This window comes from Cornus florida, unplaced genomic scaffold (assembly GCF_030987335.1).
Source record: "Cornus florida cultivar Cherokee Brave unplaced genomic scaffold, ASM3098733v1 CherokeeBrave_3.0.0_Hap2_Chr04, whole genome shotgun sequence".
NCBI lineage: Eukaryota > Viridiplantae > Streptophyta > Magnoliopsida > Cornales > Cornaceae > Cornus > Cornus florida.
In genome coordinates, this window is record NW_026775574.1 from 70,876,724 (window position 1) to 71,020,902 (window position 144,179).

Consider the following 144,179-nt stretch of genomic DNA (forward strand, 5'->3'; position numbering starts at 1 on the left):
AATACATTAATAAATCCAGAAGTCAGCATAATAAAATCAGATAAATAACTGAACATATTATACTGCCAATACATGATTTAAATCATATAACATCCATTTACATTGCTAGAATAATGTTAAACAATTAAATCCTTCATCATCAATATGTAAATTCAATTAAAATTTCATGCTAATTTAAATCCTCAGCATAATAAAATCAGAAATAATATATGATTATATTATACTGCCAATATAACACTAACACCATGCATCCAATATCCATTTATATTGCTAAATTAATATTAAGCAAATAAATCATCCATTAACAATATGTAAAATAATGTAGAAGTCCATATTATTCAACCCTTTACATAATTAATGTAGATTATGTTTTTCGAGTATTTTGCTAAAATAATATTCAGCAAATAAATCATCTATTAACAATATGTAAAATAATGTAGAAGTCCATATTGTTCAACCCTTTACATAATTAATGTAGATTACGTTTTCCGAGTATTTAACATGATCCCCATAGTCATTTAAAACTCTCAAATCAACCAACCCAGTCCTGAAACACGCCAAACACCAAAACAATAGCCAAAAACCCATTCCCGCAAGGTTCCCAGCCATAGAGTATGCTCCCTTTTCAATGGAGCCGCCTCTACTCCGACTGGAGCCGCCTCTACTCCTGCTACCCTCTATCTTCTTCATCTCCGGCGAGTTTCAGACACTCTGTGCTCCTCTGGTAAGGTTCCTAAACATCTGTTCTAGGTCCCAAATGATCCCAATAATTTTATAAAGTCCAGATGCATTATAAACACGAATTAAAAAAAAAGTTCCATGCAATTAATTTCAAGATTTATCAAGAGCACCTATAAACACACATGTACTGATTTAATTCAAGTTAAGCATGCATATTAAGTCGATTTAATATCTAATTAACCCTGGAATTTACCTAGGCATGTATAGAACACGAAATCTAAGGGAGAGAGTTAGAAGAAAAACATGCCTCTAGTTTTAGATTGAAACTTTCCATTCTTCTTCCTTGATTTTCCGGTGACCTTAGCTACCGTCAAGGACTCCTCTGCTGCTCTTGGTTCTCCCACAAGCCAGCCTCTTTCTCCCTCCTAGGGTTAGGCCTTAACCTTGGTGAGTCCTCTCTTTCTCTCCTCACAATTTTCTCTCTCTAACGCTAAAGCTTTCTCTACCTCAATGTAAACGTGAATAGGGTTTCAAGTTTTCAACCCTTGACAGACATATAATGTAACGACTCTGAATTTTTTTCAACCCAGTGTCCTGTGATGACCCGAACTGGATCCAAGATGCGGAAGCTAGAAATAATATAATGGTCTCCCTAGGCATAATACACCTCTAAGACCCTAAGATGACCTTCCATGAGGTCACGGAACCCAAAGAGATAAGTGCAGAAGCAAGAGATCGAAAAAGTAATAATTAAGCCCCCAGGGGCAAAATAGTCATTTTTAAGAATATAGATTTGGGTGCTATCGAGCACACCGGTGGAAAGACAACGAAAAACTAATTAAGTTGGACTCAAGAATAACATGATTCGGAGTCCGGACGAAGGAAAAACGACAAGACGAAGAAAAACGAGCACTTAAGGCTAAAAGGGTAAAATGTTAATTCCAAACTGAAATGAGTACCCCCGTGTACACCATTGGATATATAATGAAAAATTAACAAATATGGACTCAAGAATCGCATGATTCGGAGTCTGGATGGTAAAGATATGAAATCCTGAAGTCGAAGGAAGGAAAACCCTATCCTAGTTCGAACCAAATTCTGACACTACCTTACTAAAACCTAAATAACTTGAGCCACAAATGAAATCTGAAGCTCTAATTGGTACCATTGGAAATCTTATTTCGACGCGGTCAGTTTAAACTCAAGAACGGACCAATTCAGAGTTAAAACGAGTGAGATATGGCCTATTGAAGAAAGATGTCTGGAACGGGAACTATTCCCATGGGGGCCTGCCAAATGCGGCAGACTCTCGCGGGCGCCAGCCAAATGAGGCAGTGGGGTGGTCTGGAACCTCAAAATATGCAGAAATAGTGTTTTAGCAGAAAAATGAGTTTGCAACGCGGTTTTCGTGGTCAAGATGACATTTTTCAGAAAAACACGAAGAAGAAACTCCCCCTAAAGTCACATTTTTTATGTGACAAAGTTGAGAATGGAGTTTATTTCCCAAAGGAAATCCCCAAATTGCCCTTAAGTAAGATTCTTCAACAAAAAGGTGAAATGAGTCCGTAGGGGGCTCAAAACGCAAACGAATGGGTTTTTCATAAAATCGATCATGCACACAAACGTAAATAGTGATTTCGAGCGTGCGGGAATAGTCCGTAGCTCCCGAAAATGGCTGAGTCAAAATCCGAGCCCCCAACGGCCAAAAAGGCAAAAATGAACTTAAAATGGGAAAAATGAAAACCAAAATTAAGAAATGGTTTCAAATGACCGTTTGGCCAACCATACATGTTAGAATTATTGCAGATAAGTTTTTACAGATAATAGATAATCAAAGTTACCATATAAAAATCATGCATGGTTCAGTTAATGTCCAATTAATCTCCTAGAGACTATCTAGGTGCACAGAACACAAGCCAACGGGAAAGATGAAGAAAAGAACTTGCTTGTGATTTCAGTTATGTAATCTCAGCGTCGTGTCCAAGTTTTCGGCAACACTGAAATACCGTTTAGCTTCCTATTACTTCTGCTCGTCCCTTCTCCTAGGTCCGACCTTGAAGCCGCAGTCGAAACCCTCACCAAACGTGCTCTGTTTTCTCAAAACCTCTCTCTGTAACCTTGGAACGTGAACAGAGGTTGTGTATTCTAAAACCCTAAGTCGACATACTATTCTATATATATAGAGACTTAAATAAAACCCTATTCCCTGTATAATTAGAAACAAAGCCCTAATGTCGATCTTAGTCGGCCCATAGAGCAACCTAAGTTAATCTATGTCGGCTAAATATACTCACTTCCTAGAGAACCCTAGTTAATTAACGTAATATAAAAACTCCTTTAACTTATTTTACCTTAGAATTAATAATTACTAAATTAATACAATTAAAGAAAATACAAAAGACAATTAAATAAAACCATTCAATTACTAAAAACAAGTAATCGATTAATGCAATTTAAGCACATAAATAAACAATTAAACCAAATAAATACAATTTAAACACATAACAAAACAATTAAATCAAATAACTAATTAAAACAATTAAATAATTAACAAATAAGCCAAATAGTCACACAAAATATAACGAAACAATAATTTAAAATACCGAGACTATCCTTTAAAATTAAGGGTATTACAGGCTGACTCAACGAAGCTGCTGCATAGTACTTGTCCCTATGTCTGATTGAATCTGTGAGTGCGGGGGATTGGTTTCTGCTATCTTATTGTAGTAAGTGATTGCGGCCATATTGTGGTGGCGAGGATAAGGGTTGCGTTGCATATCCTTTGGCGCAGTCACCTCGAGGTCATCACTTTCAAGTCGCTGCTGAAAAATTCACCTCAAAGTTCCATGCACTTGTTGGATGCGTGGTGGCTTGATAGAAGATGCAGAAATTGGGACTGGCACGATCTTGCGCTATTGGCCCTTTATGAGGGATGGGTAATGCGACCACACCAAGTTTAACCCATTGCTCGAGGGTGCTGGTAACTTTCTCCATACAATTGGGAATGGGGGAGGATCGTTGGCTCACTTTGCGCGAGGTGTCTTAGCCTTAGTGTCTGCTTCACGATGCTTCTTGGCCTTGTCATTGTGAGCAGTAACTGGTGCCTCTTTACGGGTGGCCTGTCTAGCGACTTCTACTTTGAGGGGTGCAAGGTCCTTGCAAATGTTCCGTACAGTTATGGTGAGACCACTGAAGCTGCTGAGTCCCAAATTGACCAAGTGTACCCTATAAGTTTTGCTCATGCCTTGTATGCAGATGTCAACCAGATCTCTTTCGCTGCTACCCTCGAAGCATTGCCTCGCACGGGCTTGGAATCGGGAGATGAACTTGAGGGGCTCTTCATAGAGCTACTGTGTTTCTTTAGTGAAGGAGAGGGTGGTGACCCGTTCGATGGCTTGGCTAAACTTGGCGTGGAACTTGTGAGAGAGCTGCTGCCACGTGGTGATCAAATCTGGCTCAAGACTTCGGATCCACCTGTAGGCGAGTCCCATGAAGGACTTCGAAAATTCTCTGAGGCACAGGACCTCGTCATGGCTATGCTATCCTAGGGACTCTACGAATCGCTGCAAATGTTTGTCAGCATCTCCCTTTACGCCATTATACTTGGGAAACATTGGAATGATGTACCCCTATGGGTATGGAGTTTGAGCGAGACTTTTTGGGTACGGAGGATCGGTGCGTAGAACCAATGTGCGCGCAGCAGACAGGGCATATTTCATAAAGAAGTCTCGCAACATGGATTCAGTTATGTACTATGGAGAGGGGTTAACTAGATATATAACTTGTGTTGGGGCGGGCTTTAAGGCTGTCTGAGCTCTCCGACAGCGTGACATGGAGTGCACTAACGTTAGAAGCATGTGACGATGCCTGAGATTGGATGGGAGCGTTACCACCTCCCCCTACAGAGGGTTCTGAATGGTGAGGCTGCATATTCTGTGATTCCATCTGCTTGTACTGATATCCCTAGCGGAGTCGCCAAAATGTAAGAGTTCTTTTTTATCAAAACAATAAACAAGTAGATAATGGTGATATCAAAGGTATAACTATAAAGGAAACAGAGAAAATGCTTAGTAAAGAAGAAGAAGACTAATCATCAAGATTGAGATGGTGGTAGGGCAAGTATACATTTTTTTATGACAGGTCCCTTTTTTAGTTCTTTATTCCTTCATGGAACAGTGCTATTTACAGGCCCAGATTCCATTGGTTATTAACCAATGATCTCTTTCATACATGGTTTCTTGCATGCATGGCTCCCAGTTAGGATCACATGGGTAGTCCTGAGGGTCTAGGAGCCTGAGGAGTTCAATCCCCTCATCGAGCCTTGCACCATGTTACCAAGTTGCTTCTCCCCAAATTGGGGCATTAAATGTTGCTTGGCTGCCAGTTGGTTGAGCTTGACACAACATTAAATGTGATTTTAAGGTTTACTGTCATAATGTGTATAATCCCATCATCTTATTAATTGAGCCTTGCTAAGAGCGAAGGCACTTCTTGACTTCTCATCCACCAATCCAAGATCCTTATAAGTTTCCCAAGTTTAGATCCCTTACAGCTGCGAAAGCCCTACCTTCGTTTCGTACGATACATGGACCTGTGGTATTCTAATGGCGAGCTCTCTAGGGCTCTAATCTTTTGATGTGTTACAGGCCTGGTGTAGTACCAGGGCTTGGGGCGCTTAAGGGTTGGTCCCTCGAGGCTTGATAGGCCTGGTGTGATACCAGGGCTTAGAGTGCTCGAGGGTTAGGTCCTCAAGGCTTGGTGGGCCTGGTGTGACGCCAGGGCTTGGGGTGCTAGAGGGTTGGTTCCTCAAGGCTTAGTGGGCCTGGTGTGATACCAAGACTTGGGGTACTCAAGGGTTGGTTCCTCTAGGCTTGGTGGGTCTGGTGTGATACCAGGGTTTGGGGTGCTCGAGGGTTGGTCTCTTGAGGCTTGGTGGGCCTGGTGCGATACCAGGGCTTGGGGTGCTCGAGGGTTTATCTCTCGAGGCTTGGTGGGCCTGGTGCGATACCAGGGCTTGGGGTGCTCGGGGGTCTATCTCTCGAGGCTTGGTGGGCTTGGTGCGATACCAGGGCTTGGGGTGCTCGAGTGTCTATCTCTCGAGGCTTGGTGAGCTTTGTGTGATACCAGGGCTTGGGGTGCTCGAGGGTCGGTCTCTCGAGGTTTGGTGGGCCTGGTGCAATACCAGGGCTTGGGATGCTAGAGGGTTGGTCCCTCGAGGCTTGATGGGCCTAGTATGATACCAGGGCTTAAAGTGCTCGAGGGTTGGTCCCTCAAAGCTTGGTGGGCCTAGTGTGATACCAGGGCTTGGGGTGCTTGAGGTGTAATACTCCTAATTTTAAACGGATGGTCTCGGTATTTATTTTATGGTTTTAGTGCATTTTTAAATTTATTATTTGATTATTTGTATAATTGTTAATTGTTTAAGTGACTAATTGAATTATTTGTTTTAATTGCTTATTAATTTAAATTGCATGCTTTTTTTGAATAAATTGATTTATTGAATAATGTGATTAAATGTTATGTGCTATATGTTTATGTGTTAAGTGTTTAGTTGACATTAATTAAATTAAATGTTTATTTTATTTTTTAAACGGATTTGGGCTTGGATAGGACCAATGGATTACTTGGATAGATGATTAGATGGGTAAAATTTTTACCCATGGATGGATATACATGTATATATGGGTATATATGTATATAGGGTTAGTTTAATTATTAGTAATTATTAATAATTAAATTTAATATTTTTACTATTCATTATATAATGTATAATATACTATTATGGTTTTATATGTTTTATGGAATCACGGGTTAGCCGAATTAGTGATATGTTTATTTTATTTTTTCTTTTCCTTCTTTTAATATAATTAGAATTAGGTTTATATGCCTATATATATATATGTTGTATGTCTGCTTAGGGTTTAAAAACAAAAGACCTATTCACGAACAGAGAGAGATTTGAGAGCAAAACAGAGAGAATTAGTTAGGGTTTCGACCATAAGTAAAGGATGGACCAAGGAGAAAGGAAGGGATCTTGTGGGTTTGAACCAGAGCATTAAGAGGTTTGTCGATAGTCGGCAGTCATCGGAAAACTTAGAGACGACGGTACAAGGTTTCAAACTGAAACCTAAAGGCAAGTTTTATATCTAACTCTCTCCCTTTGACTCGTATTCTTTACATGCATATTCAATTCCAGGAGTAAATAAACTTTAAATTAATCTGTTATACATGTTGAATCAGATTAAAGCAGTAGGAATATTAACGAACTTTTAATTACTTGATTTTAAGCTTCGTTGCTTAAATTCTTGCTTTGATTAGTTTAAACAATGCATAATGGATTTAAATATATATTTGGAATAATCTGGGACTTAGTTCAGGCACCTAGGAACCTTAGCAATGGAGGACAGAGGAGCTGGAAGTCGTCGGAGAAGATGCAGTTGAAGAAAACAGGAGGAGAGCCGGCTCCTTTTTGAAGGGAGGCGTTTCCCCACAAGGGGGAGCCGGCTCTACCAAGCAAGGAGGCGGCTCCTCTAAGGGAGGAGCTAGGTCTACTCAAGGGAGAGGCGGTTCTTCCCCCTTTTGTTGGTTTTTGGTGATGTTTTGGCTACTAGGTTTGGTTTTTGATATTTCATGTTCAATTAGGAGCTGTAATGGGGAATTTAAATGATATCTAAGGTTGTATTAAAACTCCCGAGGGCATGATAATGCATAATAAATTACAGGGAATTAGTAAATGGAACAATATGAAATTCTTAACTAAATTTGCATATTGATTTTGGATGCGGATGATTCAATTTGCTTACCTCTAAATTAGCAATTGATTTATGTATGATATGGTTTAAATCATGTCTCAGTGGTATAAAGTAAGCACGTTAATGTTTATATTTCTATTATGCGTATTAGGGATTAATTGATGTTTACATATATTATCTGTATTATCAATTATTGAGTTTTGCAGAGTAGTATCTAATAAGCATGTTAATTTATATATTTGTTTAGTATGCTTATTATGGATCAATTGATGTTTACATTTATTGTCTGTATTATAAATTGTTGGATTTGTGGATTATATGCACCAGTATGGGACGGTGGCATATTATGGATGGATTAGCTAAAAACTCTAAGTCCTACCTACTCTAAAATAAGGGAACGGATTTATCAATAAAAGTTAGTTCTACTTATATTTATGTCAGGTCAACAAATTGTTGGATGACATTACTTTGGTTTAGATAGATTTTAAATATATAATTATGATACCTCGATATGAGCTTGAGTCTTAGGATCGATGGTTAGGGACCGTATATGCATTGGGATGCATAGCTGACGACGATGGTTAGAGGTGTACCCTGTTAGGTCTAGGTAATCATGCCCACTTCAGGTGCGTTTTGCATATTGCCTACTAGTCAGGTTGAGACCGGCCTGTAGTCCAGTGAAAGTCCTTTAGTGTGGATATATATATATATATATATATATATATATATATATATATATGTACGGACTATATAGTTATTGTTGAGTTGTTTAGGATGTACATGTGTATCGGGTCTTTGTTTGGATTGTAGTAGAGTAGAACTTGCTCGTGGGCCTGACCAACTCTTATTTTTCAGGTGTTCGTCAGTTCCAGGCTTAGAGCTTGTTTGTGCTGAGCAGAGACAGACACTTACTCTTCCAATTACGTAGGATTTCCTTTCATGGTTTAGCTTTGGATTTTATTTCAGTTATTTATTTTTCATTTGGGATTTGATTAGGGGTCCACTATGTGGATTCTTGAGTTGTATCAAGTATTAGAGGTTTTGGCAGTATTGGATTTTATAACTTTTAAGGATTTTTAATTTAGAATTCTTTCAGCTTTATTATTTATTCATTAAATTATTCTTGAAATCATGCTTGTTTAAATATTAATTATTTGGTATCCCTCGGATCTTTGCTCGGACTTGATCACCCGTGGCTCTAGAATCGAGGGGTATCACATGAGGGTTGGTCCCTAGAGGCTTGGTGGACCTGGTGTGATACCGGGCTTGGGGTGCTCGAGGGTTGGTCCCTCGAGGCTTTTGACTTTTCAACTCGCCAAGGGGCCTTGGTTAGGGTTGTATTGGCTTGTCAACGTACCACATCAATGTTTGATAAATGACACATACATTTTGTCCCCCTGCATGTGCGACGATTCGTAATGTATTGTTGGGTATGCAAGATTTAAACTGCTAGGTCATTCATTTGTTCAAGGAAACTGAAAGGACGTGAGACTGAATGGTCACCTCGGGTCAATAATACACTGCCTGATGCCATTTCAATTATGTGTGTTCCCGAGGTGGGAGAACATTTAAAAAGGTGCAAATGGTGGCATGGGAGTCTCTTTGTGAAAAGACCTATTAAGAGAGGGAAAACTTGACTTTACTGTGTTGTCTTTGTCTCCCTTGTCGCCGGCGAAGTGAATTTGCCAAGGTCTATTTTTTTGTGTTGAGTTAAATTGTAGCAGTGCTAATATGGTGAGTAAGAAGCAATAGTTGAGTAAGAAGGATCACTCACCATCGAAGGTTCCAGTGGAATCTGAATGGCGACGAGCGCCGTTCTTTGGGAAAAGTGATATGTTTTGGCACTGGGTAGAGATGGTTGGAGTTTTCGGTGAACCCTTAGAAGTTATAGAGTTGATAGAGGAGAAGGTGGACATTCCCCTATCCTCGCACATCCCTGTAAACACTATTTTGAGATTTGGTGTTGAGTAAGGGAAGTACCCATAGTCTTATGTGAATTTTGTTAATCACATTAGCCCTGAGCATGGTTACGAGACTTGGACTGATGCAATTCTTGCTAACCCAGCGTATAAGGCGACCTTGACCTCGGCAAGTCTTTTGCCTTGTATAAATTTGTTTCACCGCCTAAGCATCCCTCGCGATGTTGCTGGATTGTGGGAGTTGACCTCGAGTTCGCACAACTTTGTCACAGCATGGAGGGAGTTTATGCCCATGATTGAAGATATGAGTCAATTGTTGGGTTTGCCCTTCCAACGTATAGAGAACCCTGGTTCATGGGTGTTTAACGCAAACAAGGAAGCTTTAAGTCAAGACCTCGAAACGGCCCTGGACAAGATAAAAAACTTTAGTATATTATGGGGCAAAAAGGGGGTTCGTAACACAATTCGAGGCAAAGGCTCACGCAAAGCCACTTTCGGGGCTTTGGTGCGCTACTATTTTAAATATTTTCCTCTTTCAAAGAAGGGCCTCTCTACTGAGGGTAGAGAAGGGATTCCTGGTCCTTGAGCTGATCATCCCTCTAGTCTCACTGTCTATCTGTTGTGTTGGTTGTCGACATATGTGTTAGAAGGCACCCTAGAAGATGCATCTTTAACACGCGTCGTGGATCTCGTTGTGAAATTGGCGCGCGGGGTTAAAGTGGCACTCGCGCCCCTATTTATGGGAACATTGTACCATCATCTTAATATGGTAGGGGCAGACATGGCGCGCTCTATGGGGCGTTATGTGCATGGATCCTATGTTTGTACACTATTTTTACAAATGTTTCTGCATGAGAGATTTCAGTCCTATGCCCCAGTACCTGCGAACTTAGTTGTAGACAAGGAGGTTGTGCGAGGAATGAGGTGACATGGGCGTGCCCTTCGAGGACATTTCGAGTATGCACTGGACCAGAGCTTTCAATTTGTTGCTCGCCCTTATGCTGCTACCTTGCCCGGGGCGTTAACCCTACCCATGTACTTTGATAATGATGAACATATTCCTGTAGAGGCTCATCGACTTAATGCAAGCGAGGTGCTGGTTTTTTTTCTATGCACCAACCCTAGTTATCTACCCGCTATTTGGGAAGGTGGTCAGCTATTAAAGACATATAACCCTAGCTGGGTGCCCTTGCAATTTGGCTATGACAGAGGGGTGCCCTCGCAGTATGTCTTTGCTGGGGGCGAGGATTCGTATGATGGGAGTATTGTGAGATTCGTGGAAACACACATAGGTTTACTAAGAGAAGGGGTTGGTGCATTATTTTTGCCAGGGAATGATAGGGTCCCTATGTGTACAGAGGCAACGCGCTCGCTCTGGGTCATTGAGCTTGCGAGTTGGAAGTGTTTTTGTGCAGGTCCTACTGAGCGAGTGAAAGCTTAGGTGATATATGTGGGGGACTACTTGTTAAGACCTCCTATCGACTTTAATAGGGGTGAGCGTTGTGGTTTCCCACCTGCGCTTGCACAGGAAGCGATGCTACAAAGAGAGTCCTCACGAACTGCAGAGGCACGGGTTGATAAGGCCCAGGCCCAAACCTGAAGGAAAATCAAACAATTAATATTTAAAATGAACACAGATTACAAAATGAATTAAGAAGAAATAAATAATAACGTTGAACGAATATTAAATAATAAAATCCTCAATCGTTAATCATTAAACCAAACTTTCCAGAACCTCCAATCCATACAACTTGGGAATCCATCCAGTGGACCCCTTAATAAAATCCCAAACTAAAACTAAAACAACTGAAGTAGAATTTAAAACTAAACATAGAAAACAATTTTACGTAATCAGAGGAATGAGTGTCTGTATTTGCTCTGCACGTCCAAGCTCTACCCTGGAACGGACGAACACCTAAAAAATAAGAGAGTGGGTCAGGCCCACATGCAAGTCCTATCCTACTACGATCCATACAGAAATCCGATACGCAGATACATTCTAGATAGCTCAACAATATCTAGAGTAGTCCATATATGTATATATTACACACTATAGGACGCTCGCTAGTCCAATGGGTCTATCTTAACCTGAATAGAAGGTGACATGCGAAAACGCACCCAAAGGTGGGCATGAGTACCTAGACCTACCAGGGAACAACACCTATGTCCAGTTATCCATCCTAGGCAATATACGTACCCTAACCATGGTTCTAAGACTCAAGCTCATACCAAGGCACCATATTATAAATATATAAAGTCCGTATACTCCTAATACAAAATATCATCCATCTAGTATGGTGGTCTGATATATGTATAACAATCCATCCAGAAACCAAAGTAGGTTATACAATTATTTTATTGACATGACACAAGTAAGAGATGGATTTAACCTTTATGGTTAATCCATATCTCAATCCAGATTAGGTAGGATTTAACTTATTCGGTTAATCCGTCCCTAGAATGCCACCGTCCCATACCGGTGCATTAATCCATCCAGTCCAACAAATGATGCAATAAAATAATAATACATCAATCAAACCAGAAATATTATGATACAAAATTAAACCATCCAGTCCAATAAATGATGCAATATAAAAATAATACATCAATTTAATCCACAGATAATATGATACACATCATATAGATAAGTATTGCATTTATTTAAGCAATACCGCAGTTTAAATAGCATGCAGCTAACTTACCCCCCATGTCACTAACATACATCTCAGATAAACAAATATAACGTTTCATGAACATTATTTATTTCGTTTAAACATTAATTTCAATTGTTAGAGTAATTAAATTTACCCGTCCATCCGATCTAAATAACATATAAGTTATTTAATTTCCAAACCATCCACCTTCTTAGCACATATAGATATAAAATGCATTCCGGGATCTTCCTAAGTCCATTAAACCTATTTAGATAAATTAAAATAGGTTTAGAAATAATTCTGGGCAATTAAAACCAAAATCCAGGTCGCGGTCCAACTCAGCAGGCTGAGTTGCCAACTTAGCAGGCTGAGTTCCCAACTTAGTCGGATGAGTTGGTGCTGAAGTCGTCTTCTTCATCTGTTCAGCCTCTATAAACCCTAAAACTCCATAGTTAAAGTCTTTAAGCTTCAACATAAGTCCCATACGTCCATACTAAATTATTTTAGATGTTTTAACATTCAAAGATTAAACTTAAACATCAATTGTGCATCAAGAATTTTCAGAATCATTCAAAACAAGAATATGAAAACAAAATCATACACCCTCTATTTTAGTCCAACTAAGCATGCATTGTGACACCCCTAATATTTTCCACGCATAAGTTGATCAGGCTTATACACGAAAAACGAGGGATATCAAAAACAATTGGCAATATACAAGCATGGAATACAAAATGATGATAATAAAAGAATTTAGACAGGAAAGGAACACTAAATAATACAACATCCATCCATCCTTTATTTAAATACAGTACTCCATTACAACTTGGAAATCCTATGTCAAGGATCCCTAAATATAAACCTGAGAGTTCAACGTCAAAAGTAAATAAAAACTGAAACTGAAGTAATACGTAAAACTTCTACCCTGAACTGGATCGTAAGAGTAGATGAGTTCGGATGGTGGTCCCACACTGCTAACCTCAACCTTGGAACGGGTACTGACCGTATCCTGAAATAACAACAATGGTGGGTCAACCCCACGAGCAAGTCCTCTCTACTATGACCCAAGTCAGAAAATCAAATAAATTAATCATTTATATCCGGATGAGTACTATATCTGTATACATCCTAAGGGAACTATCCAATGTATAACATGACCTCAACCAGAATAGACGGTGATCACTTAGACTCACACTAGGTGGTTAAGTGTCGCCTTTCCCTACCCGGGAAATCAGCTATTATACATGGTGCACGGTACTGACAACACAGACTATAACGAACTACACAGTGATAACACCTCTCAAAGTACTGATGAATATACTGAGCATATAAATTAGGCAATACATGCCAATAATATTACTAAATATACTGAGCATGTCAATTAGGCAATACATGCCAATAATATTAAACCACATACCCCGACAGCCACACCTCTGTCTATCGCAACGAATGCATAAGGTATAAATGAGTCTAAACTTATTAGCCAGCTCACATGGTTCTATATGGCAACACATCCATATAATATAAATGCGACATAATTAAACAGTCCATTTATTTCCTGAAATGCACACAGCATAATAATCATGGTTTATATATCATTTAACAGTATAAACATCCCATATGATATCATGGATAATTTATATGACTCAAACCATGGCATTATTTAATTTAACAGTAATTTTTGATACCATTTAATAAGATAATAACACTATTTATATTTAACAATGTCATTAAATAAATCACATTAATATCCGTACTGTAAACGAGCCAATAAATGCTTAGAAAAGATTAATCGGCCATAAGAATAATTACCGGGTATTAAAATAATAATTTCGTGGCCCGTTAAACCCGTAAATACCAACACAGTACCTAGAAATCCACGTTTAAGGTTCTGGAATTTACAAAACAGGCCCTAGGGGTATTCTGGTAATTTCCAGCAGCTGACAGGGCCCTTCACGCAGCCCTATGTTTTCCACTCTCTCACGCGCAGCCCTATGTTTTCCCACACGCGCAGCCCTATGTTTTCCACTCTCTCACGCGCGCACACGCGCCTCCACGCGCGTCTGGCATCAGTCACGCGCGCGCACGCGCTTCCATGCGCGCGTTGAAGGCTCCTGCAGACGTGGCATCCTCCGGTTGGTTGGCTGCATCATCTTTCCTACATGCGCGCCACACCGGATCAATCCACCTATCTTCCCTCCATCCAACGCTCACAGATCCGGGTGTACTGCGGTAACATGGACCGCGGTGCACCGGATCAATCGCTCCTGTTAATGGCCCAGATGCGCGCGCATACCCTCCTAGGGTGCGCCGCATCACACCGGATCACTCCGGTCATCTCCCCCATTGCTGGCGACCGGAAAACTCGCCGGAGGGTCGCCGGAAAATACAGAAAAATTCCAAAAATTGCCCAAAAATTCTAGAAAAAATTCTAAAGCCTTAAATAACAATTTCTTAAGTTTCAATTAATTACCTAGGCCAATAATAAATTATTTAACCCTTAAATAATTAATATCACATTATTTTAATAAATTAAATAATTAATTTCTCATTGTCCTAGCATGGTTTCTAACCTAAAAAAAATAGCCGAATAAATGTAATGAATAATTTATGGACTCAAAGGGGAAAAGTAGATAATAACTTGCCTTTTTTGGATTTAAAATAAATCCGCCGGTTGCGCGTAATCGGGTAAATTTCTCCTACACCGGTCCAAGCTCCTTTCTTTCTCTCTCACATTTCTTCTCTTTCTTTCCTCTAACACTAACTCTCTACTATTTTAAATTGGTTTCTAACTTACTTTCTCATTAAACTAACTAATATTTATACAAATTAAAATAATATAAATATTACAAATATCTACTTTTACATTCAACTCACCACATTCCCAACCATATGGCTTCAAGTCTTACCCATAAACATTAATGAAATCCTATCCTAATCTCTAATTTCATCATGACATATGATTTAATACTATTATTATTATTATAAATAGTATTATTATTATTATTATTAATAAACTATTATAATTATTACTATTATAAATATTATTATTATATTATTATATTATTATTAAATACAAATTAAATACTTTAATTAAATAATATTAATTAATCTAAAACATAACCAATAAAAATTTCTAAACTAATCATTATAATATATAGAACATAAAATCAATATTACATGCACAAATAAATAAAATTAATTAAATAATTTAACATATATAATTAAAAGGTGAATAAATCTACACGTTAAAGAATTAATCACAAAATTAATTTAAATAAACTCTTTAAAATTACGGGATATTACATGCATGATTACTCAATTTTAGCATTCATTAAACCCCTGGAGTCTAGCTAGGCATGCACAGAACACAGATTTAAGGGAAATAGTAGAACAGAGACTTGCCTTTAGTTTCAGATTTTGAAACTCTAAACCACCGTCTCTAAGTTTTTCTTCAATGTCCTAGACTGCCGTTCCACCCCTTCAGTGCTCTTGGTTCAACCCAGAAGCAAACACGTTCCTTTCTCCTTGAACCTCTTTGTAAATCTCTCAAGGTTCACTCTCTGTTTCTCTCTAATTTACTCTCTGTTTCTCTCCGCCTCAATACGTGAATAGGGTTTGTTTGTAACCCTTATACAGACTTATACTAACGTATTTATAAGCTTTACTTGAAAACCTAAATCAAAACCTAAACCAACTATAAGTCGGCTAAATCCCACAACGTGATAAAACATAAAAACCTAATAATTATTTTATACAGTTAAAACCATTAATAAAACTAATTTAACCAAATAATGCATATAAACAAAATAAATAATACAATTACACCATTAAACAATTTAAAATAATCAATTTAATTAAAGAAAATAAAACACAATTAAATAAAATAAATTAACAAGTAATTCAAATAAAAAGATAAACAAGCACATAATCAATTAAGTCCAATAATACAAGCAATTAAACAACTAATTTATTAAAAATGCACATAAATAATTAAATTAAATTCCAGGACTGTCCTTTTAAAATTAGGGGTATTACATTTTTTCCCCCCTAACAAAAGGAATTCCGTCCTCGGAATTCGCTCTTACCTTCTTCCCATAATTCAGGAAATTGCGAGCGAATGACATCCTCCCGTTTCCAAGTGGACTCAGCCTCATTGTGATGACTCTACTAAACACGCACTAAAGGAATAACCTTATTACAAAGGATTTGATCCTTCCAGTCGACAACACGACACGATGGCTCCAAATATGTTGCATCCAGCTACAACTCAATCTCCCCAACATCGATATGCTGATACTAATCCTCATCGCACAGAAATTTCTGCAACATGAAATCATGAAACACATCATGCACACGATCCAAATTATCAGGAAGTGCCAACTGATAAGTTACAGTGCCCACTCGATCTGTAATCATGAATGGACCGACAAACCGCGGTGCCAACTTCCCTTTCTTCCCAAAGCGCATAACACCTTTCATAGGTGACACTTTGAGTAGAACCTGATCTCCAACCCTGAACTCCAAAGCACGAGTACGACGATCGGTATAACTATTTTGCCTACTCTGAGCAATACGCATACGATCATAAGTGAGAATGATCGTCTCAGAAGTATCCTTAATGAACTCAGGACCCAAGAATCTACTCTCGCCAACCTCCATCCAATAAACAGGCGATTGACATAGTCGGCCGTACAATGCATCAAATGGTGCCATACCAATAGTCTTCTAGAAACTATTGTTATATGCAAACTCCACAAGTGGCAAATAATCCTCCCAGGCCCTTGAAATCAAGAACACATGACCGAAGCATATCCTCTATAATCTGATTTACCCTCTCAGTTTGTCCATCAGTCTGAGGGTGACAAGCAGTGCTAAGATCTAACTCTGTACCCAAAGCCTGTTGAAAACTCTTCCAAAAGCCCGACACAAAGCTCGAATTCCTGTCCAATATAATAGACAACGAAATGACATACAACTTCACAATCTCTGTAATGTAAAGTCTCGCTAACTGCTTAGAAGTGAAGTCAGTGCGAATAGGCAAGAAATGAGCTGATTTAGTTAACCTATCCATGATGACCCAAATGGAATTTTGATCTTTAAAGGAATTAGGCAATCGCTCCACGAAATCCATGGAAATGTTTTCCCATTTCCACTCCGGTATTGGTAGTGGCTATAGAGCTCCTGGCAGCCTCTGATGATCAATCTTGACCATCTGACAAGTACTACATCATAAGACAAATAGAGCAATGTCATTCTTCATACCTGCCCACCAAAATTGCCGCTTTATATCCTGATACATCTTATCGCCTCCCAGATGAGCAGAAAACTCAGAATTGTGAATCTCAGTCATCACATCCTTCCTCAAATTGTCAGTAGAAGGTACCACTAATCGTCTCTTGTACCTCAAACCTCCATCAGCCCCAACATAGTAAAATGGGATCTCTCCGGAAGCTATCTCTGTAACTTTATCACTGCACTGCTGATCCGTGAGTTGTGCCTAGAAAACCTTGTGAATGATAGAAGGTTTAACTACCATGCAAGCCACGAAAGCATCCGACAATTCATCCACTGTCCTAAAAGTATTCCACTCAGTAGTGAAGACAGTAGAAAGACTACCAACAGATCAGCGACTGAGTGCATCTGCCACCACATTCACTTTCCCTGGATGATACTGTATAGAAAAGTGATAGTTTTTTATAAACTCCAACCACCTACGCTGTCTCATATTCAGCTCCCGCTGATTGAACAAATACTGCAGACTCTTGTGATCGCTAAATAATCTGAAGGACTCACTCAACAGATAATGCCTCCAAATACGCAAGGCAAAGATCACAGCTGCCAACTCCAAATCATGTGTTGGATAATTAAGCTCATGCGGCTTAAGCTTCCGAGATCCATACGAAATCGGTCGCTCCTCCTACATTAAAACACATCCAAGACCCTACAAAGAAGCATTTGTGTAAACAAGATACTCAATCCCGCTCTGTAGGGTAGACATAACTGGTGCAGAAGTCAACTTAGTCTTCAACTCATTAAAAGCTTTCTAACAGTGTTCATCCTACACGAAACGTACACCCTTCTTAGTCAAATGAGTGAGTGGCCCCGCTATCTTGGAAAACCCCTAGATAAACCTCCTGTAATACCCTGCCAAACCAAGGAAACTCCGTATCTTAGTAGGTGAAGTAGGCTATCCCCACTCAACCACCATTGAAACCTTGGCCGGATCCTCCCCTACTCCCCTTTCTGACACCACGTGACCTAGAAATTTCACCTCCCGCTGCCAAAATTCACATTTCTCGAACTTAGCATACAATTGGTGCTCACGAAGCATCTGCAAGACTATCCGAAGATGTCTAGCATGATCGTCCTCTGACCTCGAGTAAATCAAAATGTCATCTATGAAGACAATGACAAACTGATCCAAGTAAGTCCTGAAGACCTTGTTCATCAAATCCATGAAGACCGCTGGTGCATTAGTCAACCCAAATGGCATCACACGAAACTCATAAGATCCATATCTAGTGAGAAACACTGTCCTCAGAACATCTTGCTCCCTAACCCGAAGTTGATGATATCCAGACCGCAAATCAATCTTAGAGAAGTACGTAACTTCCTTCAACTGATCAAAAATATCATCAATCCTGGGTAACGGATACTTGTTACGAATAGTAACCTTGTTCAACTCCTTGTAATCTATACACAGCCGAAGTGAACCATCCTTTTTCTTCACAAATAAAACTGGTGCTCCCTAGGGTGAAATACTCCTGCGAATAAAACCATGGCTGAGTAACTGCTGAATCTGATCCCTCAGCTCTCGCATCTCTACCGGTGCCATCCTATATGGTGCCCTAGCAATAGGTGTAGTGCCTGGAGCTAAGTCAATCACAAAGTCAAACTCTTGACTGGGTGGCAACCCTGGAATCTCCTGAAATACATCCGGGAAATCCTGTACTATTGGTATGTTATCCAATGATACAATAGTCCCCTCCTCCGTTTCCTCCTCCATATGAAACAAATAGTTGCTAGTGACCCCGCTAGAACGCGGCATAGCGACGACGCACATGTCCTGACCAGGTATGGTGAACACAACTAACCTATCATAACAATCAACTTGGGCATGATAATGCGATAACCATTCCATCCCAAGTATCACATCATAAGTGTGCATGTCCAAGACCAAAAGATTGGCTAGAAATCTGAGTCTACCAATATCTAGTGTCACAGGCCCATCACTCTCATGAAGAATGGATGTATTTCCTAATAGTGTAAAAATACCATGGGGTCTACTGCATACCCGAGTCGTCATCCCAGATAAAACAACAAAAGATTTAGCTATAAATGAGTATGTAGCACCCGTATCAAATAAAACACGCCCATGTAAACCATGAATAGGAAACTTACCCTCAACAGCCTGAGGTACCTGCATATCCTGTGGCATGGGGTTATACACCCTGCCATAATGTAGCTGCTGCTGTGCCTGTCCCTAAAGCTACGGCGGTGCTGGTAAAGCCGGATATGTCTGTCCTTGAATCCGTGGAACCTGTGGAACTGGTAAAGGCACTGGCGCCCTTTGCCCCTGCTGCACATGTTGTCCCTGTCCCTGTCCTTATCCCTGTCTTGCTCTAGGACACTGCCTAGAAGTATGACCATACTCTCCACAAGTATGGCAACCACCTATAAGGTACTAAACTATCTCATCTATAATCCATCTTACCAAATTAATTCCCACAAGTTACTTTTACAACTCGTTGGTAATTGTCCCATCTCAACACAACTAACATATAAGCAAAGCTTTGTTTGCTTACTCAAATACAAATCACTCCACTGTGACATTCCTTCATTATCGCAACACACATATTCCAATATAGTTTAATAAAACCATTCATGTATATATCACAACAATAAGATCATAAACATAAAAGAGATAGCCAAAACCACTAGTTTATTTTATTACGAACTCCTTTAAATCGATACCTCCAAAAGAATAATTGTCATTTATTCATTACATACTACTAGTGTATGTAATTTAAAACAGTACTATTCTTTAAATAATACTTCCACTCCAATTAGTAATGAAAATCATAATACTATTAAAAGAGCATTTATCCTTGAACGTCGGTACTTTTCATCTTGGATGCTTCGGTATCTCCTCCATCTGGATCTTCTTCGGAGTTTTCCTCTCCACTTGGCTTAGCTTCGAGCACCACCGAAGTTGTGTTAGGTCCACAGTATGGTGGCTAATCTCGCACACCCGAAACCTTCCTTGCTTTACACTCCGAAGCAACTCCTATTGGAACCAATTTCTTGGTCTCCAATTCTGCCTTCTTGGTGGGCCTTCACAGGGGAATCGTCGGAGTAACCTTTTTCTTCCTTGGGTCCTTCTTTGCTTTCATCGTGGACCACATCCTTTTCCTAGTGCCAAACATTCTGAAATTACAGAATAAAATTGACATCAGTACCTTCTAATTGAACCGTAAAAGAATACAATAAATCCTAAACTTAAGCTCTAAACAATAGAGAATGCTACGCGTAAGTCTTATAGGATAGAATCCTAGAGACACTTGAACCTGGAGTGCTCTGATACCAACTGTGATACCCCTCGGATCCGAGACATGGGTTGATCAGGCCCAGGCCCAAACTCGAGGGAATATCAAATAATTAATATTTAAAATGAACACAGATTACAAAATGAATTAACAAGAAATAAATAATAACGCTGAATGAATACTAAATAATAAAATCCTCAATCGTTAATCATTAAAACCAAACTTTCCAGAACCTCCAATCTATATAACTCGGGAATCCATCCAGTGGACCTCTTAATAAAATCCCAAACTAAAACTAAAACAACTGAAGTAGAATTTAAAACTAAACATAGAAAGCAATCCTACGTAATCGGAGGAATGAGTGTCTGTATCTGCTCTGCACGTCCAAGCTCTACCCTGGAACTGACAAATACCTGAAAAATAAGAGAGTGGGTCAGGCCTACATGCAAGTCCTATCCTACTACGATCCATACAGAAATCCGATACGCAGATACATCCTAGATAACTTAACAATATCTAGAGTAGTCCATATATGTATATATTACACACTATAGGACGCTCGTTAGTCCAATGAGTCTATCTCAACCTGAATAGAAAGCGACATGCGAAAATGCACCCAAAGGTGGGTATGAGTACCTAGACCTACCAAGGAACAACACCTATGTCCAGTTATCCATCATAGGCGATATACGCACCATAACCATGGTTCTGAGACTCAAGCTTATACTATGGCACCATATCATAAATATATAAAGTCCGTATACTCCTAATACAAAATATCATCCATCTAGTATAGTGGTCTGATATATATATAACAATCCATCCAGAAACCAAAGTAGGTCATATAATTATTTTATTGACATGACACAAGTAGGAGATGGATTTAACCTTTATGGTTAATCCATATCTCAATCCAGATTAGGTAGGATTTAACTTCTTTGGTTAATCCGTCCCTAAAATGCCACCGTCCTATACCGGTGCATTAATCCATCCAGTCCAACAAATGATGCAACAAAATAATAACACATCAATCAAACCAGAAATATTATGATACAAAATTAAACCATCCAGTCCAATAAATGTTGCAATATAAAAATGATACATCAATTTAATCCACAGATAATATGATACACATTATACAGATAAGTATTGCATTTATTTAAGCAATATTGCAATTTAAATAGCATGCAGCTAACTTACCCTCCAAGTCACTAACATACATCTCAGATAAACAAATACAACGTTTCATGAACATTGTTTAATCCGTTAAAACATTAATTTCAATTGTCAGAGCAATTAAATTTACCCGTCCATCCAATCTAAACAACATATAAGTTATTTAATTTCCAAACCATCCACCTTCTTAGCATATATAGATATAAAATGCATTCTGGGATCTTCTTAAGTCCATTAAACCCATTTAGATGAATTAAAATAGGTTTAGAAATAATTTTGGGCAATTAAAACCAAAATCCAGGTCGCGGTCCAACTCAGTAGGCTAAGTTGCCAACTTAGCAAGCTAAGTTCCCAACTTAGTCGGCTGAGTTGGTGCTGAAGTCGTCTTCTTCGTCTGTTCAGCCTCTGTAAACCCTAAAACTCCATAGTTAAAGCCTTTAAGCTTCAACCTAAGTCCCATATATCCATACTAAATTATTTTAGATGTTTTAACATGCAAAGATTAAACTTAAACATCAATTGTGCATCAAGAATTTCCAGAATCATTCAAAACAGGAATATGAAAACAAAATTATACACCCTCTGTTTTAGTCCAATTAAGCATGCATAATTACTCAATTTTAGTATTCGTTAAACCCCTGGAGTCTAGTTAGGCATGCACAGAACACAGATTTAAGGGAAAGAGTAGAACAGAGACTTGCCTTTAGTTTCAGATTTTGAAACTCTAAACCACCGTCTCTGAGTTTTCCATCAACGTTCTAGACTGTCGTTCTACCCCTCCGGTACTCTTGGTTAAACCCAGAAGCAAACATGTTCCTTTCTCCTTGAACCTCTTTGTAAATCTCTCAAGGTTCACTCTCTGTTTCTCTCTAATTTACTCTCTGTTTCTCTCTGCCTCAATACGTGAATATGGTTTGTTTGTAACCCTTATACAGACGTATACTAACGTATTTATAGGCTTTACTTGAAAACCTAATCAAAACCTAAACCAACTATAAGTCGGCTAAAACTCACAACGTGATAAAACATAAAAACCTAATAATTATTTTATACAGTTAAAACCGTTAATAAAACTAATTTAATCAAATAATGCATATAAACAAAATAAATAATACAATTACACCATTAAACAATTTAAAACAATTAATTTAATTAAAGAAAATAAAAACATAATTAAATAAAATAAAATAAATCAACAAGTAATTTAAATAAAAAGACAAACAAGCACATAATCAATTAAGTCCAATAATACAAGTAATTAAACAACTAATTTATTAAAAATACACACAAATAATTAAATTAAATTCCATAACTGTCCTTTTAAAATTAGGGGTATTACAAGAATGGTGGGTCTAAGTCCCCAGCTCTCGAGGTGTTAGATCATTTGGGTGAGGACTTTACCGAGGCACTTAGGGGAGAGAATGTGGAAGTGTCCTCTCGAGAGGTGCCAGGGCATGATGAAAATGCAGAGGTAACCCAGGCTTCTCTTTCGGGAGTGCAAGAGCCCCTACGTCCTCGAGAAACACATGCAATGGAGGAACAAGTAATGGAATGGGACTCGTTTGTGAAGAAAGAGACATCGAATGGGGGAGAAAGGCAACCTTCGCCCTCGGGAGAGCTGCAAGCCTCGCTGAACCCTCCTGAGTCGCAAATAGAGACATGTTGTCAATTCAATCATTTTTTTTGATTTTTGATTTTTATGTTTGTTACTTTTAAGTTAGAACATTAAGGTTACGTTTGGTGTACAAGAATGGAATGGAATGCAGCTTGGAATAGATTAAAAATGAGAATGAAATGGAATGCTAATATTTTTCCATTATTTAGTGTAATACGGTGAATCGTTATGGAATAAAATGATTATTACCATTCTATTGTTTGGTTGACCATCATTAAATCTGGAATGGAATGATTTTTCTCCAAAATACCATTTTCAATGGTTTACATTACTTTTTAATAAAATTAATCAAATTAATATTATGACGATGAATTATGGAACGTTATAAGATGCCCAATACTGCCATTGAAAAAAATAAAGAAAAACCTTAAAATAAAATAAAATATTATTTTTTACTCCAAATGATTGTTAATTTTTATTTTATATTATCATTGCTCCATATATAAATGTTCGAAGAGAGAAAAATGGAGAATCAAACAAATGTTTCAACACAAAGATACAAAAAAAAAAAAAAAAAAAGTGATATACTCAGAAGATAAAGAGATTAATACCTACAATTTGGTTGAAGATGCTGCAACTTTTTATCAATGGCACCCCTGGGTATATTCAGAAGAGAGGGAATGTGAAAGACCTTTACCACGTCTAATAAAGAAGTTGAAAAATAGAATGTGAAATATTTTTTTGTCTATACGACAGATTTTTGCTTTATTAGAATGTGATGAAGGGCTTATTGGGAATATTACAAAAATATTTAATCTTACTATAGAATGAAATGACCATTTCATAAGTTTAGTAATAGAATGAATTTTCATTCCAATATAATGGTCATTCAATTCTATTCAATTCCTGCCCACCAAACAAATGAATGGTTGGAATGAGCATTCCATTCTATTTAATTCTTCCACACCAAACGTAGCATAAAGTCGTGGTAAATTATATTATTTTTCTTTTATTTATTTATATATATTTTTTTATGAGGTGGGTGTATTTTATCCAATTTTTATTATTATTTTAAATTGTTTTAAAAAAATAATTAAAAAAAAAACTATTGTGGGCTTCCAATCGAATGATCCAATCGAAAGGCTCCCTGCAGCTTCATTCTCTCATCGCGCGGACCACAGAGTTCACTGTGAGACTGAGTCCAGACTCCAGAGAGAGAAGCTCTAGAGAGAGAGAGAGAGAGATAGAGAAAACCTAGAGAGAGAAAGATGAAGCTTTCGCTGAAAGTTCAAGATCAGCACAAGAATGCCCAACCTCACCTCCTTCACAACCACCACCAAAACCCTCTCCTCATCCGAGCCAAAATCCCCATTTCAGTCTTCGGCTTCCCGTTCCTCTCCGCTGTCACCGCCACCGATCCCTCCGACGTCTCCTTCTCTCTCTCCACCAATTTCCCCACCGGACCCTCCGTCAAACTCTCCTACGCCCCTACCTCCACCACCAAAACCGCCGTGGCCTCCGCCACTCCACCTTTAATTCTCACCCTCAAGTCCGGCGTCAGCTTCTTTGGCTCCCCAAACAACTCTCCTCTTGTCATCTCCGCCCACTGCACTTTTTCACCTCAAAACCCTAACCCTAACCCTATCTTCTCTCTCCAATTCAAGCCGCAGTTTGGCAATTTCTCGCTATGCAAAACTACCTATTCTGCCACAAACCCTAACCCTAAAGCCAATGGTGAGGCCAATTCGTTTGGGTTTGTGCCATTAGAGAGGTCAACGGTTTGGAAGGACTTGAGTCACTTGACAATGGAGTCTTGTAGTGGGAAAGATTCAATTTTGTCGGGAATTGCTGTCAGGGCAAGGACGGAACTGCCGGTGACAAAGCGGGTGGCTGTGAATTTCCGGTGGGGAGTCAATTTTCCAGCTGATTTTGGGAAACAACTGCCTTTCTTGAGTGTGAATAAGGTTGGGATTGAAAGGGTAGATGAGGTAAAGGAAGTGAAAGAGATTAGTGTGAAGAGAAATGAGAGCAATGTAGATGATATGAAGGTGTTGAAGGGGATGTGTTTTTGGATGAGAAGTGAATTGGATGCTTTGCAGAAAGAAAACAGAGAGATGAAACATAGGTTGGAGGAAATGAAATTGGGGCAATCTGTGAGGAATTATAGCCACGGTAGTGATGGTGTTGGAAAGAGTGCGCCACCAGTGGTCGAGAATTCAGGTGGATTTGAGCAGTGGAGGAACAAGAATGGTGGGAAAGACAATGGGCGAAAAGAGTCGAAGAAGACTGTGAACCGAGCAGCCGATGTGGAGAGTGAATTGGAGAGAGCTATTAAGGCTGCTTCCTCTTTATGAGGTTCGAATTTATTTGCGTTTGGATTTACTCTGTCTGCAAATGAATGTACATAAGAATTGAGTTTTATATATCTTTTTAGTGCAATTGGCCTAGCTATCTCATGCTAGTATAGAACTAGCATGCCTTGTATTGCAGCATTTTTAGGTTATTGGGAGAAACCTTGTGATTTGGTCTGCAAATCTTCAGAAATCTACTTTTTTGTAACTAAATACGTATTTTGAGGGTCACTGCTAAAGGTTCTGTTTCTCTTTCCTATAACTGCAATGTTCTATGGATAATAAAATTTGTACTGGGAAGCTTTGCTTGTTTGTCTACCTTCTCTAACTTAGTTTGCATTCTCTTTCTTTGATTACATATTTTGTATGTTTTAATGTGATGTTATTTTATAGATTGAGACTATCATTAACAAATATTGCCAACGTAGCTCAAATATTGCAGAATATCCTTAACGAGTTGCTGATGTTTTGGGGGATTCTAGTGTACAAATTTGGTTTCTCCTACAATTTATTGACTTAAAGAAGCAAGTCAACTTCTTCTATGCTTTTTTTTCCTTACTGCCTAGATGGATACTTAGCTCTATCTGGCATGCCCTCATGTTTTTAACTCAATGTTTGACGTTTCAATTTTCTAAAGGTAAGATGTTAGGATATCTAGAAACGTGAGATGTAATTTTTGAAGCCAAAGCTCTATGCTTCTCCCCTGTTTAGGCAAAGCTTTAGTTAAAATTTGATAATTTTCATTTTTGGGGAAACAAATTAAATTAGTGACACCACATGTACATGTTATTGACTTAAAAAATGATTACAAAGCCTGCGGCATCTGCCTCTTCTGCTTCAGTAAATTTACCACATTTTAATTTAAACTATCTTTACGAGTTCTATATTTAGAAGGGGTTTTCTGATGAGAAGATTGTTTAAATACGTCCGTACTTGGTGAGAAAACTAGGTGATTGAAGTGTTTTTATGTGGACAGTTTAGACTTGGTTTGTGAAATACTCTTACTCCATCATGAAATAAAAGCAGTATAACGATAAATATTATTTGTTTCCCTCTGCATCAATGTTGAAATTTTATGTAATTTATGTGAGTTTCGAATACTTCATCTGCATATAAATGGACATAAAAGTGATATTATTATTATTATTATTATTATTTTAAGTGCAATTTTTTTGGTTATATCGTGCAATGCAGAATTAGCATGCCTAGTGCTCCAGTCTTCCAGTACAGTTTAGACCTCTTAAAATTATTCATTTATTGAGACAGAACTTGTAGTTTGGTTTGTATGTCAGTGGAAATTTCAGATTTTGGTCATTCTTAAACACCCATTGTGTGGGTCTCTGCAAGAGGTTCAGTTTCTCTTACCCACAAGGGTACAACTGCAATGTTGTTTGTTAAGTTAATTTATGCTGTGAAGTTTGTTTTTTAGTCTAACTTTTCAAGCTTAAGTTACAGCATTTTCTTTTATGGCAGATTTTGTTTATTTTAATATGTTTTTATTTTTGTAATTCCCACTAATATTATTAACAAATATTAGTATTAAAAAAAGCCAATTATTGGAAAGTATCCTTAATAGCTTTCCAATGGTTGGGATTGTAAAAAATTTATAAGACTCCTACTTCCCAAAGGGAGGTCAGGGGTTCCAACTTCAGTGGAGGCAGTGTGTGTGAGTCCCAACTAGGTAAAAAAAAAAATTGTAAAAAATTTGGTTTCCCCTAACATTGTTGACCTAAAGAAGCTACACCATTTTATAATTTTGTTTTCCTTGTTATAAATGGATAATTAGTTAACCGTTTTGGCATGCCCTTAGTTTCTTCATGCAATGCCAATATGACTAGTCCATTATTTAAAAGGCTAGGTCTTGGGATTTCTTGATGCATGTGATGTGAGTTTTGAAGCTGAAGTTATGCTCCTTTCCTGTTCAGGCAAAAGTTTAGTTCAAAATTCGATAATCGTCGTGGGTTCATTGGCTTAGAAAACGGTTCAGCTATCGTATGCTATAAATTTTGGCAGACTTGCAATTTAATACTTTAAATCTTTATTGATTTTGATGCACACAGAGTAAAATCAAATGACATTCATAAAGACTGTTGCAATTAAATGTGTTAGACCTTAATTGATTTTGATGCACATGAGTGAAAAAGCTTATGTTGTCAAGATTGTTTGAGTTACTTCAAAAAATTTTAGAGCATATTGTATAACCCTTCATTGTGAAATAGAACCTGATAGATGCCTTAAATTTCTAACTATACTAGCAATGTGCTTGAAAAAGAAGCACAAAAGAGGAAGGTTGTATTAGATAGCTGATGGCCAGCTTAAGACCTTTGTCAGACCACTGCAATTATTGTCATAAGAAGTTATTGCCTATTGAGACCTGTTTGGGAGGAGGAAGCATTTAAAAGAGAATCAAAGAAGCTCGAGTGGACAATCAATGTGATCACTGAATTGCAGAGAGCTGGCATAACAGCTTCCTTGTTTCTGCTTACTTACTTATATAGGATATTTTAAGAAGTGAACATCTTTCTTTTTAGTGGTGTCTGGGAAAGAATAGGAAATGTGATTTCACTATATTTCTGACTAGGAACAGGGCCTACCGCAAAGAATAATTTTTTTATTGGGGCGATAGTTCTGAAAAGATAGATTGCCTATATTTTCTTTCTTCTCGGGAGAAAGACGATTGGGGGGAGCTAATACGAATCTCAGGTAAAATTAGAACAATTCCCACATTCAAATCCCCCCTTTTACCATTAGTGAGAACACTCCAACATTTGCCTTCAGGAGACTTGTTTAAGTAAAACCACCCAACCTGCTTAATGCGGTTTATAATTGTGGTTGCCTGATGAAAGGATCGTTCAATCTTGATTTTCTGTGAGAAAACTTGGCAATTGGTGTGTTTTTTGCATGGATGGTTTAATCTTTTGGCATTTGGTGAATTATTACTTCCACTCTCTGAAAATCACAGCAGTATAACTACATATCTTTTTTCTGCAGTTCATGTTGAATTTTGTTGATTATGGTCTTTTGTGTAGCTCTTCTGACTTTGTCCCATCCCTTTGATGGTGGCTTTGTAAGAGCAGGTTGGCCGGGTTTACATTCCACCGAGAACGTTACCGCAACAACCTGAAGTTGGCTTGAGAAACTACCATTGAGGGAAGGATCCAGCTTTAGCTCCAAAGGTAGCAATCATATATATAGAGTATAGTTTTGTTGAGTGTTCTTTCAAAGTCCTCCTAGATATCAATTGTAGTAACTCTCTGGCATTAAGCTTTTAAACCATGAACTTAATTAATATTGAGAGGCAAATTTAATGAATTGGTCAAATTATTGCTAGTTTCTTTTATTTTTTACACGACACACAAATTTATTGAAATTCAAGCAAAAGACAGACCACAGTTGCAACCCAGTGGTACCTCTTCTACCGCCCAGGATGGAAGGTTGAGAGCAGTATCTCTTCTAGCGCCCAAGATTGAAGGTTGTGGATTCGACTCTCAACATCCAAATGTGTGGGTGTGGGTGCGTGCATTATTTGTCTGGACAAAGCAAATTACAAATTAGAAAAAATACACACACAAATTACAAATTAGAAAAAAAACACACACACACACACACACACACATGCATACATGCATGCATGCAAATAATTGCTATATCACTTGATCATCTCAAGGCCTTTGTTATTAGAATCAAGCATAGCATATTCTAACAATGAAGTCTATAATATCAGGGCCCCTCTTCAACCTAAAAGCATATCTTAATGAAGTATCAACTAATCTATTACACCCTCTCTGAACAAAATGCAGATAACAAAAGCATATCTTATTTGCATATATTTTTATGGTTTTTAAATGTTGAATTTTCTTTGTGTGTATTCTATGTCAATTGTAGTGATTTACCATTTAATAAATGACTGAAAACAAACACCAATTTTCTTTAATCCAACAATGAAATTTGAATTCATGCTCCTCTTTAGAGATTTAAATTCAAACAATGGCCAAGTGAAATGATCACATTTTTTCTTGAAAGACTCTAGAGATATTTCAACTCAATTCTCTCTTTCAATTTTTTGACATTATAAAAAAACTAAATCCATCAAAATTTTACTTATACACGCTGATTGGAAATTATTGTTAAATTGAAACACCTAGTTCACAAATTCTTTGGCGGGCTTGAAAAATAACTTTGCCCAAAAGGGAGAAAAACTTAAAAATTAATTTTCCAAGTTTAATTTCTCTATCTCCATTTTTTTTTTTAAATAATTATTTTCCTTGAGTAATTTGTCCGGCAAAAAAAAAAAAAAAAAAAAGAGAGTAACAATTGTTTTCTTTTTCCTTTTCCTATTACCTTAGATTATAAATATGAAAACAAAAGTCCAAATAAAATTGGAGGCACTTGAAACAAATGAATAATAAATAAATGGATGTGTAAATCTCTTGTGAATGAAAATAAATATTTATTTATTTATTTATTTATTTTCATTCATAAGAATATTTTTTTTAGAAAATATTTTTCTTTTTATGCTAAAATATTTTTTTATTTTTATTTTGTCGATATTTGGTAAAGGAAGTTGACGGCAGAACATATAAAATAACTTGTCAAAAATTAATAAATGAGTTATTTTTGTTAAATTTTTATTTTTATTTTCCTCGTAAATATTTTACAAGCCTAAATCTGTGCGTTTGTGACTTGTTTTTATAATAAATTAGTAATAAATAAGAATAAATCTGAAAACAAGTTAGGTCTCTTTGCGCCGTCAACGTTATCAGATGGCTCAAATTAGGGTTTGTCACTCGTGCGTTTCTATAAATACTCCACGCACACAGTCCTGCTTTACTCTCTCTCTCTCTCTCTCTCTCTCACACACACTCACACACACACACCCCGACGCATTTAAGTCATGCATTTCTCAGAAGTTCTGAGCACAAATTAGGGTTTCTTATCTTGACTATTGGATAGACAAGTCTAAAGTTCAGTCTTTAAGTAGTTTTGAGCATAAATTTCACCTACTATTATTCTAATATACCTCTAAAGTTCAAGTCTCTTATTTTATTTTTGCTAGCAATATTAGGGTTTTCCTGTAAAAAAAAAATTAGGGTTTTCTTCTGAATACAAGCCCTTCTGAAATTAGGGAGGAAAGAGACGAGGTGACGAAGAAATTCATTGGTCTGTCAATCCACTGACATACTACTGTATGATGTTAGTCGTGAATCCCGACAGGTTCTGATCGTCTCTATTCTCTTCGATCCAACACACACACAATTCTCCACGCCAATTCAAATCTTTGTATGTGTATATCTATATATAGGTATCTATAGATAACTGAGTTTATGTTGTTTTCGTTTTCATGGGCTTATAAGATTCAATCAAACAATTCGTCAAACACAAACTCAAATCTTTGTATGTGTGTATCTATATATGTATCTATGTGTGAGTATGGGCATATGAAGAATCTCGTAACAAATGGGTAATTTGCATCTGAATGTTTCTGTTTGCAAAATCATTTTAATTTTTATTATTGCCTCTTTGTTAGATAGTTTTAAAAAATAACTCTTAGGAATTTTTTTCAATCCATTCCAGGTTTAGGTCTACGTAGAATTGCCCTTTGTTAAAACCTAAGGCAGAGGAGATGTTTTTTATGCTCCTCTCGTGTTTTAGAGAAAACTAAAATATCATCAATATAAACAACAACAAAATCTTTAAGGTCATTAAAGATCGAATCCATCCAGCTCTGGTAAATCTGAGGCGCTGTATTAAGACCAAAAGGCATAACGGTCCATTGATAATGGCCGTGAGGAGTGCTAAATGCCGTGAGAGGTTTGGACTTCTTTCGCAGCTTTATCTGCCAGAAGCCAGCTTTACAATCAAATTTACTAAAGATTGTTGATCCTCTCGTTTGATTGATGAGAACATCTTTGCGAGGAATAAAATATCCATCAAAAATGAGATGTTCATTAAGCCGTTTATAGTTGATGACCATACGAGCTTTTCCACGTTTAACTTCACTATGGTTTCTAACCATGAAAGCAGGACTGCTGTGTGGGCTGCGTGTGCGTTCAATGAGTTTTTTCTCAAGGAGATCTTGAAGTTGGGCATCAAATTCATCGATGTCGCGGCGTAGATAGATCATGGGTTTAACACGAATAACGACATTGGGATTTTTAAGTTGTAGACGACAAAAACGAGGGCTTCGTTTCCACAAGGTAAGTGGATTTTCAGAGAAGTTTTGACGAAGCGAATTATAGAGCCAATGGATATCTTGTAGTACCAAGGCATCAGATTCTCGTTTGGGTGGAGAGAACTTTTCGTTACAAACGGAGGCTAAATTTTCCTGTATAGGAATTTCAACAACTGTTTGATCTTTTAGTGTTAACGAAATGGTTTTTTCGTTTAATTGTAAAGGAAGGTAACTATAGATAAAGTTACATCCTAAAATGAAATCGCCATGCATGTATGGGAAACACAGGATTTTGGGTATAATGAATTTTTTATCATTAAGCCAGATTGCTACATCCTTGGCCTTAAACTGGATGACGTTTAAAGGTGCTTCAGCGTCAATTCCTTGAACACCAATAGGATGTTTCATTTGTTGCCATTTTTCGGATGGCAGAGCATTGTATCTACAACAACTGGTAGTTGCGCCGGTGTCTATTAAAACACAAAGGCCATATGGTTTATAACCTTTGAAATTGAGAATGCCGTTAACATAAGTATATTTTCGTTTTTTGCCTTGCGAAGGAGCAATCAGAATTTCATCTTTTCCGGTGCGGAAATGGAAGAATTTTGCAGAATTCATCTTGTGTGTGGATCCAGGCAAAAAGGGGGCATCTTGAGGATCGATAGGAGTTTTTCCTTTTTCTGTCCATGTAAAACGACGTCTAGGAGGTATTTCGACGGATTTTCTTGGGGGAAGGAATCTGTCCCACCCAGGATTTCTTTCAGATACAGATCGTTGTAGCTGAGGTGGTTTTGCTTTATTGGTAACATAAAGATTTGAACCAGAAGCATGTATTGTAGTCACAGTGGGTTCTGTGATACGTAACTTGGGAACAGAATTGATGTTATCAAATAGCCAGGTTTTTGGTATTTCAAGATCGGTCCAATTGAGTAGTTTGGGCTCAATTATGGTATCGAATGGTCTTGGCTCGAATAGAGTAACTAGTTTAGAGTCAAGTGTAGGAACTGTGGCAGTTTCGGGTTCTCTAGTGAGTTCATAGAGGACTTTCCACTGGATTCCAAGGCTAGGGGAATCGTAATCCATTTGTAGTTTTGACAACTGGAGTTTAACTTGAAGGACCTTTTCGATGTTTGGGTCCGAAAGGGAAATGAAGTAATTTGGTTTGATTTTAAACCAAATAAGATTGTTAACTAAATTGGATTGAACACCGCCAATTAGTGCATCAACGGGTTTATGAAAACGATTATCCATAAGGAGGGCTATAACAGGTTGATCTGTTCCGCGGCGAAACAGCGAGGTGATCTTGATCTGTACTAGTCCAATATGGATATAACGAGCTAGAGGATTTTGTTGTTTCCATCGATCGATTTTATCCTTGCTGAGGATATTAAAACCACATTGACCATTTGCTGTATAGTCAATTGTTGTATTGCCACTGAATTGTTCTAAAATTCGTTTAGAGAAAATGGCAAATCGGGAAGTTTTGTAGACTTCTTCTTTTTTGATTCGTTGGAGCTTATCGAACTGAATCAATTGTTCGTTAGTGAACTGGACTTCTTCGCCTATGATGTCACTTAGTTTGATGTTAGTGTTTTCTTCAGGAAGGGAAGGAGTAACGTTTATCATGCAGATATGTTCAATATCCGAGGAGTCGTCATCAGTAGTGTTGTGAGAAGAACTAGACGAATTGCTAGAATCAGTATGACTGGAGAGTTCATATAAAATGGCAGAGGGATCGGTGACATCGCTACCATAGACGACACAAAGGTTATCGGTCTGTAGACGTTTAATCATTTTTGAAGCCTTCTTGCCTTTTTGGGGGCAATTAGTGGCATAGTGGCCAGCTTCATTGCAAATATAACATTTGCAGTCCTTTTTGGTTTCCAGGGCTTTGGAGGATTTTTTGGATCCTTTCTTTTTTCCTTTCACAGGTTTTTGAGAAGGAGCTTTGGTAACATATTTCTTGGAAGCTTTCGGACGGCGTCCTTTCCATTGTTTCCAACGAAAATTTTTTCGCTTGGGCCTTTTTGAGGGGGCAGCCCGATAAGGAGTGCAACCAATTTTCCAGGTTTCCTGGAGAATCTTGTCACAACAGCGTTGGCCTTCTGCAGTGCCATTGATCTGGTTTTTAACCTGTTTTTTGGCTTTGGTCTCAAGACATTTTTCGTTAATGAGACGATAGACAAAATTTGTTCGGAAACCGATGTTATCAGCTTTTTGGATACGAACAAGGAAATCGGGATAGCCTTTTGCGGCGAGTTCATCCCAAGGATTTGGAAGTTTGTGAAAGAACTGGGGTAACCAATGTTCTATCGCATTGGGGGGAAGTCGTCGAAAATATTTGGTAAATAGTTTGACGTATTCGGGAAATTGGCAAATATTGCATAATTCGATTTTCGAAAGAGCACATGTTGCATCATCCGTGAGGAGTTGCTCACCGGTATGCCCGACCAATTCTTCTTTAAGGATTTTTACAAAACCGCGTAAAACACCATCGATTTTATCGAAGTTATTTAACAGGGCATCCTTTTGCTGTTTACCTTGAGGAGTTTGATCCCATTGTCGCAGCCAGTCAAGAGCATCGCCTTGGAGGGTTGCTGAGAGGTAATCAAGGAAGCGGGGGCGTTCCCAGGTTCCTTTGTAGTTATTGACTAGAATGGCTAAGGACTGAGCCCATTCGTCGATTGTTTTTAAATGGTCCTTATAAGGAACATGCGTAAGATCAAGATAAGTTCCATTTTGTGAAATGGGAAACTTATTGAGGTCATCCTTTCGTGTCCAGGTGGGGACTGTAGAGGGGACGGTAGAAAAATCATATTTGTATGAAGACGTATAGATTTTTGGTTCAGCAGCTGGTTTAGATTTTTCTTCATCTGTTTTTTGACCGGAACCTGAGACTTCTTCGGCTGGAAGAAAATCTTCGGTAGGGAAATCGCCATAGAAGGATTCGTCAAGAACTGAGTCAGAACGACGTTTTTTGGCTTTTCCTTTAGAAGGTTTCGCAACTTCTTCAATAGGTGTTTCTGAAGAAGAGGAAGACGGAAGAGGGTCGGCTTCTATAGTTTCATCTAATTCTTCTGAGGAATCAGATTTGTCGGAAAAAGCATATATTTGCTCATCTTCTGACGTGTTTTCTTCGTCAGAGGAACTTGATGACTCATTTGGAGTATAACCAAAGTGAGTGAGAAGATTCTCATTTTGTATAGAGATCTGTCGTATACGAGTGATTATATGAGCGCTTTCGTCAAACGTGAGTTTTGGATCGACGTATAAAGCTTGTAAACAACTAAGCTGATCTATGATGCTATCATAATCATCTCGGCGATAGGAAGATGAAGAGGGTGTTGAGAAAACTTTAATATTTTCAACAGTGTCTTCATGACCGTAGAATAAAGGTTTGACTTTATAACGGGTTGGTTTCTTCACAGAGGGTTTGTCTGTTTCTTCAGACGGGGTATCTTTGGAAGGAAGATCTGAAGCTTGAGATGGAGGATCTGGTGGATCTGGAGGATAAAGATCCGACAGTTTGGCTTTCTGGAGCTTGGCTAAATCAAGAGTCATTTGATTTAGTTGGTCTTGCAAGGTTTTGTCAGGAGGAGTGGAAAGAGTGAAAATCTGGGTAAGAGTTTCAAGTTTGTCATTCAGGGAGAGTAATCCCTGTTGAACATCATCAAAAGAGGAAGCCATATGAGTGTTGGTTGCCTCTAAATTATGTTGGAAGTCGATCTTCCAGTCTGTAACCATATCGACAAGAAAGTTGAGTCCTGCACCAACGTGAGGGAATGACACGGGTTCGGTGGTATTAAAGTGAGCGATATGACGATAGTTTTCGTTTTCGATATTTTGACCTGCAAGGTTTCGTATACAGTTTACAGAAGTAGTGTGTGCCATAGTGATTTATTCTGAGATGTTGTAGAAACTGTCCTGGTGCCTAAAACCAAAGGTTCCTGTAGCTTAACAAAGTCACAAGGGTCATGCAGACATTTGACAGATAAGCAAAAACAGGATAATCTGGGCTTTTAACAGTAACTTACATCAAAGAGATATATCATAAGCACAACTTAAAACTGAAAACTTTATTACAGAAAACTTACAGTGGTCCAGAATCGAAGTAGGCTCTGATACCAATTACAATGCGGAAATATGCGGAAATAAAACAGAAACTTTACATGAAGAACCTCAAATGAGGAAAGGAGAAAAGAGAATGAAAAAACAGATGTCCAAAACCATGCTGAGGCTTTGGTTTAAATAGCGTTACAAAAGGTAAACAGTTTCAGAGAAGATAAGACGGAATCTTTTCTTTTACTGTTTGAGAAAGGTGTGTCGGCAGCTTTCACTGTTGATGAATAGTGTGTCGACAACTTTCGGCTACTTTTGCTTTTAGAAAAGTAGACAAGACATTCTTCTGTCGTGTGCTGGATCAGGGTTGCAGTCGAACAGCGAAGAGTGTCGGTTATCCTTCCATGGCATTGATGATATTATGAAGTTCATATTCATCAAGTGAGGGAGGACTGTCAGGTGACTGAGCATCAGCAATGTCCCATTCGAGGTTAAGACGTTCGGCGCCATCTTTTACTCGAAAAGGGATGTCAAGGGGACTGAGGCCAATGATATCTTTTAAGAAATCTTTAGCAGTCTACTGGATCCATTTTCCAGCTATGATCAGGTAAGTTAATAAACTTACCTTTTCCTCTCATGACTCCTACCAGAATTTTCCAGCTATGATCAGGTCTATGATTTATAAAATCAGTCAAAACTGGCACTACAGTCGTCACCTGACTTTCTGGATTTCTAGTTCTATTGGAAGTTACGAAAAAACTCGCTTCTTCCAACCTTATCAGATATGGTTTCTCCGATACACTGGAGATGACGAATATTCGCGCACCAACTTGTTAAATTCCAAGGAGCTTGCCGACAGCTTAGATCCATATAGATCCATATTATTTTGAGATCCACAGTTTCTTACACCTACAAGATACTGCCAGACGAGTTCTTGATGGATCATATTACCACCAGGAGCCTATTTTTTATTGTTGTGATGGACGCAGACTCTTCATCACCACCATCCGTTGCTATTATGCCGATACTACTGAAGGTGAACACAATGTCCAGACTGCTAAAGATTTCTTAAAAGATATCATTGGCCTCAGTCCCCTTGACATCCCTTTTCGAGTAAAAGATGGCGCCGAACGTCTTAACCTCGAATGGGACATTGCTGATGCTCAGTCACCTGACAGTCCTCCCTCACTTGATGAATATGAACTTCATAATATCATCAATGCCATGGAAGGATAACCGACACTCTTCGCTGTTCGACTGCAACCCTGATCCAGCACACGACAGAAGAATGTCTTGTCTACTTTTCTAAAAGCAAAAGTAGCCGAAAGTTGTCGACACACTATTCATCAACAGTGAAAGCTGCCGACACACCTTTCTCAAACAGTAAAAGAAAAGATTCCGTCTTATCTTCTCTGAAACTGTTTACCTTTTGTAACGCTATTTAAACCAAAGCCTCAGCATGGTTTTGGACATCTGTTTTTTCATTCTCTTTTCTCCTTTCCTCATTTGAGGTTCTTCATGTAAAGTTTCTGTTTTATTTCCGCATATTTCCGCATTGTAATTGGTATCAGAGCCTACTTCGATTCTGGACCACTGTAAGTTTTCTGTAATAAAGTTTTCAGTTTTAAGTTGTGCTTATGATATATCTCTTTGATGTAAGTTACTGTTAAAAGCCCAGATTATCCTGTTTTTGCTTATCTGTCAAATGTCTGCATGACCCTTGTGACTTTGTTAAGCTACAGGAACCTTTGGTTTTAGGCACCAGGACAGTTTCTACAACATCTCAGAATAAATCACTATGGCACACACTACTTCTGTAAACTGTATACGAAACCTTGCAGGTCAAAATATCGAAAACGAAAACTATCGTCATATCGCTCACTTTAATACCACCGAACCCGTGTCATTCCCTCACGTTGGTGCAGGACTCAACTTTCTTGTCGATATGGTTAAAGACTGGAAGATCGACTTCCAACATAATTTAGAGGCAACCAACACTCATATGGCTTCCTCTTTTGATGATGTTCAACAGGGATTACTCTCCCTGAATGACAAACTTGAAACTCTTACCCAGATTTTCACTCGTTCCACTCCTCCTGACAAAACCTTGCAAGACCAACTAAATCAAATGACTCTTGATTTAGCCAAGCTCCAGAAAGCCAAACTGTCGGATCTTTATCCTCCAGATCCACCAGATCCTCCATCTCAAGCTTCAGATCTTCCTTCCAAAGATACCCCGTCTGAAGAAACAGACAAACCCTCTGTGAAGAAACCAACCCGTTATAAAGTCAAACCTTTATTCTACGGTCATGAAGACACTGTTGAAAATATTAAAGTTTTCTCAACACCCTCTTCATCTTCCTATCGCCGAGATGATTATGATAGCATCATAGATCAGCTCAGTTGTTTACAAGCTTTATACGTCGATCCAAAACTCACGTTTGACGAAAGCGCTCATATAATCACTCGTATACGACAGATCTCTATACAAAATGAGAATCTTCTCACTCACTTTGGTTATACTCCAAATGAGTCATCAAGTTCCTCTGACGAAGAAAACACGTCAGAAGATGAGCAAATATATGCTTTTTCCGACAAATCTGATTCCTCAGAAGAATTAGATGAAACTATAGAAGCCGACCCTCTTCCGTCTTCCTCTTCTTCAGAAACACCTATCGAAGAAGTTGCGAAACCTTCTAAAAGAAAAGCCAAAAAAACGTCGTTCTGACTCAGTTCTTGACGAATCCTTCTATGGCGATTTCCCTACCGAAGATTTTCTTCCAGCCGAAGAAGTCTCAGGTTCCGGTCAAAAAACAGATGAAGAAAAATCTAAACCAGCTGCTGAACCAAAAATCTATACGTCTTCATACAAATATGATTTTTCTACCGTCCCCTCTACAGTCCCCACCTGGACACGAAAGGATGACCTCAATAAGTTTCCCATTTCACAAAATGGAACTTATCTTGATCTTACGCATGTTCCTTATAAGGACCATTTAAAAACAATCGACGAATGGGCTCAGTCCTTAGCCATTCTAGTCAATAACTACAAAGGAACCTGGGAACGCCCCCGCTTCCTTGATTACCTCTCAGCAACCCTCCAAGGCGATGCTCTTGACTGGCTGCGACAATGGGATCAAACTCCTCAAGGTAAACAGCAAAAGGATGCCCTGTTAAATAACTTCGATAAAATCGATGGTGTTTTACGCGGTTTTGTAAAAATCCTTAAAGAAGAATTGGTCGGGCATACCGGTGAGCAACTCCTCACGGATGATGCAACATGTGCTCTTTCGAAAATCGAATTATGCAATATTTGCCAATTTCCCGAATACGTCAAACTATTTACCAAATATTTTCGACGACTTCCCCCCAATGCGATAGAACATTGGTTACCCCAGTTCTTTCACAAACTTCCAAATCCTTGGGATGAACTCGCCGCAAAAGGCTATCCCGATTTCCTTGTTCGTATCCAAAAAGCTGATAACATCGGTTTCCGAACAAATTTTGTCTATCGTCTCATTAACGAAAAATGTCTTGAGACCAAAGCCAAAAAACAGGTTAAAAACCAGATCAATGGCACTGCAGAAGGCCAACGCTGTTGTGACAAGATTCTCCAGGAAACCTGGAAAATTGGTTGCGCTCCTTATCGGGCTGCCCCCTCAAAAAGGCCCAAGCGAAAAAATTTTCGTTGGAAACAATGGAAAGGACGCCGTCCGAAAGCTTCCAAGAAATATGTTACCAAAGCTCCTTCTCAAAAACCTGTGAAAGGAAAAAAGAAAGGATCCAAAAAATCCTCCAAAGCCCTGGAAACCAAAAAGGACTGCAAATGTTATATTTGCAATGAAGCTGGCCACTATGCCACTAATTGCCCCCAAAAAGGCAAGAAGGCTTCAAAAATGATTAAACGTCTACAGACCGATAACCTTTGTGTCGTCTATGGTAGCGATGTCACCGATCCCTCTGCCATTTTATATGAACTCTCCAGTCATACTGATTCTAGCAATTCGTCTAGTTCTTCTCACAACACTACTGATGACGACTCCTCGGATATTGAACATATCTGCATGATAAACGTTACTCCTTCCCTTCCTGAAGAAAACACTAACATCAAACTAAGTGACATCATAGGCGAAGAAGTCCAGTTCACTAACGAACAATTGATTCAGTTCGATAAGCTCCAACGAATCAAAAAAGAAGAAGTCTACAAAACTTCCCGATTTGCCATTTTCTCTAAACGAATTTTAGAACAATTCAGTGGCAATACAACAATTGACTATACAGCAAATGGTCAATGTGGTTTTAATATCCTCAGCAAGGATAAAATCGATCGATGGAAACAACAAAATCCTCTAGCTCGTTATATCCATATTGGACTAGTACAGATCAAGATCACCTCGCTGTTTCGCCGCGGAACAGATCAACCTGTTATAGCCCTCCTTATGGATAATCGTTTTCATAAACCCGTTGATGCACTAATTGGCGGTGTTCAATCCAATTTAGTTAACAATCTTATTTGGTTTAAAATCAAACCAAATTACTTCATTTCCCTTTCGGACCCAAACATCGAAAAGGTCCTTCAAGTTAAACTCCAGTTGTCAAAACTACAAATGGATTACGATTCCCCTAGCCTTGGAATCCAGTGGAAAGTCCTCTATGAACTCACTAGAGAACCCGAAACTGCCACAGTTCCTACACTTGACTCTAAACTAGTTACTCTATTCGAGCCAAGACCATTCGATACCATAATTGAGCCCAAACTACTCAATTGGACCGATCTTGAAATACCAAAAACCTGGCTATTTGATAACATCAATTCTGTTCCCAAGTTACGTATCACAGAACCCACTGTGACTACAATACATGCTTCTGGTTCAAATCTTTATGTTACCAATAAAGCAAAACCACCTCAGCTACAACGATCTGTATCTGAAAGAAATCCTGGGTGGGACAGATTCCTTCCCCCAAGAAAATCCGTCGAAATACCTCCTAGACGTCGTTTTACATGGACAGAAAAAGGAAAAACTCCTATCGATCCTCAAGATGCCCCCTTTTTGCCTGGATCCACACACAAGATGAATTCTGCAAAATTCTTCCATTTCCGCACCGGAAAAGATGAAATTCTGATTGCTCCTTCGCAAGGCAAAAAACGAAAATATACTTATGTTAACGGCATTCTCAATTTCAAAGGTTATAAACCATATGGCCTTTGTGTTTTAATAGACACCGGCGCAACTACCAGTTGTTGTAGATACAATGCTCTGCCATCCGAAAAATGGCAACAAATGAAACATCCTATTGGTGTTCAAGGAATTGACGCTGAAGCACCTTTAAACGTCATCCAGTTTAAGGCCAAGGATGTAGCAATCTGGCTTAATGATAAAAAATTCATTATACCCAAAATCCTGTGTTTCCCATACATGCATGGCGATTTCATTTTAGGATGTAACTTTATCTATAGTTACCTTCCTTTACAATTAAACGAAAAAACCATTTCGTTAACACTAAAAGATCAAACAGTTGTTGAAATTCCTATACAGGAAAATTTAGCCTCCGTTTGTAACGAAAAGTTCTCTCCACCCAAACGAGAATCTGATGCCTTGGTACTACAAGATATCCATTGGCTCTATAATTCGCTTCGTCAAAACTTCTCTGAAAATCCACTTACCTTGTGGAAACGAAGCCCTCGTTTTTGTCGTCTACAACTTAAAAATCCCAATGTCGTTATTCGTGTTAAACCCATGATCTATCTACGCCGCGACATCGATGAATTTGATGCCCAACTTCAAGATCTCCTTGAGAAAAAACTCATTGAACGCACACGCAGCCCACACAGCAGTCCTGCTTTCATGGTTAGAAACCATAGTGAAGTTAAACGTGGAAAAGCTCGTATGGTCATCAACTATAAACGGCTTAATGAACATCTCATTTTTGATGGATATTTTATTCCTCGCAAAGATGTTCTCATCAATCAAACGAGAGGATCAACAATCTTTAGTAAATTTGATTGTAAAGCTGGCTTCTGGCAGATAAAGCTGCGAAAGAAGTCCAAACCTCTCACGGCATTTAGCACTCCTCACGGCCATTATCAATGGACCGTTATGCCTTTTGGTCTTAATACAGCGCCTCAGATTTACCAGCGCTGGATGGATTCGATCTTTAATGACCTTAAAGATTTTGTTGTTGTTTATATTGATGATATTTTAGTTTTCTCTAAAACACGAGAGGAGCATAAAAAACATCTCCTCTGCCTTTCAGAAAAACTGAAAAAGTATGGCATCATTTTATCTCCAACCAAAATCGATGTTGAACAAGAATCCATTGATTTTCTCGGATTAGTTTTAACCCACAAAGGAATAAAACTACAGGATCACATCATTATCAAGATCCGTGATTTCCCCGATATCCTTCAAGATAAAAAGCAGCTTCAAAGCTTTTTAGGAATCTTGAATTATGGCCGCTCCTTTATTAAAGGCTTAGCCCAAAAAGAATATTGAGCAATAACATTATACCATTTTAAACGGCGACCATCTAAGCAATTTCTTTTATTGATTAGAAAATCTTTAACAGCTTGGTTGTCTGTTCTAATAATAAAATCTTCTGGAGCAAGATAAATATGGAACCGTTTTATTGCTAATTTTATTGCCAGAAGCTCTTTTTCATAGATAATATAATTCTGTTCATTTGGTTTAAATTTTTCAGAATTATATCCACAAATGAGCTCTTCTTTTTGAAGACGCTTGGAGATGGGACTCTTGCGAGCCCGGATCATGGGAGATGATGGGGTGTCATCAGTCCGTTTAAAATGGTATAATGTTATTGCTCAATATTCTTTTGCTATTGAACATGTCAAAGGAACTAACAATTTTCTTGCAGATTTCTTAAGCAGACCTACGGAAGTATCTAACAAGGATATTTCTTCTCTCCTTCTAACAGATGGATGAGTATCCTAAGCCTACACCTGATAAAGGAGGATGGATCACTATTGCTAAAAAGGCAACCTCCAAACCATCTCCATCACAGCCACAAAAATGGTTCGTGGTTTTTGCAGGTCATCAGCCTGGGATCTATGAGAACTGGATCGACTGTCACAAACAGCTCCGTTCCTTCAATGGTTCTTGCTTTAAAGCTTATGACACACTTATAGAAGCCCAAACAGTTTTCTATAATGTGGGCCAAGCCTCAAACAAAATGTTTTCAAAAAACCCAGACATTTTAGAAATTAACAATTTCTATGATCCTGGTCTTCCAAACAATTTGTACAACGAACTTAACACTGTTTGGAAAGCACATAAACTCGGTGCTAATAAAAAATTCAGACAACATCTGAGTTCTCTTGCTGCTCTCATGGCTGAACAAACAGCTATGACGACTGAGCTTAAACAGCTCTGTATAAAAAGCTGTCTTTCTATTGACTGGGAAAAAGATTTTTCTCTTTCACAAATTAATTGTTTTCTTAAACTTGCCCAGTTAATAGGAGAACAAGAGTTTCCTACGAATACGTTTGCCAAAATCAACCGTATTTGTCTCCTGGAAAAAGCCAGAGAAATCTTACCTCCAGATATTTTTCGGTTTATCTACCGACAAATTGAAAATCATTATGCTATAATAAAAACATATTATACCACTTATCATGAAGATATCAATACCCTTGATACTCTTTATAATGGCAAAAAGGTTCTTAAACTGGACTTTTTTATCATTCCAGGCCTTGAATGGTCCATGGATCCAGTAGACTGGGGATTAGTTAATAAACTTACCTTTTCCTCTCATGACTCCTACCAGAATTTTCCAGCTATGATCAGGTCTATGATTTATAAAATCAGTCAAAACTGGCACTACAGTCGTCACCTGACTTTCTGGATTTCTAGTTCTATTGGAAGTTACGAAAAAACTCGCCTTGGGGTTTGCCCAAATTCCTATATCAGGTTTGGTACTGTTCAATAACACTTCAGCCCACACCAAATGATATGGGCCCAAAATACTGAAAATCAAATACAGCTCCAAACCGGCCCTAAAAGTGACTGACCAATATTATAATTTTAATGGCCATAATGCCCTTATGAGCATGAAAAGACACAAATGCCCCTCATTTGACCATGACACAAAAAAAACCTCCAAACCCACTCTTATGTCACTATTTATTGTCAACGCACATACTTATGTATATATGTTGTTATACATTTTCATTATCAAAATAATAATAAAAAATAAAAAAAGAGACATAAAACACAATGTCCATTATCTCACACACGCACATATATATATATACATAATTATAAATCATTATTTATCGTCTTTTTCACAGAAAATCATGTTCACCGCATACAAAGAAATTGCACAATCATGAAAACAACAAAGGAATTCTACTAAAAATTGTAGCGTCTTGCCAACGAAAAAGGCCTAAAATCCCCAAACCTTTAGTTGGAATCGCGTAGGATATAAATCAACAACAAACTAGCGTCTTTGTCGATAGCTTCGATGGCATTTGTTATTAAAATGAACCATTTGGGTGTCCTCTGTTTCTTCCTGGCAAATGCGAAATTGTCACGTAGTAATATGCAGCAATTGAAGCATTGCCTCTGCCCATTCGAACCATAAGCTTTCAAATCGCCTTATCTCGCTCTATGTAAGGCATTGTAGATCGATTCACAAATTGAAGCACTATATGTGATCCACAAACCCTTTATAAGTGAAATTTCTTTGATTTATAGTGAGAGAAACAAAGGTTTTGTTGAGCTTTGTGTGTCGCATCGCTCTCCCTGTGTAAGAGTAACAATCGGCCCTTTTTTTTTTTGGCTTTAAAGGTGTCCAGTTGTCATTGGCTCATTGGCGATTGAGATTGCATCTTCCACGTCATAAAGATAAGTATACAAGTGCCAAGACGACGTAGTTTTAGTAAGGGTACACTTGTAATTTACTTTTTCCGATTAACCTAGCTGCCGAATTGTCCTTAATTGCAACAAATTGATAGTTCAGATGAGTTTTTTTGTAATTCAAGGGGGTTTATTGCAATAGACCAATTTAAGGGTTTTTTTTTTTTTTTTGCACTTAACCCTTATTTATATATAAAAATACATTGTTTTACATGGTTTGAAAATTTATAACTTTACTAAATAGAAAGTAAAATTTTATTATTTATTAATTTTATTCTAAAATTCATATAATTTTTTTTTAAAAAAATTGGATGATCAGTCCACCCAATATTGTAGGTATTGTAATATGGATTGTTGCTGGGGAGAGGGAATGTGATAGTGACTTGCTCTTGAGAGTCATTCGGGGTTTGTTGTAACATGATAAGGATTGGAGCAAATCATGCAAATTTCACTTTGAGTGGAAGAAGGTGAAAGCATTTGAGGTGCCGGAGGATGTCCTAATAAGAATTGATCAAACTTTTGATTAAGGATTTTAACTTGAGCGGCAACCTCTAAAATTTTTTCAATGTTATAGAGATTTTCAACTTTTTTTCCTCCTAACATTGGCACCTGACCCGATTGAGTGGAAGAAGCACAGTGCATGGAATTTTCACTCAAATTTTCAAAGAGAGTCCAAATTTCATCTTTATATTTTAGTATAAATGTACTTCCACATAATGCATCTACCATTTGTTTATGTGTGTTGGACAAGCTTTCATAGAAACATTCACCAAGTTGTCATTTTGGAAAGTCATGATGAGGACATTTCCAAAACAAATCATTCAATCTTTCCCAAGCCTCGTAGAATTTCTCGCCATCATTTTGAGAAAAACCTATTATACTCTCCGAATTTGATAGGTCTTACTCGTAAGAAAATACTTCTTAAAGACTCTTGTTGCATGTGAGCCTAAAAGGTGATAGTATTTGCTCCGAGAGTATTGAACCAATATTTGACCTTTTCTTTTTGGGAAAAAGGAAAGAGTTTCATCCTTAAGGCTTCTTCCAGAAAATCAGTGATTTTTACGGTAGAACATACCTCTAGGAATTCATCTAAATGCTGATAAGGATCTTCATGTGTGAGGCCACAAAAAGAAAGCAACATTTGGATGATTCCAGGCATAATCTCATAATGATTGGATCGAACATTCGGCATTTGGTAGCATGTGGGAGCATTATATGCATTTAGAGCGTAATGGTCCTAAGAACCCTAGGTAGAGGATTAGGCAAATGATGTGCCTCATGATGAGGTCTGGGTTGAGGAATGTCATTATTCACCAAGAGATCAAGTAAGTGAATGCTAGAGATAGGTGGCTTCTTGTCACGCCTTCTAACTTCCCTAAGAGTGGACTTGATTTCAATGTCGATGGGAATAAGAGGATTATAAAGAGACCGTCTACCTAGTACTTCTTGTAGTTTTCTCAATTTAGAAATGTGGTAAAGAGTGGAAGCTAACAATTTTAAATTAAGTCATGATACTCAGGCTGAAAGATTAGACCAATTTGTTAGGCATAATGTACGTGACACAAAAAGACAAATTAATATGGCAATCAAATGATTCCATTAACATGTCCATTAAAATAACATGAATTTTCAAAGACAAAATTATCCTTATATTCCTTTCTTGTATTCTTCTCCCCCCCCCCCCCCCCCTAATTTTGCTTTTAAAATTTTATCAAAACACTCTTCCTCTCCTTTATATATATATATATATGTATATGTATAAGAAAATGTAAAATTTTGCAAAACATAAAAATAATAAAATAAATAACAAGTTTTTAAAATTTTCATCCTAACTCCAAAAAAAAAAAAAAAAAAAAAAAAAAAAAAAAAAAAAAAAAAAAAGAAAAGAAAAGAAAAGAAAAGAAAAGAAAATGAAAATGAAAAGTGGTGTGTGTCTGTATGCAGAGCTGTTGGGTATGATTAATGCTCTTCTACAAGAAACCAACAACAAACTGAATGGGCTTGTCGACCAAGTGACGGATCTAGAGAGCCGAGTTCATCAGCTTGAAGAGAAAAGAGAGAGAGAAAATGCCACCATGGAAGAGGAATGAATGGTCTCTTAGGGCAACTTAATGGCGATGGCAACGGTGGTGATGCAGGAGATAACGGGAAGAAAGGTACTGTAAAGTGATATATTTGTGTATCCTGATCGGGAATCAATGATGGTAACGGAGAGAAAAAAAATAAAGAATGATTTAACTCTGGGATAGAGATGGATGAAGAGATATTATGTAATATCCCTAATTTTAAAAGGATAGTCTCGGTATTTTATTATTTGTTTTAATTGCATTTTATTTGGTTAATTGATTTTTTGGCTATTTGTTATATGTTTAATTAAATTAATTGTTTAATTGGATTTGTGTGCTTAAATAGTTTATTTATTTTAGTTATTGTATGGAATTATTTGTTTATATCTATGTGATGATGTTTTTGTTTAATTAAAATTATTGGTTAGTTTTAAATGTGTATTTTATTTTATTTTTACTTTTAAGGATATGGATATGGATAGTAGCAATGGACCAACCAATTGGGTCGCATTGACTACTTGTGTGATACCCCTCGATTCTAGAGCCACGGGTGATCAAGTCTGAGTACAGATTCGAGGGATATCAAATAATCAATATGTAAACAAGCAAAAGTACAAAAGAATTAAAAGTAAATAATACGCTGAAAAGAATTCTAAATATAAAAATCCTCCACTATAATAAATTAATATAATTTAATCTTCTCAATCCGTACAACTCAGGAATCCATCCAGTGGACACTTAATAATTTCAAATGAAAATAAATTATAGAACCAACATCCAAACTATAATATAAAAGGAAATCCTATGTAGTTGGAAGAGTGAGTGACTGTATCTGCTTCATCACGATTAAGCTCCAAGCCTGGTACTGACGAACACCTGAAAAATAAGAGTGGGTCAGGTCTATATGCAAGTTTCATCCTACTGCAATCCATATATAAACCCGATACACAGATACATCTTAGACAGCTCGGCAATAACTAAAATAGTCCATACAGATATAGATACACACTATAGGATGCTCACTAGCCTATAGTGTAGTTTAGCCTGAATAGAAGGAAACATGTAAATCATACTTTCCAGTGGCCATGTACATCTCCTGTCAGGGAACATCAACAATATCCAATTACGCATCATTTGCCATATACACACTCTAACCATGATCCTGAGACTCAAGCTCATATCACAGTACCATAAGTATATATATAAATCCTTCCTAATACAGAAAAATAAAACAAATATCTGTTATGTCGTTCAACTATTTTAGTTAACAGGACATGCATCCATGTAGGATTTAACTATTTTAGTTAACTCATTCCGTATGTATGAACAGGTAGGATTTAGCGTTTTGATTTAATCCGTCCCTGATATGCCACCGTCCCATACCGGTACATATAATGCATACGATCCATAAATAATACACACTCAAATGAACATCAAGTACATCCAAAAACCAACATAATAGAAATCAGATATAGATAAGATCCTATTATGCATCCAGTATATGATTATAATCATAGTACCTCCGTTTAAATTGCTAAAATAAGATTAAATAATTCAAACTAACCATATTCACATAATTGACAGAACAGAAATTAAAACAGTTCATCAATTAACATCCATAGCATGGTATAATGATAATCAGCAGTATCAACTGAGCATATTAAACCAAAATCCCAAAGATGCTTTTGTACCAATCCATTTAAATTACTAAAACAAAGACTAGTAATTAAATCCTCCCCAATCCTTGACGGCATGCAAATTAATATTTAAATCCCATAACGTCCCTTTAATCCTCAATTTATAAATCCTGCACACGATATAATGACACTCAGAAGCTAGACAGAGTACATTATATGAATTCCCAATAGTATTTTCATACTGGTCCATTTAGTTCGCTAACACAAAACTAGCAACTAAAACTTTTACAACTCCTGACAGCATGCAACTTATTAGTTAAAATTCCATGACGTCCATAACCACAGCATAACCAACACTCCTGGAACTCAAATATTTTATACATATCATTAATATAAAATCCTAACAATAACATTCATATTAGTCCATTTAAGTTGCTACAACAAAATAGCAAATTAAATCCTCCCCCCCTTTCTGGACAGTATGCATACTAATCTTTAAAAATCATGATGTCCCTTAATATCAACTCACTAGCATATACTGACTATTTTAAGGTTTCAACAGGTTAATTTTAAACATTTAAAAGCTCCCATCAATCTCCAGAAATTTCCTTTAAGCCCCTGAAATAAAAAAAAAAATCAGAAAACACCCTAAAGGGGTATTTTGGCAAGGGAGCTGGCTCCCCCATCATGGGAGCCGGCTCTTAGACTTCCAGAGCCGGCTTTCCCCTCTCCGTCTCCTCAGTTTGTCTTCTTTGCTTCCGGTGAAGTTCAACCCTATGCTTCAATTTTTTTTTAAAGTTCTTAGGGTTCAATTAAGTCCCAACAGTCCTAAAAAATCCTCAAATTTCAACAAGCATTGTTGTACAAAAATTTAAAATCGAAACAAAACAGTTTATGCAAGAAACATAGTTTTAGTTACAAGAACGTAAAAAAGATTATAGCCTAATCTAACATGCATAAACATCCATTTTAAAATTTAATTAGATTCCTGGAGACTATTTAGAATGCACAGAATACAAGTTTACAGGAAAGAGATATAATGAAACTTGCGTTTAGGTTTCGGTTTGAAACCTTTCAACGTCGTCTCTAAATTCTCCGACGACTGCCGACCACCAGTAAACCTCTTACCGCTCTGTTTCAATCCCACAAGCCATCCATTCCTCCCTCCTTGATACGACCTTCAGTCCACAGCTGAACTCCTAACTAGTGGTTCTCACAGTCCCTCTCAAGCTTCCTCTGTTTTTCTCTCAAAAACCATTCCGTGTGCCTCTGTTTTCCCTCTCAAGAACTATTACGTGAATAAGGTTTTCTAACCCTAACAGACGTATAACTTATGTATATATAGGCTTCCATAAAACCTAACCCTAATTCCAACCTAACTATAAGTCAACGACCATAATTACATAAACATAAAACCTTATAACATATGACACATACAAATTACCAACGAATTTAATCCACCTAAGCATACATAGAATTTAACAAATAAATTATATAAACTACTAAATATTACACATCAATTAAATCACCAATAATCAAGTAATTAAACCAAATAACAATCCGACAATTAATTTAAAATAAATATACCAAATAACAATTAAACAATTAATTTAAAATAAATAAACAATTACAATTAAACACATAGCCATATAATCACATTTAAATGCACATAAAATAGATAATCAATTACTCAATTAAAATGCACCTAAAACAATTAATTAAATTCTAATTGACCATGAATAGTTGAATATATATATATATATATATATATCTAGACATATATGTATTTAATTAAGGATAGTTTATTCTTATTACTATTACTATTATTTGTAATTAATTAATAGTATTAATATTGAATAAGTCATAATATATATATATATAGATACATATAATTATATATTATATGTATATGTATATGTTTGTATATTACATATTTTCCTTTATTTTCCTTTTTATTTGTTTTTCTTTTTAGTTAGTAGACTAGTATTGCAATTAGGAGTAGGGTATATTAGTTAGTATTATATATACATAGAGATAGTCTGTGAAAGGCTTTTAAAACCCTATTCACGCCACTTTGTAGAGGCAGAGAGTTTGAGAGAAAATAGAGAGGGAAAACTAGGGGTTAGCCAAAAACCAAGGGCTGATCCAAGGAGGAAGAAGAGAGGGTTGTTCATGTGTGAGAACCAGAGCAGCAAGAGGATTGACGGCAGCCAAGGAGTGGCCAGAAAGTAGAAGAAGAAGAGAAGGTTTCAAACTGAAACCTTAAGGCAAATTCTTCTCACACTCTCTCCCTTAGACTTCGTGTTCTGTATAGGCTTAGGTTAATTTCAGGAGTAATTAATCAGACTTTAAATTGATCTTTTATGCATGCTAATTTTGTTTTAAAACAATGTTGGATGAATTTATTTGTAATTGATTGATCTTGAAATTTATGGCATGAATATTTGTTTTAATTGTTGTTAATGATGCATAATTGATTTATATTAATTACTGGGATGATTCAGGATATAGTTCAGACCATTAGGAACCTTAACGATGGAGAATGGAGGGATCGGAGGTCGCCTGAGATGGAGAAGATGGGTTGCCGCAAGGCGAGAGCCAGCTCCCAAGGGGTGAGAGTCAGTTCCCTCTGTGAAATTTTTTATGGCTTTTAGAGAGAAAGCCGGCTCCATGGTGAAGGGAGTCGGCTCCCTTGAGAACAGAGCCTGCTCCCTTGAAAAGGGAGCATGCTTGCAACGACCCAAACTTGTGGGTTCGAACTGCTAACCGGGTCCTTACCCGAACCCGATGTCACCTAAGTCAATCCCATCATGTCTAGTGTCAAAACATCATTCTTACGTCTTATTTAAGCTTCATGAAGGCTCTACGCAACTTTCCAAGAGTCAGGGTGAAATGTACCAAAAAAAGAAACAAAGTGCACAAGGTAGCTGCACTTCGATTGACCAAAATAGGGCTTCAGTCGGCCAAAATGACTCCCTGAACCAGTCAACCGAAATGGCCATTTCGGTCAACAGGTTGCGAACAAGAACTTGGTAAAGCTACTGGAAGGATTGGTCGACCGAAATAGCTATTTCGGTCAGCCGAAATGACCCTGCAAGCTAAGAAAATGCAGTTGGACTGCTATGAACCTAAAACTGAACAAATGCCTTGGTAGGGGCTTTGAAACCAATCTAAACCTGTCCCAACACAATGCAAGCAAAATAATGTTCTACTTGTCATGGTTACAAACATCAACATTATGATACAATGCGACATCATTAATCCCATTCAAATAAAAACTAATGCATAGTCTGTAGAATTATCTCAAATTTACATCAAAATAGAGTAAAAGGCTCATAGTTACATTACATAGCCAAGCTACACAAACTTAATACATTTTCAAGATGATGTTTTACAAAAGAATAGCCTCAAAAATACAAAAGGTTACAAAATGAACTTATATATATCCCCCTTCAAGCTTGTGGTGGGTTGTCGTTCGCCACTTTCTTTTCTGTGTCCTGAAAATTGTAAAGGGATGAGCAGAAGGCCCAGTAGAGATTGCCTAAAGGGCATCTCCTAAAATTAAGTGACAAAACACATGTTTAGACACGTCAATGAATAAAGTAGGAGAATAGGGATCATGCCAAGATCGCACATCATCAAATATTTACAGGTAATCCATTATCAACCTTTTTAGATAATGCAATGCATGAAATGGCTTATGTAATGCATTCCACACACACACTCTCACACACACAATCCACACATCGAAAATGTACTAACTAGCCGAACTTTGGTACCCTCACCGTCCCTAGGGAGAATTTGATAGTCATCCCTAGAAAAGGGTGACTCCCAACTACCATTGGGGGCCCGAGGTAGCCAAATTACTCACGGGTACCTCTTGTGTCTCTATTAGTTAGCTAGCACCGCCGATATGGGGTACCTCCCCAAAACCGGGTTTTAGAAAAACTTTTCTTCAAAAAATTTCTTCAAACTTTTCCAATTCACTTCATCAAAATTTCCTTCATAACACTCCCAATGCTCAAAGCCAATGCAACAATGTTAATGCCATGCTCAAAATTATCTACAACTTCAATAATCATCATTGCCCACTTATAGCCGTAATTTTACTTTCACATGAATTGTTACACAATCATCAAATTATGAACATAAAAGGCTTTGACAATGATATAATTATTCTACAAGTCAACATATGATCACTAAAACCACAATAATGTGAACTCTACAATTAAACATTCACATTGGCAATTTTACAAATACATAGCATACTTGGCATTTCAAGAACACTAAAAATGTCAATTTAATATCAAGTAGCATGCTTGCTCATAATTAGGCACATTGTCCATTCAACAATTGAAATTTCTCATCACATAATCATCATTTAACACATAACAACAAACAAATTGGCATATATCATCAATTTAATAAAGCCCTAGCATGCTACTACCAAATTAACATCAAATTGGCATATAAAAATTGGGGGAAAATATGGATTCAACTACAAAATTTAAGGACTATGCAAGTTAGACAACTCTATCTTGTTTTAAAGCAAAAGCCCCAAAAATTGCCCAATTTCAAAATTCTTAGGGTTGACCAAATGGTGAATTGCTTCTATCAAAGTGTAGATCTCAACGAGCTCTCTGATTTGCCACAAACGGCACGAACAAACTTCCAACGGTTGGAGAGTAATCAAGGTTTGAAGATTGTAAAAGAAAAAAGAAAAGAAAAGAGAAAAGAGGGAGAGAGAACTGGGAGATAGAGAGAGAATGTGAGGCCAAAATAATGGCCTCTTGGCCACAAAACAATAATGGTGAGTCCCCCCACCCTAAAAGAAATATCTTTTAACTTTAATTTAACACCACAAAATAAATGTATATGCTCTAATATAATACAACCACACAATTAAATTTACAACAATAAAATTATGCACAAATAATTATACATAATATGCAATGGTCCCGAAACGCAATCCCGTACACAACAATTCCAACTGCGGGTCCCACCCGAGATCGTCTGGCTCGAAAAACAGAAAAATGTCGAAATAGTAACCATTGCATTTTTAAGAGTCTTGAATTCAATAGAATGCCCCAACCAACTCTTAGACACACCCGACACACCCCACGATATCCGGCACATAAAATGAAAAAAGACAAAATTACCCTCTAAAAAATCAGAAAATTCCAGAAAATGAAAAAATGGTAAAAATTGGAAACATTACAATGCTCTCTTGTTGGGACTTCAACGTGAGGTGTATTTTTAGCACTTTTTTTGGATTTTGGGGTTCTAAGGTTGATTTGGATGATTATAGGGAGTTTTAAATGACTAATATGAGCATATTAAATACCTATAATGCATAGTCCATAATTATATGCTCTGGATATCACCAATATGAAATTTTAATCAAATTTGCCTATTGGTAATGGATAATACTTGCATCTAACCCAGGTTGGATGAAGTTCGTCCAACCAGGGTACGTGGCTCAATAAGGGCATGACAAGTGTCCTTCAGCCCTATTTAACCCAGGTTAAATGGATTTGACCCAGCAGAACACTTTTTTTTTTCCTTTGCTTCTAGAAGATCGTTCCCTTTGCTCTCTCTCCAGTAGCCCTAGTTTTCTCATTTTGCCCTCTTTCTCTCAAGACAAAGATGATGCATAGCTTTCTCATTTTGTCCTATTTCTCTCAAGAGATGATGATGCCCTAGTATTTGTATTACTGTATTTGACATCAGATCGAAGCCTTTGGTCTAACTCTCATTCGGTTCAATTTTTGTATTTGAAATCAGATCGAAGCCTCTGGTCTCACTCCCATTCCATTCAATTTTTGTATTCAACATCAGATTGAAGCCCCAGGTCTTTCTTTCTCTCTATATCTTGCTTGTTATACACACACACACACACATACACAGTTTGATATATATATATATATATATATATATATATATATATATATACACACACACACACACAATTTGTAGTTCTTAGTTTATATATACTATTTCACTACTCGTAATTTGGAGGAGTGTATATGATCCTACTTACCATACAAATAAGAGTGGGACATTCCTGCTTACAAATTGTTTATAATTTGCCTGAAATGGATTTTATTGTTCGAATTGCTTGCAGTCAGTAGAGATATATTCAAAAGGAAATAAAGTCCCCTCGAACATTTTTTATGCTCAAATGAAATTACAAACTAAAAATTTTCTAAAACTGGTCGAGACATTTTATAAATTGCTTGAAATGGATTTTCTTGTTTGAATTGCTTGCTGTCTTTTTATTCTTCTTTTTCCTCTTTAAATCCATGAATTTTTAGCTTACGTAAGTACATTGTACAATTGTAAAGGAAGAGGCTACTATAAGTTTTTATTAAGTTTGTATTTTGGTTTGCATATTTAATTTTTCTGGTTTTAATAGTCACAAGTTATTTGTATGTAGACTAATGTAGACTAATGGAGGAGATGGAGTATGTAAACTAAAGTAGCGATCAATCAAATATTTGTGAAATTGATAATGATTGTTCTTCTCCTACTAAAGATTTTTCCTCAAAAAAAGAAAATCAAGATAAAAGAGATGAACCCGAACTTGAGATGGAATTTAGTCTAGATGAGGAAACATATAAGTTTTACCGTAACTATGGTGGCAAACTTGGCTTGAATGTAAGGAGAAATTCTCGGAAAAAAAAATACAAAGGGGCTCATCGTAAGTGTTACATTTTGTTGTTCAAAAGAAGGTAAAAGTAGAGAGAATAAGAGCAAAACTTCTTTGTAAAATCAACTTATTACAAGAATTGGTTGTATGGCTCATATGAAATGTACTCTTCAAAACAATAGGAAATTTAAAGTTGTGTCATTCAATAAAAGTCATAATAATGCCTTAATTAGAACTCCAATGAAACATATGTTAAGAATTAATTGAAGTATTTCTAAGGCTCAAAAAGCACATGCTGAAGATGCAGAGAAGTCGGGACTACTAATAAAAGCAACTATGGAGTTAATGAGCAGAGAAGTTGGGGGGAGAGAGCATCTTGGTTTTCTAAATAATGATTATCGAAATTACATACATAGAAAGCGAAAGATGGCAATGGAAAAATGAGATGCCGGAGCTATATTTGAATATTTTCATAATATGTAGCTAAATGATTCATCTTATTTTTCTTCAGTACAATTGGATAAGGATCATATGATCACTAATATTTTTGGGTTGATTCACACTCAATTAGTGACTATGACCTATTCGGAGATGTTGTGTTCTTCGATAGTACTTATCGAACAAATGAATATGGTTGACCTTTTGCACCCTTTATTGGGGTGAATCATCATAAACAAACAATTGTTTTTGGTGCAGTTTTACTTTATGATGAAACCATTGAATCATTTAGGTGGTTGTTTGAGACTTTCCTTGCTGCAATGTTTGGAAAGCAGCTTAAGACAATTCTGACATATCAATATGTTGCAATGGCAAAAGCAATATCATTTGTTTTTCCTGAATCTCAGCATCGACTATGTGTTTGGCATATTTATCAAAATGCAACCAAAAATTTGAGTCATATCTTTCATAAACCGAACCATTTGCTCATGACCTTAGCAATTGTGTATACGATTATGAAAATAAAGATGAATGGTTTTCAGCATGGAATGGTATGTTGGAAAAATATAGTCTCAAATAGAATAAATGGTTGAAGGACTTATTTGAAGTAAGAGAAAAATGGGCAATGGTTTATGGATGACACACCTTCACCGCGGACATGAAATCTACCCAACGTAGTGAATGCATGAACAATGTGTTAAAGAAATACTTGAAGCCGAAACATGATTTTTTGCGTTTCTTTGAGTATTATGAGAGGGTTTTGAATGATCGACGGTAAGAAGAACTACATGCAGATTTCAATATGATGTGGAATATCCCTGTGCTTCTAGCTAATGTGGAGATATTACGTCATGGTGTAGATCTCTATGCCCCAGAAGTTTTTGAATTGTTCCAGAAATAGTACACGAGGTTGGGAGATTACAATGTATATAAAGTGGCTAAGGATGTGACAAAAGTTGAATACAAAGTATCTTTTGTTGGAAAATCTAGAGAGCATGTGGTTAATTTTGAAGCCTCAACAATGACAGTCACTTGTACTTGTATAAAGTTTACTTTTATTGGGATTTTATGTGTTCATGCTTTAAAAGTGTTGGATAAGAAGAATATAAAAAAGATTCTGCCCTAATATATTATGAAACGATGGACAAGAGATGCAAAGGCAAGGACTACCACCAATTATCATGGTATTGAAGCCAATGAAAATCCTAAGGCGTCTATGGGAAAGCGTTATACTCCCTCTGTCCCGAATTAAGTGTCGCCTTTGGTATTTGTGACTCACGGAAAGCGTTATACTCCCTCTGTCCCGAATTAAGTGTCGCCTTTGGTATTTGTGACTCACAACAATGTGAGTCACAAATACCAAAGGCGACATTTATTTCTGGATAGAGGGAGTAGTAATTTGTGTTGAAATTTTCGTGAGTTTTCATCTTTAACCTCGGAACATGAGAAGTTATATGCATATGCAAATGAACGTGCTCTAGTGTTGCTTAATGACTTGGAGGAGATGAAGAAAAAACTTTGCATAGATAATGAGGAAGTTGAAAGGATGGCTCCACCAAAGAATTATGAGCCAATAGAAGCTTGTTGGGTTAAAAGAAAAGCCACAATTGGGCGTCCGCGTGGTCGAATAACTGGTGCACTCAAAGAACGAAGAAAAAAATCATATGCCAAAAATTCAAAAAATGATACCAAGGTATGCTTTGAAACTTATAAATAAATAAAATGCTACAATTTTTTTTTTTTTTTTTTTTTTGTACTTACTTTTTATTTTCATTAAATATTATAGGAGCCAATTTCTAGTACTTGTAACTCACAAGAGCAACAAGTTAGACATGAAATTCAAGCTTTTGATCTTTTGACTCAGGTTATTCATTATTTGTCGTGTTATGTTTCTATACATGGCCTCTGCTGTGGGGAAGTCAGATTCTGGTTATTTCTTTACCCAACACATTTTTGCTTATTTTATAGGAATCTCAAATTGGCAATGGAACAGAAATGCCTTCTACAGTTCATTCAATGATGACTTACGGAACAGAATTGCCTTCTACAGTTTATTCAATGATGAATTATGAATTAGAAATGCCTTCTACATCTCATTCAATGATGAACACAAATTGGCTACTCAATATGTTTTACACTCGATTACTTTAGGTAATTATTTTATAATAAGAAAATGGTTGATAATGTTAAAAATTAATGACATAGATTTAATTATTTCTATCTTCTTATCATTTTTATTTTTTAATATTTATAGGAGTCTCATCATGGTAGCCTCCAACAAAGTGCACAAAAAGGCAACAAATTTGAATATTTTCCTCACTGTTAGAGGAGTATTCGGAAAGCTATTGAAAGCTTGCATATGGTACGTTTTGTTTTTCCGGTTAATTATCAAAGTTTTTATATCATGTGGCAACACAGTAGACTTGGTCCAATGACTCATCTTTTGTGCGAATTATTCGGGTAATTTATACTCGATTATTTCAGGTAATATTTTATAATAAGAAAATGGTTGATAATGGTAAAGATTAATGACATAGATTTAATTATTTCTATCTTCTTATCATTTTTGTTTTCCAATATTTGTAAGAGTCTCATCATGGTAGCCTCCCACAAAGTGCACAAGAAGGCAACGAGTTTGAATATTTTCCTCACTATTAGAGGAATATTCAGAAAGCTATTGAAAGCTTGCATGTGGTATTTATTGTTCTTCCAGTTAATTATCAAAGTTTTTGTATCATGGGGCAACACAGTAGACTTGGTCCAATGACTCATCTTTTGTGCGAATTATTTGGGTAATTTACACTCAATTGCTTCAGTTAATTATTTTATAATAAGAAAATGATTGATAATGTTAAAAATTAATGACATGGATTTAATTATTTATATCTTCTTATCATTTTTGTTTATCAATATTTATAGGAGTCTCATCATGGTAGCCTCCCACAAAGTGCACAAGAAGGCAACGAGTTTGAATATTTTCCTCACTGTTAGAGAAGTATTCGGAAAACTATTTGAAAGCTTGCATATGGTACTTTTTGTTCTTCCAGTTAATTATCAAAGTTTTTGTATCATGTGGCAACAAAGTAGACTTGGTCCAATGACTCATCTTTTGTGCGAATTATTTGGCTAATTTACACTCGATTACTTCAGGTAATTATTTTATAATAAGAAAATGATTGATAATGTTAAAGATTAATAACATATATTTAATTATTTTTATCTTCTTATCATTTTTGTTTTTTAATATTTGTAGGAGTCTCATCATGGTAGCCTCCAACAAAGTGCACAAGAAGGCAATGCGTTTGAATATTTTTCTCACTATTAGAGGAGTATTTGGAAAGCTATTGAAAGCTTCCATATGGTACTTTTTGTTCTTCCGGTTAATTATCAAAGTTTTTGTATCATGTGGCAACACAGTAGACTTAGTCCAATGACTCATCTTTTGTGCGAATTATTCGGGTAATTTACACTCGATTACTTCAGGTAATTATTTTATAATAAGAAAATGGTTGATAATGTTAAAGATTAATGACATAGATTTAATTATTTCTATCTTCTTATTATTTTTGTTTTTCAATATTTATAGGATTCTCATCATGATAGCCTCCCACAAAGTGCACAAGAAGGCAACGAGTTTGAATATTTTCCTCACTATTAAAGGAGTATTCGGAAAGCTATTGAAAGCTTGCATGTGGTATTTTTTGTTCTTCCAGTTAATTATCAAAGTTTTTGTATCATGGGGCAACACAGTAGACTTGGTCCAATGACTCATCTTTTGTGCGAATTATTTGGGTAATTTACACTCAATTGTTTCAGTTAATTATTTTATAATAAGAAAATGATTGATAATGTTAAAAATTAATGACATGGATTTAATTATTTATATCTTCTTATCATTTTTGTTTATCAATATTTATAGGAGTCTCATCATGGTAGCCTCCCACAAAGTGCACAAGAAGGCAACGAGTTTGAATATTTTCCTCACTGTTAGAGAAGTATTCGGAAAACTATTTGAAAGCTTGCATATGGTACTTTTTGTTCTTCCAGTTAATTATCAAAGTTTTTGTATCATGTGGCAACAAAGTAGACTTGGTCCAATGACTCATCTTTTGTGCGAATTATTTGGATAATTTACACTCGATTACTTTAGGTAATTATTTTATAATAAGAAAATGATTGATAATGTTAAAGATTAATAACATATATTTAATTATTTTTATCTTCTTATCATTTTTATTTTTTAATATTTGTAGGAGTCTCATCATGGTAGCCTCCAACAAAGTGCACAAGAAGGCAATGCGTTTGAATATTTTTCTCACTATTAGAGGAGTATTTGGAAAGCTATTGAAAGCTTCCATATGGTACTTTTTGTTCTTCCGGTTAATTATCAAAGTTTTTGTATCATGTGGCAACACAGTAGACTTGGTCCAATGACTCATCTTTTGTGCGAATTATTCGGGTAATTTACACTCGATTACTTCAGGTAATTATTTTATAATAAGAAAATGGTTGATAATGTTAAAGATTAATGACATAGATTTAACTATTTCTATCTTCTTATTATTTTTGTTTTTCAATATTTATAGGAGTCTCATCATGGTAGCCTCCCACAAAGTGCACAAGAAGGCAACGAGTTTGAATATTTTCCTCACTATTAGAGGAGTATTGGAAAGCTATTGAAAGCTTGCATGTGGCATTTTTTGTTCTTCCAATTAATTATTAAAGTTTTTGTATCATGTGACAACACAGTTGACTTGGTCAATGACTCATCTTTTGTGCGAATTATTTGGGTAATTTATACTCGATTATTTCAGGTAGTTATTTTATAATAAGAAAATGGTTGATAATGTTAAAGATTAATAACATAAATTTAATTATTTATATATTCTTATCATTTTTGTTTATCAATATTTGTAGGAGTCTCATCATGGTAGCCTCCCACAAAGTGCACAAGAAGGCAACGAGTTTGAATATTTTCCTCACTGTTAGAGAAGTATTCAGAAAGCTATTTAAAAGCTTGCATATGGTACTTTTTATTTTTCCAGTTAATTATCAAAGTTTTTGTATCATGTAGCAACACAGTAGACTTGGTCCAATGACTCATCTTTTGTGCGAATTATTTGGGTAATTTACACTCGATTACTTCAGGTAATTATTTTATAATTAGAAAATAGTTGATAATGTTAAAGATTAATGACATAGATTTAATTATTTATATTTTCTTATCATTTTTGTTTTTCAATATTTGTAGGAATCTCATCGTGCTAGCCTCCTACAAAGTGCACAAGAAGGCAACGAGTTTGAATATTTTCCTAACTGTTAGAGGAATATTCAGAAAGCTATTTGAAAGCTTGCATATGTTACTTTTTGTTCTTCCAGTTAATTATCAAAGTTTTTGTATCATGTGGCAACACAGTAAACTTGGTCCAATGAATCATCTTTTTGTGCGAATTATTTGGCTAATACAAATTAATGGGGAAATAAATTCTATCATTTATGCTTAGATAATGATTACATTGTTATTTAGCTTCAATATAACATCACAAAATTTTTAACTTGTTATTCCATCATTTTTCTGAATTTATTGCAGTTTTTATACCTGTTAAAGTAATTTATACAATTAGATCATCCCGAAATGTGATGTACAATAAAAGGCAAGAGCACAAAAAGGGTTGGAGAGAGATCAAAGAGAATGATCTTCTGGAAGCAAAGTAAAAAAAAAAAAAAAATGTGTTCTTTCAAAACATTTTCATCTTCAATATAACATAACGGATTGTATTTTTATTCAATTTTTTACAATTTTTATACCTGTTAAAGTAATTTATTACAATTGGATTTATCCAAATATGATGTATTATAAAAGGCAAGTGCACAATAAATGGCTGGAAAGAGAGCAAAGGGAGTGATCTTCCGGAAGCAAAGCAAAAAATAAAAAACAAAAAAACAAGTGTTCTGCCTGGTCAAACCCATTTTAGTTGGGTAATACCCAACTTAAGTTGAATAGGGCTGAAGGACATGTAATGACCCGGTCATTTTTCTTCCTTTCTTTTTCTCAGATTTTCACGGATATTTTTTTTCCGTTGTTCCTTCCCTTTCTGAGTTCAGTTTTCATCACTTAGTATCATCTCGAGTGCTCTGGAATGATTTCCGAAACTCTTTTCTTTGAATTGACAACTTCCTTTAAGGACCGAGTCATTTCCACATTTTTTTTGTTTCTCGACACTATTCACTTTTCGTCTTTTTCTCGGTTATCACTTTGTTGGAATAACCTCACTTTTCGTGTTCGGATTTGATTTCGGTTTTGCATGCATCCATGATATTTAAATTCCATACTATGTGTATTTTCACTTTTGTAAAAAAGCATGCTAAGTGCTTACTTTTCTTGTAAAGGGTATAGACACATAACCTTTTTGTAATTTTCCTAACTTTTAGAATTTTTGTGTAATTACTGTAAAGTAATTATTTTTTGTCTTAGGGACCATTTTGGAATTTAATTTTGAAGATATTTTCAAAAAGGACCTTTTTGTAATTTTCGAAAAGTGTGACAAATGTCACACTCTTATTGGTCCACTTGTTGACATTTGTGTGGAGACACTTTAATGCCTTGGATGATGACATGTGGAGGGTGGAGATTCACCCACTTGTTGGCCTAGGATTGGTGCACTTGTTGGCTTGGATGGTTGACAAGTGTAGGCTTAGGATTAAGCCTAAGAAGGAGCCATGGATTGGTGACAAGTGTAAACACCAAATTAAGTCTTGCAATTGTTTTTAGGCCACTTTAGGATTATGGTTTTAAGGAGAGGTTTTTTGTGCAATTGACCATAGATGTGTGTGTTGACCATGGTGTAGGATCACATAGTGAGTGGAGGATTTCTATTTCCTCCACTCACTCATTTTCACATTATGCCATTTTATTCCTTACAAGAAAACCCTAGCCTCCATGGATGGAGCTTGAAACCTTAGGTATTGACCTTGATTTTTGATGGCCTTCCACTCACCTTAGACCTTGAAACTTGGAACACTTTTTGTTCCCCTCATCCTCCTCTATATAACACTAGGAAGGTTTATCATTTTGAGCTTGTTTACCTTGGATTCTAGAGAGACACTTCTCTAGTGAGGTAGGGGATGTTTTAGGATTATTTGTGTATTGTATTATGTTTTTCCCATGATTATACAACCTATATGTATGCCTTGTATCAAATCTAGAAAGTTAGTAATATTTAATTTATTGTATAAGATTAAATTTTCATGATGATGTATAACTTGGATTTGAATAGTGGTATGCTAGAAATCTTAATTTTAATACATTTGTAAACATATATTTAATTGGGATTATTTGAATAAAAGATGCACTTTTTATTTAATATTTTTCTTTGTGAAAGATTAATTCCCATGGCCGTATCTTGCATGAAATTAAGTTATGACATGCTTTTAAATTAAGTCATGGCATGTTTGTTAACATACTTTAATTTGAGAGTATTTGGACAAGTATGAAAATCTAGAAATTTTAAATTAAATGACTAATTAAAATCTATTTAATGATTCCATTGGCCTAATTAAGTTTTTAACTTGATAATCATGATGACTAGGACTTGTATACTAGTATATATTGAATATGGACCATTTGAAATTGCTTTGAAATTTAAAAGTTTAATTATCATGATATAATTAAATTCTACCTTGTTGTACCATTGGCCTACTTGAGATTTTAGTGAATGTGTGTGGATACCATGCTATGTTGTTTAACATGTATAAATTGCAGGCCATTTGATTGAGATTTGAAACCTAAGGAAATTAATTAGTTATTTGATTAATTTTCGTTTCTATTGCATTATTGATTAAATCATGTATTTGACATTGATAATATGTTTAAAGCATGATTTTAGACTTATAATGGATTTATGAGTTATGTTTCAATATTGGATTATATTGTTATAGCGTGTAACGAATCGCACACTGAAGATTCGACATGTGATGTTATTATAGCGCGTAACAAATCGCGCTCTGAAGATTCGACATTGTCATCCTGTAGTAGTTATGGATTTAAAACATGTATTGTGTGGCTTCAACCTACTTGTGCATGAAGGTAGTTTCGTGTACTATTTAATGCGTATATAAGTTGATAACTTATTTATTTTTGGAGTCACTTGGGACATGGTTACTATGTTATGGCTAGAGTTTGGCTCTAGTGCGGGAGGTATGAGTTCTCCTCAATTAAGATATTGCGCACTTAGGGTGGTCTTCCCTGCGGGTTAATGCCCGAAATAACCGTTAAGGTCTCGGCAGAATTAATATTCCACTATTTGATTTCACACTTTTAGATTTCTAGTTGATAATCTAGAGAATCTATGTCTTGATGTGTGGTATTAGAGATTCTAATTATACTAAATTGCTATATTTAGTTGATTTTGCACTTTTAGATTTCAAGTTGATAACTTTGAGAATCTATGTCTTGATGCTTTGTATAACATGCATCTATGTTGGTTAAATTGCATAGATATGGTGAAGTGTGCTATGTTGTTCAAATGTAACTTAGGAATGATCATATAGATTCATTTGGAACATAGACGTTAGGTGGCATGACCCACTTTAGTTGTTTTGCATTTTAGATTTCAAGTTGATAACTTTGAGAATCTATATTTAGTTGCCTTGTATAGCATGCATCTATGTTGGTTAAATTGCATAGATATTGTGATTTGTGTTTTGTTGTTCAAATGTAGCTAGGAATGATCCTATGAATTCATTTGGAACGTAGACGTTAGGTGGCATGACCCACTTTAGTTGTTTTCGCATTTTAGATTTCAAATTGATGACTTTGAGAATCTATACCTTGTTGCTTGGTATAACATGCTTCTATGTGGTTTGAATTGCATGGATGATGTAATGTATGCTAGAAATGATCTAGGGTAGCTTAGGATGCTCCCTGAGTCTTATCTTGACATAGACGTTAGGTGGCATGAGCCCATTTGACATGTTTCACCTTAAGGTGATAAAATTGTAAAATACTAGGTCAATGCATGCTCATTTCCTACGAGTGGCTTTATGTTGCTCACCCCAAAGTTACTGAGGTATATTTCAGGTATAGGATTCAAGGTTAGAGGTTCTCATTATGCTTGGATGACTTCAGGGCTTGAAGGGTTCAATTCTTGTGAAGGTTGGCTTGAAAAGCCATTTGTAACTTTATATGTCAAATGTGTATATTTAGTTCTAAACTTGTAATGTGTGCCTAAGCACACTTTTTGATTCTCATCTTATGTATATGACATGAGACCAAGGGCCAAACTTCTTTTGAAATCACATATATGTCATGGATGTTAAATTTTCCCTTTAATGAGAATATATGGAAATTTTGCATTTTAGTATGTTGTTTTGCACCGGAGTGTGCATTGTGTCTGAGATTCATCCATTAGAATTTATTAATCATGTATGAAGTGTGGCCAAGGGCCAAACGGTAATTTTCAATTATTTGTTAATTTTGGTTTTCAAAATTTCCATTTCAAATTCATTTTGGCCTTTTTGGCCGTCGGGGGGTTGGATTTTGCATCAGTCGTTTTCGGGAGCCGCGGACCATTCCTGCGTGCTCAAAATCACTTATTATGAAGTGTGATGCATATTCGTTTCAGCCTAGAAGTGCATTTGGGGTCAAATGTATGTTTGGTGCAAACTTACATTTTTGCCGTTTTGAGCCTAAACTGAGCATAAGGGCATTTTGGGATTTTCACATGAAAAATAAAGTTATCTTTTGACATGATTGGCTAGAAAACATGATTTTGAGGGGGGTTTCTTTTTTGTGTTTTTTTCAAAAAAGGCCGAGAAAGTCCTCAAAATTGCATTTCAAGTTGGCATTTCAGGTGCAGCCTACAGCAAGACGAGCGCTCCAAGAGGGGTTCGAGCGCTCCAACTTTGGACAGAACTCTCGGGGCTAATTATGAGCACTCATAGCCCTTACTCAAGCGCTCAAGGTTCTGTTCACGGGTGTATGTGTGTGTGCGCCTTGGTTCAGCACTGCATCTCCGACTTCAAATTATCATATCTTCTTCGTTTTAACCCTGAATTGGTCCGTTCTTGAGTCTAAATTGACCGCGTCGAAATAAGCTTTCCAATGGTACCAAATAGAGCTTCAGATTCTTCTTGTAGCTTTAGATAGTCAAGTTTTAGTAAGGTAGTGTCTATTTTTGGTTCGAACCGGAATAGGGTTTCCCTTCCTTCGACTTCAGAACTTGATATCTTTGTCGTGCAGACTCCGAATCATGCGATTCTTGAGTCTATTCTTGTTAAATTTTCGTTGTCTTTCTAATGGTGTGCACGGTGGCACCTATTTTAGTGTGAAATGACCATTTTACCCTTGGTTCATTTCTTTTCGGGTTTGGCATTCTTGTTTCATTGCTTGGCTCATTTGAGTTCCATAGCTTCATATAAAGTCATTTTGGTGCCTTAGGGATGACATACATCTCTAGAGGTCACCTTCCCTCTTTTGTTTCCGCATTTTGGATCCGTTTCGGGTCATCACAGGACACACTGGGTTGAAAAATCCAGGGTCGTCACAGGACACTTGTCATTCCCTTATTAAGCCACGTACCCAGGTTGGACAAACTTCATCCAACCTGCGCTGGGTGCAAGTATTGTCCTTATTTTTCGTGTTTTAGTTTTGTATTTTGGGCCCATATCATGTTTGGTGTGGGCTGATGTGTTATTGAAAAATACGAAACATGTTATGAGAATTTGGGCAAAACCAATATTACCAAATAATTTGGTGATATTGGGTGTTTTATACACTGTAACGACCATATCAAAGGCCCAAACCAAAAATACACCCCAAACAAAAAAACTACTTACACTGTAGCGGGCATATTAAGTATAAAATGTATTTTTGGAAACCCTAACCTCATTTATGGCTCTCGTTTCTCTCTCTTCCTCTTTGCACATATGAAGTGAGAAGCGATTCCTTTTTAACCCCGTTTGGTGTTGTCGATTGTCTTCCAGATTGACAAATCAGTGATTTTATAACGCTTTTCTTTGCAATCTCCGTTGTATTTGCTTTCGTTCGTTTCTGTTCTGTGATCAATTTCTGTGTGAGTCAAACGAGAGGCAGAAATGAGGGTAAGGTTTCCATAAATACATTTTATATTTGATATGCCTGCTATAGTGTAAGTTGTTTTTGGTTTGGGCGTGTGTTTTTGGTTTAGGCCTTTGATATGGCCTCTACAGTGTTGAAAATACCCAATATGGGTTTTACCTAAATTCCTATATCAGGTTTGGTACTATTCAATAACACATCAGCCCGCACCAAACGTAATATGGGCCCAAAACACTGAAAACCAAACACAGCTCCAAACAAACCCTAAAAGTGACTGACCAATATTATAATTTTAATGGCCATAATGCCCTTCTGAGCATAAAAAGACACTAATGCCCCTCATTTGACCATTACATAAAAAAAACCTCCAAACCCACTCTTATGACACTATTTATTGTCAACGTGCGCACAAACATATGTATATATATAGTTATACATTTTCATTATCAAAATAATAATAAAAAATAAAAAATAGACACAAAACACAATGTCCATCATCTCATACGCACACATATATATACATAATTATAAATCACTGTTTATCATCTTCTTCACAATGCATTGCTTTCTGGAGAAAAAAAAATCGTGTTCACTGCATACGAAGAAATTGCACAATCATGAAACAACAAAGGAAATCTACTAAAAATTGCAGGGTCTTTCCGACGAAAAAGGCCTAAGATCCCCAAACCTTTAGTTGAAATCGCATAAGATATAAATCAACAACAAACCAGCGTCTTTGTCGGTAGCGTCGATGCCATTTGTTATTAATATGCACCATTTAGGTGTCCTCTGTTTCTTCCTAGCAAATGCGAAATAGTCACGTAGTAATTTGCAGCAATTGAAGCATTGCCTCTGCCCATTCGAACCATAAGCTTTCAAATCGCCTTATCTCGTATCTATGTAAGGCATTGTAGATTCACAAATTGAAGCACTATATGCTATCCACAAACCCTTTATAAGTGAAATTTCTTTGATTTATAGTGAGATAAACGAAGGTTTTGTTGAGCTTTGTGTGTCGCATCCCTCCCTGTGTACTCATCTTTGTACATATATATATATATATATATATATATGGGAGTTATTGATTGCAGAGAGGAACAATCGGCCTTTTTTTTTTTTTTTGTGTCCAGTTGTCATTGTCTCATTGGTGATTGAGATTGCATCTTTCACGTCATAAAGATAAGTATACAAGTGCCAAGACGACATAGTTTTAGTAAGGGTACACTTGTAATTTACTTTTCCCGATTAGCCTAGCTGCCGAATTGTCCCTAATTGCAACAAATTGATAATTCAGGTGGGTTTTTGTAGTTCGAGGGGGTTTGTTGCAATAGGCCAATAGTTCAAGGGGTTTTTTTTGCATTTAACCCTTACCTTTATTTATATATATAAATACATTGTTTTACATGGTTTTAAAATTTATACCTTTACTAAATAGAAAGGAAAATTTTATTATTTATTAATTTTATTCTAAAATTCATATAAATTTTTTTAAAAAAAATTTGGATGATCTCTCCACCCGACATTATAGGTATTGGAATATGGATTGTTGTTGGGGAGAGGGAATGTGACAGAGACTTGCTCTTGAGGGTCGTTCGGGGTTTGTTGTAACATGATAGGGATTGGAACAAATCATGCAAATTTCACTTTGAGTGGAAAAAGGTGAAAGCATTTGAGGTGCCAGAGGATGTCCTAACAAGAATTGATCAAACTTTTGAGTGAGGATTTTAACTTGAGCGGTGACCTCTACAAAATTTTCAATGTTATAGAGATTTTGAACTTTCTTTCCTCCTAACATTAGCACCCGGCCCGACCGAGTGGAAGAAACATGGTGTGATACCCCATAATTTCAGAATACGGGTTGATTAAATCCGCACACAAAAATAAGGAATATCAAAAAAATTAAAGTATTTCAAACAAGCACAGAGTACAAATAAAAAATGAAAAGAATAAATAACTCGCTGAAGGAAAATCTATTAAATAATAAACCCATTAATAATTCTCTAATGGTTACAACTCGGGAATCCCGTAACTCAAGAACCCCTTAACCAAAATCCATTATCCAAAAAAAATCATCAATACATACTGAAGTAATAATATCCTACTTTTAAATAAAATAGAAAGAATGGATAAAACCTCCAGCAGCGGATCCTCAACCTTGATACTTGGAACTTCTAATAACCTGAAAAATAAATCGCAGGTTAAACTCTACTCGCAAGCTCTCTCTACCAGGCCTTTGAAAATCAATAAACAAATCATCTCTCACCAAAACCAATCCTATTAAAGTTTTTATCTTTAACAAACAATGATACACATATATATAAATAATTATATATAATACACTAATCACATCCATTAATAGGTTCATTAAATTTAAAACTATTAAACAATGATTAAATTAATAATCATTCCTAGACCAATCCACAATTTCTTTTAAAAAGAAACTCCTTTAACCTTAAACCCATCCTATTCAGTTCTTTGATCATTTAAATAATAAAACATAATTAAAGTAATATTATATTTAATTCAGTCCATAATAATAATTGTAATTATTTAAATCACATATTCAAAATCCAAGCTTTGACAAATAATTCATATCTCCACCAATATTATTTTATTAATATATATATATATATATATATATATATATATATATAATAATAATAATAATATACTAACTTTTAAACACAAGATTATTCTAATATAAGAATATCTAACCCTAATCCAACTGGTATATACAATAACCCTAGATGAAATCTTAATCATCTAACACATAACAATTTAATTAAGCTTTGGCAAATTAACCATGCCATTATAAATATATTTATTTATATATTGGCAACTCAACCATGTCTCCTTAAATATATTTATTTAAATATTGGCAATTCAACCATGGCTCCACGAGTATATTTATTTATACATTGGCAATTCAACCATACCTCCATAAGTATATTTATTTATACTTTTAATTAGCAACTCATCCATACTTCCTGTGTATGTGTTTTATTCATATAAATATTTAGGCCATATATTTAAGCCTTTGGCAACTCATCCATGCCTACAATTTAACCATGTACCAATTTTAACCTTAATGATGAACTAAATCACACATAAATATCTCATGCATTTCATAAGCATAACATTACTTTAATAACCAGCCTATCCAGATATACTAAATAAAAATAATTAATATTAATCATCTTAAATGATATATATATACATACACATATATTATATAATATATAAATATATATAATACCATCCATAATAATCTTTGATTATTTAAATCATATATATACATATATATCAATATATATATATATATATATATATATATATATATATACACATCCCTCCATATTTATTCTAAACAATTAAACCATATATACACACACACATATATATACTTCCTTCCAAAACAATATATTAATTTAATTATATTTACGCAATTTAAATGCTACTAAATATCGTCAGAAATAGTTTCCCATAAATACTCCATCTCGGTAAATAATTTTTCGACACTGTCTCACTAAAACATAAATATTTCTTAGTATGATGGGAATCATAATGAAATTGGTACCATTAGAAAAATGACGAAAAATTCTTGAATTTGAGCTCAAGAATGACCCAATTTCGATTTAAGATGATTAAGTTATGACCGTTTCAATTTTAAGTGTCGAAACAGGCTAGGGATTTCCCACGCGCGCTCACGTGCTTACCATGCACTTGCACGCGCTGGATTCAAGCTCTGTGTGCGCTAGTGCGTTCTAATTGGCTGAAGTCTTTCAGCTCTTGTGAGCTCGCCCACGCCAGATTATAGCATTGAGCTCACATGAATGCACCCACACCTAATGATCTCACCTGAGCTCACATGTATGCACCCACACCTAATGATCTCACCTGAGCTCACACGTATATACTCATACCAGATCCTCTCACCTGAGCTCATATGAATACACCCAAACTAAATCAACTGCCCATTAATCAAGACACATAAGAGGCCCAAATTTCATGCGTACCATATTAGTATGCGCCGCATCACACCGAATCAGTCCAAATACAATTGAACACTCTAATGGACCATATTAGTATGCGTACCAAATTCCTATGCACTCGCTCACATTGGATTTCAACCTTATTATTGCGCAAATACTACTGACGCTTTCGGTGTGTATATGTATAAATAACATTTATATAATTTTGCCAAAATAATATAGAAAATAATAATAGAATAATTTTGAAAAAATATAAAATAAATTCAAAAAATTCAGAAAAATTCCAGAAAAATTCCAAAACTTCTATAAACCCTAATTAACCCATCTTGGGTCACAGATCAAGTATAACAATGATTTTAAATATATACAACCTATATAAATAATTAAAATCCAACAATTCCAAAAATAAAATAATAATAAAACATGCTTTTAATATTCCGATTTAATTCTAATTTAATCAAATAAAATTAACTTAATATTTTTTATTAATCCATTCTAACCAAGGTTTAAATTAATAATTTAATTAAAGTGTTGATACTTAAGGTGAAATCCTTATGGGTTCTAAAAGGATAGTTAGAGAAGAACTCGCCTGAAAATTTCGAAACCAAATCGATGCTTTAAGCTTTGATTGTCTCTTTCAATTCCGGCGTCCTCTGTCTCTAATCCGGCGTCCTCTTTGTGCCGTCTCATTTCTCTCTCTCTCTTATTTTTCTAACGTGTAAACGTTTAACCCTAAAGTCTTATGCGTATATTTATACACATTAAAATCCGAATCCTATTCCAATGAGGACTATTAAATAAAATAATAATCTTTAAATAATATATATATTTATATACATATATATTGTATTGTATATATAAATACCTCCTATAAATAATCATTAGTTAAATAAATTATATATTCCTATGGGTAAAGTACAGCTACACCCCCTGAAGTTCGGCAAAAGGACACTCAGATAAAACTTACCTGTTTTTTGAACAAAGACACCCCCTGACGGTTCAAAAATAAACAAAGGCATCCCTTTACATGAGAAATTGACCAAATTACCATTTGATCGTTTAGGAGATTTTTTTAACTTTACAATTTAATAAATTGGACCAATCTACCCTCATAAACAATTTATGCATAGCAAAAAAAAAAATAAAAAATAAAAAATGTCCCGCCTTCTTAAAAATGTAGACGTCTAAAATGATTTTTTGGCCCAATACATATATTTCAAATAAATTATATTTTGTTATTACTTCGTTTCTTTTTCTTTTTTATTTTTAAATTAAGATGTTTAATTCTTTCATCTAAAAAAATTAAACCTATCTCTTTTCCTTAAAAATAAAAAATATGGTACCAGTATAATTTTATGCATCTTAAATTATATATCAAATATTATGCATTTCCCAACATAAAAGGAAAAAATAATAATAATAAAACAAAGGGAAAAAAATAATAAAACAAAGGGGAAAAAAAAAAAAACAAAGGCATGCGTAAAGTTATACTGGTACCTATTTTCTTTTATATTGGGAAATGCATAATATTTTATATATAATTTAAGATGTATAAAGTTATACTGGTACCATATTTTTTAATTTTTTTAGATGAAAAAGTTAAGCATCTTAATTTAAAAATAAAAAAGAAAAAGAAGTAATAATAAAATATAATTTATTGAAATATATGTATTGAATCAAAAAATCATTTTAGACGTCTACATTTTTAAGAAGTTGGGACATTTATAAAGTAAATAGCAAAAAAAAAAAAAAGTGAACAATATAAAGTTTTTTTTTTTACTTTTATTTTTTATGCATAAATTATTCATGAGGGTAGATTGGTCCAATTTATTAAATTGTAAAGTTAAAAAAAATCTCCTAAATAGTTAAAGGGTAATTTGGTCAATTTTTCATGTAAAAGATTGTCTTTATCCATTTTTGAACCTTCAGGGGGTATCTTTGTCCAAAAAATAGGTAAGTTTTCTCTTGGTGTCCTTTTGCCAAACCTCAGGGGGTGTGGTTGTACTTTACCCTATACCTATATATATCAATATATATATTGACATATATACCCCTCCATAATGATTATTAATTATATATATATATATATATATATATATATATCTATACAATTATGCAAAGATAATTATTTAAATATATTCATAATCATAGGCCTTTAATATTAACCCAACAAGGCTTCCTTCAAGCCCAAAACCACATCCATTGGTCTCACTCCTCTTAAGCCCAATCCAATTAAAATAAAATAAATAAAATAATTAAATAAACACTTAAATCAAAATAACTAATTACATGAATCACATAAACAAACAAGAATTTACACCATATCAATAAAATCAACACGCCAACAATTAAATCAATAATTAAGCACACAAACAATCAATCATCATACATAATCATGGAATATAAATTAATACAAACAAGACAATTAAATCATAACACTCAATTAACTAAAACAAATCATTTTAAAATAAAAATAAAAGCGATTAATCCCAAATAAATTGAACAAATCATTTTAAATAAAAATAAAAATCATTAATCCCAATAAATAATACCTTTAAAATATAGGGGTATTACACACGGTGCATGGAATTTTCACTCAAATTTTCAAAGAGAGTCCAAATTTCATCTTTATATTTTAGTATAAATGTACCTCCACATGATGCATCTACCATTTGTTTATGTGTGTTGGACAAGCTTTCATAGAAATATTTACCAAGTTGTCATTTTGAAAAGTCATGATGAAGACATTTCTGAAGCAAATCATTCAATCTTTCCCAAGCCTTGTAGAATTTCTCACCATGATTTTGAGAAAAACCCATTATAGCTCTCCGAATTTGATTGGTCTTACTCACAAGAAAATACCTCTTAAGGACTCTTGTTGCATGTGAGCCTAAGAGGTGATAGTATTTGCTCCGAGAGTATTGAACCAATATTTGACCTTTTCTTTTAGGGAAAAAGGAAAGAGTTTCATCCTTAAGGCTTTTTCCAGAAAATCAGTGATTTTTACGATAGAACATACCTCTAGGAATTCATCTAAATGCCGATAAGGATCTTCATGTGTGTGGCCACAAAAAGAAAGCAACATTTGGATGATTCCTTGTGATGACCTTATGGGCGGGTGTGTCGTGGGCGGGTGCAAGAGGCACTGTCAGGCTACCACACTGGCGAGCTACGGGTGCACAGTCCCACATCGCCTGGGTAGAGGAAAGGTGAAGTGCTTATATGTAAGTGTGTCACCTCCAATTGGTATGAGGCCTTTTGGGGTGAAGCCCAAGAGCAAAACCGTGCGGGCTCAAGTCCAAAGCGGACAATATCATACCATGTTGTGGAGTGGGTCGTTACAAATGGTATCAGAGCCTGACCCAGCCGGAAGTGTGCCGACGAGGACGTCGGGCCTCCAAGGGGGGTGGATTGTGATGACCTTGTGGGCGGGTGCGAGAGGCACTGTCAGGCTACCACACTGGCGAGCTACGGGTGCACAGTCCCACATCGCCTGGGTAGAGGAAAGGTGAAGTGTTTATATGTAAGTGTGTCACCTCCAATTGGTATGAAGCCTTTTGGGGTGAAACTCAAGAGCAAAACCGTGCGGGCTCAGGCCCAAAGCGGACAATATCATACCATGTGGTGGAGTGGGTCGTTACATTCCTGGCATAATCTCATAATGACTGGATCGAACATTCGGCATTTGGTAGCGCGTGGGAGCATTATATGCATTTGGAGTGTAATGGTCTTAAGAACCCTAGGTGGAGGATTAGGCAAAGGATGCATGTGCCTCGTGATGAGGTCTAGGTTGAGGAATGTCATTATTCACCAAAAGATCAAGTAAGTGAATGCTAGATATAAGTGGCTTCTTGTCATGTCTTCTAACTTCCCTAAGAAGGGACTCGATTTCAATGTCGATGGGAATAAGAGGATTATAAAGAGACCGTCCACCTAGTACTTCTTGTTGTTTACTCAAGTTAGATATTTAGAAATGTGGTAAAGAGTGAAAGCTAGCAATTTTAAATTGAGTCATGATACTCTAGCTGAAAGATTAAACCGATTTGTTGGGCAGAATGTACGTGGCACAAAAAGACAAATTAATATGGCAATCAAATAGTTCCACTAGCATGTCCATTAAAATAACATGAATTTTTAAAGACAAAATTATCCTTATATTCCGTTCTTGTATTCATCCCCCCTTTGTTAGGGTTACTTAATTAAGATAATCATTTCAAAAACAACTATAATTAATAAAATCCCTTAAATTCCTTTTATAAATTTTATCAAAACACTATCTCTCTAGATAAATGTATAATAATATATAAATTTCTAAAAGGAAATCACCAGAATATATATATGTAAATTCTTAAGCATACTATAATTCAATCCCCTTAATTTTGTTTTTAAAATTTTATCGAAACACTTTTCCTCTCCTATATATATATATATATGTATGTATAAGAAAATGCAAAATTTCGCAAAACATAAAAATAAATAAAATAAATAAGTTTTTAAAATTTTCATCATAACTCCAAAAAAAAAGAAAAAGAAAAAAAAGAAAAAAGAAAAGAAAAAGTGGTGTCAGTCTGTATGCAGAGCTGTTAGGTATGATCAACACTCCTCTACAAGAAACTAACAACAGACTGAATGGGCTCATCGACCGAGTGACGGATCTAGAGAACTGAGTTCATCAAATTAAAAAGGAGAGAGAGAAAAAATGCCACCATGGAAGAGGGATGAGTGGTCTCTCAAGGCGACCTAATGGTGATGGCAACGGTGGTACTGTAAAGTGATATATTTGTGTATCTTGATCGGGAATCAATAATGGTAATGGAGAAAAGAAAATAAAGAATGGTTTGATTCTGGGATAGAGATGGATGAAGAGATATTATGTAATACCCCTAATTATAAAAGAATAGTTTCGGTATTTTATTATTTATTTTAATTGCATTTTATTTGGTTAATTGATTATTGGGTAAATTACACTGACCTCCCTTGAGGTTTCGTCATTATACACTGACCTCCCCTCTTGTTTGCTAAATAATACTAACCTCCCTAAAAGTTTATATACTGATAACACGGACCTTCCCTGCCGTTAAACAACTAACAGTTTATGCTTATATCCATCAGAAAAAATCAATACAAAGATAATTTTACCTTTCTAATACCTAAAATGACATTTTTAACCTCAATAATCACTGCAAATTTACAATACCATCCTTGACTTATGAACTCAAAAGGACAATGGTGCCCTCGTATAAACGAACCCAAACACCCAATGGGTCTAAACTATCTATATACAGTCCACACATATATATCTATAGACACGCACACATCAATCTCATCCATCCATATATATATATATATATATATAGACACACACACACACACACATATATATCTATCTATATATATACACAAAGCGGCTGCAATGGGTGAATCAGGATTCGACGAGCTTCAGTTAGAGAGATTCCGGCGAAGGTAGTTTAACAAATTTCAACTTTTTGGTTTAAGCACCAAATTCCTTTCAATGGAAAAGACACCCCTGAGCATCCATCAGCTAACAATAGAAGGATTATACCTCAAATCTCCCCTTTCTCAATGCCATCCACGTCCGCTCATCCATCCCCACCTCGAAAATAACCTGGCTATATAGCATCACCAAAAACTCAACCATATCCTCTACTTCCCAATCATAAACAGTCTCTCAAACTACACTATATCAATCTCCCATCATCAAAATGATAACAGTGGGCAACCAACACATACTCTTTTTTTGACTTCTACATTAAAGATTACCATAAGCAAATTGAAATTTAAGTTGAATATGTTTGGATTCCTAAGCTATATGCTCAGTGTAAGAAATTTGCACACACTACTGCCCAAAGTCATTTCTAGTTTTCTCTTATATTTTGAATTTATGTTAATTCAGATAAAGTTGAAAATTTTTAAACCAACCAACATAGTGTAAGGATCCGGCCGTGATGCAAGCACTAAATTTAGCAAGGATAGGCCGGCGAGCAAACAAGAACGGGGGCGAGCAATGATGAATAGCAGTAAAGGAGCTTACCGGCGAGGACAAACCGCGACATAAAGAACTCACCGGCGAGGAATGAAGAATCCATCGGCGAAGCTCATGACGGCGAACAGTAAAGCTCTATTGTGACGGCGAGCTCATAGTTTTGGTGTAAACCCATTTCTGTCTGGCAAGTAGTCTTTCTGGTGCACTCCTCTCCGGCAACGCTTCATGCAACGAGCATACCCATTTCCTTGACGACTGAGAAACCTATTTTCTCTCTCTATGAATAGATACAACTTTTTATTTATTTTTTTTCAATTATCAAGATGCATAGCCTTCTCGGGGTAGCGCATTTCTAAGGATGCTGTTAACACTTCATCGTCGAGCACATCGCAGTCCATGCTCTTCTCCGTTGACGTCACCCGTCTCCAGCACAAACCCGTCTCCAGCCGTCGGGGACAGAGGAGAGAGAGGGGGGCTTGTCAGCAGTGGCAAGGCCGTGGGAATGGAGAAGGAAAAAAAAAAAAAAAAAAAAAAATCTTAAAAAGGGTACTATTGATAATTTACATCCATTATATTTTATATTTTTAATAATAAATTAATAAGTAAGGATAAATTTGTAATTTTACCCTTTCACTTAACAGCATCCATTGACAGGGGAGATCAGTGTAATTTGACAAATAAGAGGGAAGGTCTGTGTAGATTGACGAAACCTCAGGAGAGGTCAATGTAATTTACTCTTGATTATTTGGTTATTTGTTATATGTTTAATTGAATTAATTGTTTAATTGGATTTGTGTGCTTAAATAATTTATTTATTTTAGTTGTTATATGGAATTGTTTGTTTATATGAATGTGATGATGTGTTTGTTTAATTGAAATTATTTGTTAGTTTTAAATGTATATTTTATTTCATTTTTACTTTTAAGGATATGGATATGGATAGTAGTAATGGACCAATCAATTGGATCGCATGGACTACTTAGATAGAAGGCTAGATGGGTATGAATAATTACCCACGAATAGTTGAATATATATATTTATATATATATAAACAAATATTTATTTAAGGATAGTTTATTCTTATTACTATTGCTATTATTTGTAATTAATTAATAGTATTAATATTGAATAAGTCATAATATATATATATATATATATATATATATATATATAATTATATATTATATGTATATGTATATGTTTGTATATTACGTATTTTCCTTTATTTTCCTTTTTATTTGTTTTTCTTTTTAGTTAGTAGACTAGTATTGCAATGAGGAGTAGGGTATATTAGTTGGTATTATATATACATAGAGATAATCTGTGAAAGGGTTTTAAAACCCTATTCACGCCACTTTGAGAGGCAGAGAGTTTGAGAGAAAACAGAGAGGGAAAACTAGGGTTTGGCCAAGAACCAAGGCCGATCCAATGAGGAAGAAGAGAGGGATGTTCGTGGGTGAGAACCAGAGCAGTAGGAGGCTTGACGGCAGCCAAGGAGTCGCCGGAAAAACAGAGGAAGAAGAAGAGAAAGTTTCAAACTGAAACCTTAAAGCAAATTCTTCTCATACTCTCTCCCTTAGGCTTCGTGTTCTATATAGGCCTAGGTTAATTCCAGGAGTAATTAATCAGACTTTAAATTGATCTTTTATGCATGCTAATTCTGTTTTAAAACAATGTTAGATGAATTTATTTGTAATTAATTGATCTTGAAATTTATAGCATGAATATTTATTTTTTTTGTTGTTAATGATGCATAATTGATTTATATAAAATACTGGGATAATTCGGGACATAGTTCAGACCATTAGGAACCTTAACGGTGGAGAATGGAAGGATCGGAGGTCGCCTGAGATGGAGAAGATGGGTTGCAGTAGGGCGAGAGCTAGCTCCCAAGGGGTGAGAGTCGGCTCCTTTTGTGAAATTTTTGATGATGGCTCTCTCTCCAGCTCCATGGTGAAGGGAGCCGTCTCCCTTGAGGAAAATCCTGTGCCCTTGAAAAGGGAGGATGCTCTCTTGTTGGGACTTCAACGTGAGGTGTATTTTTAGCACTGTTTTTGGATTTTGGGGTTCTAAGATTGATTTGGATGATTATGGGGAGTTTCAAATGACTATTATGAGCATGTTAAATACCTAGAATGCATAATCCATAATTATATGCTCTGGACATGACCAATATGAAATTTTAATCATATTTGCCTATTGGTAATTGTTGATTTATTGTTTAAAATTGTTCTAGCAATTTACATGGATATTATATGATTTTAGTCATGCATTGCAGAATAATATGATCATGTTATTGTCTGATTATTATTATGTTTATTCCCGGATTTATTGATGTATTATTTTATTTCTTTCATCAATTATTGAATTGTTTAGATGTAATGCACCAGTATGAGATTGTGGCATTCTAGGAACGGATTAACTAAAAATGTTAAGTCCTACCTATTCGGATTTATAAGGGAACGAATTTACTAGAAAGTTAAATCCTACTTATTTTCAAGTCAGACCTAAATAAATTGGATGACATACTGAATATTTATTTTAAGCTTTAGATAGGATGGATTATATATATATATGGATATTTGCCATAATATGAGCTTGAGTCTCAGGATCATGGTTAGGGTGCGTATATTGCATGGGATGACTGGCTAACTTGGACTGTAGTGTACCCTGGTAGGTTTAAGTACTAATGCCCATTATATGTGCGTTTTACATGTTGCCTACTATGCAGAGGCTGCCCTATAGTTTAGTGAAAGCCCTTTTAATGTGTATTTATATATATACGGACTATATAGTTATTGCTGGATTGACTAGGATGTATACGTGTATCGAGTCTCTATTTGGACTGTAATAGAGTAGAACTTGTTCGTGGTTCTGACCCACTATTATTTTTCAGGTGTTCGACAATTTCGGTATTAGAACTTGTTCGTGCCGAGCAGAGACAGTCATTCACTATTCCGACTCTACGTAAGACTCTTCTTTATGTTTTAGCTTTGGATTTTATTTCATTTCAGTTATTTCAGTTGGGATATTATTAGGGGTCCACATAATAGATTCCCGAGTTGTAATGGTATCAAAAGTCTTGGATAATTTATTTTTGGAGGATTAATTATTTATTTAAGAATTAATTATTTAGTTTTATTTTCGCTTATTTATTTATTCTTATTTCTTTTTGTACTCAATGCTTGTTAAATACTTTAATTGTTTGATATTCCCTCGGGTTTGGGTTTGGGCCTGATTAACCCCTGCCTCGGAGTCGAGGGGTTTCACATATTACTGGTAATTGAGATTCTTTGCTAATTGGAATTTTGTAAGGTTAGTTTTATTTTTAAAATTTTATTTTTTTAAGTGTAGTACAGTTATAATAACACGTCACCATCGGATTAAATTTTGGGTATGAGTATTCAGTGCAAGTATCATTTTCTTTTTAAATTTATGTATATCATTACTATTAAGTAAAACAAAATACTGTTAAGTAAAACAAAATAAGTAGGGATCGAATACGAAGACTATAGGGTTGAATCAAATCCAAAATCAATGAACACATGACCAAAGGAAAAGATATTGATTTGTTTGTCCACTAATGCTATAATTAAACTATATAAAAATTCAACAAAAAAATATATTAATGTTCAAGTTAAACGTAAATGAGATGGAGAGAGACTTGAGGCATGAAATTCACCTCAAGTTAATTAATTCAACACAAAAAAATAATTTTACAAGTTAATTTCTCTCTCTCCATTTTTTTTAAAAGAAAAAAAACTCTTTGCCATTTTGTGATGGATTAAAGTGGTTAGAGTAATTTGTCCCAAAAAAAAAAAAGAAAAGAAAAAAAGTGTAACAATTGTTTACTTTTTCCTATTACCTTAGACTATAAATCTGAAAACAAAAGTCCGAAATAAAAGGGGAGGCATTTGAAACAAATGAATAATTAAATGGAAATAAAATAAATAAGTAATAAGTGTGTGTTTGTGACTTGTTTTTAAAATAAATTAAAGGATAAAGTGCAAAAAAACCCCTTCAACTATTGGCCATATGCAATTAACCCCCCTGAACTACAATTTGCCCCCTTAAACTATTGAATTTGGTGCAATTGACCCCTAATGTGACATCTCCGGCCAATTGGTGTAAACGAAAATAGTAAAAGACAATTTTACCCCTGTATAAAGCCACGTCATTTCAAAAAAATTTAGCAACCACCAGCTAAAAAAAAAAATTCTGAAAAAAAAAAAAAAAAAAAAAATCAGGCCATCGCCGTGAGTCAACCATGGCCGAACCAGCCCATCACCGTTCAGCCCACCATTCGAGCTCGTCCCCACTGCCGTCTCTTCATCCGCAAGCTTACAGCCGAAGTCGCAACCAGCTCATCGCCGTTCAGCCGCAACCAGCCCATCGCCGCGAGTCAACCATAGCCGAACCAGCCCATCGCCGTTCAGCCCACCTTGCTCATCGGTCCTCTCCACCATCCGAGCTTTATCCCCGCAGCTGTCACTTCATTTGAACGCCGCCGAGTCATCCACGGCGGAGCCACCGCTGATCCAGCCCACCGATCTCACCACTGCCGCCACTTCACTGCCGGTCCATTCCTCGCCAAAGTCACCATCGCCGTCCAGCCCCCCACCGGACGAATCACTATTCCTCCCGATCGACCAAAGCATACAAACAGAGACAAACAGAATTATACAATCATCAGTTTGTGCATATATATGTATATAGAATTACAGAAACGATATAGAGAGAGAAAGAGGAGAGGAGAGAGAGAGTGCGAATAAATTGAGGAAAATAAACCCTTATCCTCTGAAGCGAATTCTGAGTTGTGATATTTGTGGTTATCGGAGTCCAAGCTTGTGCACCTCACGGCCAAGAGTCATCTGTCTACACGACCTGCCTTCATCGGCTCCGCGCCGACCAAAAGCTCATCACACAGCCGCCAGATCTATTCTCATAGCTCTTTTCTTGTCTCCTCCAGATCTGCCGCGAGCTCGATCCACCATAGACGGATCTGTTCTCACCGGCTTTTCACTGCCATCAACATCCTCAAGCTTGCCGCGCTGCAAATCCAAGTCCAAGACCCAGATCTATCTCGCCGGTTATTTCCATCCTCACAGCCAGATCTGTCTCGCCGGCCATCTTCATCCTCGAAGGTGTAGTTGTGGGGACGGACGGGACGGTGGTGATGGTATCGTCTGTTTTATTGACGATGAACAGTATATATTTAGTATAAGGGCGTGTTTGGGTGTTTTAAGTGGTTTTGGGTGTAAAGGTAAAGGGTTGTATGGTCATTTAAAGAAATTTGGTTTGTCACGTGACCCATCACGTGCGTCTTCACGGCCAAGTCAACCGGCTTATCACCGGAGGGGGTTAATTGCACCAAATTGATTAGTTCAAGGGGGTTATATGTCAAATTAGTAGATCAAAGGGGTTAATTGCATATGGTCAATAGTTGAAGGGGTTTTTTTTTGCACTTTACCCAATAAACAACAATAAATCTGAAAACAAGTTAGGTTTCTTTGCGCCGTCAACGTTATATCTTATGGCTCAAATTAGGGTTTGTCACTCGTGCGTGTCTATAAGTACTCCACGCACATCGACCTTTTCTTTATACCTCCTCTCGCCTCCTCTTCTCTCTCACACACATAGCGCTCAGAAATTTCAAGGTTTTTGTATATCTATGAATATCTTTATATATAAATATATATTGTTGTGTAAGTTTTTGTATTTTTCTTGAATATTTGATGGACATGAAGATGTGCAGTGATGAAAAAAATCGTGTTCCAAAGATAGTGTCTCTCATGACACTGTCTCTGACGGCACACACCTCTAAGAAGTTCTGAGCACAAATCTCACTTACTATTATTCTATTATACAAGTCTCTTAATTTATTTTTGCTAGTAATATTAGGGTTTTCCCCTAAAAATAAAATAGGGGTTTCTTCTGAATACAAGCCCTAATTAGGGTTTTCTTCTGAATAATTAGGGTTTTCTATTGAATACAAGCCCTGATGAAATTAGGGAGGAAAAAGACGAGGTGACGAAGAAATTCATTGGTCTGTCAATCCACTGACATTATTGTGTGATGTTAATCGTGAATCCCGACAGGTTCTGATCGTCTCTCTTCCCTTAGATCCAAGACATTTAGTTCAACATATATATATATATATATATATAATTATATAATTATCAAGTATGTTTATGTTTTTATTATTTTGTTCATGGGCATATGATGAATCTCATAACAAATGGGTAATTTGCATCTGAATGTTTCTGTGTTGCTAAATCACCTTGGAGAACTGATGCTCTTTTTATTTGCTCTTTTTAATTTTTCTTTATAGATAAATGTATTTTTGTTCCTCTTTTAGCTTCTTTGTTAGATAGGCAACAAATATTTTAGATACCTCGTGGTGGCTCTTGGAGAGCATGAAAAAAAAAAAAAAAAAACAAATATTTTAGATTTATATTAAGGAAAAAACAAATATTTTAGGTTTTAACATGTAACAATTACTTAGTTTTGTGTTAACGGTTGGTACTTTAAAATCTCAATAACTATTTGTTTTCACTAGGCAGCGGGACTCCTATCCCTTAAAATTTTGTCAGAATTCTCATGCCCACCTCCACTTCGGCTCTATAATTTTTTTTATTAAAAAAAAAATATATATTTTTTATTATTTTTATATATATAATAAATTAAATTTAGTAATAAATTATTATATATAAGGGTATATTAATAAATTCATATTTAATTGGGGCGGGCCCACCTCGACCCGCAGGAATTCATAATTTTTTCTCATTTTCATTTCTCTTAAATTAAAAGGATCTTCATTCCCGTTATAAACGGGATGGCAGGGTCCGGCGGGAATGAAAAATTTGTCATCCCTAATTTTCAGTCCGGCGGGAATGAAAAAATTTGTCATCCCTAATTTTCACTAGGGCTCTGGCGAGAATTCATAATATTTTCTCATTTTCATTTCCTTTAAATTAAATTCTCGCTATAAACCGGATGGCAGGGTCCGGCGGGAATGAAAAATTTGTCATTCCTAATTTTCACTAGGGCTCGTGGAATTACCAATATGGATCCCCAAATATAGTGGTCTATTTGCCGTCGTAGGCATTTCATGCGAGGGTCAGCTTGTGTTTTTTTGGTGGGTTAAAGGTGTTCGCGCAAGCCTTTCAACTGAAAACACGTGTTTTTTTGGTGGGTTAAAGGTGTTCACACAAGTTTTTCAACTAAACACACCCTTAATTCAAGAATTAGAAAAAAAAGTAAGTTTACTCGTGCATGGCAGAAAGATTATTTAAAAAAAAAACATACTAATAGAGATACTAAAAAAGTAAAAAATTATATATATATATATTAAAATTTTAAATAATATAAAATTAAAAGTTTAAAAAAAATTTATTAAAAATTTAAATAATACTAAAATATTAATATTTTGTTTAACTAAATTTGCAGAGCCAAAGACGCCCTTTTTCCCCAAGCCAGATAAATTGTTTTGAGTGTTTTTTTTTAAAAAATATTTTCAAGTCACTCAGCACGCAAATTTTTTTTAAATATAGAGCCAGCCCGGGAGTTAATTTTGTCCCGCCCATTTTTGCTAAGTCTGTTGCACTGTATGTTGGCATCCAAATCGCCAAAAATGAGCTTTGGCTATTCGTGGTGCAGATGCTCTAAGAGGCATAGTTAGTAAAATACAATATAATTTGATATTTTTTTAAAATATGTTTTAAAAAAACAAAAAATCCGTTATATGCACTAAAAATTCAGGACCAAAAATTTTATTATACACATCTTATTATTTTTTTATATATTATATATTTGTAAGAATAATAAATAATAGATAACAAATAATAAAATAAATATATTACAATTAACATTATCACAATAATAATAATAATTAGAGTTTTTGTTTAACAAGATTCCAAAATGATTTTTTTTTTTGATAGCCTATATATTAATAATAATAAATATATGGTGTGATATTTGTGAAAATTTTTATATTCTCCTAAGTGAACGATTTATAAACTTCCAAAATAATAATAATCATACTAATAATAAATACTATCAAAATTTAAAAGATTTCAAAACAAAATAAAAATATATATAAATGTCTACAAATATAATAAAAAATTATGATTCTTCAAAATTATTGTGTTCCACAAGGTCAAACATAAAGTATAAACATGAATTAAATGGAACAATCAAAATGAATAAACGCTCTTCTCTGAAAAAATAAAATATATTAAAATTAAATTAATTTGAATTTTTTTTAAGATTAAAAACAATAAATTGGAATAATAAAATAAGGATTACAAAATTCATGAGAATAATAAAATGAAATTTTAATTTTAATTGTTTTTAGTAATTTTTTTTTTAAAAAAAAATCAAATTTTAAGGGAAAAAAATAATAAAAAAAGGTTTTTTAATTTATTTTTGGTTCAAATCAATTTTTTTTTTGGACAAATAGTGCCTAAACACTATCATTTTTCTTTAATGAATTTTGTTTTATTTTTTTAAAAATAAATGAGCTCAAAATAACTTATTTTTGGGTTTTTTTTTTTTCTAAAAAACCCATATTGCCAAAAAGTGCCTAACAGGGTTTTTGGCAAAGGAAAAAGACAAAAAAATGACTGGGCTTGGGCAAGCGGTATTTTGCAAGCTAGATTGCTATCCCATGTGAGCTCAACCAATTACCTCTAGCCCGCTACGGGCTCGTTTGGGCTTCTCTTCATGGAAAGGGCCGTTTGGCTAGGGCGCTTTCCTAAGGCCATCTATAGCACCCTGGCCAAACAGTCCTTTCCGCGAGGAGCAACCCTAACGAGTCCGTTGCAAGATAGCGGTAATTGGGCCGGTCCACATGGGCTCGCAATCTAGTTTGCGTGCCCAAGCCCAATCAGGCTTTTTTTTGGTCTTTTTCCTTTGCCAACGTTTTGGGCTTTAGTGTTCAAAACTCTGGAACAATGAGCATGGGTTTTTTTGAGCTCATTTATTTATTTTTTTAAATAAAACAAAATTTATTAAATAAAAAATACTATGTATATTGTTTAGGCACTAAAATTTGATTTGGGCCAAAAATAAATTTAATTTTTTTTTTCTCTTAAAATTTGTTTTTTTAAAAATCTTATTTTGCTTTAAATTTCTGTCACAAACAATGCATTTGGTTGTTAAGACACTATTTGACTGAAACAAATAGTACCTTAACGGTTATAATTTTTTTTTTAAAAAGGTTTAAAAATTTAATATTTTAAAACTAAAAAAAAAATAATTAAAATTAAAAATTCATTTTCTTATTCCCATAGAATTTTGTAATCCTTATTTTCTTATTCAAATTCATTATTTTTAATCTTAAAAACCATTCTAATTAATTTTAATTTTTTTTTTCTTTTTTCATAGAGCCTGATGAAGTGTATGTTTCTGGAGATCGAAAGCTGTTACGTAGCTTTTAGAATTATTGACGTGACTCTTGAAAAAACTGTAATAGTATTTTTGGAGAGTCAAAATCCGAAGAGGCTGGTACAGATACTTTTATGTTGCTTTTGGCTTGGAATCTGTTTTCCAATTGCAAATTAGCAATTTTCAAAATCGGTTTTGGTTACTCGCACTCCCAATCTCCAAATAACTATTTAATAGTTTTGGTTCCTCACACTCTCATCTCCAAATGATAATATTTTTCAATTCAATAACTTTGTAAATTATTACAAAGGTAGGATTGATATCATAATTTTAAATAAAATATTATCTATTATATAGATTTTAAAAATTAAGATTTGTTTTATATTTTACATAGGATTGATTAAACAATATATTTTTTATTTAATGAATTTTATTTTTTTTCTTTTAAAATGAGTTCAAAATAACTCATATTTGAATTTTTTCAAAAATTAATTTTACCAAATGGTACCTTGTTGGGACTGTTGCTTCAAATTTATTTTTTTTGAAAAAAAGCCTGTTGGGAAACAACAAAACAAAGTGCGGGCTCATTCAATTACCGTTAGCCTTATGGTTCTTTGCGAGTCTTCGCGAAAACAGATTATGGCTTTTGAAATGCTGTTTTTAGTAGGGTTTTGTTAATTTTTAGAAGAGTTTTTGGATCTCAAACAAGCATTGCTCTTTTAAAAAAATACGAGAATTTATATTTTAATGAAACTTTTTAAATATCAACTATACCCTTTTTTATTATTACTCAACAATCAAATGAAATATTAACCGTGTCCTTATAAAAGACACAATGTTCTTCTTCCCAAGCCCTAGGGCAACAGAAAAAACTGAGAAACCTCATGCTCAAGCTCAAGATCACCTCTGAATATCATCCCAGTCCCTTGGTGAAATTTTGATGCTTCAATATGATTGTCTTTTTCCCTCTCAAAACCCTAATTTCAATCATGGACTCCTCACATTTTGACAACTACAACCCAATTCTGACTCTCTCTCCCAAAAAATACTCAAACCATCCAGATCTGTAATTTTCAACTTGTCCCACAAAATTTCAGGTGATACTTTATTTTTCTAGGCTATTTTCTTTAATTTTATCACCAACTCACTCGAAATCATTTGTGTAAAGTTCGCTCTTGCTTGATTTGTGAATGAAAAACTTTAAAAAATTTAACCCAAAATATTAAGATTAATTGGGTGGGGCTTCGTCCTTTATTCTCATTCTCTACAAGCAAGATTGTTTGCTCTCTCAAATTTGAATAGTTTAATTTTAATATAAAAACAAACACAATATGGACAATTTTTTTTGTTGTTAGACTTTAAAATTGGGGATTTTGATGTTGATAAATACACTGTTCATTGCTAATTCTAAAATTAATATTATGATTGAAATAGAAGGCAACTATTTATTAATAATAGATTCTTGTTTCTGTAAGTTCTGGTCCCGTCAACACCAACAATTTTGAATACAATATAAGGAGTGCCAAAATTGTGCTTTAATGGATTTCTTTTTTGATAAGTGGGCTTTAATGGAAATGGAAAATAGGAGGATGCTTTGATGTTATTTCCTGAGCATTGCGGTTAGTTCCTGAGCATCAACATGTTGGTAGAATTTAAGGTCCGTTTGTTTTATGCTTTTGCTAACATGAAAACATATAAAACATGTTTGGTAAGTTCCATGTTTTGAAAGACAAAACATGAAAACAAATTGAGCAAAAACAAGAAAACATGTTTGGTAATGTCAGTATTGTAAAAATGGATGAAAACAAAAATAAAAAATTTGTTTGGCAATGACAGTTTGTATTCTTGTATTTTATTATAATAAATTTAAATAATAATATTATTATTATTTAAATTTAAATAATAATAATATTTTATATTTAATAATATTATTTAAATTTATTTATAAATAATATTAAATTATATAAATAATATTAAAATTTTGTAAGAATCTACTTCAACAACCAAGAAAAATTACAAAACACAAGTGTGTATATTAGTATAAATCCAATTTATAAAGGTAGATTTGTGCTTATGAAATGAAGTTCAAACTTAAAATTTAGACTAGTTTGTAATTGTATAAATTATATTCCTATTTCAAAGTTTAGAATATTTGTATCATTTTTTAAATAAGTAAATAAAGGGACTAGACGGAAAGAATTGAATAATTGGAAATTTATTGAAACTTTTTTTTATCACTCTCCTACATTGTTTTTTGTCACCTGATATGATAAAACAAGGCATTTTTAAATATTTCACACCATAGATAAATCGAGATTTTAACAAGTGTGAAAACTTCAGTTGAAAACTTTTTATTGCATTCAACCCACCATACATAAAGCTGTAAATCTAAAATACAAGTCTGAACAATCATTCTTTTTCATTGTTTTTTGTTCATGATTTATTTTGAACATTATACTACTAATAAACAAATTTAAAATCAACCTAATATACACCTCCAAGTTTAAACAAATTTAAAATCAACCTAATAGACACCTCCAAGTACATATTGAGCTTCAACTGTGTTTAAATTACCAGTAAACTACATGCTAGGAGAACTGCGCAAAGACGAGGAGAAGGCATACAATTAGAACTCCATTTTCAATTAATTTGTCTTGGGCAACCAATGGCTTTTTTGTACAATATTTTGCGTCAAGCAACTATTATTAGCTGGCAAAAATAGAAAACCTGTATTTTCGAATTTGAGGAAACACTGAAGCACAAAATTATTGAACTACATTTATGACATTATTAGTTAATAAATGGAGGTCCCTATACAGTATAGAAATGTGAAGAAATGGGGAAAGATAAGCGCATATATATAACAGTTTAGAAAACTTCTGCCATTGTATCAGTTCTGGTATAAGCTTCAACAGAAATGGCAGCTCCTTTTGTGAGAAATTTGGCTTTGTTACAACTTGAACCCGATCCTCTTCCTCTAACAATATATAGTTCCTCTTACAAGCAAAAGGAGATGAGCCCGAGCAATGCTAACAATGCCAGGGTAGATGTAGTCAAATTTTCCCAGTTCATACTCAACATTCAAACACCTCATGCTAACAGAAGAGTATATAGGAAGAAGAGAACATTAAAACAAAGAACCTGTTGTGCGGAAGCGTTCCCGAACAGATATACCCACAAAGATGGGATATCCAAGTAACAATCAGAATTAAAATGATAGAGAAAATAGCATGCCACAAGACATGATTTATATGTGGTTCACCCTCCTAATAAGGTTACGTCCACAGCCGATGACGATCCGTATCGCTATAAAGAAGAGGATTACAAATTAAAGAACTTTTTAGTTCTTCCCCACAATAATTTCTCTTCTCACAACTCTCACTCACACACAAATAAGACTCACACAAATACTCTCAAGAAATATCCCGAATAGTGTATGGTTACACAAAGAGGTAAACCCACCCAAAGACAAGCTTCAATTTTCACTTGAAGATTGCACACACAAAAGAATTTTCTTACACACACAAAACCAATATACTTTTTTTTTTTTTTCAAATTCACCCTTTCTTGAATGCCTCTTGAATGCTTGAACCTATGAAATACAAGGGTTATTTATAGCCCAATTTTGCCTATTGAAGACATGCAATGACATATGCAAGTTGAATTTTGATTAAAACAAGCCAAACAAAAACAACTTGTTCTTGCTGATCAAGCATATCAAAGACTGAAGCTGCTGACATTTCAATCTTGCTGACCACGCCTATGTTTGTTGATTACACAAACTGTGGTGGCAAGGTGCTGATGTAAGCCATGATGTATTGAGCCACAATTCCAACAATCTCCACCTTGGCGAAATTCTCCACCTTTAGCAAAATTTTCACCTTAACATAAATGGTAAGACAATACCATAACGAGTTTTCCTTCACCGTAATGTGAGCAACAACACGATCATCATCTCCAACAAAATAAATCAATAAAGAATTTTAGTTAAGTTTGACACATCCTCAAACTTAACCCTCGGGCTCTCAATCTTCAACCCATGCAAGTCTTGTGCAGCCACAAACATACCCCCAGTATTTCTGTCAAACTCTAAACACTTACTAAAAGCACCCTTGGAAATTCTAAGTTTGACATCTCCTTTTGCAACCTTCTCCAACCGCCCACGAACCACCAGTAGGTATTGAAAAGTCATCTTCTCACCCTTGTGGAGAATAGGACGTCTTTGACTTTTCCTTGCATCTCTATTGTGACCAACTACTTGCCTCCCACACATCTTAATGGCACTTGAATGGACTATCTCATTGCCACCTAGATTATTACAAGTCAACATCACACCTATCCTCATGGGTCTGCCTCCCAGTAAGGACTGCTGTAATTTTGGTTGCCATCTGAAAATGGATTTCATTCTCCCACTACGTTGTGTAGTCCCCTCACAACCCTTTTTAGAACTAGGCTCGTAACTCCTCTTCTAACTCTTTTTTTGTCAAGACCCGAACGAAGATTTCTGTTAATTGTAGAAGGCCTCGTAGAAGCTCCACCTGTTACTGTATTCCCTTAAAGAATATACAGATTTCTCACCTTGGTGCCCTGTAACACCACATGAGAACCAATCAAGACTATCATTGTTCCACCCTCTGTTACAACATCGTAACCTTTGGAGTCTAGCACACCTACTGAAATAAGATTCATTTTCAGCTTCGGTATATGTCGCACATCTTACAATGTTCTCACCAACCCATCGTGCATCTTGATCTTGATTGTTCCAATTCCCAAAATTTTGAAAGCTTTCCCATCCGCCGTCAAAATTGAACCACCTTTCACCACTTTATAAGAGGAAAAAGAATCCCTAATGGGACACATATGAACAGAATAACCAGAATCAAGAATCCAATTGTCATTAAATGACATACCTGAACACAATGTTGTCATAAGAACATATTCATCATTTTTCGAATCACTTGTATTAGCAGCTGCCACAGAAGCTGCCTCTTGAACCTTCTCTTTGCCATTCCCATTCTGTGCCTTCAATTTAGGACAGTGCCTGATGATGTGCCCTTTCTTATGACAGTAGTAACATTCCAAATTTTTATGAGATCTAAATTTGCCTTTACTGCCAAAACCCCTTGTCTCAGTTCTGCCTCTCACAAATAGACCATCAGCCTGTTCATCTCCATTAGTCACTGACACCTTCTTTCTTAACTCTTGAAAGTTCAATGAGGATTTAATATCCTCCATACTAATGGTGTCCTTTCCATAGAGCAGTGTAGTAACAAAATGCTCATAGGAAGGAGGAAAAGAACATAATAGAATTAGGGTTTGGTCCTCTTCCTCAATTTTAACATCAATATTTTTTAAATCCATGAAAATAGAGTTAAAATTATCGACATGATCTTTAAGAGATGTACCTTCCTTCATGTGAAGAGTGTGTAGTCTTTGTTTCAAATAAAGTTTGTTGGTGAGAGACTTCATCATATACAAACTTACCAATTTCAACCATAATTTTGCTGCCGTGTCTTCGTCAACACTTCATCACCTATACTCAAAAGAATTGAACTGTGTGTTTTATCATCAAGTTCCTCCTTGTCTTCATTTGACATATTTTCTGGCAACTTGTCTTTTCCCAAAAGCACCTTCTTTAATCCTGGCTGGATGAGCAAAGCCTGCATTTTAATGCGCCACATGTCGAAACTGAATTTACCATCAAATTTCTCAATCTCGTATCTAATCATCATCATAAAAAACTTTCAAAAAATTTCTCGATGAATAGTATCATATTTGTGAACAGTACTCGAATAGTATATATGAATAGTAACGTACGTATAAACGTACCAGCGAAAATTACCGCACACTTGAACAATATCTATACACGATACCTAAACCCGAGCTTTAATACCAATTGTTGTGCGGAAGTGTTTCCAAACAGATATACCCACAAAGATGGGATATCCAAGTAACAACCAGAATTAAAATGATAGAGAAAATAACACGCCACAAGACAGGATTTATACGTGGTTCACCCTCCCAATAGGACTACATCCGCAGCCGATGATGATCCATATCACTATAAAGAAGAAGATTACAAATTGAAGAACTTTTTAGTTCTTCCCCACAATAATTTCTCTTCTCACAACTCTCACTCACACACAAAAAAGACTCACACAAACACTCTCAAGAAATACCCCGAATGGTATATGGTTTACACAAAGAGGAAAACCTACCCAAAGACAAGCTTCAAGTTTCACTTGAAGATTGCAAACACAAAAGGATTTTCCCACACACACAAAACAAATATACTCTCTTTGATCCAAATTCACCCTTTCTTGAATGCCTCTTGGATGATTTTTGGATGCTTGAACCTATGAGATACATGGGCTATTTATAGCCCAATTCTGCCTCTTGAAGACATATGCAATAACATATGTAAGTTGAATTTTGATTAAAACAAGCCAAACAAAAAACAACTTGTGCTTTCAGATCAAGCATATCAAAGACTGAAGCTGCTGACATTTCAACCTTGCTAACCACGCCTATACTTGTTGATCACACAAACTGTGGTGGCAAGGTGTTGATGTAAGCCATGATGTATTGAGCCACAATTCTAACTGTAATATCCTTAATTTTAAAAGGATAGTCTCAGTATTTATTTAATTATTTTAATTGCATTTTTATTTGATTAATTGATTATTTGGCTAATTGTTATATGTTTAATCGACTTAGTTGTTTAATTTAAATTGTGTGTGCTTAAATGATTTATTTGAATTAAATTGTCGTTTGATATGTTTGTTTTATTGTATTTATTTGTTTAAGTATTGTTTGATGATGAGTAGTTATTTATTAATTTATTTGTTATTTTAATTTATTTTATATTTTTAAAATAGATGGTTATGGATAGTAGTAATGGATCAGCCTTTAGGTCACAGGGACTACTTGGATATGATTATTAATGGGTACGGATATTTACCCATAGACGGTGTACAGATATATATATATGGGTATATATGTATATATAGGAATAGTTATTATCACTATTATTATTTATTTATTTATAATAGTAATAATAGTAATATTAAGATAGTTATATATGAATATATATGTGTATATAGTTATAATATATATATATATATATATATATATATATATATATATATATAATGAATCACGGTTTTTTTTTTTTTTGCAGACTAGAGATTGTATATATAGGTATTTGTTTTACCTTTTATTTTTCTTTGTAATTGAATTAGAGTCCATGTAGGATTAGGGTAAAATTTTTATATGCTTATATATATATCATTATATGTAACGACCCGGTCATTTACCTTCCTTTCCTTTTTTCCTGAAATTTTACGGATAAATTTTTTCTGTTTAAATTTATTTTCTGATAATTTTCTTTTCTCGTCTAGAGTGCTCTGTAATGGTTTCTGAGACTCTTTCATGTGGATTGACAACTTCCTTTGAGGACCGAGTCATTTCCACATTTTCACTTTTCGGACATTATGCACTATTTCGTCTTTTCCCTATTCTGTCTTTTCCCCGTTTGTCAGTTTTTGTCATAACCTCACTTTTCGTGTTCGGAGTTAGTTTTTGACTTCACATGTTTTCATCTTCAGTGGTTTCCTCGAAATACGTATCTTTACTTTTGCAAGAAAGTACTCTGGTTGCTCCCGGTGTCCATAGGGGCATGGATGTACAATTCTTCAGAATCTTTTTCATTTCTTGGGGTGTTTTTCATAAATATCTTTTGAAGATATTTTATTTTAGGGGCATCTAAGAAAATATCTTTTGAAAGATATTTTCATTCTAGGGTAATTTCGCAGTTAACCCTTTTGTAGGGGCCATTATGCAATTAACGAAAGTTATTACAAAATAACTTTCACATTTCGTCGAGTCATGGACTCATTTTCACATTTCGTCTGGAGCCTGGATCCTCATACGGGATTCATTTTCACATTTCGTCTAGTCATGGACACTTGGAATTTCCTTTTGGTCATTTTTCTCCAGTTTCAGAGTTTCTGGACCCAGTTGTAGCCGAACCTGTTCGGGGCATAACTCTCTGCTCAGGATTCAGTTTTCGACGTCGTTTCTTCCGTTATTAATATTTTCTCATTTTGAATCTTTTTCGTTCACGGATTTTTGCCGTTTGAGCGCGTTTGCTCAAAATCCACTTTTCCGGACCCGGCAAGGCCCTTTCGAAGCATTTTTTGATACTTACTATAAATAGGGGAGTTAAAGAAGAAAATTCAGATTTTCTTCATCTTCTCCACCCTCTTGGCCGGCAGCCATGGGAGCTCCTTGGCTGCCACCCGTTCTTGTTCTCCTCCACTTGATTTCCTATGTGAAAACTCTTCGACCTTAACGTTTATCGTTCCCCTCGATGTGTTATATCTTTCCCCCTTATTAGAACCCATTTCTGACCATTTCTTGAGTTTGGGTTTGAAGTCAAGTTGTGATTTTCATGGGGCTTCCTTCGAATTCATGTAGATCGTGTTGTCCCCGACAAAACCCTTCGGTATCGTCGGATTCAGAGCACTTTTCTTCCCGTGGGGATTTGAGATTTTCATCTCAAATTGAGGTAGGGGATGTTATAATTTACTTTCTTGTTATATTACATACTTACGATGCTTATACAACTTGATTACATGCTTGGATTTCAAAATCTAGAGATTTTATTATTTATTTTTCTTGTGAAGGATTTAATTTTTCCGGTTGTCCATAGCTTTGTTTAAACATGTGGCATGATAAAATATTACCCCTTGATATGTTAATTGACATATATTAAATCTAGCTCATTTGGACACGTAATGAAGATTTTATTTAATATTTATCTTGAATAAAATATTAAATCATGTGGCCTTAACTAGCTTGAAATCAATATGTGTTAGCATATTATATTAGGCCTTAGCATGCTCTTCAACATAGGTGAATTTGAGAGTAATCGGAAATGTTTTGAAATCTAGTAATATTTAATTAATTAGATTAATTAAATTGCTCCAAGTGCACTATTCATCCCATCGGATTTCCGACTTGATATTCTTAATATGCATGTCATATAGTTTCACATATATTAAATTTAGAATATTTGGTTAGATTTTGAAACCTTTCAATTATTATTATTCTAGTATTAAAGTTTAATATTCATGGCCGTACATTGCATGGAAGTCACTTGTATCGTGCTAGGAAATCAAGTCTTGACATGTTTAATAGCATACATTAATTTGAAATCATTTGGATGAGTTTCAAAATCTAGGGATTTTAATTAAATGAAATAATTAAAATCCATTCAATGGTTCTATGCACTTGATTAAGTTTCTAGTCTTATATTCATGATTACCTTGATGAGTTCATTCATGTGTATTACGTTGAGCATAATCGGATAAGTTTTGAAACTTATATTTATTTATTTCCCTTGTATGGAATTTAACTCACATGGTTGTGTTGTGTTTGAAATGAACTTGAAACTTGACATTGAACTAGGCCTTGACATGATCCTTGACATAACTTGTTCGTAGAACATTTGGACTTGCCATGTTACCTTGATAATTTAATCCCTTAAGTAGATTAAATTCTCTTTTGTGCTTCCCTCGAGTTAATCATGTCTTGATATCATGTATCTAAACTTCTTGTGTCTTGGTATCATTAATGTGCTTAATGAACATGCTCATTTGTCCTGGAATGGTTTATTTACACATGTGTTGTTTTGTATACAATTGAATCATGTATCTTATTCTTGTGGTATATTTGCTTCGATGGATTTCTTGTGCTATATATCTTGATTCTAGTTTATATAGATGCACACATTGATTTCTTGACATTTCACATGCCATCATAGTTGTGAATCTAGGGTATGACTTGTGTGTTCCAAAATCTTGGTTGTGCATGAAACGTGGTTAATTGATTTCTTGTATCTTGATATTATCTTGGTTTGCACAACTTGTTGATTTTGGAACTTGGGATATCAATCAAGAATTGACATGGCTAGGACTTGGTTCTAGTATGGGGGAATATCCTCCTACACTATAGTGCGCACTAGGGGAAAGGTACCCATGGGTTAGTAGCCCTAAAGTGATATCAAGAGTATGGTTTTAATCCGGGCGATATCCGAGTTTTCCACATTGGTTGATTTCACTCTTTAAATTTCAAGTTACTATTCCTTGAAGATTTAAACTTGTCGTGTATGTGAAATGCTCCAATCCTGTTTCATTGCATAGGTATTATGCATTATCCTTGATTTCATGTATTCTCCTTTTCGTGTTTTATGGAATATCCCATCCTTGTTCATTGCATAGATTTTATACTTCACTCGTGATTTCATTCCTTAAATGTCAAGTGTTGCATTTCTTGAAGATTTAAGAATCCTTTCGTGTTTTATGAAATGATCCAACTTAGTTTCATTACATAGATATAATTCCTTGTTCTTGATTTCATGTATAACTCTTTTCGTGTTTCATGGAATGTTCCATCCTTGTTTAGTTGCGTAGATATTATGCTTAGTCTATGATTTCATGTATCCTTTTATCGTGTTCTTGGACTATCCCAATCCCAATCTTGACTTGTTTCATATATATATATATATATATATATATATATATATATATATATATATATATCATGATTCTTGTTGCTTATACTCTGTGGTAGCTTAGGATGATCCCTGAGTCTCATTTTGACATAGACGTTAGGTGGCATGATCCCTTTTGAACTATATCATGTTAGTCTAAAAATCTGAAAGAAATCGAGTCAATGCATGCTCATTCTCTACGAGTAAACTTATTTACTCACCCCGAAGTTACTGGGGGTTTTGATCAGGTATGAAGACATGGTTCGTGATGCTTGCTGTTCATTGGGATGGTTTCTAGCTTTTCAGTTTCTATTTCATGCAAATGTTAGCATGGAATATCATTTTATAGACTTTTGTATAAAACTTGTATTATGTGCTTAAGCACACTTTTTGGTATTCATTATATGTGTTATGTGGCCAAGGGCCAAACTTAATTTGTAATCCATGAATATTGAAAAATATAGAATTTTGCCTTTAATGAGAAAAGCATGAAAACATGGGTTTCAATATGTCATTTTTGCACCGGTGTGTGCATTGTGTATGTAATTCATCCTTTAGCATTCATTTGTCATATGTGAGGTGTGGCCAAGGGCCAAACACCATTTAGTGTTCATTTTTTTGCATTTTTAGTTCACATATTGCATTTTGGGCTAAAATAGTAGAACCCGAGCCTTTAAGGGTTCATTTTCAAATCGGATGGTGCAAAGTGTGTTCCGACACCTCCTCTAGGTCTCATTTATCTTATATGAAGTGTGGCCCCCTTCATTAACAAATTTTGCCTGTTTTAACTCTAGTTTCCGCTTTCGCTTTCCTTAAGTTCCGTGACATCATGGAATATCACATTGGTGCCTTAGAGATGATTTATATCTCAAATGACTATGATTTTATCTTTTGCTTCCGCATTTCGGATCCGTTATCAGGTTTACTTTTGGGTCATCACTAACGCACCGGGTTGAAGAACTTGGGCCGTCACAGGATCTGTGCTCGGACTTGATCACCCGTGGCTCTAGAATTGAGGGGTCTCATAAACCATACCCCTGGAAATTAAAATAAACGAGCATGTTTTTCAATGAAATTAAATCATGAATGGACTGTAAAAGATAATATAATGTAAGCATGTGGTGCCAGAAATCAGTTTCGAACATCGAAGCCTACCTCGGGCGCAACAAAACCCTAAGGCAACGCGAAAAAAGAATAAATCAAATAATTAAATAAATAAAATAAATAGTAAATAATAATAAATGAATGACAGAAAATCAGAAAAGGAAAAAGAAGACACTTCACAACCTTCCCACCTTAAAGGGGTCTCGTCCCCGAAATCCAGCCTCGACAAAACAGACGGCCAACCTAGGATAACTATGGAGTACATATCCGAGTATCCCACACAACACGCCATATCAGTAATCCTAAAATCAAAAGAAAATGCATAGACCAATGCCACTTGCACCCATATGATCATGACACAACGTACACAACAGCCTCTACCGAAAATGGCCCCATCACTATATCATTTGCACTCATGAAACGACACACCCTCAAAAGAATGATGGCATCATGGTATCGTCTCTGTTTTAGCATAAAAAGTTGCCACTGTTTTAATCTTGTATTGAATCTTACTGCAATAAACTAAGGTTTAAATTAATACTAGATGTAATTTAAGACCCTTAAGTTCAATTTAGAGGAAGAATAGTAAGGTCAAAAGTTGCCAGAGATGAAGTAGAAGACGCGTAGTAGGCAAAGAGAAGGCTCTTTGATAAAATAAAAGGCTCTGGATTTGAAAGAGAAGGCTCTTTGATAAAGAGAAGGCTCTGGATTTGAAAGAGAAGGCTATTTGATAAAGAGAAGGCTTTGGATTTGAAAAAGAAGGCTCCATGCCAAAAGAAAAGGCTCTTTGATTTAAAAGAGAAGGCTCCAAGCATAAAGAGCCTGCTCCCAAAGTCATGGAGCAGGGTTTCTCTTAATTTTGGTTTTCTGATTTGTTTTTATGAACTGTTTTGAGACTGTGGAGGGTTTGAACTATTTGGATAAATTCTGGGACTTCACAGAGGGGTTAAGTAGTTAATCTTGGGTGTTATTAAAACCTTAAATTGATTAAAGTTTACATGTGAGTTAATGGAACAAACAGTATAAAATTAATGCACTTTCTATGTTGTTAATGGATGGAAGACAGATTAATTACTTAATTAAATTTTAGCAATTTAATGAGGTTTGGAATGTTACAAAACTTATTTTAAATGCATGATAGGATCATCTGTTTATTAGTTTTGATCTATGCATGCTCTGGATGCTAATTGTTGAAATAATAAACCTATTCTGCAATTACATGGATTAACGCTTGGATTTTAGTTGCTGAAATATTAAGTACTCTTCTGCAATTATTTGGATAAGGGTTTTGGATTTTAAATTATTGTACTATTATTTATGGTTTGTAATTTACCTGATTTTGGACTTTAATTGCTGAATTATTATATTAAATTCTGCCAATTATCTAGATGTTGTGGATCGTATGCACCGGTATGGGACGGTGGCATACTAGGGATGGTTTAGTTCAAAACGCTAAGACCTAACCTATTTGATTAAAAGGAAAGGGTTGTAAAATATTGAATCCTAATTTTGTTTATGTCAGATCGATTGAGTAAGTTGAGTGACTATCTGGATTAATTGTTGTTTGTGGTTAAGTCAGATAGACTGAGTAAGTTGAACGATTACCTGGATTTATTGTTATTTGCAGTTAAGTCAAATCGACTGAGTAAGTTGAGTGGCTAACCGGATTTGGAGTCTTCTATCAGATCAACAAAGAATTGAATGACATACTCTGGTTTTGAACGGACTTTATATATATGATTATGGTACCATGATATGAGTTTGAGTCTCTGAGTCATTGGTTAGGGTGTGTATATGCAATGGACGCGTAGCTGGCTATGGTAGGTCGAGGTGTACCCTATTAGGTCTAGGTACTCATGCCTACCTTTGGGTGCGTTTTCGCATGTTGCCTTCTATTCAGGTTGAGACCCCTACAGTAGTCCAGTGAATGTCCCTTAGTGAGGATATATATATACTTATAAACTAGATAGCTATTATGAGGTATTTAAGGTGTATCTGCGTATCGGGTCACTGCATAGATTGTAGTTAGATTAGAACTTGTTCGTGGGCCTGACCCACTCTTATATTTTTCAGGTAACGGACGGTTCCAGTCTTAGGGCTTGTTCAGCTGAGCAGAGGCGGTCATTCACTCTACTGACGACGTAGGATTTCATTCCATGTTTTAGACTTGGTTTTTTATTTCCAGTTTTTCAGTTTCAGTTGGGATTTTATCTAGGGGTCCACTAGATGGATTCCCGAGTTGTACTCTTTGAGGTTTTGGACGGATTGGATTAGTTAATCGTTATTGGTTGAGGATTTTATTTATAATTAGTATTTCTTTCAGCTTTATTCTATTTCATATTTCATTTTCATATTCTGTGTTCATTTTAAAATACTTTAATTGTTTGATATTCCCTCGCTTGGGCCTGATCAACCCGTGTCTCGGATCCGAGGGGTATCACACAGCCCACCTCCCAACAAGCCCCATTAACCATTTCCTTCTCCGAATCTGATAAACGAGTATCTACCCCTCAGAATCGTCCTCTTTATGTCACCACATATGTCAATGGTATGGAGTTCCGACGTGCTTTTCTAGACAATGGATCTTCTATTAATGTCGTGCCTTGGATAACTTTCCAAAAGGCCGGTCTACCTCATGATCGCCTTATCAAGGAAGCCATAGAAGTACATAGGTTCGGCAACGAGTCCTACCAGACCCTCGGTTATGTGAATGTCGATCATGCAGTTAACAAGTTTCGGGCTTCCACAAAGTTCCACGTCATCAAGGCTGACACCTCATACCATATCCTCCTCGGGTGGGTATGGATGCACCATTTTGGCAAAGTAGCTTCAACCTATCATCAGTGCTTCAAAGGAATATTAGGTAACAAAGTCATCACCGTTCCCTGCTCAGATAAGCCTTCGCCAAACATGAAGCCCACTTTACTGAAGCATTCTTCTTCGATAAGCTAGAAGATGAGGACGAAGAGGGCAAAGCCAACATCATTCACACCCCACTGCCCCAATGGGAAGATGTACAGTAAGGAATCTTCTACCCTCCACAACCATACGTACCTCACCGCAGTACAGACGCCACTGCCCCTCGCATATGCAAGTGAGTCCGACTGCTAGATGGGCGATACGTCTACTGTTTATGATGGTGTGCGAGCTTAGCTTCCTCCAGCCCAGTTGTTGAGCCCACACCTACAGAAGTGGAGTGGCCCCAGCCTCCAAACCTCAAAGAAGTCAATCTCGCCCCTGTAGAACAAGAACCGCAGACCACCTTTATCTCCTTACAATTGGACCCGTCACTGCGAGACAGTCTCGTATGTCTTTTGAAAGATTTTTTAAACATCTTCGCTTGGACTTACAGTGAGATGCTAGGATTGGACCCCCAGCTCGTGACACATCATCTTAGCACCATACCAAGCTCGTGTCCCGTCAAACAAGCACCTCGAGTTTACCGTTTAGAGTTCGAGCCTCAGATCAAAACAGAGGTCAAAAACTTGTTCCTCGTAGGTTTCATTAAACTAATCCTATACCCTACTTAGCTGGCAAATATTGTTCTTGTGAAATAAAAGAATGGACAAATTCATGTCTATGTCGACTTTCGTGATCTCAACAAGGCATGCCCAAAAGATGATTTCCCTCTTCTAATCATTGATACATTAATTGACGCAACGGCTGGGTATTCCCTCTTTTCCTTCATGGATGGTTACAGTGGCTACAACCAGATACGGATGGCTGAAGAAGATACCCACAAAACCGCATTTCGAACGCCGCTTGGCAATTTCCACTACATTGTCATGCCTTTCGGATTGAAGAATGCAGGTGCAACTTATTAGAGAGTTATGACTACTATTTTCCATGATATTCTACATTACACAGTGGAAGATTATGTTGACGACCTAGTGGTAAAGTCCAAACAGCAAAAAGAGCATATCCAGGACCTATGCCCAGTGTTTACACAATGTCGTATGTACAAACTGCACATGAACCCCCTCAAATGTGCGTTTGGGGTAAGTCATGGCAATTTTTTGGGTTTTCCAGTACACCGTCAAGGGATCGACCTCGACCCCAATAAGGCCCGTGCAATTACAAACATCCTGCCCCATGCTCCTTCAAACAACTTAAGAGTTTTTTAGGGAAAGTTTCATATTTGCGCAGGTTCATCCCAGCACTTGCCGAGGTCTCTCACTCTTTTAGCTCGCTGATCAAAGGCAATGCCAAATTTGTCTGGACAATGGCTCATCAAGTAGCCTTCGAGAAGATCAAGTCCATTCTTAACTCCTCGAACATAATGCATCCATCCATTAGAAAGCAGCCCCTACTACTCTGCCTTACCTCGACTGACAGGTCTATTAACGCCCTTCTCGCATAAATGGTTGAAGGCCAGGAACGCCCAATCTATTATCTCAGCCACCTCATCCGTGATGCCGAAGCTCGATACTTAGCTATTGAGCACCACAGCCTCGCGTTTGTCTTCGTAGCACAGAAATTCAGGCATTATTTTATGGCCCGCCCCATTCATTTAATCACATGGTGCAATCCGTACAGACATCTCCTCTCTAAACCCATCATTTTTGGAAAAGCATCATGCTGGCTCTTAGCCATTTCAGAGTTCGATATTACATGCCACGCACCACAAGGAATCAAGAGCCAAGCTCTTGCTGACCTACTCTCACAGTTCCCAGAGCAGAGGCACGAGCCCCTTGACGACGCCCTAACCCCTCAACGAGCTCCAGGTTGTTGAAGTACAGGACAATCAAGTGAGTGGCAACTCACCTTCGACGGGTCCTCCACCAGTATGGGAGGAGGAACTGGGATTGTTCTCACATCTCTAGCTTAACAGATCACTGTGGCCTTCAAGCTCACTTTTCGATGTTCTAATAACGAAGTTGAGTACGAGGCACTGATTCTCGGACTCCTCGCAGCCCTAAACAGGGGCATTTCAAAACTCTACATCTGTGGGGACTCTAAATTGGTTATTAAGCAGGTAATTGGCGAGTATGCCATACGCGAGCCTTCGTTCGCATAATACTGCACAATCATTTAGAGGCTCCTCGCTAAGTTCCCATTCATCCGTTTTACTCATGTACCTTGCTCCAACAATCAATACCCTGATGTGCTCGCAACATTGACTTCTAAGCTAACAATTGCAGATGATACAACTCAAGTTCTTATCACCAAACGCATTGGCCCAGCCATAATCACCGAGCTTTTCCCAACCAAGAATGTTCCGAGCAATGACTGGCGAGCCTCAATCATTAATCAACTCAAGCACATGACGGGACCAATGCCCATCACACACTTTAAATCATTTCAACTCTTATAAGGGCTGCTATACTTTCGCTTACCATATGGAATGTTGGCTAGATGTCTGGATCCCCAAGAAGCAGAAACAACCCTCAAGACAACTCATGAGCAGCACTGTTCTACCCCCCTCACACTATACCGACAGTTTCAGCGCCAGGGTTACTACTGGATAGAAATGGTAGTACAGGCCAATACCCTTCAACGCATCTGCCCACAGTGTCAAGCCATGATGGATGAAACTAAAGCCTGCATTATCGACATTGCTAATTAGGGTCACCCATATATTGAGTTTCTATTGCATGGCGCCCTCCCAGAAGACAAGCGGTCAGCAGCAAAGATCAAAAAAATTAAAATAAAATAAAATAAAAATAAATAAAAATAAAAAATAAATTTGCACGGTTCGAGCTTAGGGAAGATGAGCTTTTCCGCCGCGCCCTCAATGGCACGTACTTGCAATGCTTGGCTCAGAGCGAGGCCACAGAAGCACTCAAAACTACCCACCAACTGGAGCATCAAGGTGCGTGTAAGCTTTTCACGCATTTATTATGCAAAGGGTTCTACTGCCCACTATGGAGCGTGATACCAAGACTCATGTGCAGAAGTGTAGGCCTTGTCAGCACCACCACCATCAAATATATACTCCAGCCACACCTATCCATCCCATTGAGGCCAGTTAGCCATTTCACACAGGGGGACTTGATCTCATTGGACCAATCCACCTGCCAGCGCGAGGCCACATGTGGATCCTCGTGGCAATTGAGCTCTTCACTAAATAGATCGAGGCCATCCCCCTCAAGCATGCAACTAGGGGTGCAGTCACTGTCTTCATACAGGAATACATTATTTGCAGCTTTGGGATTCCTAGTTGTCTCCTCACAGATAACAGTACTCTTTTTGTCAATTACAAGGTCAGGCGGCTGCTCGGCCAATACAATGTCCAGCATAAACGCTCATCCCCTTACTACCCACAAGGTAATAGCCAGGCCAAAGCCTCCAATAAAAACATCATCCGAATCCTGAGCCGCACTCTCGAAGAAAGCCCCACCACGTGGGTTGACTAATTGTCCATCGTACTCTGGGCCTATCGCTCTTCCAGCAGGCGCTTTACCGGCCAGACCCTATTCTCCCTTATCTATGGAACTGAGGCCGTCATGCCAATAGACATCGTGATCCTAGCAGCTCAGCTCGCCTTACGAAGTGAAGTTCGCATGACTCAATATAGCGAGCTAGAGGCCGTCGACAAGAGACGTAAGACAGCTCTTCAACACCTGCAGTAATACCAGCGCAACATCACTCGGGCATACAACAAACATGTCCAACCTTGCCAATTCAGGCCAGCTGAATTAGTACTTAAAGCAGCCCCACACATTATGCGAGGCCTCTTAGCTCCAAAGTTCACGCCCAATTGGGAGGGTCCTTACACCGTTGGATAGCGTGTGATAGTGGTTATGGTATTCTCGAGGGATCTAATCCTATCCCAATTAACAATGTCTGGCTTAAGTATTATTTTTATTAAAGATTTTGCTATTAGCAGGTTTCCAGTGTTGTACAAATAAAACAAGAATATTTTGGCACAACATGCACCTTTTGAAGGAAACAAGCGAAACATACTTCTTTCATTCATTTTCAAATCTTACAAGTGTAGCAAGAAATAAAATACAAAGACAACAGCTAGCCTATGTATGAAGAGAGCGGAAAATAGTCATCATCAAGTTCTTCCAAGTGTGCAGCCATCACTGCCAAGTCAACCTACTCTCGCGGAATCTCATTTTCCAATTGCGCAATGTGATACCCCTAGATTCTAGAGCCACGGGTGATCAAGTGCGAGCACGGAACCGAAGGATATCAAACAATTAATATTTAACAAGCATTGAGTACAAAAAGAATTAAGAATAAATAAATAAGAGGAAAGGAAAAACTAAATAATAACTCCTTAAACAAAATCATTAAATAAACCTCCAAACGATCATATCCAAAATATCTGATAGACTCCTATGTTGAATCGGAAGAGTGAATGAATAGTCTTTGCTCGGCACAAACCACCTCTATGACTGGATCTGACGAACACTTGAAAAATAATAGTGGGTTAGGCCTACGAATAAGTTCTAATCTATTACATCCCAAACAGAGACCTGATACACGTATACATCCTAGTCAATTCAACAATAACTATATAATCCGTATATGTATATATACACACTAAAGGAACATCACTAAACTATAGGGTTGTCTCAACCTGAATAGTAGGCAATATACAAAAACGCACTTATAGTGGGCATGAATACCTAGACCTACCAGGGTACACAACTACACTATATTTAACTACACTTCCCTGGTAATATACGCGCCCTAACCACTGATCCTGAGACTCAAGCTCATATCATGGCACATAATTATATATATATAATCCGGTAACCATCCTATCCAGTATAAAGTAATCCTCTATAAGTCATTCAACTTGTTCAGCTGACCTGACTTAAATATAAGGAGGACTTAAACATTTTAGTTAATCCATTCCCTTATACAAAATAGGTAGGACTTAACTGATAAGTTAATCCGTCCCTAGAATGCCACCATCCCATACTGGTGCATTACCTCACACAATCCACAATTGATGAAAATAAATATAATATTAGATCAATTTTAAATCCAGAGATAAGCATAATATAAATCAGTTATCTATAAGATCATAATATGCTAACAACAGATGTTTAAATCATATAAACATCATGAACCTTGCTAAATTAAGGTTAAGCAGCTCGATCCTCCATCAACAACATATATATCAAATTAAAATACATGTTGTTCCTATCATTAGCATATTAATATTAACCATGTTTTCCCAATCCTCCATGAATCTAATTAATCAATTTAAATTATTAAAACAGATTCAAAATAATCATAAAGATATGAACAGTATACCAAAACCCCCAAAAAAAAATCCAGTTCCAGTGCTAAACTGGTCGGCCGATACAGCTATTTCGGTCGACCGAAGTAGCAAACCAATTGGCCGAACCCTCCCGGCAGACTATCTTTTTCTTTTCTGACGGCTTTGTTACTTTAAACCTCCATTGTTGAAGGTTCCAAGCTTACCAACTACGTCCCAGATTGTTCCCATATTGATTTTAAAGCATATAAATATCTTTACATCAACTTAAATTATATATCACGCATTATAACATTTAAATTAAGTAAAAAACTACACAAACCCATCACATATATAAACATACTGTAAAATCATATTTTAACATGTATAAAGGTTTGTTTTAATCCCATTAATTGTTCCTGGAACTGAACTGAGCATGTACAAAAACATAAGTCAAACGAGAAGAGAAGAGTTAGAACTTGCCTTAGGATTTTAGATTAAAACCCAAGTGTAGGTGCAAATTTTTACACCCGAACACTTAAAGAAAATATTAATCTAAAAAATCAAGAACAAGAATAAGCTTAAATGAACCAGGCAATAGAAGGAATATTTCAGTGGAATTCGATGATCTTTTCCTTCTCATTCATCTTCTATTTATACATTTTTGTAGAGTCTTATATGGAACTGTTATTGGCGATTTCTGAATGTGGGCATTAATGGTGTCCTTATTTCACGCCATTACTCTCATTGTGTAGGTTACAAAGTGTTTAATGCATATGGGTGTTACATATTTAATGTAAATGGGAGTTACAAAGTTTGAATACAAAATGGATTGAGCTGTTTCTTTGGCCTGTTGTTTTTATTGAATGGGCTGTATTTAGCCAAGTGGGCCATTTTGGCCTCCTTGAGGCCCTTCTTGATTGGGCTCCTGAGCCGTGTGGGCTGATTGGGCTTGTTTCTTAATAATTATTCTGCAGACACGTGGCATGTTATGATTGGTGGGGAAATTTCCATCCACACTTTGCCCCCAATTCCATTTATGAATTAAATTCATGTATGAAATTGCAATTACTTTTTGGAAGTGGAGAAGTTTTTGCAGTTGTTACTGCTTATCATTACTGGTTGGTCTCTAAGATTTGGGGTTTCATGTTTGCCTCTGAGGAGAGAGATTATGGCAATTCTAATGAGAATGATGCCGAGCAGGGTCTCCTGATCACCAGCGAGTATGGTAAGCCATCCATTGGGTTTAGGGAGATAGAAATTGCTACTCTGTTGAAGAGTGAAGTTGCTCCTGAGGTTTTGCCTCCTTTTCAATACCTTTCGAGCTCTTTGGGTTTGTCATCCTTAACTGTGGATGCGCAAACTCCAGCTAGGGTAGAGATTATTGATACCTTCACGTAAAGATTCAATGTTGAAAGTGGAGCTGTAGAGGACCCTTTGAATGAAGAGAAGAAGGTTTTTTTTTTTTTTTTGGAGGTGTAGGCTATATCTTGCCTCTGGTGTGAAAAGAATTTTGCTCCTTAATGAAAGCTCTTCTTTTTCCTGACTGTTTGTGTACGCTGGAATTTTTTATGTCCAGCTCTTACATCCAGCCAATTTTTTTTTTGAAAAATTTAGTTTAGCATGGCGTTCAGCACTTAGGGATTTTGCCTCTTGATGTGATCGACACTTGGGGTCGTTCGTCCTTTTATACTTAGCCTAATTTTTTGGAAAATTTGGTTTAGTATGACGTTCGGCATTTGGGGCCTTCGTCTGTTTTTCTGAGCGGTTCTTATGACTGCTCGACTTTTTTGGACTTGATCAATTTTCTGATTAAGTGTGATCGGGCATTCAACTCTTGGAGACTTTGCCTGGTTTTATGATCGGTTCTCGGACTCTCGAGGTCCAAAGATGAATTTTATTCCTCGGTATCTCCTTGTGCCTTAGAGGAATTTTTTTAGGTCATTGGACTCTAGAGGTCTGAAGACGAATTTTATTCCTCGGCAGCTCTCTATGCCTTAGAGGAATTTGAAGTCCTCGGACTCTTGAGGTCCGAAGACGAATTTTATTTCTCCGCAGCTCTCTATGCCTTAGAAGAATTTGAAGTCCTCGGACTCTTGAGGTTCGAAGACGAATTTTTATTCCTCGGCAGCTTTCTGTGCCTTAGAGGAATTTGAAGTCCTCGGACTCTTGAGGTCCGAAGACGAATTTTATTCCTCGACAACTCTCTGTGCTTTAAAGGAATTTGAAGTCCTTGGACTCTTGAGGTCCAAAGAAGAATTTTATTCCTCGGTAGCTCTGTGTGCCTTAGAGGAATTTGAAATCCTTGGACTCTTGAGGTCCGTAGACGAATTTTATTCCTCAGCAGTTCTCTGTGCCTTAAAGGAATTTAAAGTCGTTGGACTCTTGAGGTCCGAAGACGAATTTTATTCCTTAACAGCTCTGTGTGCCTTAGAGGAATTTGAAGTCCTCGGACTCTTGAGGTCCGAAGACAAATTTTATTCCTCGGCAGCTCTCTGTGCCTTAAAGGAATTTGAAGTCCTCGGACTCTTGAGGTCCAAAGATGAATTTTATTCCTCGGCAGCTCTTTGTGCTTTAGAGGAATTTGAATCCTCAGACTCTTGAGGCCTTTTCCTATTTTGTGATCGGCTCTTGGGGCCGTTTGGCTTTTTGGGACTTGAGCAGTTTCACTAGTCAAGCCTGATTGGGCGTTCGGCTCTTAAGGCCTTCACCTATTTCGCGATTGGTTCTTGGGGCCGTTCGGCTTTGTGGGACTTGAACAGTTTTACTGGTCAAGCCTAATTGGGCGTTTGGCTCTTAAGGCCTTCACTTATTTTGCGATCGGTTCTTGGGGCCATTCGACTTTTTGGGACTTGAACAATTTTACTCGTCAAGCTTGATTGGGCGTTCGGCTTTTGAGGCCTTCGCCTATTTTGTGATCGGTTCTTAGGGCCGTTCGGTTTTTTGGGACTTGAACAATTTTATTGGTCAAGCCTGATTAGGCGTTCAGCTCTTGGGGCCTTCGCCTCTTGATGCGATCGGCACTTGGGGCTGTTCGGCTTTTTGTACTTAGCCAAATCTTTGGAAGATTTTGGTCTAGTATGGCGATCGGCATTTGGGGCCTTCGCCTCTTGGTACGATCGACACTTAGGGCCGTTCGACTTTTTGTACTTAGCCAAATCTAAGGAAGATTTTGGTCTAGTATGGCGTTCGGCACTTGGGGCCCTCGCCTTTTGGTGCGATCGGCACTTGGGGCCCTTCGGTATTTTGTACTTCGCCAAATCTTTGGAAGATTTTGGTCTAGTAAGGCGTTCGGCACTTGGGGCCTTCGCCTCTTGGTGTGATCAGCACTTGGGGCCGTTTGGCTTTTTATGTGGGACTTTCTTTTCAATTGTATCACGTTCCTTGGTTTACTCAGCATAATGCCATCCAGTTGTTGGAGTCTGTATACTCATTTTCCCATCACATTCTAGATCCTACATGGACCTTCCTAATTTGGTTCTAGCTTTCCCACATATTTTTCTACCTTCAGGAGCACGAGGTCTCCAGGGTTGAAGCTTCTGTACTTAACCTTTTTTCCCTTAGGGTGTATTCACCTGTCACTTGTTTAGTAATGAGTTGTGAATCACTAAAGGCTAGAAGATGCTTTACCTGAAGCACTTTGGCCAACCTTAGTCCTACCAGGAATGCTTCGTACTCTGCTTCATTGTTTGTGGCAGGGAACTTTAATTGGATTACTTGATGGAGTCTAGCCCCCTCGGGGGTTACGATCTCCAGTCTTGCTCTTGCGCCATTCTGGATTGAGGAGCCATCTACGAATAACTTCCAGAGGGGATTTTCTGTAATCTGTTACTCTTCTCCCGAATTAGTTTCCAAGAAGAAATATGCGACCACCTGCCCCCTTTTTTTACGGTGCAGGGTTCATATCGTATGTCAAAAGAGCTTAACTCAATTGCCCATTTGGTGATTCTTCCTGAGATATCAGGCTTGTTTAGGATTGTTCTGATCGGATATGTCATGGGGACGATTATTCGGTTGGCTTTGAAATAGTGTCTGAGCTTTCTTTTTGCCTAGATTAAGGCGAGGATGACTTTTTCTGCCATTGAGTATCTACTTTCGGAGTCCGTCATAGTTTTGCTTAAATAAAAGACAGGGTGTTATTTTTTTCTCACCTCTATGACCAAGGCCGAGCTGGTTGCCGACCGAGATACTGCTAGGTATAAGTACAATGTTTCATCAGGTGTAGGACCGAATAGAATGGACAGACTGGTCATATACTTCTTGAGTTTTATAAGAGCCGCTCGTTGTTCTGCCCCCCATATGTCACCCTTCTTTGCTTTTATGACATCAAAGAATGGTTTACACTTGTCTGATAATCTGGATGTGAAACAATTGAGGTTTGTTATTTGCCCGGTGAGTATTTGGACGTCCTTTATGGTCTGAGGCTCCTTGCTTTGGAGCAACTTGGTTAGCTGAGCAGGGCTCGCTTCTATTCCCCTCTTGTTCACTAGGTTGCCCCATCATTTTTCAGTCCAAAGGGCATTACCTTGTAGCAGTAGGTACCTTGTTCGGTAATGAAAGAAGTCTTCTCTTTATCCGAAGGGTCCATCAGGATTTGGGTTATAACCCTCTATTTGCCATTCTTCTTTTGGACAACGACTACATTTGAGAGCCATTGTGGATACTGAACTTCTTGAATGAATCCCGCTTCTAGGAGTCGGTCAACCTCCTCTGCAATGATTATATTTCTTTCTGGGGCAAACTTCCTTTGTTTTTATTTCACTGAGCGAAAGCTTAGATCCACATTCAGCATGTGGCATGCCACTTTGGGGCTGATTCCTGGTCTGTCCCAGGCAAATATATTTACGCTCTGCCTTTAGACTTTTATCAATTCGTCCTTTTCTTCGGGGCGACTGGAAGGCCCCAATGTAAGTTACTTTCTATTTTTAGGGGTTCTTCGGTCGGGCGTTCTTCCTCAAGTTCCGCATTCTCTTTTGGAGAAGAGGAGCTCGGTAATTGCTATTCAGTACTTATTTCCCCTTGTCATCTGGTTGGATTATGGTATGGTAGCACTCTTTCGCTACCACCTGATCTCCCTAAATATCGATAATCTCTCGCTCGTTGGGGCTCATGCATCTCATAACCTGGTGCATAATTGACAGGACTCCCTCCATTCGGTGGATCCAACCTTTACCCATGAGCAGGTTTAGGTCAGATGAATGTTCATGGTCACAAAATTCTTCTTCAAGGTTCTTTTGGCTGTAGAGACTCTTAACGTAATTACACCAATAGGCTCTACTCTTTTCTCGTCAAATCCTACCAATGAGTTCCCAATACGTCGGATCTGTTCCAAATTATGTTTCAACTGGTCGAATGTCCACTTGGTTATGATGTTGGCACTACGGCCAGGATCAATGAGTATAGTTTGCTGCCAACAAACTGATCACCAGAGGATCTTCGTGTGGGCGTTGCACCCTTCATAGGTCCCCTTTATAAAAGGAAATCTGGGCCTCGTTCAATCGGTTTTTTACTGAATTAACTTTCCCAATCCTTCGCATTTTATCGGCCTGCTTGAGTTATAGCCTGTAAGAGTTTTCAAGCTACTCGTCCTCTTTTGGATGGACATAAATTGTGTTAATAACCCATACGAGTTGATTATTTCCCACAGCCCTTGGAGCCGGTCTGGCACGTTCAGTTTGCCTCGGATGACTTAAATCAGCTAATTTACCTTTGGCTATAAGGGCTTCCACCTGTCTTCTCAGACTCTTGCAATCATTGGTTAAGTGTCCAAAATCACTATGGAAAGTACAATGCTTACTTTGGTCCCTTTAATCCATTGGTTGTATGATAGGTGGAGGCAGTGGAAAGAGTTTCCTTGCTTTTGTTTCCTGATACAGCCTTGCTAGTGTGACCTTGAGAGGTGTGACTTTCTCGGCAATTCGTGACCTTTTCTTAGGAACTCTTCCCTCGATGCTCGGGGGTTCCCGCTGAGCTCTTGAGCTATTTGGGCGTTCCTTCGGTCGGTTTTCCACCGTAACCAGGGTCGCCCTCTGCTGTTTGATCATCTCATTTTCTTCGAGCTTGATGTAAGTCTGCGCTCTTGCGTTCAATTCTGACATGTCTGTCAGAGTTTTCTTCACAAGAGAAGAATGAGAACGTGTACCCTGTATCATGGCTATTTTGAATGCTTTAATAGTTGTTGCTTGATTGTAATCCGAAATTTCTGAGTATTCCATGTCGAATCGGGTGAGGAAAGCCTGGAAACCCTTTAAAATTTCGGATTTTTGGTAATTGCTGGTACCCACCTGGGACACAGGAACTTTTTCTTCTCGACTCGACATGATCTTTGAAAGCGGGTTCTTTCATGGTTCGTAGCCCCCCCAACGAGTAATCTGTCATGACGTGAGATTGGCTCGTTGTATCTCCATTCTCATTCCCGTCCACTATGTCATATTGGACATTATGTTGTTGTCGAAGGGCCTACTGTTATGGCAGAGGGTTGTTGGGTCTAGGTGCCACCGTTGGATCTATTGGGTCATTCTGACGCTCTGGTCGAGAGGCGTTCGGTGAATCCATTGGGTGCTGAACAGTGTTGAAGGTTGTTCATGAGCAGGATGGCTATTTTTAGTTCTGCCTTCCTGACCTCGCGAGGCCACATCCCGAGTCTATATTTCGAGGACGGCATTGATGATTGTCGTACGAGCACTCGGTGCTACGGACGAGCGCTTTGGCACTGATGATTGCCGGACGAGCGCTCGGTGCTACGGACAAACGCTTTGGCACTGATGATTACCGGATGAGCACTTGGTGCTTCGGACGAGTGCTTCAGCACTGATGATTACCGGATGAGCACTCGGTGCTTGGTCCTTTCAGGGGTAGAAGCATGCCAAATAAGTATTGGCCAGGTGTGCCTATTTTCAGAAGTGGCGCCACTTGGACAGCTTGCGTGGCGCGATTATTGATCGGTATGACAATTATACATCAACCTTTGCAATAGCACAAATCATTGTAAAATAGGGCTATTGGTCGGGTAAGTCGAACCACTAAGACTACAAGGTTATGGAAACTAAGATACTTAGAACCACTTTTAGAATGATGAAGGGGTGTAAAGAGGTTTGTTGGTTTGTCACAAAAACTAAGAATTGAACAATGCATAAAACAATATTGTGCTAGGAAGTAAAGAGATAAAAGCAATTAAGAAGGGACTAGGGAAGTGAATCCACTACCCATCAATAAGTATGCTATGACATGATTTACTTGGGGAAACATATGTAAATGTAATTGTGGAATGCAACAACATAACATTGATACATTATCTTCAAGAAATATATAAAATCAAGATACAAGAATAACCTATCAAGGCACTACATGTTTTGCTTACCTAAACTAGGATGCAACCTTAGATGTGATCACTAAGCCATAGATTATCAAGCCCTTAATCTCATAATAAAAGCACATGAAATAGAAATCAAGAAGAATCTATCAAAGGAAAGCCCTAAGCAATATATTATCAAAATTCCTAAATATCATGCCAATAAAATCACTTCCATGAACTCATCTCCATTGTCACTATGAAAATATAGCAAAATAATCATGAGAGAAAAACAATCTAAGACAAGATATTTAACTCAAAATGATCATTTATAGATAATGAAATTCATTACATCATATGAAGTGCTCTAATTCATGGAAAAGTTACATATATACATTATACCCCAAATATAAATCAAAACAAAGCAATGCTTACAAAATGGGGCTTAATCACCTCCCTAGATAGGGAGTTAGTTACCCATGAAGATAAAGAATGAAGAAGAAGATGAAGAATCCCTCTCCATTTTCACACCTTAAGCTCAAGAACACCCAAGACCCTCCAAACTCACTCTTTCTTTCTCTAGAACTTAGCAAAAATGTGTGATATCTCATAAGTCATCCTTTTTCCCTTCTTATCCACCCAAAATCTACTCTCCATCCACCCAATCCCGAGCTCCAACCACCCTAGATGAATTAGAATCACAGAAATTGCATAGGAGACCAAAATCAGCTTGAAAACCGGAGCAGGTAAGATGTTATCTGCAGATCCGCGGGTGCTGGCGGGCTTTTATGGCTCGAGGGAAGCCACTGGCATAATTTACGGGCGCCCGCGGTGGTGCAGCGGGCGCCTGTGGGAGCTCGGCGGGAGCCTGCGAAGAACTGTGGGGCCCCGCAAAATAAGACAGTGAGTTATGGAGTTGGCGGGCGCCCGCGGTGGCGCGGTGGGCGCCCGCTGGGGCTTGCAGCTGCAACACGTCAGTAAAACTTCTCGTGCCACTCCGGTCCAATCCATTGCCATGATTTCCATTATAATCATTATGCCTCGAACTCCATACAGACAACGACTAAAAAGGCTCGGTCCAAAAGATGGCTCCCAGCAACAACGCACCTCTTTCAACAAGAGATTGTCAAAACCGCTTCTATAACCATATTTGGGGAAACTGACCTGAAAGAAGACAAAAATACAAAAACAAGTTAAACTGTACATTAAACTCCACTAATGGACTTAACTAATGCAAGTAAGGGCGCTTGAATAATATTCGACGCTTATCAATTATCAACAAACAGTAATTCAGAGTCCTTCATTTTCCTGACGTAGAGAATTGATTTGCGTTATATTGGCTCCGTTGGCTGCTTCAATGCAATGATCTCTCTAGTGCTAGCTTCATTGGCTTGCCGAAGGGCATCAAATTGCGTTTGCATCTCTTCGTGCATTTTCTGCATAACTTCTTGTTGTTGAACTTGCGCAGCATTTGATCCTATTTTCATTTTAGATCAATGTCGTATGAAAGTGATAATGGAAAGGCTTTTTGCAAACGCTTCCCATAAACGGCGCCAAAGTGTAGGTGCAAATTTTTACACCCGAACACTTAAAGAAAATATTAATCTAAAAAATAAAGAACAAGAATAAGCTTAAACGAACCAGGCAATAGAAGGAATTTTTCAGTGGAATTCGATGATCTTTTCCTTCTCATTCATCTTCTATTTATACATTTTTGTAGAGTTTTATATGGAACCGTTATTGGCGGTTTTTGAATGTGGGCATTAATGGTGTCCTTATTTCACGCCATTACTCTCATTGTGTAGGTTACAAAGTGTTGAATGCATATGGGTGTTACATATTTAATGTAAATAGGAGTTACAAAGTTTGAATACAAAATGGGTTGGGCCGCTTCTTTGGCCTGTTGTTTTTATTGAATGGGATGTATTTAGCCAAGTGGGCCGTTTTGGCCTCCCTGAAGCCCTTCTTGATCGGGCTCCTGAGCCGTGTGGGCTTGCTTCTTTATAATTATTCTGCGGACACGTGGCATGTTATGATTGGTGGGGAAATTTCCCTCCACACCAAGCCTCCTTCTTTGTTTTTCCACTCCTTGTTTCCCTCTTTCTCTCTCTAAAACTGCAGCTTCCACTATGAACGTGAATAGGGTTTTCTAAACCCTATGGCAGACTATATATATATATATATATATATATCTTTTACAAACTTACGTAATAAAAATATATATATCTATATATACAAATTATCACTTATATATATATGAAAGGGAAAAATAAACCTAACCTACCTAGACCTAACAATAGAGGCAACTAAGTGTTGACCAGTTACCAGATCTCTTCTACTTTCGAACGATGATATTTTCATTGGATAGGAATGATAATATTTCGTTATCAAGGAAAAGATAAGATGATGTGGTTCAACAGGATAAGATAACCTTATCACGATTTGAGAAATTCAAAGGGTTAAATCATATCCCCGGCAAATCTGGCAACAAACAGATCTCCTCTGATCTCGCAAATGAACTGAAGGAGAACGGCTATAAGAATAAGATCCTACCAGTCAATAAGGGTACGACAAAAAACTATTATCAAATCCCTGCCTTTCTTTTAGACCTCTGGTGACTGACTTGATCGGTGAGCTCTTGGCAGGCACCACACCGGTGCCGTCAAGATTCATCAATCTTCTACTCTCTTATTTGTAGGAAAACGGTGTCGTATCAGACTGCATGGATTTCACCCTCAACAATTGACGCCGTCTGTGAGAAATGACGATTCCCTTAAATCAATTACTTAGTTGGGTATATGCACTTGTTGTCCAGTATAGTAACTGGAACAAAAACATCGTTGCAGGGATCCAGTTAAAGAAAAGGGTCGGGTGAACACCCAGATGTCCTGAATGACCAAGAACGGCTTGCAGCATTAGAACTACAGGTCCAAACTCTAAGTCAGGGTATGGACCAGTTGATCCAACAAAATGCAGAGATCCTGTAACATCTTATCCCAGTGGGACCACCACCTCGACAAGAATTGTCCGACCCATATCCTTCCAATCTGAATGATGGGGGACAACATGAGGAGGACCGAGAAAACAATCCTTCTCACAAGTTCGAGGCGGAACAAAGCCAAGTCAAAAACCGACACAGAGAACCTCCTTCTTTGCTTCCGCAGAATTCCTAGTCTCAAATAGGCACAACCTTCTGTGTTAAGGAAAAGACAGAGAAAGTTACCTATTTCGACCTACAGATCGAGGATCTCAAGGCGAAAATGAAAGATGTAATGCAGGATATGAAAGGGAAAGGTCCTACTGCCATAGATGACCTGGTGCAGATGACCAACTTGCCATTCAGCCCCGCCGTTATGAAATACCCCATGCCTAGTAAGTTCAGGATGCCCTCATTCGAAACTTCGACGGGACCAAAGATCCCCTCGATCACCTGGAGACCTTTCAGGCTCTTATGCATTTACATGCCGTGCTAGATGAAATCATGTGCCGAGCTTTTCCCACTACACTTAAGGTATCAGTAAGAGTTTGGTTCAATAAGCTGAAGCCTGGAGCCATCAACCCCTTCAAAGAACTGAGTAAGCAATTTGTGAGCCACTTCATTGCAGGTCAGAGGCATAGGAGGCCGGCCACCTACCTGCTTACCATGAAGTAACAGAAGGGAGAGTCAATCCGGGAATACATCACCCGATTCAATGTAGAGATGTTGCAGGTAAAAGAGGTGGACGACTAGGTGGCTTTAACCGCTTTCATAGGAAGACTCCAAACCTCCAGATTCTTGTTCGCCTTATCTAAAGAACCTCCCACCAGCATGGCAGAGTTGTTGATCAGAGCGCAGAAACATATGAATGCTGAAGATGCCATGAATGCACGGAAGGGAAAGAAATGAGAGGACAAGAAGAGGTCAGCCCCTCTCACCAAGGATAAAAAGGATACAAGCTATAAGAGATCATTCTCCAGCTAAAGCGATAGGATATATCGTGAGGAGGACTCATATAAGTATACCGACTAACAATTGTCTCACAGCTGGAATTAGCCTTATCAAGTAATTCAAAATAAAGACTGGGGGCATCATTAGTTCATCACTTCACGTGTTATTTTATTTTCCAATAAAGTCATCATCACCAATGAGATGGATGACCCTTAATTTTTACGCAATAAAATATTACGTTTTCAGTTACCTGCCTATGTGGTAATATTAAGCTCATAATAATCTATTTATCTTATTAAAGGGACGAGAGGCCGACTACACCTTATTAAAGGTTTTCTCATTAAAGGGACCAAAGGCCAACAACACATTCTTCCCTTATTAAAGGGACAAGAAGCCGACTACTCCTTCTACACAAAAAGGTGAAATTATTAAAGCTTCCTTCATTTACTAGATAAATGAGACGACTACTTCCCGTATTACAAGGGATGATAATGAGTGTCCTGTATTAAAAGGATCCGGGCTGAATGAATCCCGTAATCAATATCCCCGTACTATAAGGGATAGTAAATACATGTCATGTACTAAAAGGACCCAGGCTGAATGAATCTCGTAATCAATATCCCCGTACTATAAGGGATAGTAAATAAATGTTCTGTACTAAAAGGATCCGGGCTTAATGAATCCCATAATCAATATCCTCGTACTATAAGGGATAGTAAATAAATGTCCTGTACTAAAAGGATCCGGACTGAATGAATCCCATAATCAATATCCCCATACTATAAGAGATAGTAAATGAATATCATGCACTAAAGGGACGAGCTGAGTGAAGCTCGTAAAAACTAATTCCCTTATTAAAGGGACGACAAGCTAAGTGAAGCTCATAAAATTTTTTCCTTTGCCAAAGGAATGGGTTGATTGAAACCCATAAAGTTTACAACTAGTATATTGGATTTTCAAAAGATAAATCCAAATTTACATCACTAAGAGTCATTGACCATGGGTTTGAATACGTGCCCTTCCAAAATAGAACCTTGATTTGGTATCTGTTTCACCATTGGGAATAGTACCCGCGAGAAGAGTGCCCAAGGGAAGATTACCCGAGGGAACATTACCCAAGGGAACATTACCTAAGGGAAAAGTACCCAAGGGTACCAAAAAAAAAAAAAAAAACTTATCCGCGGGAATATTACCCAAGGGTACCAAAAAAAAACTTACCCGTGGGATGAATGCCCGAGGGAAGAATACCCAAGGAAAAAATACCCAAGGAAACATTACCCCAAGGGTACCAAAAAAAAAAAAAAAAGTTACTGTTCCAGTGAACAGTACCCGTGGGCAAAAAAAGAAAGTTACTGTTCCAGTTAACAGTGAACAGTACCCATAGCAAAAAAAAAAAAGTTATTGTTCCAGTTAACAGTACCCCCACGGGCACTATTCCCGAGGGAAAAGTGCCTTGGGCAAAAAAAAAAATTGCATTCCTAAAGCTAGATAAACAAGCTTGGGAATAGGGGGCAACTGATAGGGAAAAATAAACCTTACCTACCTTGACCTAACAATAGAGGCAACTAAGTGTTGACCAGCCGCCAGATCTCTTCTACTTTCGAACGATGATATTTTCATTGGATAAGAATGATAAATTATCAAGGAAAAGATAAGATGATGTGGTTCAACAGGATAAGATAACCTTGGCACGATTTGAGAAAGTCAAAGGGTTAAATCATATCCCCGGCAAATCTGGCAACAAACGGATCTCCTCTGATCTCGCACAAACAGATCTCCTCTGATCTCGCAAATGAACTGAGGGAGAGCAGCTATAAGAATGAGATCCTACCAGTCAATAAGGATACGACAAAAAAACTATTATTAAATCCCTGCCTTTCTTTTAGACCTCCGGTGACTGACTTGATCATCGGAGAGCTCTTGGCAGGCACTACACCGGTGCCGTCAAGATTCATCGATCTTCTACTCTCATCTTTGCAGGAAAACGGTGTCGTATCGGATCGCGTGGATTTCACCCTCAACAATATATAGTAATCTGACTACCAAGAAAATAAAAGAAAAGGTAAAAATATAACAAAAAAAAAAAAAAAGTAACTAAAATTTATACGTATATATAATCTTATATATATCAGATTATTCCATACTATTATTAATATAAATGTAAAAAATAATATTAATAATAGATTATTATCCTTGTACATATATATATCTATATATATACACATATAACAATCCATGGGTAATATTCGTACCCATTTAACCTCCTATACAAGTAATCCATGCAACTCACTGGGTTGGTCCATGAATACTATCCAAGTCCAATTCCTTTAAATATAAGATAGAAAATAAAATATTTAAATCCTAACAATTAAATTACACATCATTAGGTAACAAATAATTCAATTAAATTATTTAAAATCAAATAAGCTGACAAAACACATTTAAACACTTAATCAAATAATCAATTAAATAATTTAAACACATAAACATATAATCAATTAACCAATTAAATAATAAAAAATGCAAATAAAACAATTAAATAAATACCAAGACTATCCTTTTAAAATTAGGGCTATTACATTCTTCCCCCCTAACAAAAGGAATTCCGTCCTCAGAATTCGCCCTTACTTTCTTCCATTATTTCTGGAAAATGTGAGCGAATGACATCCTTTTGTTCCTACGTGGACTCAGCCTCATTGTGGTGACTCCACTGGACACGCACTAACGGTATGACCTTATTGCGAAGAATCTGATCTCGGCGGTCTACAATACGACATGGTGGTTCCACATATGTGGCATCCGGCTGGAACTCAATATCACCAACATCAATATGTTGATAACGATCTGCATCTCGTAAAAATTTCCGTAACATGGAAACATGAAACACATTATGGACACAATCTAAATTGTTCGGAAGTGCTAAGTGATAAGCTACTGCTCCAATTCGATCGATAATCATAAAAGGACCTACAAATCGAGGTAACAACTTCCCTTTCTTCCCAAAGCACATAACTCCTTTTATAGGAGACACTTTGAGCAAAACCTGATCTCCCACCTGAAACTCCAAAGTATGAGTACGACGATCTGCTTAACTCTTCTGCCTACTCTGGGTAGTGCGCATGCGATCCCTAATAAGAGCAATCTTTTCTTAGGTATCCTTAATGAATTCAGGACCCAAGAATATACTCTCTTCAACCTCCATCCAACAAACAGGAGATCGACACGGTCGGCCATATAATGCTTCAAACGGTGCCACACTAATAGTCTTCTAAAAACTATTGTTATATACAAACTCCACAAGTGGCAAATAGTCCTCTCAGTGACCCTTAAAGTCAAAGACACAAGAATGAAGCATATCCTTCATGATCTGATTAACCCACTCGGTCTGTCTATCTGTCTGAGGATGATAAGCAGTGCTAAGATGCAACTTTGTACCCAAAGCTGCTGAAAACTCTTCCAAAACCCTAACACAAAGCTCGAATCTCTGTCCAATATAATAGATAACGGAATGCCATGTAACTTCACAATCTCTGCAATGTAAAGTCTCGCCAATTGTTTCGAAGTGAAATCAGTGCGAATAGGCAAAAAATGAGCTGATTTAGTCAACCTAACAACGATGATCCAGATGGAATTGTGATCCTTAAACGAATTAGGCAATCTCTCTACAAAATCTATAGAAATACTCTCCCATTTTCACTCCGGTATAGGTAGTGACTGTAGAGATCCTGGTGGCCTCTGATGATCGATCTTGACCATCTGACAAGTACTACACTGAGAGAGAAAAATAGCAATGTCTTTCTTCATACCTACCCACCAAAACTGCCGCTTCATATCCTGATACATTGTGTCTCCTCCTGGATGAATAGAAAACTCAGAATGATGAGTCTCAGTCATCACATCCTTCCTCAAATTGTAAGCAGAAGGTACTACTAAATGCCCTTTGTACCTCAAGCCTCCATCAATCCCAACATAGTAAAATAGAACCTCCCCAAAATCTATTTCTACAACTTTGTCAATGCACTGCTGATCCGTGAGTTGTGCCTTCAAAACCTTGTGAATGATAGAAGGTGTAACTACCATGCAAGCCATAAAAGCATCAGAAAACTCATCAACGATCTTCAAAGCATTCCACTCAGTGGTGAATAAAGCAGAAAGACTCGCATAGGGTCAGCAACTGAGTGCATCTGCCACCACATTCGCTTTTCATGGATGGTACAGTATAGAGAAATGATAGTCCTTTATAAACTCTAACCATCGGTGCTGTCTCATAATCAGCTCCCACTGAGTGAACAAATACTAGAAACTCTTGTGATCACTAAATAGTCTAAAGGACTCTCCCAACAGATAATGCCTCCAAATGCGCAAAGCAAAGACCCAGCTGCTAACTCCAAATCATGTGTCGGATAATTAAGCTCACGAGGCTTAAGCTTACGAGATCTATACGAAATTGGTCTCTCCTCCTGCATCAAAACACATCTAAGACCTTGTAAATAAGCATCTGTGTAGACAAGATACTCTATCCCGACTTGGCCAAAAGGCAGAGGCCATTGAACCATACTCTCTTGTAAGAGTTTACCCCTCGGACTCCTCAGTGGATGTATCCGTGTCCACACTTTCTAACGACTCATCCATAAGCGGAACCCTTATAGGTGGTGCCATTAGTCGAGATATGCTTGGCGTCGGAGGCCTTATACTCTCCTTTCTCGCATTAGCAACTATTGGAACTGCAGTGCTCATAGCTGCTTGTTTTCTAAGGGTCTAGCGCTCGCATGAGAGATGGCCCTCACTTTACGCTTAAGGGAGGGTGCTGCCACTTCAGCCTCAGGTATAGACATTGCCTCTACAGGTCACGAGGACTCCCCTTGTAACATCGTTTCCTATGCAAGAGCAGGTGCGAAACCACAATGTTCACCCCTATCAAAGTCCACAGGAGGTCTTAACAAGTAGTCTCCCGCATATATCACCTAAGCTTTCACTCGTTCAGCAGGAACTGCACAAAAACCCTTCTAACTCGTAAGCTCAATGGCCCAGAACGAGCGCGCTGCCTCTGTACATATAGGGACCCTATCCCTCCATGGCAAAAATAATACACTAACCCCTTCTTTTGATGTGTGTTGCCACGAATCTCGTAAAACTCCTATCATACGAATCCTCGCCCCCAGCAAAGGGCACCCAGCGAGGGTTATATGTCTTCAATAGCTAACCACCTTCCCAAATAGCGGGTAGATAAACAGGCTTGGTGCAAAGCAAAAAAACCAGTACTTCACTTACATTTAGTTGATGAGCCCCTGCAGGAATATGTCTATCATTATCAAAATACATAGGCATGGTTAATGCCCCGGGCAAGGTAGCAGCATAAGGGCGAGCACTAAACTGAAAGCTCTGGTCCAGTGCATACCCCAAACGTCCTTGACGGGCACGCCCATGCCACCTCATTCCTCGCACAACCTCCTCGTCCACAGCTAAGTCTACAGGTACCGAGGCATATGACTGAAATCTCTCATACAGAAACATTTATAAAAATAAGGTAGAAACATAGGAGCCATGCACATAATGCCTTACAGAGCGCGCCATGTCCACCCCCACCATATTAAGGCAATGGTACAATATCCCGAAAAATAGGGGTGTGAGTGCCACTTTAACCTCGCTCGCCAATTTTACATCGAGATCCACGAGGCGTGTTAAACGTGCATCTTTTGGGGTGCCATCTAACACATACATCGACATCCAACACAACAGATAAGCAGCTAGACCAGAGGAATGATCAGCTCAAGGATCATAAATCCCTTTTTTACCCTCAGCAAAGACGTCTTTCTTCGAAAAAGAAAATTCTCTAAAGTAGTAGTGCACCAAAGCCCCGAGAGTGGCTTTGCGCGAGCCTTTGCCTCGAACTGTGTTACGAACCCCCTTTTTGCCCCACAATGTACTAAAGTTTTTTATCTTGTCCAGTGCCGTTTGAAGGTCTTGACTTAAAGCTTCCTCGTTTGCATTAAACACCCATAAACCAAGGTTCTCGGTACTTTGGAAGGACAAACCCAGTAATTGACTCACATCTTTAATCGTGGGCGTAAACTCCCCCCATATTGTGACAAATGTGTACAAACTCGAGCTCTACCATGAGGTCAACTCCCACAGGCCAGCAACATCGCGAGGGATGCTTAGCCAGGGAAACAAATTTATATAAGGTAAAAGACTTGTCGAGGTCAAGGCCACCTTATCTGTTGGGTTAACAAGAATTGCATCAGTCAATGCCTCCCAACCATGCCCAGGGCTAATGTGATTGACAAAATTCACATAAGACCATGGGTACTTCCCTTGCTCAACACCAAATCTCAAAACAATGGTTGCGGGGATGCGCGAGGATAAGGGAATGTCCACCTCCTCCTCCATCAACTCTATAACTTTTAAGGGCTCACCAAAAGCTCTAACCCTCTCTACCTGGTGCCAAAACATATCACTTTTCCTAAAGAATAACGGCCATCGCCATTCCGATTCCACTGGCACCTTCGGTGGTGGATGATCCTTCTTACTCAACTCTTGCTTCTTACTTGATGAGCGCTGAAAAGTGCGTATTTAAACCCCTTAGGCTTGAGTATTCTAGGACCTTTATCTATCTTATTTCCCCATCTTAGACTAATTTATTGTTATTGCCCTTTTCAGGTGCTTATCCCAAAAATAAGTTAATTTAGCCAAAAAAGAGCATTAAAGAAGTTAACTCAAGCTGAATGGAAGAAATGAGTAAAGTGGAAGCAAAATGAAGCAAAGTGTGGAAAGTCAGCATGTTCGATCGATCTCCACATTCCTTCGATCGATCATAGAAAGATCGATCTAGGCCTCATCAAGATGGATCCAAGCATTTGTCCTTATCCATAAGATCTCACCATCTTCGATCGATCTAACCTTCCTTAGATCGATCGAAATTATTCGATCTTATCCACACCTACTACCCCACCTACCACTTTTGTCTCTTTCCCAAAATATCTCAAAAATATCTCGAAGATTTGTCTTTATTCAAAAAGGTGCCGCCAAGGAAGATCGATCTCTGCAGCTTTCGATGGATCTTACCAAAGTTCGATCGATCGAACATCCTCAAGTCCGAAATAAAACAAATTCCAGCTCATCAAAAGTTGGCTCATGGTGCAATCATTGGAGGGACCCTAGTACACGAATCCAGACCATTGGGTATGCCACTTGACCTACCTATATAAGGATTTTGAGCCATTTTTACATCATAACTTGATATAATCTCATATCTTGGAGAGGAGGCTAAAGACTAGAAAGAGTTTTTACACATTTTGTGAGTTCTTCCATTCTTCTAGGGTTTTCATCAAGGTCATTCCTTCCATGGATGACTACTTCAATGAGTGGCTAGACATCTACTTAGGACTAGAGTAGCCCCTAAGTTTGCTTCCTAGACCTAGTGCTTTATATATTTTTGGGGATTTATTTATAACAAATGTTTTAATCTTGGATTTATATGTATATCTTGTGGTTTCTACTTGATGTGTATAGATTAATGCTTTCAATTGATTATCTATTTCTACCCATATGTCTATGTATGCTAAAATGTATTATTCATGTGCTTTTCTCTAGATTTAGTGGAATTTATGCATGTCTATGTGTATGGATGAAGTTAATCTAGAGATGGTCAAAACATAGTGCTTAATTGAACACTCTTGCAATTTATTTGATAGTTCACACTTGTTTCTTAGTGGATTGTGCCACACCTTTAGCTTACTTAGTTTAATTTCCATGTTTTTAGTGTTGATGTAGTGTAGTTGCTTTAGAGTCATAGATAGGTGGACAATCTACTCTAGTTCCTTGGTGTTCCATACTTATGAATGCAAAGGGTGTATGTTTCTCGATAGTTGTGTGTGCATAAATTGTGGTTTCATTGAATGGATTTTGGTCTCATTTCATAGGTTGTGCTTTCCATTTGGATTGGCTAGACAATCTATACTTATTAGCTATCCATGCTTAGTTTCAATTAATGTCACACACACACAAGTTACAAGTCAATTTTCCTATTGATATACAATTGTTAGTGTCTAGTGAAGTCAAGCTTAGTGGTGAGCTCTAGTACCCCAAGTCCTCTCCTCTATATATCTTTTTCCCTACCTTATAAATCATTGTGTTTTGTTTGTTTTGATTCCAATTGCATTGTAGTTTAATCAACCGAACAAACCATCTTTTGATCACTCGACCTACTAACCCTATATATTATTTCCATTACAAATACATCCACAATCCCTTGGGACGATCCCTACTCACCTTAACTATATTATTTTTAGTTAGAGGTAGTAGTGGCATTTATAAATTTAAAACTTGGCCACACTATTTTATTGCAAATTTGGCTGCAACAGCACACCAAGTTTTTGGTGCCGTTGCCGAGGATTAAGTTGGCAACGCCGTATTTTTTTGGAAACAAACAGGAATTAGTACTCTTTTAATCGTGTTTTTACTTTATTTTGTATTTGGTTACTTATTGTGTTTGTTCTTAATTGGCTAGGTGCATTGAGCAAGGAAATCAAGCAAAGGAAACAAAGGAAGCCAAGTGAAGCTAAGCAAAAGCATAAAGGGCTAAAATCTAAATTTGCAAAGTATAGTAAGGCTTGAAAATTGAAATTTAAATTGAAGTTGCTTAAAGACCCTTTATGAGATCTTTCTAACTCAATCTTTAGCTAAATCGTCTGCCCGCGTGGAGACATTATTTTACTTTCCTAAATAGATCATGAGCCCACGTGGAGGCAATTTTACTTTTCTTTGCATATTGTTCAAGCATGGGAGTATGGGATCATTGTATGTGGAGATTTGATTATTGATTTGTCGTGGGGGCGAAGTGATTGTATTGATTTTTCTACGGTCTTAACCAACCCTTCATTGTTCTAATGGAAAAATTTAGAGGATCATCTTGGTTATCTAGACCCGAATTTCATGGAACATCCTCATTTCAACCAATTTCCTCCCGGAGTTCAAACCCCAATTCCTCCAATAATTCTTCATGATCATTACAATCTCCGAGAATACCATGCACCAACTTGCATCATGCTTCCAAATTTTGGAGCCGATTAATATGAGATTAAGCCTGAGACTATTCAAATGTGTCCACTCTTTTATAGCTTAGATGATGAGGAGCTATATAAACATCTTGATGAATTTCTTGAAATATGCTCCACCGTGAAGTACATGAATGTCCCAAAAGAAGTTCTTAGGTTGCTTCTTTTCCCTTTCACTCTTAAAAATAAGGCTAAACATTGGTTCAACAACTTGGGGGCAAATTCAATCACTTCTTGGATACAAATGTAAAATGAATTTTTAAAGAAATTTTACCATGTGAGTTTGACCAATGTTATGCGAACTTCTATTCGAGAATTTATTCAAAGGGAAGGAGAACTTTTGCATGAGGCTTGGGAAAGATTGAATGACTTGTTAAAGAAATGCCCACACCATGCCATTCCTAAATGGCAAGTGGTTCAATATTTCTATCAAAGCCTATCCGACATTCACAAGGACATAGTTGATACCTTATATGGAGGATCATATTTTGGGAAACATGAAGATGATGTTCGGCACCTTTTTGAGAAAATGAGCGAAAATTCTTTGCATAAATGTCACACTTCTAAATTGAATCATGATTCCATTAACAAAAAGAAAAATGTGAAAGTGTGTTAAAAGGAAGGATCAATGGAGATTGTAGTCGAGGTTAAAACTCTTTCTCATAAACTTGATCAATTTTTCTTGAATCAAAAATCGGTACTTTGATAAGTGCCGAATATTGCATATTCAAGCGCCCTTATTTGCATTAGTTAAGTCCATTAGTTGATTATGCTGTATAGATTAGCTTTATTTGTATGCTTTTGTCTATTTTCAGGTTGGTCCCCCAAAAAGAGTTAAAAGTGCTGCTTGGTTGAATTCTTGAAGAATCAAAGCCTGCCAGACCTTCCATTTTCGCAAAGCCTGTAACCCATTGATCTTATGGCTATCCTTGTAAAAAGAGCTAAGGACGATGCCCGCGTCAATAGACCGAGCCAAAGTTATCCAAGCTTAGTGAAGCAGGAGTGTAAAGCCTGCGGGCACCCGCCAAATTGACCAGAGGCCTTAGAAGAATCGCGGGGCCCCGCCGTTCCTCTTGGGTCCCCCGTAGTGTGCCGCGGTGCTCCTCCTGACAAGCTGCGAGCACCCGTCGGGATCCCGCTGGCGCCCGCTAAAATGGCCAGTAGCTTTCTGAAGACGCGGGCGCTCGTCCTGCGCCTGCGGGCGCCCTCCAATTCGCAGACAACTCTACATTGTTTGGTTCAAGGCTGTCCCCTTGACCCATTTTGTGGTCCTGATTTCTCCTAGGGTTGTGTAGCCACGAAATGGAGGGAAAATAAGGATGTTTTTGGCTAAATAGGGGCTTGGGGTCTTGGATGAAAGATCTCACATTTTTACAAGTTTTTAAAGAGAAAAATATTGAAGGTTAGAGGGTTTGTGTGTTCTTGACCCTTAAGGTGCGAAAATGGAAGTCCTCATCCTCTCTTCTCCTTCCTCTATTACTCCTATGGGTAACTAACTCCCTATTTAGGGAGGTGATAAAGCCCTACTTTGTAAGCATGCTTTAGCTTTTGGTTTATTTTGGGGGAATAATGTATATTTATGGTTATTTCACAATCTAGAGCATTCATTTTGATGTAATGAATTCTAACCTTTATAAATGATGATGTTGGAGTTATTATCTTGTCTTAGATTCTAATTTTTCATGATTATATGACTTGCTTTTTTCATAGGGACAATGGAAATGAGGTTGTGGAATGGTTTTAATAGCATGATGTTTAGGAAGTTTGATAGTTTATAGCTTAGGGCCTTCCTTTGATAGACTATTATTGATTTCTAACTTCATGTGCTTTTATCATTTAATTAAGGGCTTGATAATCTCTAACTTAGTGAGCATGTCTAAGGCTGCATCCTAGTTTAGGTAGTCAAAGCATGTAAAACTTTGATATGTTATGACGGTCGTCGTCCTACCGTGAGCTTAAGAGTGTGCATTAAAGCGAGGGCTAAGAGTTTTACATTTATAGAAGCCACTACTACCTTTCACTATAAATATAGCTAGGGCGAGTAGGGATCGTCCCAAGGGATTAGTGAGGATCGAGCAATGTCGTGGAATCGTTATTAGGGCTAGTAGGTCGAGTGATCAAACAATTGGTTGGTTGGTTGATTAAAGAGCAACTAAATTAAACTAAGTGATAGCAAAGAATGTAATTAAGAGTAAGTAAGAAAGAGATATCTTGGGGTTTAGAGATCACCACCAAGCAATGTATTTTCTATATCATTGACAAGTGATTAATGAGAGCAAATGGTGTGTTACAATATTGGTGCGTGTGTGTTTGGTTGATTCAATAAGCAAGGATGACTAGTTAAGCATGTATTGTCTAAACATCATATGAAAGGCACAATATATCTAAGCAATTAAGCATATATTGTCTAAACAACATGTGAAAGGCACAATAGATCAAAACAAGTCATTAATCTTTTCATTAAGCTCACAATCCAAATACTACACAAGGTTAGAGACATATATTACTTGCATTCAAAAGCTTGGATCATCAAACAATAAGCATAGATTGTCCTCCCATTTAGCACTACACTACAACTACACTACATCTACACCACTAGCATGAAAATAAACTAGGGGAGAGGCACAATCCATCAAGAAATAAGTATGAACCATCAAGAGAATCAAAAAAGCATTCATTTAAGCACTATGTTTTGACAATCTCCAAATCTATAGCATCAATACACATAGACATGCATTAATAATATAAAATCTAAAGACAAGCACATGAACATCTATTCTAGTATACATAGACATATGGATATAATGAAATGATCAATTGGAAGCATTAAACCACATAAATCATTGAATAAACAAGATCTAAATATATCAAAGTGTCAAAACACCAATTATAACACTAATCCCTCAATAGTACACAAGATTAAGATATAAAAAGCATGCTTGGGGCTAACTCTAGCCCCAAGAGGATGTCTAACCACTCATGGTGATGTTGCTCCAACCCTCAAGGGCTAACTCCATGGTTGAAATCTGCTCCTTGTTGATGAAGAACTCCAATGGTGTCTCTAGCCTCCTCCTCTATAAGCCAAATACACCACAAGGTTAGAGACATATGTTACTTCCATTCAAAAATATGGAACATCAAACAACAAGCATGGATTGTCCCCCCATCTAACAACTATACTACCACTATACTACAATTAAGCTAATGACATGAAATTAAACTAATTAAGCTAAGGGAGAGGCACAATCCATCAAGAAATGAGCATGAACCATCTAGAAAATTACAAAAGCATTCCTTTAACCACTATGTTTTGACAATCTCTAGATCTATGGCATTAATACACATAGACATGCATCAATAACACAAGAAATAGAGACAAACACATGAACATCTATTCTAGTATACATAGACATATGGATAGAATGAAATGATCAATTGGAAGCATTAAACCACATAAATCATTGAATAAACAAGATCTATATATATATATAAGTGCCAAAAACATGTATTACAACATTAATCCCTCAATAATACACAAAATCAAGATGTATAAAGCATGTTTGGGGCTAACTTTAGCCCCAAGAGGATGTCTAGCCACTCATGGTAGTGCTTCTCCAACCCTAAAGGGCTAACTCCATGGTAGAGATTTGCTCCTTGGTTGATGAAGAGTCTCTAATAGTGTCTCTAGCCTCCTCCTCCTCTAAGCTTGCTCTCCAAGAGTTCTTACAAGGTATGAGATAATATGATGTGATATGAGGTGTTATTATGTAAAAAGTAATCCTTATCCTTATATAGATAGGTCAAATGACACCCAAAATGAGCTGGGGTCGTGCACAAAATATTCCTCAATGATTGGATAAAGGACAACTTTTTGTGAGCTGGAGATTTAACTTTTTCGCACTGGAGGAAGTTCGATCGATCGAACCTTGGACTTGGATCGATCAAACATGGCTGAGATCTATCGAACTGAAGTTGGATTGATCCTCAATGGTGGCATTTTTTGGATAAAGACAAATCTGAGATATTTTTAAGATATTTTTGGGAAAAGGACAAAAGGGGTTGGTAGGGTGGTACAACTAGATAAGATCAATCATTTGGATAAGGACAAGGCAGTTCGATAGATCGAATAATGATGTTGGATCGATTGAACTTTTGAAATCTCGAAAATGTCATCATGGCTCTGATCCATCTTGAAGTGCTGAGATCGATCATGTTGGATCGATCGAACTTTGATCTGAGATCAATCGAAGATGTTGATTTCCACCTTTTTCTTCCTTTTGCTTCCACTTGGCTCCTTTCTTTGATTTATCCCAGAATTGCTTCATTTCTGCTCTTATTTGGCTGAGTTAGCTTATTTTTGGGATAAGTGCCTGCAAATAGAAATAATACGAAATCAATCTAAAACGGTAAAGTAAGATAGATAAAGGTACTAGAATGCTTAAGCTTAAGAGATTTAAATACGCACCTTTCAGCACTCATCACACCCCCAAACTTAAATATTGCTAGTCCCTAACAATGAACTAGAAAGTAAAAAAATGAAATGAACAACTATACAACTATGAACTAGAAAGCAATAAATGGATAACGCCACTTTTGTAGGGAACACGAAATGATACCCACAAACATTAAGCTCATTCTTTCAAAAGAGGCACCAATATTGCAAACAAGCATTGGGAGAAAACTACCTCAAGTATGCAATTTTTAAACCTTTCCAAGTAGTCTCCCAAAATCTCAACATCAAGCAAACAAATATGGTCATCCACACATTAAGAAAATGATCATGCAAATCAAAACAACTCTAGAATCCTTTTGAGTGGACCGGCATCAAATATATTGCTATCTTAGCTAACTAAAGAATTAATCACATCCTTACCCTCAAACTAGCACACAAATCCAGTACTGATCATCAAGACAAAAAGTGGATCTTTTATTAAAGTTTTATTGTTCTAGGTGCGCTTATTCTTTTCACTCGATTTTTTTTTTAGGATCAAAGATGGAAGCATAGTGCAATGTGTTGATCTCTTAAGCTTTCTAGCGATTCATGAGATCGAGCGTTAGGTCAATAACTCTTAAACCAGACGGCTTTAGAGCATTAGGCGTTCAAACACCTTTACGGACTTACAAGCTCAAATTAACTAGGCTACAAATCAAGACAACCTCCATCTAGTCATTTCCCACTTCTCACCATTTGGGAGAAGTCCTCACTTTTTTATTGCTTTTGCAACCTTTTTTTTTTTTTTTTCTTTTGAATTCAATTATTAACCTAGAGTTTGGGCCCTCCACCTTTCGGCGCGAGAAGTTCAGTGCTTGATGAGGCTAGAATCCCAGTTACTTAGTGAAAAGGGGTTGTTATCCACCTTTATCAAGAATGAAAGCTTTCAATGCCTTACTAGCCCAATTATGATATAACCAATTCAATAATCAACAAAGCATGTACCCCACAAATGAATGCTAGTGTGCGCCTGTGCTAGTGTAGAATCCTAGAGTGAATCTCAAAATAATCATAAAATCAGGATGATGTAGACCACAAGTGTAAGCAAGATATCAATTTTTCGAAAAATTTACTCCTAAATGGCATCCATAAGGCATACAAGGAGTATTGGACTTTCAAGTCAAGCAATTTTTAAATTTTAAGCAATATAGTCCTCAAAAGATCAAAATCATAGCTAGATATGGACCGATCATAGAAAATATCTCAAATACACAAGTCATTCTCAAAATTTTGAATTTAAAAACAAACATTGTAATATACACCATTACCCCCAAACTTAAATGGCACAATGTCTTCAATGTGCAAAGAGAACAAAAGGAAAGAGTATACCGGTGCAATTAAGGCAAAGAATGGTTGGGACTGAAGTATCCAAAGTGGGTGGCATGGCCTCCCCAAACTTAAGATTAACTGTGGTCCTAAAATTTGGCACTCGGATAAACTCATCAGATAACAAAAAAGGGATAATCAGTGCATAGTGGACATGCAAGTGTAAATGTAATAAAGCAGGGAGAGGGGTATAAGGGTGGTCCTGAAAATTGTGTAACATTTTCTCTCACTGTAGTCACTGTGATGCACCTGATGAAGTCAAACATACAGATATAAGAATATAACACATGACATCCATAACAAAATCATATATAAAGAAAATAGAGTACTGGATACATCAAAAGAGCAAAGTCGACAGACCGGTTGCAAATAATATACAATGACAAAAAAGAAGCATAGAGCGCAGAGGTGTAGTATAAAAAGATAGAAGAAACTGGAAATCTCAGGTGGACGAGGTAGGACGGGCAGGGCGAGCTCTGAGAATATCTCGAGATAAGTCTCGAAATGCAATCATGACATCCGTACGGAATGTAGCAAAATCAGCTCGGTGGGCTACAGCATTGGCCCGAATGGCAGCAGTATCAGCTCTGATAGCAACCACTGCATCTTCAAGAGCCTGAAGACGCTCTCCAAAGCTGGGGGTCTGACTAGGAGCCTCAAGTACGGATGAATCAAAAGAAAGATCCTGAGTCTGTTCCTCCTTATGTATTGGCAACCCAGCTGGAAAGTGCTGCTCTGCGTCATCTGCAGGTCGCTCTAGACCAATGTCTATATGCTCAGCAACTGGACCTATTGGTACATCGTCCGCTGCGGGATCTGCTGCTGCTGCCTCAGCTGCTGCCTCTGCCTCCTCAGCCCGAGCTCCTCTACAGCCACTACTGCGTGGTCCTGCAGTCTAGTGATGCTAGCATTGTAGCTCTTGTCCCAGTCCTTCTTCAAGAAGTGACAGGAACCTCTCTCAGGGTGCTCCCGAGGATGAAAAGGGTAGCGCTGATCAATAAGTATCTGGGTGATGAGGTGGCCAAAAGGGAGAGACTTAGCCCTTCCAGGCTTTTCCTTGCTGATACACTCGTCGAAGAGCTTCCTCATCACGCTCCAGATGAGCGCGGGGATAGATACCCAATGGCCTGTATAAAATGCGTAGAGGGTTATCAGATAGTCTCCTCGTCGCTGAATCTTGTGCCCGACCATATATATGTTCCGAAAGAGAACGGAATCAAAGAATCATAGGTCATCTAGAAGAAAAGTACGGGTGGCGAAAGTCTCGCCATCGGCATGGTGACCTGTAAGAAATACTGCCATGTCGGCATAAGAAGGCCTGTATAGCCTCAGATATAGCTCATGTAGCTCCGGGGGGCATCGATGTGGACAATGGTATGATCGGGCTAGCGTGTCCACAGTAATAGTAATCTGATGGCCATCTATAGTAGTGACCAGCTCTGCTGTGGTACGCGGGGACGGTCGGAGGTTCTAAAAGAACATCCGTACCAGCCGCGGGTAAACTGGCTCAGTAACTCGGGCAAGAATAGTTGTAAGGCCCCTCTGGATAATATCATGGTAAGCTGATAGGGTCAGCACCGATTTGGAGAATAAATCTGTGTCGAACACCGACTCATGATCTACTGTCATGTGCGCATATCTAGGCGCGGGCCTATCACGCTCTCGAGCTGGCTGGCGTGGTGGAGATGGTAATGGTGAATGCTCAGCTCCAGCATGTGATGGAAATGGTGATGGTGTAAACGTAAGCTGAGCTGCAGAAGTGGATGGAATACGATCATCCTCAGCCTCATGAGCAGGTGGCTGAGGTGGAGTAGGCTGTAATGGCTCCTCTTGTGCGTGAGAGGGCTCTGCTGGCTCCTCTATCCTCTGTTTGATATGTCTCTGAGGCCTGTGTTGCCTCTTGGCAACAGTCTTGCGCTTAGTCATGGCCTGAAAAATAATTTAAAAATTTGTAAGGGGAGTCAGTACCAGAATTAAGAATTGAAAGCACAAAATAGAAACATGCATGTCAAATAAGATAGACAAAATATATAGATGACATGAATCTATGCAAGTGACAGGATATGAAACATGCTAAACAATGTAAGTATGAAATGCATCCAATGTGGAATATCACAGGCATTGGGCATATATGAGATAGCATGAACAAAATACATGATGAATGAAGTGTGTGTATGAGATCTGTGAAGTTCGATCGATCACAAAAATGTTTGAGATCGATCTCAAAATTGAGATCGATCTGAGAAATTGAAAAACTAAGTTCGATCGATCTCTCAAGATCGATCTGAGATAGAAGTTCGATCGATCGAACTGTGCGAAGGTGAAAACTGAAAAGTCACAGATCTGTGACTTTAGAAGCACGGGGGCCACACGAACAAGGTCGTGGGCCCATCAACTCATCAAATCATCAATCCTACTCACATAGCATGGCCCATACTCCCACAAATCGAATCAAAACTCAAAAATATATAACCATATATACATATATATACACATATATACAAACATGCTTCAAACTCATCAATGGTGGATTTCATCAACAAAATATCCTAAATCTAGCATGTAAGCAACATTTATTGTCAAGTTAAAACTTGAAATGACAAGGTGTGGCTCGGATTTTACCTCAAGTCACGAGAGAAGATGAGAGGAAGATGGTGATGCAAATCTAAGAGGATAAAGAGAGAATCAAAGTTTGGATCTCGCCGGAGGTTCGCCAGAGAAGATGATGATGATGGGGCACAATGGTGACGGGAATAAGGGACAAAGTTTTGGAGGGTTGGATTGATCTAATGAATCAATCTTGAGACCCTCCAGGTCTATTTTTAAAAACTTTTCCCGATTAGTTCGATCGATTGAACTGAGATGTCAGATCGATCAAACTTTGATGATCTCTCTTCAAAGTGTTTTTGGAATTTTTGAAATTTTTTGAAAAATCAAAAACTAAAATTAAAAATTAAAAATTAAAATTGAAAAATAGAAAATATTTTTGGATTTTTTGAAAAATAAAATAAAGAAAATAAAATCTTTTTGGATTTTTGAAATAAATAAAGTAAAAATCTTTTTCTTCTTGTATTTTTTTTTTTTAAAAAAAAAAAATTAAAAAGGTCAAACAAAAGTCAAATAGAGAATTGAAGAACAGAGATCGATCTGAACAAAATGTTCGATCGATCAGACAGAGAGCAAAAATATGCAGGTTTTTGGTTAAAAAATTTGGTTAAGTCCTGGAACTTACAGATCGATCGAATGATGAGTTGGATCGATCGAAAAACTTTAGATCGATCTTGAAATGTTTTCGATCGATGAGACAGAGAGCTGAAATATGCAGGTTGATGAAGGCTTAAAATTTTTCTAAGTGTTGGATTACGAGATCGATTGAATTTTGAAGTTGGATCGATTTAAGGTCTTCTGATTGATCTGAGAATTAGTTCGAACGATGGGACAGAGAGGTGATTTCGATGTAGGTGAATGGAGGTGGAAAATTTTTCTAAGTGTTGGATGCAGGTGGAAGTTCGATCAATCGAACTCTCATTTGAGATCGATCGAACTTATGCAAAATGCTTAATCACAACATAAAAAATCATGCAATCCTAATCACAGTTCCTAGCAATGCATATGAACCAAAAACAAGTATCTAGACTTCGCAAGAAATGAAATTCAAGATAGAAATGAGGGAGGAATAGGGTTTTGACACCCTACAAAATGTCGTGCAAGTCTTTAACGTCTCTAGCAAGACATTGGGCTCTTTTAGCCCAGATCAAAGATCTTGTAATGCATTCCCTCCTTGTTGGGGTGATAGATGCTTTGAACTTTACCCAACAAATAGTTCTTTGAGGAACTTGTTGGATTAAACTCAAGAGAAACTTTTGATCCCTTGTCAATGCAATCACAACCTTTAGGCTCCATGCCCTTTCAAAACAAGACTTTGAGAATGCAAGGTTGAAGATGATCCCTTTGAAGTTTTGGTCTTACACAAAAGCTCACTTCCTTGACATTGAAGATCATGACATTTGTCTACAACATTAACCTCTCCTTCATATTTGTCAAATGAATTGGGTGTGGGATTAAAGATATTCAACTTCACCTTCATGTGGCCAAATGAGATCTTCATTATCCCCGTCCTACAATTGATGTTGGCATTAGCGATTGTCAAAAAAGGACGGCCAAGGATAACGGGAATTTGGCTTTTAGGATTGGGGACCGGTTCCGTGTCAATGACAACGAAATCAATGGGGAAGAAGAATTTGTCAATCTTTATCAAAACATCCTCAATTATACCCCTAGGCTTCTTAATGGATCGGTCGGTAAGTTGTAAAACTACCAACGTCGGTTTCAATTCACCTAGGCCCAATTTGACATAAACTGAGTATGGAAGAAGGTTAACACTTGCTCTTAAGTCAAGAAGCACCCGATTAATGATATGATCACCAATGATGCATGAAGTAGTAGGTAAACCGGGGTCCTTAAACTTTGGTAAAGTGTTATGTTGCAAAATTGAGCTTACTTACTCAGTCAAAACCACTTTTCTTGGTGCTTGGCTCTTGTTCTTCTGCTTTTGGGTGCACAAGTCTTTCAAGAATTTGGCATAAGCCGGAATTTGCTTAATTGCATCAAAAAGTGGAAGATTGACTTTCGCTTGCCTAAACATTTCCATGATTTCATTGGTTTTTGCCTTTTGCTTGTCTTTTGAAATGGATCCTTTTAAGGCACCCGGAAATGAAACTTTTGGCTCAACCACTTTTTCAGAATTTTTCTTTGAAGTCTCTTCAATACAAGAAGTTTTCAAATCACTTTGTTTCAAATTATTTTTCAACAAAACCTGTTCAAACTCATTTTTCGGCAAATCTTTCTTCAAATCATTTTCAAAATCACTCTTCAAATCACATTTTGAAGTTTTCTCATTCACAAGATCATGTATATGCAATGAAGGAGGAATGTGATGTAAAACGGGACGGGTGACAACTTGAGGTTGCACCGGTTCACTCTCTTCATAGGACATTTCAACTTGATTGTCCACAATCCTACCACTCCGCAAGGTAGTCACCGCATTAACATGTTCAATGGTGTGGCCTTCCGATGAGGAATGGGTTTCCACAACACATTGTTGATTAGGTGGGGCATTCATAGGCATCGTTCCCTTCTCTCTAGCATTAAGAGTGCTTGCTATTTGCCCTACTTGGGTTTCTAGCTTTGCAATGGATTGAGAGTGGGAATGAAGCAATTATGTATTTGCCTCTAAAGTGCCCAAAGCATTCAAAACTTTTTCTTCAAAGGCGAGACTTCTAGTATTTCCTTGGGAATAAGATTGGTTGGGAAAATGAGAATTAGCAAATTAATTCCCTTGTGATTGATAAGGTCTATGACCTTGGGATCCTTGGTTTTGAAGTGGAGGTGGAATGTACTTCCCTTGAAAACCGCCTTGGGAAGGGTTTAAGCCCTCTCTTTGGTTTTTCCAAGAGAAATTCAGATGATTTCTCCAACTTGGATTATAATGAGTACCATAAGGTTTGTTCCCTTGGTTCACGAAAGCTGCATTGACTTGTTCATTAGGTTCATTTTGCACTTGTCTGTGAGGACAATGAGAAGTAAAATGAAGAACACTAGAACAAGTCATACATGTTTCATTTGATGCACGATGAGAATGGTTAGGGAAGGAAGATACCTGGTTCGCCGAGTTTTGGTTAATCAAAAATTGATCAAACATTTGAGATAAAGATTTCATTTCGGTGGTTATTTCATTTGAATGGTCGACTTGATGTAAGCTAACATTCTTCCTACCTTATGAATTTCTACCATTCTTGGATGATAATGTTCTATGCAAAGAATTTTCACTCATACTCTCATAAAGACGCCACACGTCATCCTCATGCCTGTCAATGTATGAGCCACCCATGGAAGCATCAACCATGCCTTTGTAATTGTCCGATAAGCTCCCAAAGAAATATTGAACTAATTGCCATTTGGGCATGTCACGATGTGGACACTTCCTAAGCAATTCATTCAAGCGTTCACATGCCTCATAAAACGTTTCTCCATCCCCATGTGAAAATTCTCGAATTGAGGTTCTCATGGCATTGGTCTTAGAAACCGTATAGTACTTTTTCAAGAACTCTTATTGTATTTCTGCCCAAGAAGTGATTGAAAAAGGCCCAACAAGAAGTGATTGAAAAAGGCCTAAGATTGTTAAACCAATACTTTGTCTTGTCTTTTAAGGTGAATGGAAAAAGTTTGAATCTTAAGACCTCTTCCAGCATGTCCGTATATTTTATGGTGGAACATACTTCTAGAAACTCATCCAAATGCTTGTAAGGTTCTTCACTTAGAAGTCCATGATAGTTAGGAAGCATTTGAATGGTTTGTGGCTTAATTTCATAATGATGCGCTCTAAATGGTGGCAATTGAATGTATGTGGGTGCATTGTATTCATTAGGCACATAGTGATCTCTTAAAGCAAGTGGAGGATTAGCCATTTGAGGTGTAACATGGGCACCTTGATTTTGATTTCCTTGAATGATGGGAGGTTGTGGAGCATACATTGGCATTGGCATTCCAAATAGAACTTGGCCTTGTTGTTGGTGAACGAATGGCCTAGGCATGTCTAATGGTGCTTGCATGTTCTCATAATGCACATTTGGATGAAGGATACCTTGTTGGTCTATGTGACCAAGGTCCTCTACATTCTCTTCATTATGGCCTTCCATTGATGTAATGGATTGGGTAGAACTAGAATTTCCTCTTCCCCTAGGATTTCTAACTACGGATTCAAGATGCAAATCAAGAGGGACAAGAGTTGGTCTTAGTGATCTACGATTATGCATGCACAATATAAAAACACATAAATACAACGAATGAACAAACACTTCAACTTCCCAACAATTCAATGAAACTTCCTCCACAAACACTTAACCCATACTCCTATACTTTAACAACAATGATGCAAAGAACAATTAAAAACAAGCCTCCACGCGGGTTAACAATTGAACTAATGGATTGAGTAAGAAAAAGCTCACAAAGGTCCTATAGCACTTCAACTCCAAATTTATAGCTTAGTTTAGCAATTTTTTTAAATTTTTAGCATTTTTCTATGCTTGCTTAGCTCCTTTGCTTGGATGCTCCTTTACTTGCCTCCTAACTCAATGCTCATTGTCCAAAATGAACAAACACAATAAGTAATCAAAAGAAAAATAAAAATAAAGTCAAGACACGATCAAAAGAGTACTAATTCCTAATTGATTCCACAAATACGATGTTGCCTAATCCCTGGCAACGGCGCCAAAATTTGACGAGGCCGCTTGTATAAGCCAAAATAATGTAGTGAATGTGTGGTTCAAGAAAAGCCTTTTATGTCAAATTTAAATTTATAAAAACCACTACCAACACTACTACTAACGTAGCAAGAGTGAGTAGGGATCGTCCCAAGGGATTGGAATCGTACTAGCTTGTAGAATCGCTATTAGGGTTAGTAGGTCGAGTGATCAAACAAATAGTTGGTTGGTTGATTAAACTAAAGAGTAAGTTAAGATAAGTAGTTGAATGCAATAAAAAGTAAGTAAGAGAGAGAGAGATCTTGGGGTTTAAAGGTCACCACCAAACAATACTTTTCTACACCCTTAACAAGTGACTAATGAGGGAAATGTGTATTGCAATATTGATGTGTGTGTGTGTGTGTTTGGTTGATTCAATTAGCAAGGGTGACCAATTAAGCATACATTGTCTAATCAACATGTAAAAAACACAATATATCTAACAATTAAGTATATATTGTCTAAATAGCATGTGAAAAGCACAATACATCTAGCAAGTCATTAATCCTTTCATTAAGCTCACAAGCCAAATACACCACAAGGTTAGAGACATATGCTACTTGCATTCAAAAGTATGGAACATCAAACAACAAGCATGAATTGTCCTCCTATCTAACAACTATCCTACCACTACACTACAATTAAGCTAATGACATGAAATTAAACTAATTAAGCTAAGGGAAAGGCACAATCCATCAAGAAATGAGCATAAACCATCTAGAAAATTACAGGAGCATTCCTTTAAGCACTATGTTTTGACAATATCTAGATTTATAACTTTAATACTCATAGACATGCATCAATAACACAAGAAATAGAGACAAACACATAAACATCTATTCTAGCATATATAGACATATGGATAGAATGAAATGATCAATTGGAAGCATTAAACCACATAAATCATTGAATAAACAAGATCTATATATATAAAAGTGCCAAAACATGTATTACAACACTAATCCCTCAATAATACACAAAATCAAGATATAGAAAGCATGCTTGGGGCTAACTCTAGCCCAAAGAGGATGTCTAGCCACTCATGGTAGTGCTTCTTCAACCCTCAAGGGCTAACTCCATGGTAGAGATTTGCTCCTTGGTTGATGAAGAGTCTCCAATGGTGTCTCTAGCCTCCTCCTCTTCTAAGCTTGCTCTCCAAGAGTTCTTACAAGGTATGAGATGATATGATATGATATGAGGTGTTATTATCTAAAAAGTAATCCTTATCCTTATATAGGTAGGTCAAATGACACCCAAAATAAGTTGGGGTCGTGCACAAAATATTCCCCAATGATTGGATAAGGATAACTTTTGGTGAGCTGGAGATTTAACTTTTTCACACTGGAGAAAGTTCGATCGATCGAACTTTGGACTTGGATCGATTGAACATGGCTGAGATCTATCGAACTAAAGTTGGATCGATCCTCAATGGTGGCGCTTTTTGGAGAAAGACAAATCTGAGATATTTTGAAGATATTTTTGGGAAAAGGACAAAAGTGGTTGGTAAGGTGGTACAACTAGATAAGATCAATCATTTGGATATGGACAAGGCAGTTCGATCGAAGAATGATGTTGGATCGATCGAACTTTTGAGATCTCGAAAATGTCATCATGGCTCTGATCCATCTTGAAGTGCTGAGATCGATCATGTTGGATTGATCGAACTTTGATCTGAGATCGATTGAAGATGTTGATTTCAACCTTTTTCTTCATTTTACTTCCACTTGGCTTCTTTCTTTGATTTATCCCAGAATTGCTTTCTGCTCTTATTTGGCTGAGTTAGCTTATTTTCGGGATAAGTGCCTGAAAATGGAAATAATACGAAATCAATCTAAAACGGTAAAGTAAGATAGATAAAGGTACTAGAATGCTTAAGCTTAAGGGGGTTTAAATACGCACTTTTCAGTGCTCATCAGTGGCTATGTGTTTATGTGCTTAGATGATTTATTTGTTTGATTTACTGTGTGTATTATTTATGTGAACGTGTGTGATCTTATTGTAAATAATTTAAATTACTTGTTTTATTTTAATTTGTATTTTTAATTTTAAAGGATAGATTTGGATAGTAGTAATGACCAACCAATTGGGTCACATGTACTACTTAGATAAGAGTTGTTATGGGTACGAATATCTACCCATATATAGATAGTGGTATCTACATATTTATATATTTAAGTATACATGTATATAATGAAAGAGTAATATTATTATTATTATTAATTATTAATTATTTATTATTTATGGTAATAATAATAATATTAAGATGGTTAATATATTTATATAATTATAAATTGTATATCACGTACTCAAACTTAGTATGTGTGTGTATGTGTGCGCGCGTGTGCACGCGTGTGTGTGTATTTTTCTATTTTTTTTCCTTATTATTAGAATTGGATTAGAAGTATGAAGTATATAGTGTGTGTATATATATATATATATATAAGTTTAGTCTGGCATAAGGTTTCGAACCCTATTCACGTTGGTGGAGGCAAAGAGTATAGATGAGAGGAAAACTGAGAGAGAGAAATGGAGGCGTAGCCAAAGGTTAAGGCCGGACCAAGGAAGAAGAAAGAGAGGCTTGCTCAGGGATAGGGACAGAGCAGCAGAGAGTCCAACGGCAACCAAGGTCGCCGGAATCAAGGAAGGAGAAGGTAGTTTAAGGCTTTAATCCGAAATCCTTAACGGCAAGTTCTTCTTCTAACTCCTTCCCTTAGATTTCGTGTTCTATACATGCTTAGGTTAATTCCAGGGTTAATCAGATATTAAAAGGATCTTGTATGCATGCTTAAATTAAATTAAAATAGAGTTTATGTGTTTATATTCATAGTTGTTTGATCTTGAAATTTCTTGAATGATAACTTATTTTAATTTGTGTAAAAGATGCACAAGAACCTTATATAATTCATAGAGATCATCTGAAACTTAGAACAGAGGTTTGGGACCCTTAACGATGATGATTGGAATGACCAGAGGACGCCGAAGACGAAGAAGAAGAAGCAGAACAAGTTGAGAGCTGTCTTCCAAGGGCATGGAGCCAACTCCCTAATGTTTTTTTGATGACTCTCAGGGAGAGAACCGGCTCCATGGTGAAGGGAGCCGGCTCCCTCAGGTTGAGAGCCAGCTCCCACTTGAAGGGAGCCGGCTCCCACATGGACAAAGCTTGCTCCATTGATTTGGGAGCATGCTCTCGTGCTGGGAACACTGCAGAAAATGTATTTTTTGTTCTATTTTGGATTTTGGGATTTTCTAAGGTTGCTTAGACTGTAATGGGGGTTTTAAATGACTACAATGTACATGATAAATACCCACAATGCATAATCTATATTAATTTGCTAATGAATTGAACGATATGAAATTTTAATTAAATTTGCATGTTGTTAATGGATATTTTAATTGCTGAAAATTATTCAAGCAATTAAAATGGGTGTTGGATGATTTTTATCATATAGAAGCAGTATAATATAATCATTGATTATGTCTGATTTTATTATGCTAAAGATTAATCGGTATGAAATTTTAAATTAAATTTGCATATTGATGATGGAGGATTTAATTACTTAAAACTATTTTAGCAAGTTAAATGGAGGTTATGTGATTTTAATTATATATTGCCTGCATAATGTGATCATAAATTTGTCTGGTTTCTATTATATTTATTTCTGGATTTATTTGGTGTGATATTATAACTGTTGCATCATTTATGGATTGTACGCATTATATGCACCGTTATGAAATGGTGGCATATTAGGGACTGATTAACTAAAAACGTTAAGTCCTATCTATTCATGTATAACGATATGGATTAACTAAAACGTTAAATCCTACATAGTTTCATGTCAGGTCAACTGAATTAGTTGGATGACATACCGGATATTTATTTTATGTTTTGGATATGACGGATTATATATATATATATATATATATATATATATATATATATATATATATATATATATATAGTTATATACCCTGATATGAGCTTGAGTCTCAAGATCAGTGGTTAGGGTGCGTATATTGCATGGGATGACTACCTGGATATAGTGGATCGTTATGTACCCTGGTAAGTCTAGGCACTCATGCCCACTATATGTATATTTTGCATGTTATCTACTATTCAAGTTGAGGTTGCCCTATAACCCGGCAGGACCCTTTTAGTGTCTGTATATATATATATACGGATTATATAGTTATCGTTGGATTGACTAAGATGTATACGTATATCGGATATCTGCTTGGACTGTAGTAGAGTGAAACTTGTTCGTAAACCTGACCCACAATTATTTTTCAGGTGTTCATCAGATGTAAAGATGGTTCGTGCAGAGCAGAGACCAGTCTACTTCATTCTTCCGTTTCTACATAGGAAATTCTTTTATATTTCTTTATTCAGTTGTAGACAGTTATTGCTGTCACTTGTTCAGTTTGGATTTTCTAGGGGTCCACATAGTTTGGATTCCCGAGTTGTATTATTTGGAGAATTAGTTGTATCAGAGAAAATTATTTATTAATGGAAATTTATTCCAAGGATTTAATTATTAGATTATCATTTAGTTTTCAATTCAGCATTTTATCTATTCTTATTTATCAATTTGTATTCTGTATTCATTTATTACCGATTTGTTTTTGATATCCCGGGTGTTCGGGTGTGGGCCTGGCCTACTCGCATTCGGAAATCCGGGAGCATCACAGAGGTGGCAACCACCCTCTTCTTCTTCCACTTCTATTCCCCCATTTTCTCTCTATATACATGTATGCATATAAGAGAAGGAGATAGTACACACACACATATGTATTATGTGTAGTGATGAAGATGTTAGTTTATGTTGCATTTGGTGTGCAAGAATGTAATGGAATGCAAGTGGGAATGGAATGAGAATGCAAATGGTATGGAATGCAAATACGAAATGTGTTGGAATT

At 36.8% G+C, this 144,179-nt stretch overlaps 1 protein-coding gene, 1 long non-coding RNA gene and 6 other non-coding genes across 8 annotated transcripts; all 8 read left to right on the forward strand.

Annotated features, from left to right (window-relative positions):
* The first annotated feature begins 24,501 nt into the window (after positions 1–24,501).
* Positions 24,502–29,027, forward strand: LOC132303488 (uncharacterized). Its single transcript, XM_059800763.1, has 2 exons — positions 24,502–25,701; positions 28,775–29,027. The coding sequence occupies exon 1, from the start codon at positions 24,615–24,617 to the stop codon at positions 25,698–25,700; it is 1,086 nt and encodes a 361-aa protein (XP_059656746.1). The 5' UTR covers positions 24,502–24,614; the 3' UTR covers position 25,701; positions 28,775–29,027.
* A 1,806-nt stretch (positions 29,028–30,833) lies between these two features.
* On the forward strand, positions 30,834–30,922 carry LOC132305991 (small nucleolar RNA snoR14). The gene has a single exon (XR_009481788.1). It is a non-coding gene; the product is annotated as a small nucleolar RNA snoR14 (small nucleolar RNA).
* Positions 30,923–45,588: 14,666 nt separating this feature from the next.
* On the forward strand, positions 45,589–45,693 carry LOC132305613 (small nucleolar RNA R71). Its single transcript, XR_009481653.1, has one exon. It is a non-coding gene; the product is annotated as a small nucleolar RNA R71 (small nucleolar RNA).
* Positions 45,694–73,390: 27,697 nt separating this feature from the next.
* Positions 73,391–73,496, forward strand: LOC132305614 (small nucleolar RNA R71). The gene has a single exon (XR_009481654.1). It is a non-coding gene; the product is annotated as a small nucleolar RNA R71 (small nucleolar RNA).
* An 8,745-nt stretch (positions 73,497–82,241) lies between these two features.
* LOC132302257 (uncharacterized) lies at positions 82,242–83,105 on the forward strand. Its single transcript, XR_009480794.1, has 2 exons — positions 82,242–82,321; positions 82,641–83,105. It is a non-coding gene; the product is annotated as an uncharacterized LOC132302257 (long non-coding RNA).
* On the forward strand, positions 82,414–82,502 carry LOC132305975 (small nucleolar RNA U61). The gene has a single exon (XR_009481774.1). It is a non-coding gene; the product is annotated as a small nucleolar RNA U61 (small nucleolar RNA).
* On the forward strand, positions 82,687–82,773 carry LOC132305986 (small nucleolar RNA snoR14). The gene has a single exon (XR_009481784.1). It is a non-coding gene; the product is annotated as a small nucleolar RNA snoR14 (small nucleolar RNA).
* Positions 82,875–82,965, forward strand: LOC132305969 (small nucleolar RNA Z101). The gene has a single exon (XR_009481768.1). It is a non-coding gene; the product is annotated as a small nucleolar RNA Z101 (small nucleolar RNA).
* Positions 83,106–144,179: the final 61,074 nt, after the last annotated feature.

Excerpts from the sequence above, each read along its gene's own strand:
- LOC132303488 (XM_059800763.1), top strand. The coding sequence starts at position 24,615 with ATGAAGCTTTCGCTGAAAGTTCAAGATCAGCACAAGAATGCCCAACCT.